The 144179-nt window shown below is 38.8% G+C and overlaps 7 protein-coding genes and 4 pseudogenes across 15 annotated transcripts; 9 read left to right on the forward strand and 2 right to left on the reverse strand.

The window, feature by feature from the left end:
* Nucleotides 1-17790: 17790 nt before the first annotated feature.
* LOC147485661 (membrin-11-like) lies at nucleotides 17791-28343 on the forward strand. Of its 2 annotated transcripts, XM_086569809.1 has the most exons (5): nucleotides 17791-18237; nucleotides 22111-22231; nucleotides 22432-22584; nucleotides 23342-24790; nucleotides 28043-28343. In XM_086569809.1, exons 1-4 carry the CDS (start codon nucleotides 17984-17986, stop codon nucleotides 23501-23503), a joined length of 690 nt encoding a protein of 229 aa, XP_086425935.1. In that variant the 5' UTR covers nucleotides 17791-17983; the 3' UTR covers nucleotides 23504-24790; nucleotides 28043-28343. The 2 variants fall into 2 exon arrangements, with proteins under 2 accessions (XP_086425935.1, XP_086425933.1); XM_086569807.1 differs by lacking the exons at nucleotides 17791-18237; nucleotides 22111-22231; nucleotides 22432-22584 and having other exon boundaries at nucleotides 23866-24790.
* A 2398-nt stretch (nucleotides 28344-30741) lies between these two features.
* Nucleotides 30742-45982, forward strand: LOC147485662 (plant cysteine oxidase 2-like). The gene is made up of 5 exons (XM_086572973.1): nucleotides 30742-31257; nucleotides 44625-44746; nucleotides 44989-45145; nucleotides 45256-45459; nucleotides 45690-45982. Exons 1-5 carry the CDS (start codon nucleotides 31035-31037, stop codon nucleotides 45845-45847), a joined length of 864 nt encoding a protein of 287 aa, XP_086429099.1. The 5' UTR covers nucleotides 30742-31034; the 3' UTR covers nucleotides 45848-45982.
* Nucleotides 45983-49100: 3118 nt separating this feature from the next.
* On the forward strand, nucleotides 49101-53915 carry NOL (NYC1-like protein). 4 transcript variants are annotated; one of them, XM_086572821.1, is made up of 13 exons: nucleotides 49101-49408; nucleotides 49487-49555; nucleotides 50031-50092; nucleotides 50191-50277; nucleotides 50897-51035; nucleotides 51319-51362; nucleotides 51452-51537; nucleotides 51715-51772; nucleotides 51863-51913; nucleotides 52638-52688; nucleotides 52769-52810; nucleotides 53547-53657; nucleotides 53778-53915. In XM_086572821.1, the coding sequence occupies exons 1-13, from the start codon at nucleotides 49159-49161 to the stop codon at nucleotides 53823-53825; spliced, it is 1098 nt and encodes a 365-aa protein (XP_086428947.1). In that variant the 5' UTR covers nucleotides 49101-49158; the 3' UTR covers nucleotides 53826-53915. The 4 variants fall into 4 exon arrangements, with proteins under 4 accessions (XP_086428947.1, XP_086428948.1, XP_086428949.1 ...); XM_086572822.1 differs by having other exon boundaries at nucleotides 49487-49525; XM_086572823.1 differs by having other exon boundaries at nucleotides 49103-49408; nucleotides 50968-51035; nucleotides 51314-51362.
* A 2569-nt stretch (nucleotides 53916-56484) lies between these two features.
* On the forward strand, nucleotides 56485-62001 carry LOC147485664 (Leucine-rich repeat protein kinase family protein). Of its 4 annotated transcripts, none has more exons than XM_086570215.1 (9): nucleotides 56485-56624; nucleotides 56937-58569; nucleotides 58757-58890; nucleotides 59291-59531; nucleotides 59799-60004; nucleotides 60088-60140; nucleotides 60344-60455; nucleotides 60934-61264; nucleotides 61705-62001. In XM_086570215.1, the coding sequence occupies exons 2-8, from the start codon at nucleotides 57225-57227 to the stop codon at nucleotides 61216-61218; spliced, it is 2376 nt and encodes a 791-aa protein (XP_086426341.1). In that variant the 5' UTR covers nucleotides 56485-56624; nucleotides 56937-57224; the 3' UTR covers nucleotides 61219-61264; nucleotides 61705-62001. The 4 variants fall into 4 exon arrangements, with proteins under 4 accessions (XP_086426341.1, XP_086426342.1, XP_086426343.1 ...); XM_086570216.1 differs by lacking the exon at nucleotides 56485-56624 and adding an exon at nucleotides 56705-56843; XM_086570217.1 differs by lacking the exon at nucleotides 56485-56624 and having other exon boundaries at nucleotides 56942-58569; nucleotides 61707-62001.
* Nucleotides 62002-62139: 138 nt separating this feature from the next.
* On the reverse strand, nucleotides 62140-65381 carry LOC147485665 (putative disease resistance protein RGA3). The gene is made up of 2 exons (XM_086570214.1): nucleotides 63488-65381; nucleotides 62140-63415 (listed from the first exon to the last, which is right to left on the reverse strand). Exons 1-2 carry the CDS (start codon nucleotides 65116-65118, stop codon nucleotides 62329-62331), a joined length of 2718 nt encoding a protein of 905 aa, XP_086426340.1. The 5' UTR covers nucleotides 65119-65381; the 3' UTR covers nucleotides 62140-62328.
* A 335-nt stretch (nucleotides 65382-65716) lies between these two features.
* Nucleotides 65717-69351, forward strand: LOC147485666 (uncharacterized). 2 transcript variants are annotated; one of them, XM_086570212.1, is made up of 2 exons: nucleotides 65717-68938; nucleotides 69063-69351. In XM_086570212.1, exon 1 carries the CDS (start codon nucleotides 65960-65962, stop codon nucleotides 68897-68899), a length of 2940 nt encoding a protein of 979 aa, XP_086426338.1. In that variant the 5' UTR covers nucleotides 65717-65959; the 3' UTR covers nucleotides 68900-68938; nucleotides 69063-69351. The 2 variants fall into 2 exon arrangements, with proteins under 2 accessions (XP_086426338.1, XP_086426339.1); XM_086570213.1 differs by having other exon boundaries at nucleotides 65811-68916.
* Nucleotides 69352-70210: 859 nt separating this feature from the next.
* LOC147485667 (ubiquitin-conjugating enzyme E2 2-like) lies at nucleotides 70211-74143 on the reverse strand. The gene is made up of 5 exons (XM_086570219.1): nucleotides 73915-74143; nucleotides 73800-73825; nucleotides 72818-72907; nucleotides 72621-72709; nucleotides 70211-70532 (listed from the first exon to the last, which is right to left on the reverse strand). The coding sequence occupies exons 1-5, from the start codon at nucleotides 74037-74039 to the stop codon at nucleotides 70404-70406; spliced, it is 459 nt and encodes a 152-aa protein (XP_086426345.1). The 5' UTR covers nucleotides 74040-74143; the 3' UTR covers nucleotides 70211-70403.
* Nucleotides 74144-74329: 186 nt separating this feature from the next.
* On the forward strand, nucleotides 74330-75593 carry LOC147485668 (protein WHAT'S THIS FACTOR 1 homolog, chloroplastic-like; annotated as a pseudogene).
* Nucleotides 75594-76995: 1402 nt separating this feature from the next.
* LOC147485669 (protein WHAT'S THIS FACTOR 1 homolog, chloroplastic-like) lies at nucleotides 76996-98175 on the forward strand (annotated as a pseudogene).
* A 2481-nt stretch (nucleotides 98176-100656) lies between these two features.
* Nucleotides 100657-101801, forward strand: LOC147485670 (protein WHAT'S THIS FACTOR 1 homolog, chloroplastic-like; annotated as a pseudogene).
* A 2637-nt stretch (nucleotides 101802-104438) lies between these two features.
* On the forward strand, nucleotides 104439-106717 carry LOC147485671 (protein WHAT'S THIS FACTOR 1 homolog, chloroplastic-like; annotated as a pseudogene).
* Nucleotides 106718-144179: the final 37462 nt, after the last annotated feature.

Consider the following 144179-nt stretch of genomic DNA (forward strand, 5'->3'; position numbering starts at 1 on the left):
AATACTAAATATTTTGCATACAAATTATTTGTGAATCCGATCCGAAATGAATCCGCTGGCTTAGCGGGTCACCCGTTATATAGGCAGGTTGGGTTTGGGTTTGACAAATTCAACACACTTAGTAATTGGGTTGAGTTTGGGTTTGCTTTCCTAACATGTGACCTGAATATAACACGACACGAACCTGACCTATTGCCACCCCTACATAATAGAATCAATTTTCAGTGATTGGATGGATGTCTTGTCTCTATACGTAATTAAGCAAACCACCAAAGTGGTACCAGTGTTTGCCAATGAATTGGCTACTAAATGGACTTTTGGACTTGTGGAGGAATTACGTAGATTGGGGGAGGGGAGAGGCAGTGGCGGAGCTAGGGGGCCCAGAGTACGCCATGGCTCACCCTGGATTCCAACCAAAAATAATACTACTAGTACTTGCTGCAGTCTTGGTAAAAAACTTTGACCATCCACTATTGTCTTTTTTGTCCATAGAATAAAACATTTCCTTTGCTGATATTGGGTGTGTATAGGGAATATGGTAATTTCCACCCAATTGGTTTCAATATGTTTTATCTATGTGAACATATGGGTCCACACTCCACACCCACTAAAGTTATGTACGTGCATTTACAAAAACAAAAACGTTTGCATGTGCAAAAAGGAAAACTACCTTGGTAAGCCTTATCCTATCACTCATGCTCCTCCAATTGTTAATAAACATATGGAAATGGACATTAGAATAGATGACATTTCACATGTTAATAGGAGAAAAGGGAAAAGGGAAAAAAATATATTTAAAGATAGATAACTTCTTCAAAATTATTATATATAAATTAATAAGACTAGTAACAAATACTTACAATGAACTATCCTATCCAATTAATTATATTATTTAGCCCAATAAACTAATTAACCTAGCTGATTAGTGGTTGTGATCCTACACTTTCAAAATTGGAAATCTCTATTATTATGTAAATTAACATAAATTGATGATTGGATAAAGGCTTAATTACATAAACATACAACGTATTTAGGTCCTCTTAACACTTGTATCAACATACAATTTTTTTAACAAACATATCAATGTACTATGCCCGATTTTACAAAAATAACAAGTATGTTAATCCTTGGATAAATTAACAATTGTTTGTTTATGTAAAAAATAATTATCTAAAATTCATTAAAAAAAACAAGCAAATCGTCGTGTAAACAAACTATTTAATTTGTGTCGCAAACTTGTAGTGCTCACACCGGCTCATTCTGGAACAAATTCCTGGCTCCACCAGTGGAGAGAGGGGTACTGTTTGAAAATTTTGATGCAAAGGATCTAATGTTTGGGGTTGGAGCTGATAATTACTAGAATTCTAATGAACCTGTTATTGTAACCGAATAAAGAAAACAATAAGAGACAAGGACAGAAGTAACAGGTAATAACCAAGGCATGGATTAGGCTGTTCTTAAGGAAAGATTTCGCCCCTTCCAATGGTGCAGAAAGGCAGCAGTGGTGTCTTCCTCACAGGATTCAATGGTTAACAGCAGTTTGACTTTGCACTAGAACAAACTACCCTCTAGAACGACAATATAACTCTCTCTGGCAGCTGACAGTAAGAAGAGAAGAAGAATAGGATGGGGTCGAGTTCTGTTTCTCTGAAGGTGTGAGTTGCTGTTTTATGGGGATTCTCTATATGGACGCAAGGTCCTGTATTTATAGAGGTAATGTGGTCGGTTCCAGATAGGATAAGGACTCACACTTCCACTTTAAGTCGGTTTCAAACTTTAAAGAGATAAAGACTCATCCTCAGACTCTAAGATGGTTTCAAACTCTAAAGAGATAAAGACTCATCCTCAAAAGATAAGTAAGAAGAAACCAACTAGACACCGAAACTAGTATTTAGAAATACTCCTCGAGATTCTAACAATCCCCCACTATTCCAAAATACTAATAGTCCCCCACTATTTTGGAATAGGATATTACAAAAGAAATGGGTTAACGAGTGCCAAAGAGAATCGAAAAAACAATGCATAAGATACTGGTGCTTTACGGGCTTGAACCAGTCATATGATAACATGTCTTATAATGCGTGAAAGTGGTGGATTAAAAAATCTTTGAACCAACATTCCCTTGTAGTAAAATAGATCACATGCACCCACATTGCTCTTTCATTATATGCATGTTCTGCGGTGTTGCGCTTTTTGGCCCCTGCGCTGCCTGTGCTCTATGAATGCTTTAGAGTACTTGCCTGAATACTCATAAGAAGATTTGCCAAGAGGTTTCTAAGCCACTCATCCTTAGCACTTGCTTTATCTAAAGCAATATATAAGCTCGGACTCCATGGTTGAACGAGCTATCAAGGTCTGCTTAGAAGATTTCCAAGCGACTGCACCTACACCAAGGGTGAAAATATAACCACTAGTGGACTTGATATCATGAGAATGAGATATCCAGTTTGCATCACAATAACCCTCTATCACAGGTGGAGTTTGTCTAAAACGTATGCCGTAATTCATTGTTCCTCTCAAGTACTTGGCTAATCTCTCTAATGCACTCCAATGTTCTTTGCTAGGACAATGAGTGTATCTGCTCAACCTGCTAACTGCATAAGCAATGTCAGGTCTAGTGCAATTCATCAAGTACATGAGACTACCAATAATTTGGGCATATCTAGACTGAAGGACACCATGTTGATCATTTTTCTGAAGTTCACTAGTTGCCTCATAAGGTGTCGACACAGGCTTACTATCATAAAAGTTAAACTTCTTCAAAAACTTCTCAACATAATGCTCTTGTGAAAGTGTATAGCCATCACTGTTTCTGATAATTTTGATTCCAAGAATCACATCAGCTTCTCCCAAATCCTTCATTTCAAATTGGGAGGATAAGAACATCTTGGTGTTTCTCACAACATCAAGGCTAGGACTCGTGATTAAAATGTCATCCACATATAAAGGATAGATAATCACATATGTATTCACATCAAAAGATTTAAAGTAAATACATTTATCAAAGATAATTTATGTGATATCCATTAGACATCATGACACTGTCAAACTTTTCATGCCATTGTTTTGGTGCTTGTTTCAACCCATATAAAGACTTAACTAATTTGCATACTTTTTGCTCATTCCCTGGTATTATAGTACCCTCAGGCTCATCATATATATTTCTTCATCAAGATCACCATTCAAAAATGCAATTTTTACATCCATTTGATGAATAAATAAATTATAAATAGCGGCGAGAGCCATTAGAACTCTTATAGAAGAAATCCTAGTTCTGAGGAGCATAAGTATCAAAATAGTCAATGCCTTTTTTTCGGGAGAATCCCTTGACTACTAGTTTAGCCTTGTATTTCAATGGAACCATCTAGCTTCGGTTTCCTTTTGAAGATCCACTTGTAACGATATAGGTTTAGCCCGGGAGGTAGATTAACTATCTCCCATGTGTGATTAGCTACAATCGAATCTAGTTCTGAGTTTATAGCATCTTTCCAGAAAGGTGCATCTTGAGAACTGACTGCCTCATTATACATCACAGGATCATCATCAAGAAGAAACGTGTAAAAGTCATCACCAAAATTGGTGGATTTTTTGTCTCTTTTACTCTTCCGAATTTCTTGTTCAGAAATTTTAGGATTTGTTTATTGTTGTTCACTAAGAGCAACCAACCTCTCAATGCCAATTTTCAAAGGAAACAAATTCTCAAAGAAATCAGCATTTTTACTCTCTATAATAGTGTTAGCATCGACAAGGTTATTATCAGATTTTACTACTAAAAATCTATATACATCACTATTATGAGCATAACCAATGAACATACAATCAACGCATTTTTACTCTCTATAATAGTGTTAGCATCGACAAGGTTATTATCAGATTTTACTACTAAAAATCTATATACATCACTATTATGAGCATAACCAATGAACATACAATCAACAGTTCTAGGTCCCAATTTTCTCTTTTTAGGTTCGTTCACAAAAACCTTAGCAAGACACCCCCACATTTTGAAGTATTTCAGGTTAGGTACATGACTTTTCCATAATTCATATGGTGTCTTATTCTATAACACTCCGTGTTTTTATTCTTTTATTTTCCTAATAATAAAAATAATAATAATAATAATAATAGATAAAACAGATATAGGATATCCAGCAGATTCTGGATAAAAGCCCGTAGGTAAAATAGATAAGTGTTGTCCTTGTTTTTCGGTGAGTTTTCTCACGAAGAGTTTTTGGGGAAAACACAAATGAAAGTTTTATACGAAAAATGGGATTTTCTTGTGTGAGAAAAGGAAGATTTTTTTCCGGTTGAGTAGTCGAGCGCTAAAAGGTGAGTAGATATTTTATGGATTTTTAGTTTATAAAATCCTTGTTCTTGTCGATTTCTTTTCGGTTGAAATCTGGTCGGGTTGTTAAAACTTAAAACTCTGAAATTTGATATTTAACCGTTGAACTGTGATATCGTGCCTTAAACCGTCGAAGCTTGAAACAATTCGTTAATGGTATAAGCCCCACGTTAAAGATTTCGGCTTGTGTTTCGTTTAGACTCTTTTTGTTTGTGGTTTTGAAACTCTTAACTTAAACTCTCGAAGCTCTGTCAAAGCTTGGAGGCGTTAATGGCGTCAGCCCCACAAAAATTGTGCTGCATTTTTTTAACGTTTTGTTTTGTGGTGGTTTTTAAACTCCTATTGTTATGAAGTGTTGGGTATATTGTATGGATTGTGGATTTGTTGATTTGATGATTGGGTGGGCTGTTGGAGCTCGTAAGGGCGTTAATGGCGGCCAGAGAAATCACCCAGTAGCTTAGATTATTTAAACCTTATTGTTGGGGTTTTGGTTGTGTACTGGAATGGATTGTTAGTGATGGGGTAGTGTAGTGTGTGTGTGAGGGGTGTTAATGGGTGGTGTTGAGGCTTGAATGTCCAGTAATGGTGTCAAAACGCGTTTTTGAAGAGTGATGGAATTTCAATTGGGTGATATCGGCATGTAGGGTTTTTCGGGAGGAGTCAAACCGATATGATGGAATTGGAGGAGGAGGAGAAATACGGTGTGGCTGGCGGTGGAGAGGAGCTGCTGGAGAGAAGTTGGTGAGAAATATGACACTGTTCCTTAGTAGGGCTTGGGCGAGATCTATTTTGTTTTGGGCCTTAGTTTGTTTAGTTGTTGTTGAGACATTAGTTTTCTTTGGGCCGAAATCTATTAGTTTGGGTTGGGCCAGGTTCTATTTTGTTCTTGGGTCAGACCACATTGGCTTGGATCGAAACCAATTAGACTTTGGGCCTTTGACTTTGGGCTTTTGGGTTAGAGGAGTTTAGGGCTGGTTGACTGCTGTTGACCCTTGGCAGGTCGACTTTGACTTTGACCAGAGTTGACTTTGACTAGAGTTGACTTTTGACCAGGGTTAGCTTTGACCAGTTGACCCATTTTGACTTTTTAACTCGGATTATAATTTGGGTTATTAAGATAGGTCTAGGGCTATTAGCATGCTTGGCTTTAGGCTAAGACCCTTCTATATACGTGTGTATGTGTATTGACTACTATGTGATATTTCAGCTTTTCTGATATACGACGTTATGATACTTATACATCCATGAAATTAATAACACGTAAACCAAAAATACCTGAATCAAGATACTCCTACGTTCTCTGAAATAATATATGTAATAAAGTTCAATAATGCATAAACAAATTACCGCACTCTTTTAGAACTCTTCACGCCTCAAGTTTTGGATTTGAGTTTTATGACTGATGATTTCATATGTTAGATGGGCATTTATTGAATGTGCCATAAATGGCCCGTTAGCGTTATATATGGGTATTCATTGAATGTGCCATGAATGACCCGGGTATTCATTGAATGTGTCATGAATGACCAGATTCTTTGGACTGCCCTAGAGAGGAACTAAGGTATTCGCCTTGCAGGTTAGTTGTATTCTTTGATTATGCGAGTTTTTGAGTTACTTTTGAATACCTAATATAATATCTACATATGTTATATAGAAGTTCTAACTTTCTTTCGCAGGAGGGTAGGTTTTAATAACATTTTGTGCGAGGGGCCGGTCCTACCCTTATCTGGCCCGGTGGATATCGGTAAGTTTTAATTCAATGATTTAGATATTAAAACGAGTTATTAGAATGAGTTAATATAATGGAAGTTTTGCTTGGGAAGAAACTATGCGGTTGAAATGACGGAACTACACATCTTCCAAGCCGGAGAATGATTAAGTTATGGGAAAATATAACGTGATTGTTTGGATAATTAAAGTATGATAATGGTTATATGTGGTTAGTCTACTCATACCAAGCAAATTCCATTTTTGACCCATGTTTGCTTTGTTTTTAACGTGGGTGTGTTCTTAGGAACATAGGTAGAAGGCAATGGAACCGCTGTGTGTGATTTGGATTCTTGCCTGGAGCAGTCCGGGAGGTTATTGTATTAGGTCTGATCTTTTGAAAGGATGTAATAACGTAGTTTATATTTTTAGCATGACATGAGAATAAAATATTTAAGAATGTTATTCAGAGAGTTTATTTGATGTTTTATTGGGAGGAAGATAGCCTTTTATAAAGTGAAATAGAGAATTTTTGGAGATTATTTTTGTTGTTAAGATTCTTTATGATGTGGGTTTTAGGTTTTGACATGTGTTGTATCCACCCGTCATAGCCCTGGGTTTTAGATAATTGAACCGAAAGTGATGTTTGAGATATTTATATTTCAAATATCCATTTTTTTAATTGTTTAGAAATTGGCTGTGACATATTCCCTATTTTTCTTGTTGGGTATCCTATTCGTCAGATATGACAAGCAGATAGGATTGCTTCCCCACAAGTTTAGGGAAGCTCCGAACTTACAAGCATAGCATTCATCATCTCTTTTAGTGTTCTATTTTTTTCGTCGCTACTCCATTTGATTTCGAGAGAGTATGGTGGAGTAGTCTCATGAATAATGTCATTCTTGTCACAAAAGTCCTAGAAGAGGTTAGACTCATATTCTCTACCCCTATCAGACCGAACTCTTTTAATCTTACAGTTAAGCTGGTTTTCAACTTCAGCTTTGTACTTAAGAAACATCTCACCTGCCTCATGCTTGTTTCTAAGTAAATATACCATGGTGTACCTAGAGAAGTCATCTATGAATGTAATATAATAAAACTTCCCCCCTCTAGACATGGTACTTCTGAATTCACCCAAATCCATATGAATAAGAGTTAGCAATACAGTTTTATCTCTAGAAACAGTTCTGCAAGGTTTCTTTGTGGCTTTAGTCTCAGCACATATCTCACATTTATCATTAGAAAATCAGAAATATCAGACAATAAACCACATACTTTCATTCTTTTCATTTACTAAACATTCACATGTCCTAGTCTACCATGCCATATATTAAAAGAGTCAAGCAAGTAGGCAGAAGCAGGTTCATTCTTATTAATAATAATGTTGTCAAGTACATTCAACATGAAAAGACCACTGTTATTACAATAACCTTTCCAAAAAAACCCTAATTCTTCGTCGAAGAACTTATCACTCTCAAAAGTCACCTTGGCCAGCTTTCCCCGAGAAGGACCACGAAATCAGATTCCGGCGAATCTCGGGAACATGTAGTACATTACTAAGTGAAAGGGTTTTCCTGAAATTAACTTGGAAGAATCTTGCCCTGTTCCTCACAGAGGAGCAGACCTTGAGTCACCCATATAGACCTTTTCATCTTTCACTAGTATGTAGTATGAGAAGGCTTCAACATCACCACAGACGTGGCGGGTGGCACCAGAATCTAGTACCCAGTTCTTCTTCCCAGTGGCCATGAACACTTGTGACACCATAGCAGCAATAATATCATCTCCCTCAACTATATTAGCATTAGGAGGATCATCAGTGTCATTTTTGTGCCAGCACTGAAAAGCCCTATGTCCAGGTTTACCATAAACATAACAATTTTCATTGCCAGTACCACTTCTTTTAAAAGAAGTGCCTTTGACCTTGAAATTCTTATTTTTGTTGTACTTCTGCTTTTTAGAGGTTTTGTTAGATTTGCTGGGATTACCTTCAATGATATTGGCTTTAGAATGAAATTCCTTAGATAACACATCATCCCGAGTCTTGTTCTTTTTCTCTATGTGAATGTGAATGATCGCATCCTCAAGAGTCATCTATTTGCGCTTTTTAACAAACATATCAATGTACTATGCCCGATTTCACAAAAATAACAAGTATGTTAATCCTTGGATAAATTAACAATTGTTTGTTTACGTAAAAAATAATTATCTAAAATTCATTAAAAAAAACAAGCAAATCGACGTGTAAACAAACTATTTAATTTGTGTCGCAAACTTGTAGTGCTCACACCGGCTCACCCTGGAACAAATTCCCACTAGAGAGAGGGGTACTGTTTGAAAATTTCGATGCATAGGATCTAATGTTTGGGGTTGGCGCTGATAATTACTAGAATTCTAATGAACATGTTGCCTTATGGATGTGCATCGGGCTTGTACATAAGTACATTCTTTAACCATGTCATTACCTTCCACCACCACCCTTTCGGACCTACTGATTACTCAAGAGTCAACACAAATGTTTGAAACATCAGTTACAATTCAACCTTGGACCAAATCCTTATTATTGTTAGAAGCCTTTCTAATACAATATATGGCAATTAAACTAACTTCCTTCTCACATAACTAGCACTTGTTAACAGACGACAAGCATTCCTTATAAGCATTCCTTATCTCTATTAGTAAAGTACACTATAATTAACCTGGCCTTTTAAATTAGACCAGCCTTTTATCTACCACTAAATACCCTTGATTAGATTTTAAAATAAAATATTCAATGCCTTTAAAAATGACTATTCCGTCAGTTCAACTATTATTTCCATTTATGCCCTTAAATTATAACACACTCACAAAGGAGTTTAGTGTAAATTCAGGTTGAAAACCAAATGCACGCACTATGTGAATTGTACGCCTATATTTATTAGTCATAAATTAAGACTAAAATTACCATAAATACACTAATCCTTTCTCTTTTCGTCTCCCTCTCAATCTCTACGTATCCCACCTTTTTTTTGCAAACAATAGGTCAAAAAAATTGGATTTTTTCTTGCCCCTCTTGAAATACTTGGGATCAACAGCCTTCTCTTCTCTGTCCTTATTTCTTACGTTTCTGATCTTTTGCTCCTTTGGATGTAATCAGGAAATCTCTCCGCTTATTCAGGTGTTATACATGGTAATACTACCAATTTCTATCTTATTTTGATATTCAACTGATGCTCTCTCTCTCACTACCCTTTTTGCATTGGTAACAAGAATATCAAATACTGCTGGAACAATGGTTGCTATCATAGGCATTGTTGGTGCGGATGAAGCCTATATGGAGATGAGGATTTCTTTGGATGCCATTGTGAGAGGTGTAGTTGATGTGGTATTAGGATCGGATTGGAATGACGATGTTAAGAAGAAATTGGGGAAGATGAATGTTCAATTATCAGAGAATGTCTTATTAGAGATCTTTACGGCGCTTCGAGGACAACCTTTTAAGGTTTTATTCTTTTTCCGTTGGGTGGAGGAGCACATGGGATATACACACAATGCTGTTACTTATAATAGTATTTTAAAGGTTCTTGATAAGCAAAATTCAATTAAAGAATTTTGGGATGTAGTCAAGGAATTGAAGAGCACGGGTCACGATATAGATAGTGATACATATATAAAGCTCACAAGAACTTTCCAAAAGAGGATGATGTTGACAGATGCAGTGGAACTTTATGAGTTAATGATAGATGGCCCTTATAAACCTTCAGCTTTACATTGTGGTTCACTTTTACGTGCAATCTCATTGGCCGACACCCCGATTTAGATTTGGCCTTTAGAGTTTTCAATAAGTATGAAGCAACAGGCGGACATTCATTAAGTGCGTATATGCGGGATCCATAGGTCTTTTTGACCTCTGTGGGTAGATTTGATGAAGCTGAAAAGTTTTTGGACAACATGAGAAATGCAGGTTTTGAACCGACCCGACAACATCACTTACAACAACATATAGTGTTTGGGTTCAGTAAAGCGGGGAGGATGGAGGAAGTCCGTAAAATGTTAGGGGAGAGATAAGCACAAGGATATGTACTTGATTTCGGACATGGGCCCTATTAATTGAGAGGCATTGCTTGGCAGGTGAAATTGACCAAGCATTAAAGTTTTTTTGAGATGTTGGAGAAGAACCCGATGCTGATCCTAATCTTTTGGATGTCTTGGTAAATGGTTTGTGTAGTAAGGGAAGGGTTGATGGTGCTTACTCTTTGGTCCTTGAGACGGTGAAGAAGGTGAATATGAGACCTTTGTTAGATACATACAAGAATTTGATCTGAGAACTTACTAGGAGAACGTAAACTTAAAGAAGCATTGAAACTTCTTCGCCAAATGAAGATATACGAAGTTTCCACCGCCGAAGAACCATTTTATGATTATATTTCAAAGTTTGGGATGGTGGATGATGCTATTGATTACTTTACGGCATTGAGAATAAGGAAACACCCGACAAATTCAACATATCCTCGAGCTATTGAATCCTTTTGTAAGGAAGGTAGACAGTCCGAGGCCGAGATTTGCTTTGCAAGTGTCCTCCTCATATCCGCAGAGATCTTTGGCATTTTGATATTGATTTATTGACCCAAACGTAAGACACATTACTCTGAATCACCTGTAGCATATGATTGCAATGTTATGTATTCTCTTTAATTATATTCTTGGCTCTTGTCTAACTATTTTGCTACAATGCAAAGGCGGACACAATCAGAATAGAAGTGGCAAAAAAGGAATGTGAGGAAGGGAAAAGAATGTGGAAGTGTGGAGGAGAAAGAAGAGAGAACCGACGAGGAGCGTGGATGGCTGTGGGGTGGGGAATGGGGGATATAGGAAGGAACCCAACAAGAAGTTGTCAAGATCGGATGACGGTCACTAATTGTTATTGATCAAAATAAAAAGTCGCTTTTATCATGGTTGAACTTTTAATTCACTTCTGCAATTTTGATTGCTTAAAAAACGAAAGGTGATTAAGTTATTTTGTTTTCTGTCGTTTGGAGGTACTGGTCTGCGCTGGTAGCATTTACCAAAAAAAATTCGTCTGTAAGAATTATCTCTCTGAGTGCTTCAAAGGTATTCAGCCTTTATCCCCCGTTGTTTTAAACTCATGACCTAATACTGAAAGAGAACCACAACAGACCTACCCAAGGACTAAACCAAAACTGCAGATGTGTTAAAATCTTGCTAGATCATGCTTGGAAGTAGGGACCATTCAGAAAAGTTGTTCTCTCAGAAAACGCGTTTTCAACCGGTTTCAATAACCCGCCTCATCCGTGGGGGTCCGGAGAAATAGTTTTTCAGAGTTGAGTTATACAAACGAGTGATTCCCAAAAGAACTAATGTCGTAACTTCTTTGTCGAGAGGGACTACTCGGTCAAAGACACCTTTGCCTTGATATGATGGAAAGACCATAAAGGATCTCACTTTCATCAAGAATTGGTTTGAAATGTGAAAACCGAAAGGGTCCGTGACTCGCTTAATGTTGTAAGAACATGCTCAATATCTGTATCTGGATGCGTGGATGGGCTGTTTGCTTTAAAACTGACCATGCTCTTGGCTTCCTCAGGAAAATGGACAAAACAACCTACTCAATGACATATGTAACACGTACATTGGGAGATGCAAAGGATCCAATAATGATTCGTTAATTTCATCGAAAACTACTACGTTTCTTCAATAAGGTCCCATGGTGTTATCTATCAACCTTGACACAAGCGAATGAGATTTATTGAAGGAGCCGATGTATGTGCCAGACAAGATTTATTGAATGTCATTGCGTATGGAACGTGGTTAATGTGGTCAACCTTGAGAGATGTGGTAAATATTTATGCTCCTCCTGGTCTGCTTCTATTCAGTCCTACGAGCAGCAACTTCTCATGATTTCAAGTCCATGGATTTCTTTGCGACCAGATCGATCCTTATATCATTAATTCTTCTTGGCATTGGTGACAAAACGGATAATGCAAGCTCTTCATACTAATCTCGATGAAAAATCAAAACAGTATATGGATCCGGCCTTGACTCAATTGTTTCTTATGAACAACATCCACTATATGGTCAGATCTGTGAGAAGGTCTGAGACAACCGCTGGCAGTTGGAATTAGTAGACTAAAGATATATAATTGACTAGAGATAAAGCTTTTTTCTTTTCCAGGTCAGAGGCAAAGGATTTGTTAGGCGATGATTGGGTGCAAATACATCGTAGAACAGTGCAACAACGTGCAAATCAGTATAAAAGAGTTTCCTGGGGAAAGGTTTTCTTCTCCACTTTCTTCTTGATTGTTATGTATATCATTTGTCGTATCTCAGTGTGTGCTGCTTAAACTGTTTTTGCTTGAGCTCTAAATTTGGTTTAAAATTCCATTCTTAGAACTTCAAACTTTTATAAAACTTTTTGCTCCGCAAGTCAAACTTGCTCGCAATTCTTTTCTAATTCTATAGATATTTGAGGGGTGAGGTTCAGCATTTGTCTATAGCACGTCTTATTGCACATTAGCTGAATTTGACGAACCTGATCTAGATTCAAATTTAACTGTTACAGCTTTATTGTGCAACACACTTCGAGGATTCCCGTGGCGTGGTTTAGTGCGTCAATCATCAAAAAACTTAGTAAGTAGCGCATATATGGTTTAGTCAATAACTTTAGGAACTTGAGAAAAAATGAAAGATAAAATTATTTAAATAATTGTTTGTTTTAATAATAAGTAATCTTGCCTTATCCCGAATGATTTTATGCATTTTGCGAGAGGTTGGATGGGGTTTGCAGTGGACTCATAGTGTGTTGAATAAGGTATGCCAAACTCTCAAGTAGATTTGCAATCTTTTGGCAACTTCCCCATCTCTCTTTTATGAAGCTTTTATAGTCTAAGACCCTTTTTTAAATTTACATGTACAACTTTCTAAGCTAATTACTTCGTTTTGTATTTTACCAGGTGATTGGCGCATGTTGTGTTGCTCACAACTAGCTAAATTTTTGCCAATTTCACACAATTCATGGTCAGTAATCGAGATCACTCTCATTGCTATGGCATAATGTATATAGATGCATAATGCTTTTGGATTGGATTTCACTAGCCTTCACTTTATTCTGTCTATTCTTTTCTAATCTTTTCACATGCTTCCATTGATAATTTCATTAGAAATCAATTTCTTGGTTGTGGTTCTATGACTGTATTTCTCTCTATCGGAATTAGTTATTTGTTTAATTTGTGTTCTCATCAGTCTTTGTCAAGAGATTAATTACGCCTACTACTTGGTATGCATGTAAGCATGTTCTTTCTTCTGGCCAACAGAAACATCTTCATTCTATTGGAAGTAAGCATTGTATTGTTTTGTCTTTATTTCCACCATATACTCATAACATTGATATATGTTATCAGATATATATCAATGTTATCGATTATATGGTGGAAATAAAGATCTAAACAATACAATGTTTACTTCCAATAGAATGAAGATGTTTTCTACTTAAGAAAGAACATACATACCAAGTAGTAGGCATAATTAATCTCTTGACAAAGACCGATGAGAACACAAATTAAACTTTTACGATCTTCTACAAAAGTGAGTTAGTTCATAGCGGTAAGCTTGAAAGCAATGTTCGAATCTGCCTCACAACTTATGGTTTTTTCACATCGGGTGCTAGCTTAGCCGGGTATTCCACTAATCCTTTCTTCGTCATTAAAGTGTTTTCTTTAACCAACATAGAAAAGAAAATCCTTTTTGTTGAAATTTTAGCCATGTGGTCATTCTAGAGTCTATTCTTATTTCAATTCTATTAGATATTGGCGTGTCTAATTCAATTTTAACGCCAAATATAATTGTTTCTAAGTATTGTTATTTGTGGTCTACTCGATCTTTTCTTTGATAAATAGTTTTCGCAGACTTATCGATATTTAATATGCATGGTGTGTTTGTCGTAATATAATGTCTTGGAGCTTTATGTATCTGTCGTCCATCCTTTGAGTACGTGGAGCTTTAGAGATTCACTCGACTATCTACTTGATATGCCACTCTTCTAGAAAGGCCTGTATACATATAGAAAGTGCCACGTGCACCATTCAGAATGCATGAGAAATTTCAAACCCTAGATAAGAATGTTAATCTTAGAATTTTTTTGTTGTTTTGGGGAATATGCAATTGTCGAGTTGGGCAAAGACTGCATAAATCTATTTGGTGTAAAGTGTCAGTGGAGTGTTGAGTTTAAAACTGCCATTGTGCACCATTCAGCTTTGTCTTCCCCTGCTCTGTTGAAATTGAGATTAATTCTCATGCATATATCAGCAGCTTATTTTCTGTGTAGGCTCTTAGATAATCTTTGTCTAGTGTGATTCTCTCATTTTTTAAAATTCTAGCTTTCGTTTGAAAGATCAGTTCTTTTTGTGATTGTAATCGAAGAAAATATTAATTGTTTAGGTAGTTTACATTATACTTATTATGGGTAAAAGTTATGAATTTTTTTTCGAACAGAGTTCTATACATTACCTCAAATTTGTATTGCTAAATTGTGGCGTACTTCATCCAACGTTGTAGATCCATTTTTTGTTGCAAAAAGGTCCAAAGGAACAGAAAAAGTAAGTATACAAACATGCTTGGCTAAGTCCCTGAAAGTAAATAATGAAGAGTTAAACCAACATTCTGTGGAAAACAATGTAATTGTTCACCAGCCAGTGCATATGACCCAAGAACTTAAAAACCTTACAGGGCACAGAAGTAATGCGCATCAACAGAGACAAGTTAAAGCAGACAAAAGGAGACAAGTTCGAGCAGACAAATAGAATTTCCAATCAAGAGAACGTAAGTGTAGTTCACAACAGGTACAGGTGCATGCACCATTTAATAATCAGATAGCACAATCACCATCACTATTACAGTTGCCTGAGGCACTGAAAGATCGTCATTCTATTGCACGCCAACGACGAATGCTGAGGACTTGTGAACGAAGAAAACAACGTTATGCTGCAAAGTTCCAGTGGATGGCTAATGTACAAATGAGGCAGATGTATGAGGCTCATCAGTGTTGGCTGTGGCATGTCATGAATGCCCAGAATATCACCGAGCAGCAATGGTCATTGTATATATCTTATCTGGAGAAGGAGCAAAGTCGGGGTGATTCATAACAAAGAAGAGCACAAAAAATTGAGGAAAGGGCTTCAAAGAAAGTGCATCCACAGTTCACCAGTATAGAGCCCATGGAACAAAGCAGATTTGAGGAAAAGCCTCACGGTCCATATGTGAGCACAGGAGCAGTAGAAGACCCGGTACAGACTGAAATCATTCAAATCTCTCGGCATTCAACCATGGATGAAGTTTGTGAAGGTGAGCTCCGCAAACATTGGCATATGGTCAAGTAACATGTAAAATAAAGAAGCAGCATAGCTTTGTTTTTGCCAATATTTTGTCTCAACTCCTTCCGTGGTTTCGTTTCTTCTTCCCAACTTTTCCATTTTTTGTTAGTATTTGTGTTGCTCTTTGGCTGCTTCTCCATTATGATGTCTGCTTATTATTAGTTTCAGACCAAAATGTGGAGCTACAACATGATAGACAAGTGACAATCAATGTGGAAGAAGAGAAAAATACAATTGTAGAAGGACACATGCGGTCAACTCAGTTAAAACGTGAAGCTAGATTGAAAAAAAATCATAGACTAGAGAGGGGAAACGAGAAGAAGTTATGTAGCCCAAGGAATAAAGGTAAATGATGGTGGGGCATTACTGTGAATTCTTGAGCCCTGTAAAAATGCAACTTATACTTTGTTTTTCCTTAACCGTATACTTCAGAGTTTGATGTGGAGTAACTTTTAAAATTTTTTTTTTTTTAATTATTTAGAGTGCCTAGACCCTCAAATATTCTTCACTGTTTGATTTATGAATTTCATACTGCAAATTTGTGGCTTGAGATCAATAAATATTGACGTAGTCAATTGTTATGTGGTGCAGGAGATAAATCCATGAGAAGTTGAGGGAATTCTGCCCCAGGTTTATGAATTTTGTACCAGTTTCTCGCAGTTCCATGCATTGTGAGAGTGTAAACAAAACAATCTCTGCGACATCTATCAATTAAGAGAACAAGAAGAGAAGGGATAGTTGTTGATTCATCTTATATGAAACTCTTCTTACTAATCACTCAGGCCTCTGGTATCTGTTGTTGTTTTGAATGTTTTCATGGTGTCTAATATGAAACTGTTGGAAACAAATTTCAAATCTTAGGTTCTTCCATGTTGGTTTCAATGTGAGATTAAAAAATGAAATTCTCTTGGTTGTTTTAACCCATGCATCTTTTATTGCAAATTTTGCAAACTCTTTCGGTTCAGGGCATGACTTCGTCAGGGGGTGGTAGTGGAATGGGAGGTGACGGAGGAAGTAGCAGTGGGGTTTCAAGAGCAATGGTGAAGGAGGTCATAAATATGCAACTTATTATGTGGGGTGCTTCAAATAGTGAGGCACACGAGGTTGTGGATGTGGACTTCTGCAAAAATGACACTCAAAATGCTCTCACTGGTGAAACAAGTAAAGTCCATACTGAGGAGTTGGAGGAGAGTGACAATGAGATTTTTGAAAATAGTAATGCGAGTAGAAATTCCCAGAAGCTAAGGCAAAGGAAATTGCGTATGTTGAATAACATCTTAAAAAGCGCTCCTCCGGCCCTGTCCGGCCAATCTTATGGTTTCAAAGAAGATATCAACATCAATATCACCGAGGTAGAGGCTGAGCAATCAAGTGATGAAAGTAATATACAATCAAGTGATGGAAGTGATGTATCACTTGGTATTGATCTCAATCTTAGTCCCACCAGGTGGCTAAGAAAAATAAAAAATGTCATTCCCGATGAAGACAACTCCTTGCAAATGAGTTTCCAAAAGGCTATACCGAGAATCGGTCAATGCCGCCGCTGCAGATCAACAAAGTTGCTTCTCATAAAAAAGAAAGGCAAAATGCCTCGGTCGTTGATGTGGAGTCCGCCTTGATGCCTTCGCAAGGGTATCACCGTTTGAGTCGCGGTTCAAACTAGAGATGAAAGTGTACCCGATTCGATTGTCTTGGACCTCAACCGGTTTCTCTTGCACCAACAAAAGATCGTCTATTGGAAGAGGTTTCCCTTATGCTATTAAAACTCACATGGAAAGACAACATAACGGGGAGAACTTATTGAAAACAATAACGCATTTGTGAACTCTCAGTCTGAAGTCCCCCCATCGGTGGGAGAGAGTTAGCACACCTCAACTGGAGAGTGGGGCCTCTGCGCTACACGACCAACCACAGGTATGAATATTTATTCAGGTACTCATCAGTAAAACTCATTCATACTTCATCTATAACTGTTTTTTATTCACTATCCTTCATCTAAAACAATTAGCATGCTGTGAATCGAGAGATCCTGAAGCTTCATATATTGTCACAACACGAGTAGAATCAGGTTTTCCGTTTAATTAGGTGATAGAAAGACGATCTTCCAATTTCCATTGAATAATCCATGGTCTAATTATTGTGAGTTCAAGACACAATACACGTACGTACACACTCTCCTATAAAAAAAATTGTGTGCTTTCTCTCAAAATTTGCTGCTTCCAAAAACCCCAATTTGAAAATTAATAAAAAATGGCGAAGTAAAATTATGTTTACACTTTTCGGCAAGTTTTGTTTAACATCGCGTGCATAGCACGTGCATCTTGCTAGTGTCCTTAAAAACTCTATACCATAATATAAACCGTATAAAATTTTAAACACAAAATAAATGATATTAGTGTAGAAACATTTGGGTGATTAATTTTCAATAAAACACAGCCGTTGGATTGAGTTGATAGGATGGGGACACATGGGTGTAAAAAACAAAGGAGTTCCAACTGCAGCGTGGCGTACTCTAATTGGATTAGTGTTATTTCTTCTTGAAAAAAAGTGAAAGAGCAAAAAAAACATGGCAGCGATGATGGAAGGAGGAGGAGGAGGAACGACGTTATCTGAAATATATCAAAATTCACAAAGATTAAAAATACGAGTGAGAAGTGGAATAGAGAAATTAGAACAATTGGAATTTACATCTGCACCCTCAACACCTGAACTTTCTTACTCAATTAATAAAGACATTGATCAGATTCGATCTCTTTGTGCTGACATGGAACGTCTCTCTCGATCTATCCCTTCCAAACCTCAACGCGATTTATGGAACAGGTAATTCTGTGGTTTTCATGTATGATTTCTGTTTGGAGTTTTGATTGTGTATTGCTCTGTAATCAGATGAAAAACAAATGATACCTTAGAAGATAGAGGTTCTTGTTTTGTTATCTAGTTTATTAATCATATCATTAAGATTCTGCATGTATTTGCTTAGGCGAACGGTCATTTCAAAACTTCTATAACTATTTCTCTAGAAAACAAATAACTTTATATTAATGCCTTCTAACAAACAAAGTGAACTGCTCTCGATGACTATGGGCGAGCTTGAGAATGATGCTGCTCATCAAAACAATGGATGTACTTGTCAGCATAGAAACCATGCTGAAGAAATAGAACTACTGAATTTACATGGTAGAAGCTAGATGAAACAGATGGGCATACAAGATAGATAACGGTGAAGAACATAGGTGACAATGCCTTTTTCATGGGTTATAACAGCTCATTCTCTCTTGTAGAAAATTGGGTGTCGGTTATCCATAATTGATTAATTTCTGTCCTCTGTTGAAATTTTGTTGAAATTTTTTCAAGCCTTCATAGACTTAAGTATAGTTCTATACTAATCCAATCGAAAAGTAGGTTTTAGTATGAAGTACCTTTTATTAGAACAAAATAGTACACCACAACAACCAAGCTACTTCTCAATTCTCACCCTACAAGTTACCCAGCAGAGATAGCATCTTCTATTCAATTGATTGTCCTTGAAGGGAAAGATGAATGAGTTTAGGTCTACACCTGGAAAAGCTCCATAACCAATGTGACATTTCCCAAGCCATGTGGAGAAAATTAGAAGGTTCCCCTATTTTTCAGTAGTTATATACCATTTTGTTGATTTCACGTTTGTATTCTAATTATAGAGTTTTTTCAATTTCTCATTCAATGGTCTTTTTTGTCAAGTTCATAAGCGTAATCAGTTAGTTATGAACTGTAAGTGTGTTGATAAGGTTATACTGATCATACTTTAGTGGGAAAGAGGTGGTTGTTTTGTGTTTCCACCTAGATCTGAGGTCAACCTCATTCGAATTCTAAATTTAGCTGAGGCCACTAAATTTAATACTGGATTATAAAATTATATACTGATGGCACAGGTATTCAAGGCATGATGTTGGAATATAAAGGTGAAGTATTCCATGCCAAGAATAAAGAGGTAGGGAGAGAGTGGGTCTCCTTGAGTCCTTGATGGAGACCATGAATGGGATTGAAGAAAATTTTGGGCTTGCCATTAGTAAGTATGGGGATGTAGTATTAGTTACACACTCCCATAACAGGTCCAACCATAAGCCAGTTTTTTGATAAATTGGCATCTTATTCATGAGAAGAAAGAAAGAAAAAAAAAGAGAGTAAAGACTCACCAATACAAGGAGGTGTTGAAGAAAAACAGACAAAACAGTGAAAGAAACTAGCAGAGTTACACCTGAAATAACGGATCCCCACTCTAACATCAAATTCCTAAAAGAGTAGCCCCTTCTCTCCGAAAGCATCGATGTCCAAAGCCACAAGTTCACTTTAATATTACGAATTGTGGCTTCAATAGATGCTGGTATGGATGTTTGGAACACTTGCTTGCTTCCTTCCTAGTAAAATATGCCCTATCCGTCTTACTTTAATATAAATGGTCAAAGACTAAAATAAAGTAAAAAGAAACTTCCTGCAGATTGCTCGAACCATGTAACCTAATCAATGCGATTCCACGGCTCGAGGGCGAGTGATACGAGCAAAAGGGAATCTGGCTTGGGAACAACTTCTTAATAGTAGGGGCCAATCACAGTAAGAGAGTCCAATCTCTGAAATAGAGCTTAGTCTCTCCATAGTAGGATACTAGCAGAAGGCGTAGGTTATGACTTAATCCAATAGAGTCAGAACACCTTTATATCTAAAAGAAATTGTGCTAGATAAAACAAAACGATCTAGATTCCACACTATGGTGTGGGCTGGGAGAGAGCTGCTCTCATGGCTGGGTGTTCAGTGTTCTTATGGAGGAATCATAGACGAAAGAGAATAGAAAGGGCCTTCAAAAAGAGCGAGAGAGCGATGGGCAACCTTAGTCTATATGTTGCCCGTGAGCCGCCAAGTACCAGTCTCACAACAGTACAGGCGCGAAAAGGATTGGTCCTTCACTTGCTTACTCGTCCCTCTTTCTTTTTACCCACTTCTCTATGCCGGAATAAAAGGGAAAGGAAGAGCCCAGCCCAGTAGTTCTTGGGTGCCGCCCAGGGCTGTAAACAAACCCTACCCCTGACTACACGGAACCTAAAAGTTTTAACGAGCGAAAGTGCAGTTGTAGAAATGAGGTTTAGATAAGAATGAAGTTTACAAAAGGAGTCACTCTCACTAAAGGTCAGAATCAATATCTAAGAGAGACCTGCCAGCCGCTTAAGGTATGGAAAACCTAGAAATCCACTTGCTTCAATCTGATCTATGACCAGGCTACATGCCCTAGCTACCTGTCTTGAGATAGCTCGATAGAATTGGCATGTTCTACAACCAACCTAGCTTGGTTTCCTTGGTGTGCCTTCTGGGAATTGGACTACTTGTGTTGTATCCACTTAAGGATTAAGCCAGATCCCACTCCAAGACAGGTATTCCCTCATATGAGGAAGAAGCAATTATGAAGCTTTGACCGACCATGCCTAATAGTTTAGGTTATGTAATTCCTTAGCGATGGATGGTGAAGCTTTTAAAGGGCTTATGAACCAGCTGAACCTGCCTATATACCTATATAGCTCTATTTCGAACCATACGAATGAGATCAGACCATTTGCTTGCTTCATTTGTAGCACCCATTGCCAGCTACCAGAGAAGCCATATCACCAGGCCTTCTATTTCCCGTAGACCGAATCCCTCACCCGGAACAGGAACTAAGACCTTCAAAGGGACCTTCGAAGGGGAACTACTGACCCATCTACATCCACTCCCTAACACCGTGAATAACTAGGATTTCTCTGATTGCCATCCAAAGTGCCCGGACTATGAACATCTATGGCACCGGAACCAGATGCAGCGGCATCTGTTCCAGGAACCAGTGATTCAGAAGCTAGCCTTTCACCCTATCCAATGACCCCGGAGAAGAACCAAAGATCTCATTCTCAAGTTCCTCAACAATAGGTTGTTCTCTCCTCCATTCCTTCCTTTCAATGGTTCCTCCTTGCCTCTAGTACCGTGCTATTGCACCTCACATCTCTTTTAAGCCTATGCCTATCTTAGGTAGGCGGGCGAGCAAGATGAACCAATCACTTATACTGTCGATCAAAGGAATTGAATGAAAGGGGAGGAGTGGGGAGTCAATAGCATCGTTCCTTGTTTTCCACATAGACCACCCCGTTGCATAAGGGACTAAAAGCCCAATGCATTTCCCATAGACTGTAGAATTCGACAACCAGCTATGGAGACAGGAAGCTACTGAATGAGGGCGGATAGCCTGGTTGATATCGATTCCCACCGGGTGTAGGATGGTTTGCCACACCTCTTTACTGAAACTGCAGTGTAACATAAGGTGGTCTGCAGTTTCATCAGCTTGAGTGCAAAGCACACACTCTGCTGCCACATCTTTACCTCGTGCATGCAGTTGATCCGTTGTCAAAAAATTTCCTTGTAGTAAACACCAAAAGAAGAACTGCACTTTAGGAGGGACACCACTGTTCCAAGTCATTAAACCGCAGTTGACTTGGTCATAACCCTTTTTAAATCTAACCAAGTAGCCATCTGTCCTCTCCTCTCTCCCAATAAAAGTCCTCCATTGGCCTTTGGTAGTGTTAATTTGTGAAGGATCTCATGACCAATTAAGATCTCCACAAGGGTAATCTTTTTGACGCACAACTTCTGCAAATTTATAGTGTATTTACCTTTTCTCTTTGTGATTACTGTTTTCAGGAAAATAGAAAATGTAGCTCAAGACGTCGAACAATTGAAGAAAAGCTTAGAGAATTATACAGAGCGCAATAACAAACGAATGATGGAAGCTAGGCAAAGGGCAGAACTACTTGAAAGAGTTGTATGTGGTCCATTTCCTTCAACACTTTCTTATTGTCCTCGATACTACCTAGAATAGTGTATTGCTGTTTCATCTATCTTTACTCATGGGAATGAAACTTGTCTAAGAGGCCTATTATTCTTCTTGTTCATTTTACACATTTTCCTTTTCAAAATTTGCATTGGGATTTTAAAACATTTGTCATATTCTTGTAATTTCAGAATGGAGAGTCTTCTCATGTCTTGAGAATATTCGACGATGAAGCACAAGCTATGCAATCGGGCGCCAGAACTTCGCCTAAAATGCTGGAGGAAGCTCTTGATACTGGCGTTGCTATTCTTTCCAAATATGCTGGACAGCGGGAAGTGTTGAAAGTATGTACTACTACATGATTAATTGAGAGTTTTTTTTTTACAGATAACAAAAGAGGCTGAGATGATTTAATTATATCTCTAGGGTACATGTATTTATTATCCCTTCGCTTTGCTTTTTGGTCTCCCCTGTGACTGTCATTAACCGAAACAACTCATTTAAATTAGAATCACATGCATGACTGTATTTGCTGTTTAGCTAATTTCCTTATTAGAGCTTGAATTATGCTTGAAGACTGAGTTAATGGACCAATTGGTACTGATGTGAGGCTAAGTTGTTAAAGAATTGCATGCTACCTTAACAACTTATTTTGATCGTTAAGACATGAAAATATGATGTTTAAGCTCACACACAAACAAAACCATAATATGCTTTCGATTTTTTTAGTTTTGTACTAAAGAGGTTCTTGATTGATTGGCTGTTCTTGACATGGATCATTGTTATCGTACTGTGAGCTATATGATTGCACCTTTTGTGGTGTGATATCTTTATTGTATAGTGGTTCTTACTCAATGGTGAGGTCGCACACGTAATAGCTCGTTTTTTAATTAGTTATGTTTGGGAAATCTATATAGTATTTCAGTAACAGTTGCCTGCTTCTTAGTACTTTGATAGAAATCTTTGGGTTTGACTTGTCATCTATATCGTTTTGTGCGGTTATCCTCTTTCAGCTCTGGGTTTTTCACTGTTTCCACAATTGGTAATTCAGCATCAGCGTCTATGGATTTCTTGTTTAATCAATTATCGTTTTCTGTGCAGAGGGCACAACGTAAAGCGCTGGACACCCTTAACACGATTGGGCTCTCAAACTCTGTCTTGAAACTTATTGAAAGGCGGCATCGTGTTGACAAGTGGGTTGCATACACAGGCATGGCCGTGACTATCATCTTAGTGTATGCTTTTTGGAGACTTACTCACTGACAAGGATGGCGTAGAGGTGGACCCATATGAAATGTTGTACATGTATTTTGCATTCAATTACACAGAAATACTGTAATTTGTTTTTCCCGTTCTTGTAGTTGTTTAACTGTTCAATATTGTTTAGAGCGAGTATAGAGAAGGATTTTGCACTTGTGATGACACTGCTATGTTATATGAGTCTAAGATTTTGATCGGATCTGTCGTTGTACTCTACCCTCTACCTGAGGAAGTCCTTTAATATCTGCAGTATCAATCTCTTACCCGGGGAAGTCCAACTTGTCTTACACCTTGCTATAGAGTAAAGATACATCTTCATCAAGCCCAAGCCCATTACCCATTTCTATAAATAAACCCCCAATGACATACGACGACCGTATAGGGAGAGTAAAACCTCTGAAAACCCTAGATCTCCCCTCCAAAAGCCCTAATTTTTATTTTTTGGTTTGTCCTCAAATCGACAGAGCAAGCATGTCGATGTCAAAGAGTTCAAAGATGCTCCAATACATAAACTACAGAATGCGAGTAACAATCCAAGACGGACGTCAACTTATCGGTAAATTCATGGCATTTGACCGACACATGAACTTAGTTCTCGGTGACTGTGAAGAGTTTCGCAAACTCCCACCAGCAAAAGGGAAGAAAAACGAGGAAAGAGAAGATAGAAGGACTCTAGGTCTCGTTCTACTTCGTGGGGAAGAAGTTGTTTCCATGACTGTTGAAGGCCCACCACCTCCTGAAGAATCTAGGGCCAAAGCGGTCGGTGCAGGGGGTGCTATGACTGGACCGGGTTCGGGTCGTGCTGCCGGTAGAGGTATTCCTACTGCTCCTTTAGTTCAAGCTCAACCTGGTTTATCTGGTCCCGTTAGAGGTATAGGTGGACCTGCTCCTGGTATGATGCAGCCTCAAATATCTAGGCCACCTATACCCAATATGACTGCCCCACCGATGAATTATCCCCGACCTCCTCCTGGACAAATGCCACCTGGCTATCCTGGACAACAGCCACAGCAGATGGGAAGAGGACCCCCACCGCCTATGTTTCGACCTGGTGGACCTCCTGGGCCTTTTCAGATGCCGCCACCCCAGTTTGGACAACGGCCTATGCCTCCACCTCAGCAGATGATGAGAGGACCACCTCCTCCGCCTAGGCCAGGTATGCAGGGTCAGCAGCCACCTAGGCCTGGGATGCCTCCTCCACCTGGTCAGGGGATTCCGGTGTTCCGTCCTGGTATGCCACCTCCACCACCTAATCAGCAGCAGCAACAACATCAGCAGCAGTGATGACTTGTATGTGCTTGCTACATTGTCTAGATGTCTCTTGCTTTTTGGTTTTATGTTTATTGGATGGTTACTGTTTTTTTTTGCTGAACTGCTAGCTGTTAACGATTGTCATATTTTAGCTATAAAATTGGTAGTCAAATTAGAGTTTGCTTTGGCTTGATTCACACTTGGGTAATTGTGATGTTAGGACTATGGGTTACTAGTTGTCCTCTTCAAGATGTGAAGAAAACTTTTAGCGTGTCCTGTCCATATTTCAGGTCATTCCTACACCAGTGACGATATAAAAAATATTGATAGTTATTAAAATTTCAACCATTGAAGCATTGTTTGCATTAGAAAATATATACAATAAAACAGCAAGTTATTTTCTATAAAAAATATATATATATATTAACAATGAAAATAAGAATCGAGAGGAAGTAGTCAATGCCTGAAGTTCAAAGTTGGACATATAGATTATTTTTTGTTCAGAGTCCGATTTACTTTCTCTGTGAATGTCATAGTAAATAGCATGTAAATCAAGTATGTGAAGGGCCTTGCAACTTGTGATACTCTCTAACTAGTTAAGTGTCTAACTGCCATAAAATTTGACTAGGCACATTTTTAAAAATTTGCACTCCTAGAAAACACCTGACAAGATCTTTGATATAAGACTGATTGCAACGCACACTTAAATGCTGTGCTGGACATGGTTGTTGATCCATATGAAAAAAAGTGTCAACACATTTCTTTCATCAGGTTTAGAGCGTCAGTGAGTCTGATACTTCGTACCCATCATATCTTTACCACAAACTTTTTGTACATCAGATGAAAGTAGCAGCCTAATGACAGACTCGATCTTGCTGTTTCCATGCTTTAATGGTCTTGCACTAATAAAAGGACATCAGCTGACTATTGTGCTTGCTTTCTCACTTCAGTACGTCCTGTAAAGTCCAAACTAGTATGCTGGGCTTGTTGTTGGTCATCTATTATTTCCTCACAAATACTTAACCATTAATGACATTTAGAAGGTAAACTAATCTCTAAATATACTATAGTCTCAGTTTGATGGGATAACATAAATTCCCAGTTAATCTACACAACAAAGTAAAAATAGTGCATACGCATCCACTTTTCCTTTTGCAAAAGTTGCATTATGCATCTCTAGGTAGATTTGTGCTCGGCGCCTTCCAGATCTCTAGCTCGTTCCTCAAGTTCCTTTCTCTGACATTCTACATCAAGCTTTAACTTTTTGTTCTCTTGGTAGAGCCTAAAGGAATGATCGTACTCAATGGATTGCATCTTCTTCATTTCTGAAGAAACACAATACTTACAATAAATATCCCATCTCAAATCACAGATGCATGGTTCATATGTAAAGCCTAAGAGAAAGGTCACATGCAGTATGCTGCTGCTGCTTCATTTCTGAGGACACATAATAACCGTAGAGAACAACCCGTGTCAAACAACAGAGATATATGATTGGTAGCATCAGGTGATTTGAATATATTATGACTTGAAACGTTGGAGAGCATCTTTTGTACCATTTGTTCTTGTTTCTATGCTAGCATCTTGAAAAGTTGCCACATGGAATTTGGTAGTATTAGTTGTATTGCAATTTTCAAGACAAACTTCCAGAAAATCGAAGAGGTCCTCAACCAAGGATCTGTGGCGTCGGTCATCAGCAGTATGGGAATGTGCTCTTTTTTATGTCTTTTTCAGTTGTTAAGGATGTTTGCTCTACTGTTTTGACATTTAGCTGTAGCCTGCAGGTCACTTGTCTGCTTCCCCATGTCTTTCAAGTCTTTTCCTTATTAGTTCCCTCCTTGTAGGCTGCGGAGTGGTCTAATTTGGTTAAAACAGTTCTGCTTGTTTATGACTGCCATTCGTAGATTATTACCAAGTGAATTTAGTTTTCCTACGTCCTGCTAAGCAACATTATAGTCGATATAGGGAACATCATCGAACACATTTAAGCAACAGCTGGCCTTGGCTAAGCAGCGAAAATGAGACAATTACAGCTGGTTGCGAATCTGTCCATCATACATAAATTGTTTGGTAGGTAAAATCTTATTTAACACCTTTCATATAAAAGTTTTAATTCTAGCAGGTGACTTAATCTTCCAGAAAGCTTTGCATTTAGCTTTAGAAGCAGTTGATTGTGTGTGAGTTCATTATTTATTTTTACTAGAGGCCGACTGTTTTTCTTTGCTGAGTTGCTAACAACTAACAATTGTCATATCTTGGTAGTCAAATTAGAGTTTTCTTTGGCTTGATTCGCTCATAGGTAATTGTGATTAGGTCTGTTGTAGAAATATTTGATTGCTTACTGTTTTTCTTTGGCATTGATAGTCTTGAAGAATTAGCATATGTTGGATACCAAAAATTGAATAGTTATCACTCTTTGCTTAAGAAGTTATTGTTTACCCTGGTTAGATGGAGACTTGTTGGATAATTGCAATTTTTCGGACCGTTGTGAGAATAATGCAGATTTCCTTTTATTTAAGCTGTTAGATCTTAGATTTTTGGGGAGAGTAGGAACCTTTGCTTTCTATTTACATATAAGGTGTGCACGAGTTTTGCTAATTTAACTACAAAATTGGTTCATATGGTCATACCTTGCCCACTTCTGTTTGTTAAGATCACCAGGACTGCATCACGGTTGCTTACATGCTTTTGTGTTTTAAGATTACAAAAATTGCTCGTTGTAATAATGGTGTTGTTCAAGATGACTAATAGAGATGTCTAATTAGCTGAGAATGAGAAACTCAATGCTGCCTGTCTTTAGTGTCTCTAAATTCCGCTGTGAGATTCTTATCTATCCAAGCATGAAAGGTATCCCTATTTGTTTCAAAAAGGTCGATGTTTACTTATTTCCTCGAAGTCCCGAAGCTTTTATGAATTTCTAATGTATGGCATACTAGGGATGTGAATAAGTGATCTGTGAACCGTGATGGTAGCCTCTCTTCCAATAGTGAATGACTTTTCGATGTTATCCCATTGATAAGAAACATGTACAGGATGGTTCCTCTTGGACATTTTTTTTTACTGTCTCTTGCCTTAATTTTCAATAAACCACAAAACTCTATTCATACTAGGAATTGATGCAAGTCGTTAATGCTTTTCACTTGGTAGTTAGAGAATTTATTAGTTTTACCTTTGATAGTGATATCACACTATCATATTGTGGTATCTTCTACAAGTTTTGCAATGTGGTAGTCTTGCCAAAGATTTCAGTGTTTGATGTAAGTGATTCGGTGGTGATCTTTTTGTACACAGGCATCTTCTCGGACTGTTATTGAAGTGGATTTCTGTTGCATGAGCCTACTGCATTTAATTTGATGAAGAGCGGCCCAAAGATTTTGCTGTGAAGATCTTTTAGTTTTCAATGTTAAATTTCTGGAAGACTGCAGTTTTATTTTGGTTTTGTAGTTCTGGCTGTTGAAACTATTTCTGTATTTTGCCCTTCAAATACTATACAGTTTCCTTAATTTGGGGCAAGGTTTTCTGGATAACAATGTACTTAAGTGGATAATGAGTATTAACCTGGGTTAGATTCTAATCCATGACTTTATAAGTATTAACTTTGTACTTGAGGACTGCAAGCTGACAAAAATTGAGAGCTGTGTATTTAGACAAACGGGGCCATAGAAGAAAAAGGGAATTTCCCATGTGGTGTCTGTAGTTTAGTTGACATGCAAGATCCATGAGGTTTTGGTCATACACAGGTTGCTAGTTTGTTTCACATGTTGCGAATAGGTTGTTGGTTAGTATGAGTTTCACCATTTCTAGTGATGCATTACCTTTCTTGTTGTGCCAGTTAATGAGAAAACTAGCAGGTGCCGCGGAAACAAAAAAGGGAAGAGCATAGAGTGGAGTTCCACTTCATGTGGAATGTAAGATTGATCCATTAGGTTTTTGTCATACACAGCTCTTCTCAGTTTGCTTAAAATGTTGCAAATAGGTTGTTTAGTCGAGTTTCACCATTTCAATTGATGCATCTCATTTCTAGTTAGAGCTAGCAGCTAGAGAGGAGCCGCAGAAATAAAAAAGAGATGACCATAGAGTGGAGTTTTATCTCCTCTCTGCTTGTCTCTCCGTAGCCTGCTTCTTGTTGTCCTACACGCATTCTTTGGATGGTCCGAGTTTCAGAAGCTGCGTTGTAAACATGATAAATTTCTTCGCAGTGGTGGCCTTTTCCTTTCCGTGTTTGCTAAAATGGCATATCAAAATTCTCGATGTATTTGTGTAAATAATACGACACATTGGCCTACTGTGTAAAGGAGATGCGCTACTATCACAGATCAGTGCCCAAGGGGATGCAAGTTCATGTCGAGCTTGGGGCAAAACTCTGCACAGTAGAGCAAAATCGACGTGAGCACTTACAGTGAAAGGTGCAGACGCTGTTGGATGTCATCCTAGAAAGCTTTAGGTGTGATGCGGTAGGACCGTAGGTGTGAGCCTAGAGCAGTAGAGCCTAGGCGATTTAACCAGTTGAGCCTTTGACTGGATATGTTAAGTAGAAAATTTTGATGAGCGTAGCTTTGAAATCTATTATGACGATGGCGGTGGTTTCCACAGGTGTGTTGCGCATGCATAAATGCATTGAAACCGTTATCCAAGAATTGTATTTACACGCAGCGCACCACATTAGATGTTCCATGCTCTGGATGAACGTCATGTCTATTAAATCAGAAGTCCACCATGCTTTACAACGTGGCAAGGCAATGAAGCAAACCCTGAGCTGAACGCGTGTGTCCACGTGAAGTCCTAAGGAGAATATAATATTTAGTTTCATCTAATGTCCAAAATGTCCCTTAGCGGTTTAGATATTTGACTTTTTAGTGGATTTGGAAGTGGATTGCACAACTGATTTATGCGAGGACACGTGTATCTTGTTGTAATAAGGGCATCTCCAAATGGGGTGGGGTGGGGGGTGGGGTAGGGTAAAGTTACACCTCCACGTAGGTGCCATTAGAATTTTAGAATTTTAATTGCATACTATTGTGTAGTCTATAAATATCCACGCCACTCTATACTCTCTAATAGAAAAGTGTAAAAAAAATTGGATTTTAAACTCGAATGTCACTTAAAGTGAAGTCCGAAATTTTGTTTGTTTGGACGTTGGTTAAACCGTCGCCCGAGCTATTTATCAACTGATAGCAATTTCTCATCTCCTCTATCAACTAATACTATATTATCTACAGTATACCACTCTCATTGAAAAAAGTTTTTTGACATTTAGAATGTAAATTTTATACTCTATACAGTTTACATTCTCCATTAGAAATGTTATAATACCAAATCATGATTGATTTATAAGCTTCAACTCCCTTCTAGAATGTGTCTCAACGACTTACAGCACGCACACGAGCTTGCTGTAATGTGAATAAATGGACATTGTGTAACAAAGTGATAATACTTGCTGTCAGAAGTCACCCCATATTTTTGTCAAGAAATTTAAAAGCTATGGTTGAATGGTTGAGTAACTTTTTAGATCTTAGTATATTATATGCAACGGTTAGAAGTTAGAACCTAGAATCTTTTGAAATGAAATACAATTTATAGTGGCGCATTGGGCGTTGGCAAGTCAATTGTAGAATTACAGGATCAATGTGCAATTTAGTTCTGATCACAATTGACGGATGTTTGTGATCCTTAATCATTGGAACCGTTTCCAAAGTCCATAACACCAATTTAGGACTAAAACCACAATATAATCAGATAAGGTCTACGTATTGGTATTAGTCTTTTTAGTGTTCACATCATTTTAATAGTAGATTAGCTCTTATCAAGAACAGAAAAACCAGTGGTTTCCTCAGACGTTCCATTCAAGAAAAGAAAAGTGACATAGATGGATCACTCAGAAAATGAGACATCAATCTTAACAAACTGAATTTAAAAGGGTACTAAAGTACATTAACAAAGTAAATGACACCTGGACACAACACAAAACTGGGTAGTTTTCTGTTAATATTGGGGGCGGGAGAGAAAACTGGTTTCACTTTTTCAAAAATTCCACAAAACACCTCTTTTTTTCCTCCCATCTCCTCTTCATTACGTCTCTGGTTTCTAACATCACTGCCCCTGGTTTTCTTCTTCAACTTTGACTATATATTATCTTAGCCACAATGCACTGTTTTCCATCAAAAACACATATCTATCTCAACTGCTTCTAAATACAGAAAAGTTTGAGTGCAGATCTGTTGGACCATATATAGAAGAAAATTCTAGTACTGGGAGCTGGGCTTGTGCAATACTGCAATATTATATGACAATAATTGAGGCTAGTTTGGTTGGGAAGAGTAGAGAAAAGAATGGGCATGCTGTGAATAAGATCATTAAGAAAAAAAAATGCAGAGGAAGGAGGAAGATTGAAGTGCCGAAAGTATCGGTGTCGTTGCAGGAGCTGTTTTTAACTTGTAAAGATGTGTTTAAAGGACCTGGAACTGTTCCTATTCCTCAAGACGTTCAGAAACTTCAACACATTCTTGGTAAAACTTCATTCTTTTCAGTGCAATATCTTTGGGTCCATTACTATTGTTTTGCTTTTTTATGATCTTTGAGTGTAAGAAAGTTATGGAATGCAACTTATTGGGTGTTTTGGAATCTGGTCGTAGTACAGTACTAATGTTAGATCATAGCAACTTGGACTTTAATTATGCTCTCTGTAAAGGTGTGGTGTGTTATTCCTCTACAAACAGTCTCTGGGGACTGATATGAATAAATGGGTGAGACCGAAGTTCGGCTTTTTTAAGCTGCCTCGATTATCTTGCTCACGGAAATTTGGGCTCGAGTAGAATCAGTCTGGCGTAGTTCATAGAAGTGGTATTTATAGAGATTGGTGTATCCTCACCCTCCACGTGTAGAGGATATCACTGGCGTGGGGTGTGGATCATGGGAGCATGTGAGAAATATCTACATGGAGTCTCTTTGTGATGATGAGGGTGGCGGTCGAGCAAGTAGCTTGCGGCCGTGATCGATGGCCGATAGTCGGGATTAGTGCAAAGTACTCCGTCGGTCATGATTGCTTATGGATAGGGAGTATGTGTCCTTTGCGATGTAGTTCGTGTGATGATGCGATCGTCTGTCTTGTGGTGCGTTGTTGGCTCGTGGATGCGACGATATCGCAATTCGGTGCCTTTAGTTCCACTATGCTAAAGCGTCTTTGTATAGAGAATATCACTCCCCACGGCCCCCTCTTAGTAGGTTGTGAAAAGGCGACTGGCGAGAGAGAAACGGTGGCACGGCGTACTATGTGATAGTTGGGGATCGCGACCCACGATCGGTGTAGAAACGACTAGTGCTAACGCGTAAGTTGGTTAGTGTGATCGTGTGGCGTGTGCGTACGTGTCGAGGATCTGGCGATTCGCGACAAAAGGAGCGTGGCGCCCGTTTTTCGGGATGTGAAAAGACAAGACAGTTACTTGGAAGTCGTGGGGGCTAGGGCTACGGTGTAATCATAACGCCTTGGAAATTGGAGGGGCGGTTGTTCAAAAATCCTACTTGCTTCCTGAGACTTCATTTGGCTGCTTCGTCTGGTAAAGAGAACTTCATTAGCGCATCAATATTCAGGTTAGTGCTCTGCCATTTTTCGAACCCGTTTCCCTTGTTAGGTGTTAAGCTTCTGTGCTAGAGTGGTTAGGGTACTCTGTGAGATACTTTTGGCTAGGTTTGTTAAGTTTAGAGGAGAAGAATGTCGGATTCTGATGACACTCGTTCAGACGAAGTGCGTGAAGTTTCCCTTGGTTGGGAAGAGGAGGAGGAGACCGAGGAATCGGTTGGTGCTTTGGGTGAGGAAGATAGGGGATGAAGGCGTGAGTGAAGAAGGCGATGCTCGATGCATACGTGGTTCTTGGCGTTAGCGCTTCGGGGCCGGTGAGAGAATTAACCCGGCGATCTGCGCCTAGGTCTGTGGATAAAACGCCTTGAGGCGTTTCCATATCGAGGAAAAGATATGGTATAACCGTAGGAGGTGCGGAGATCCACGAAGCGACCCGGCGTCTTTGGTCTTTAGTGATAGGTGCGTCCCACCGCACCGGGGGTGATCGTCTCGTGAGGGCGGTGAGGGGCATATGGCGATACCGCACCGAAGTTGGTTTGTCAATTTTTTGGCAAAGCGCAATGCGGTTCGTAGGTAACACGGCGGTTGTTAAAGGTGTTCGACTGTTGAACGCCGGGTGAATACCGGATCGAAGTTGGCGATATTATCGAGCACTTTGTCTTGAAGCGATCTAGGGCATTTAATTTTAGCTTGCAAACCCGAGCTACTCGTCGCCGTTTACGGATGGGTGAGATAACGAGTCTTGGGATAAAAAACCGTTCTGTTAGTCGGTAACTCTAAATGCGGCGGGTTCGGTGTAGACGAGGAAAAGCGTGTGATTTCACGGGTGGGTACCGATGCGCTTTCTTAGGTTTTTATTTGATATCGATTGATTTTGTCTTGATCGAACATTTGTTGTTTTGTCGTTTGTGCGGATACCGACACACTGCATGACGAACCGAAAGCGGTGTCGAGAGATTATTTCGGTGACTTCGGACGACGAAAAAATTGCTAAGTTGCGGAGGTCGCCCGAGTTCTTTAAGGGCGTGGATCGTTCGGAAGAAAGCTTCGAGAAAACTAGGGCTCGTGGTAAGGGGCGTCAAAGTCGTGTTATGGAAGCGTGGAAGTGATTTGGTGACCCGGGAGGATAGAACCGGGGCGTCTTGGGGTGAAGCGACCCCCGAAGTCTTTGGGGCCTCCCGAGTGCAGGTCGGGCATGGGTCGGGGAGGATGCTCCGCCGGCGTTGAGGGCGTTCCTTCCGATGTTCGAGTACCGAGCCTGCTAAGGCTGCGAGGGTGGCCCCGGATCGCCTGAGGGGTGGTGAGGTGCGAATGGGAGGGGGGCGGCTCGCAACCGAGGTCGAGGCCGATGCGACGACGGCGTTCTAGGCGAGGGGGCGCCTCGGAGGTTGCCCGGAAGGTCATTCGACCGGGTGGTTGGAGATGCCTCGGGCAAGATGAAGGGAAGGTTGGCTCGAAGGCGGTAAGGGGCGATCGATCTTGGAAAGGAAATTTGGGGTATGACGATGTATGTGGAAAAATGGCGGGAAGAAAGCTATGTGAAGAGGTCGGGCTGCGGCTACAAGTCTGCACCCATAGCCCGCTTGCTTGTTGGAAGGGATGGCGCTTGATGGTGATAGGAAGGACCTTGACTCCAAGGAACTAGAGTCGAATCGAGAAAGCGGTGGATAAAGGCGATTTGCACGGTAAGTGGTAGTGTTATTACTTGCTTGTGCTATCCCTTATTGGCCTGCTGTTGCTTATCGTGTGTTTGTGGTACTATGTCTTGCGGCTGCTGCGGATGGTTTGCGAATTATCGAAATTGAAGACAAGCTGCCTTGTTTCTTTGAGATGGAGAAGTCGGAGGTTGAGTCCTTGAGGCTCGAGATCTCCGATCTCGGCGATATCTCAATCGGAGAAGGTGGAGATTTGGATCTGTTGAAGGCTTAATGGATTTCTCTGTCTACGGAAGGGCGTCGGTGTGAAGCGGAATTTGAATTTTGAGACATGAGTCGATGGTGAAGAAGAAAGGCATTCTGCGCTAATCGCTTCGGCCTGCGTTGTAAAAAGCTACCGCAATGGGGCTGAAGGCGCCCTATCTTGCCATCCGTCTTTGAAATAGAAGAAGCGGGGAGGAGGTATGGCGCGACTAGGAGGAGACCCGACTCGAGGACGCAATAGATCGGCAGTCGACTTCGCTCGAGGTCGGTCGTCTTTGGTTCTGCGGTCGTTCTTGCTCTATTTGGTGAAGTGGTTCGCGGATCAACCCTTCGTCGTTGGCTGATGCAGGTGGGGCGCTAAGCGGAAGCGATATTGGCGTCTCTGGTGATCGAAATTTGTTCCCAAGTCTTTGGGCGTCCCTACGGTTGAAGGCTTTGAAGATGTTGTTTGAAAGTTGAAGGTGCGGTTTTGCATTTTGTAAGCGGCCTCGGCCTAAAACAATAGGGCTGTTTTCGGGGTTACAGGCGGCTCGTCTTTTCTTTAATACGTGCTTATGATCTTGATGTTTTAAGCGGGCTGGATTTTTTTACGGGTAGACCAGCAGCTCTGCTTATCTGGCGACTGAATTTGGGTACGGGTGTGGTCTTCCGGGTTGCTAATTGTTTTATATTAATGCTATGTTGTTATCATTTTTTTCGCTCTTGCATATTGTATGTGTGTTTGATTTGTATGCCCCTTGGGTTGGTCGACTTGTGTCGATCTGAGCGGTTGTCGCGTGTAGGCGGGGGTAAGCGTCCTCTAGTAACTTCGGTATTGAATGCACGGCTGGGCGTCACTGTGAGCAATGGTCACTTCCATTTTGATCGTCGTGCCATGCGTGTCGCGGAAGATGAAACGATTTCGCGAAATATGAAATGATGGTTACCCGGTTGGATTGGCGTTTGGCGTCTCGATGCCTTAATGAGCTGCCTCGGGAAGAGCGTTTCTTTTGTATAAATAAAGCTGTTGGGGGGAGAGCGATGGCATTTGGATTTCATTCTTCTTTGTCTTCACTCCGAGCGCGTGTTTGCTTTTGGTGGTCATCTTACCGGTATGGTGGTTACGTCTCTCTTTTGATCATTGTAAAGGTGTTATCTCTTCCTCATTTGCCTCGATTTGCTCTTTGTGCTTTAGCCATTCATATGGCTCGTTATTTCGCTTTTGGTGTGGGAGAAGCGTGGCGAGAGAGCTCTCCTCTGGCTGATGGAGGAGATGGAATTTCATCCACATGTGCCACGGCGACCGTGGCAAGAGGAAAGCGTGTAACAACGGGTCAAAGCTAAAGCGGCCCGGAGTCGAGGCGAGCCAACTGGAGGTGTGGTGATCGAAGTAAGCCCCATCGAGAGGACGGCCTCCCCCGGGTTGCCCGAGCGGATGGGCGACACGGAGCAAAGGGAACCCGTCGTCGCTAGTGGGGAGTTCGCTCTCACGTTGGGGGCGATGGGGGGCGCCGGAGTTCTTCTTCGTCGGGAGGTCGGGGAAGAAGCGTCTTTGTAAAAGCGTCGATTGCGGCTTCCACTCTGCGCTATAGCGACCCGATCTTCCCGAGGGGCATCGTCTTTGGGCGGGGACAAAGCGGAGGTTGAGGGCGAAGATATGGACGCTCACAGGGACTATGGACATGGCGAATTTGTTTTGGTGAGTCTGTTGTTTGTTAATTTCTCGGTCGTTCTCTCGATTGATGTTCATTGTACTTTTCGTGCTACTGCGGTTTCTTCTTTGGTTATGATAAAATTTGAAGAGCGTTGTCTGGCTTCTACGCTCGCGATGTTGATGCCGGTGGGATGTCTGCGGCTGCTTTCGAGATGCTTGATAAGAAGGAGAATTTGGAAGCTATGTCGGCTAAGTGTCGTCTTTGCTGGCGGCGAAAATGAAAAACTTCTTTGCGTCTGTTGTTGACTTGCAAATGGAGATCCGCGGAGGTGACCGAGTCTGTGAAACAATGCGGAAGGGTTGCTCGTAAGGCTCGAAGCAGCGTATACCATTTGCTGTAGTGAGATGCGCCAAAGGCTGGGCGAAATATTGTCGGTGAAGAAGGCGGATGGTGCTTTCGAGAGGCGGTATCGTGTTGTTGCGCGAGCTTCGGATATGTTCCCTCGACCGGTGTTCACGAGGATAAACATGTGGTCGCACCCGTGATCTTTGATTTTGTTTATTGGTGAGGATCGCTTTTGATTTTAATGTTTTGATCGTGTGTTTTACATTGCCCTATGAGGGTTAAACATTAGAGCTGCATTTCGGGCTTGCGAAGCGATTCGCTTCTTTTGATTTTTGGCTGGTTTCCACTCAAAGTGGCGGTTCGGTCCCTTTGGTATTCGCGATTCGGTAGCCGACACGGATTTTACGGGTAGACCAGCCGGTCGGTGCTCTGGATCGGATTAATGCTGTATATGTTTTGGTTCTGAAATGTATTCTTGCTACATGTTGTGCTGCTATGATAATGTATGGGAATACGCTGTGTGAGCGTTTGATCGTTTAGGACGACAAGGGGGCTTTGCCCCTGTGAGTTCGTGGGCTATGGTGCTCACTGGGAGCGTTCTCGCTTAGTTGAGTCGAAAAAGTGGGATGCCCGCAGCTTAGGGAGACTCGGGGAGGCGATGAGCCTATGAGCTCTGAGGCGTCTGGCGTATGGCGTGTTTGCTTACTGAGGGCGTTACGCTCACGAGGCGTTCGCTTAGTTGATTGAAAAGTATATGCCCCTGACTTAGCGAGATTGAGGCGTTGAGCACTGTAAGCTCCGAGCGTCTGGCGTCTGGCGGCGTATGGAGCGTGTTTAGCAGGCGTTACGCGTTACGCTCGAGGCGTTCGCTTAGTTGATTCTAGAAAAGTATATGTCCCCTGACTTAGCGAGATTCGAGAGGGCGTTGAGCTGTAAGCTCTGAGGCGTCTGGCGTATGGCGTGTTTAGCCCCCGAGGGCGTTACGCTCTGAGGCGTTCGCTTAGTTGATCCTAGAAGTATAGGTCCTCAACTTAGCGAGACTTCGGAGGCGTTGAGCACTGTAAGCTCGAGGCGTCTGCGCGTATGGCGTGTTTAGAGGGCGTTACGCTCTGAGGCGTTCACCGCTTAGTTGATCCTAGAAGTATAGGTCCTCAACTTAGCGAGACTTCGGAGGGCGTTGAACTGTAAGCTCGAGGCGTCTGGCGATATATGGCGTGTTTAGCCCCCGAGGGCGTTACGCTCTGAAGCGTTCTCGCTTAGTTGATCCTAGAAGTATAGGTCCTCAACTTAGCGAGACTTCGGAGGGCGTTGAGCACTGTAAGCTCGAGGCGTCTGGCGTATATATGGCGTGTTTAGCCCCCGACGGCGTTACGCTCTGAGGCGTTCTCGCTTAGTTGATTGAAAAGTATATGCCTGACTTAGCGAGATTCGAGAGGCGATAGGCACTGTAAGCTCCGAGGCGTCTGGCGGCGTATGGCGTGTTTAGCCCCCGAGTTACGTGGGGGGCGTGGTTTGGAGATGTGAGTAGGTCCGCCCTTTATGATACCATCTTGACTTTCTTTCATTTGAACTTTGTTGTGCACAGGAGCGGGGAATTACAATCGTAATCAACTATTGGAAAAATTGCTTTAACAAGTATGTGTTCCATGGTCGTGGCGGCATCTTTCCTTCTTGGGTTTTAATCAATCTGGCGCCCGTTATAGCGACCGTTCCGCGATGTAAAGGGCCTTCCCATGTTGGTGCTAGCTTAGCATCATCTTGAGTTTTCTTCAACACGAGATCGCTGGTTGAAAAGATCGTGGATGTACTCGTTTGTTGTAAGATCTTTTGAGGACTGTTGGTGAAATTTGCTACTTTCGGACGGTACGCTAGGATCAGCGCCGTTCCTCGAGGAGGTCGATCTCGAGCTAGAAGGCGAGTTATTAAGGCTGTTTCGACAAGTTCGGATCGGGTTGTCGTGATTGTCATTTCGGTGGGGTATGGCTTACGTGCCATAGCATAGGGAGAATGGTGACTTCGCCCGGTGCTTGAAGTATTTGTAGTCGCGATGAGCCAGTATGTTCTCGGTGATTGGGCCGCGGCTTTTGTTCTTTTCAATTTTCTTTTCAAATTCTCGAATGGCCTTATTGCGGCCTCTGCTTGTCCATTGCTTTGAAAGCGTCTTGTGGTGTAGAGAATGCATGAGCGATCTTCCATTTGGCGAAACTCTTTTTGTTTTGCCCTTGGCGGGAGCCATTATCCATCACCGGTGTATGTGGTAGGCCAAACCCGGGTGATGAGATGAGTCAAATGAAATTTCGACATGTGATTCTTTGGCGATGCGCTTCGCGGAATTGCTTCAACCCACTTAGTGAAGTAGTGCGTGGCGGCTAGGACAAAGCGGAGCCGGTGCTCTTCGAGGGATGAATGGTCCCATAATGTCCATGCCCACATGTGGAGCGGCCAAGGACTCGCAATGTTAATCGGTTATTGATTGGTTGCATGATGTTGTGACCAAATGTTTGGCATTTGATACATTTGAGGACATACGGCTTTAGCATGGATCTGCATCTGAGGCGAAGTACCCTTGGGAGATCGCTTTGTGGGCTAGTGACCGACCCGGCATGGTTGCCGCATTCTCCTTCGTGAATTTCGGCAAAAATTAGGCGGCCTTGCTGCGGCGATACATCTCGGATGAGGTCCGCTGCGGTTTTCGGAATAACTTATCGTTCACCAAACAATAGCTACGTGCTTGGTGTGGAACCTTCTTGGCAGCGAATTAGTGCGCTCCTGCGGGGTGTGCGTCTTTGAATATCTTGTATAATAGGCTGCATCCATGGTGACTCGTCGATCTTGAGAGTGGGACCGGTCGCTAATTGTCAAGACTTGGTAAAGCAGTAAGTAGCAAGTCGATCGACTACGCCGATAATCGGTTGTCGAGGGACCGCGGTTCGATTAATGCGGGTAGCTAGATATGCCAAGCTATCTCTGGTGGCCGGTTTCGTCCGCGCAAAAAATGAATAATATCGGCGCTCGCTAAATGGCGGAAGCAAATTGTTAACAACTTTGAAGGTATTTAGAGAGGTTACCTTCCATTTGGTAGTGTACTCTTTTGCAACTGGCGAGCGACCGATTCGCGAGTCACTAAAGATTTGGATCTCCTTTACTCCAATTTGGATCAGCATCATTCCCATTATTAGTGCCATTACTTCTGCCGTTGTTTGGCGTTCGCGAAGTCTATCGAGCTGCCTTCTCTACCATAGCTCCCTCGGGGAGACTAGGGCGATTCCATACCCTTTGCCTCGGGGTTCTTTGGAACCATCGGCGTAGAGGGACGGTGCGTTTTGCGTGCTCCCTTTCTTGGGTCGCGACCTCTGTTTTGACCTCGATTAAGTCGATCAAGTTGGGAAATCTGCTAGGAAGTGCGCAGCGACGACCCTTCCGTGATATCGCGGCGGGCCGAAGTCCATATGGTGTTAAGCCGACTCTTACGCCCATATTGCCATCTGGTAGTCTTGTTGTCTTTGTGAAGAATCCTCTTCAAAGGGAGATCGCTTCGGCACTTTGATTGGATGAGCACGAAAATCTGGTCACGAATTTTCTTGCCGAGTATAACAAAGCAAGGACCGCTCTTTCTATATAAGAGTAGTTCTTCTACCATTTGGAGTGAGTGTCTTGCTTGTGAAGTAGATCGGCCTTTCGAATTGTGTTAGATCCTTGAGCGGGACCCGAGGCCCGATGGCGAAATCGGATACCGCCGGATAGAGCCCCGAGTTTCTCCGTCGGTTGGTTTAGCGAGGGCCGGGAGGTGTTGTGAGGTACTCTTTGAGGGTGGCGAATGCTTGGTGGCATTGATCGTTCCATGAGAATTGCTTTCGCGCTTTTTGAGTATTTGTAAGAATGGTCGGCGCAATGCGATGCTCACGGATATGAATCGGTTGAGTCGCGGTGACCATACGACAACTTTTGTATCTGTTTCTTTGTTTGAGGGTCGGGCATGTCGATGAGCGAAATTTAGTCTGGATTTGCTTCTATACCTCGTTCGCGAGACGATATCAGAAATTTTTCGGAGGGCGCTTCAAAAAGACAACTTCTGCGGGTTCGGTTTCATTCGGTTCGTCGTAGTCACGGAGAAGCGCTTGCTTTCGAGGTGGGTGAGGTGGTCGGCTGCTTTTTGCTTTTGACAACCATGTCGTCAATGTAGACCTCCATGGTATCCCCTAACATGTCTGGAACATGTTAGTTACTAACCATTGATAGATAGTCGCTCCAGCGTTCTTTAGTCGAATGGAGATGCGTTGTAACGATAAGTTCCTTGTTCGGTGATGAATGATGTCTTCTCGATCTTCTTGACTAGTGGTATCGATTGTACCGCTATCTGGCGTCCATGAATGATAGCGATTTCGTGCCCACAAGTCAGGTCGACTAGGCGGTCGATTCTTGGTAGGGGAAATTTGTCTTTTGGAGTTTCTTGATTGGCGTTGGTGAAGTCGGCGCACAAGCGGACCGGTGCCATTCTTTTTCGGAATTTGCCACTATGTTGGCGATCCATTCCAGGTAGTCGACCTTGCGGATGAAACCGACTTTTTGAGCTTATCTACCCGTCGTTGATTGCTTTTTGAAAGCGTAGTGACAATCGTCTAGGGCGTTGTCGGCGGGTTTGGCACCGGGGTTGGCGTTTAACCCGGTGGCATGCGACACTAGGGTCTATACGGGCACATCAATATCGACCAGCGCGAACACATCTTTATTCATGAATGAGAAAGTTTACAAGTTGAGCCTTAAGTGTGGGGTCTAGGTTGGCTCCCACATAAAGCGAGTTTAAATTCGTCTTGGTTAGGAGGTTCACTTTTGCTTGTCTTTGAGTGGCTCTGGCAGCTCGTAAAAACGGCGAAATTGATGCGGGGGCTCATCTTGGTGTGTTGGCAGCCGGTAGTCGAGGAGGCTGGGGCGTCGCGTGGTTCACGACAACGAAGTCGAGAAGTGATTTCTTTGTTGGCGTGACAACGAGGCTGGGGTAGTTCCACGACATTTGCTGGTTGGAGGGAGGTGGTGGTGGTAGCGACGAGGTCAGTGCTTGTTCGTGATCTTTGCCTTGATGGGGCGATCTCCGGGATTTGAACCGTCGATATGCCAAGTGCTTTGGTAGTGGTTGAGATCGGGTGGTGGTGAAAACTCTTCTTTGGAGCTCAGCGTCTTGTTTTGTTCTTGCTTAGCTCTCACCTCGACCACTAAATCCTTGGCCATAGTGTAGTTGGTAGGTTCGTTCTTGCGGAGATGGGAGGTTCCTCGCTCTTGGTTTGCGGCAATGATTTGGTTACAATGATGGGCTTCGGTGGTTGCTTGAAGTTCCATCATTCCACTGGTAGGGAAAGCGGATGACGATCACGGCGTGGATGGTGCGGCGCATCGATGTATCAACGTCGTCCTAGAATGGCGTTGTAGGGCGACTTGGTATCTAGGGCCGGTGGCGTGTTGAAGCGACTTTGTCTTCGGGATTTGAGGCCGGGAGGATGATGTCTCCTATTAGATTGACTCTGGAGCCGTTGAATCGAAAGAGGGTGCAATGGGGTCTATGAAGACCGACTTTGGTAAGTTCATCTCTGGATCGTGTGATAGAACAAAAATATCGCCACGAGCTACGGTCGATCAAAACTTCGCAGCGGTCCGATCAGCGATTTTGGCGTGGACCACGAGTGCATCGTTATCGCGGGGCGGACCTTGTTGAGGTCGACCTCGGAGAAGGTGATATCTCCGTTCTTCTTCACGAGCTGGCGGCATGGCTGCGGCTTGTGAAAATTGTATACTTCATGAAGGGCTCCGGTGGCGCCGGCTTTTCCGTGAACTTGAGGCGGAATCGTCTTGGAAGTGATCATGTGGATGGTTACATCGTGTGCTCGCGACGTCTTGACGGTGGTGGCGATCTGGATAAGCGTTAAGGGGGCGTCACCGGTTTGTGAGGCGTGTGAGACCTCGGGCGCTCCTTCTTGGTGGGGACTGCCCGAATCTTGCGGGCCATGAGTTTTGTGGCGAAGTCGCCGTCGGGGATGTTAGTGTCTTGTTTGATGTGCCCGGAACCGACCCAGTCTTGCAAGTAATGCTTGAGCCCCGCCAGACGTCGGTCTCATGGCAATTCTTGCGATGAAAAGCGCGAAGAAGAGGCTGATGAAGCGTCTGGCGTTTGTCGTAAAGGCGGTAGAATCGGCCGCACGCGATCTTTTCTAGTATGTGACTAGGAGATCACGGTGAGCCGCGGCGAATTCCGATCATTTCTTGGTTTGGATGCGGAGGGTTGCCCTTGTTGTGGTGGTCGTTTCCTAGATGATGATGCGACCGTAAACTTCTTCCTCTTACTGCTGCTGCTTCTTACGCTTCCCTTTTACGCTTTAACAAAGCCTCTTGCGGCTTGATGTATTTATCCACTTTCAGCGTTAAAATTTCGCCTGGCGATGTCGGGTTGGTCTTTTAAAAGCGACCTAGTGAGGCGGTGTTCGGGGGGGAAATGGCGATTTAATGAAAGCCAACTGCGGCAAATGATTCCTTGAGGCGCTTTCCATGTCAAACTCTGTTTTGAAGCGGCTTAAGAAGAAGTGCATAGGTTTCCTCCCCCGAGTGTGGTGGAAGAGTGAATTGAGATCACCCTTCTTGCGTCTGTTATGCGCGTCTTGGTTCGCGAGCAGTCGGGTGGTTTGTTGAAAACCGTATGGAGTCGGACTCGAGGGAGAAAAACCGGTCAGTGGGCCGTCCTTTTAGGAATTTGTTTGGAAAGAGTCTGCGTGGAGATGGTCGAAACTTCTGTATTTGTAGAAGCGAGGCTTTGAGCATATCGTGCTATATCTTTGCTTTGGCGGAATACGACCGTCATCTGATGGAAAGCGTGGTGGACAAAGTCCGGGGGGCGAGACCTTGTGAAGGACCCGGCGGCGAATGGAGTGGGCGATAGGTTTTCGGCATTTTACGCACTATTTGAGTGGAATCTTTCTTGACCGCATTCTTGTCGAGCCTTTGATTTAGCTTCGGTGATTTGTTGGTGGCGTTGATAGCGTCGTCGTCGGCGGTGCCAGCTAGTGGGCTTTGTGTATCTACTTGTGCACGTAAGGTGACGTTTTCTTGCCTGAGTTGTGCAATTTGTTCGTTCATGGTTCCTAGCTGGCCGGCCAAAGAGTTGAATTGAGCTTCGAGGCTTGCCATGCTTCGTGGGCTTGAGAATCTTTCTGGTTTGGTTTTGCTAATGATTAGTGTAAAGGTGGTTTGGCTTCTCAAGTAATCGAGACCACAGACGGCGCCAATGTAAAGGTGTGGTGTGTTATTCCTCTACAAACAGTCTCTGGGGACTGATATGAATAAATGGGTGAGACCGAGTTCGGCTTTTGGGCCGAGCGCCTCGTATCTTTGAAATTTTGGGCTCGAGTAGAATCAGTCTGGCGTAGTTCATAGGAATTGGTATTTATAGAGATTGGGGTGTATCCTCACCCTCCGCGTGTAGAGGATATCACTGGCGTGGGGTGTGGATCATGGGAGCATGTGAGAAATATCTACATAGGTCTGCTTTGTGATGATGAGGTGTGATCGAGCAAGTAGCTTGCGGCCGTGTCGATGGTGATAGTCGGGGATTAGTGCAAGTACTCCGTCAGTCATGATTGCTTATGGATAGGGAGTATGTGTCACTGCCTGATGTAGTTCGTGTGATGATGCGATCTGTCTTGTGGTGCGTTGTTGGCTCGTGGATGCGACCTGATATCACAGGTCGGTGCCTTAGTTCCACTATGCTAAGCGCGTGCTGCATAGAGAATATCACTCCCCTACACTCTCTTTAGCAGATTTGTTTCTTTTGTGCTTCCTCGATCTTGTTTCGTAAATCTACATCTGTGAGTTGTTTGAGAAAGTTTGAGAAAATGGAAGGTTTCTTGGTTCTATCATGGGACAAAATGAGCTTTTGTCCATTGCTTGTACTTTTTAAGAGCGTTTTGAGGTAGTGTACTACTATTTGTGACACTGTCTAAAAGGTAACGTTTGATTATTTTGTCTGTGATGGAACTTATGTGCTTCTATAGGAGGTGAATATGGGCTATTTAAGTCTAGATTCTCTCTTATTGAAGATTATGCAGTCTGCATTTACTTTTGGGAGTTGGCTGCTGGAACTTGGCTCCTATTGACATTTCCACGACAAGCTAGCCTTAATAACCCATGAATGTTTGGCTCACTTTTGAGAGAATACTAAATGCTTGTGTTTCTAGTCAAACTTCAACTAGTGTGAGCATTGGTGTACAGGGTGACCAAATGGACGCTCCTTTGCGGAGCACATGAAGTGATTTAGTCTGTGTTCACCACAGCAAAGGCCAGTGCGAGATACCTGTTTAGGTTTTGGTGAACTTGTTATTTTCTATTTTGTAATGTTTTTTCCTTTTCAACTACTGCAGACAACATGAAACCAGAAGATGTCGGTTTAAGCAGTGAGTTGCTTTTCTTCAAGCCCAAAAGTGCTGGCAAGGGCACTCCTGGTGTTACATACACTTCAATATATCAGTCCAAGAATTTTTCGGTGAGATTAGCAATGTAAACTGTTGATCAGTTGGCCATTTTTCCTTGTGCACATAATTAATTTGGACACACAGATTAGTTAACTAAAATACATTGACCACTCATACGTCCCATGTGTGTATATACCGCTTAGTAGTGGTTTCTCATTTTGACGTAAAATCCAACTGTTATACATATTCTAATGAAGCTTAATTTCCTGAATTTCCTTCCCTTTTTCCTTTTTCTAATCTTTTACTTTTGCAGCTATGTATTTTCTTCCTTCCCCCAACTGCTGTCATTCCACTCCATAACCACCCAGAGATGACAGTTTTCAACAAGCTGCTTCTAGGATCTATGCACATAAAATCCTATGACTGGGTTGATCCTGATCCATCTAATGTCCCAGAACTATCTTCTCAACGTGAGTAAAATATGGAGCCTCTTGATTTTAATGGCTAGCTACATTAATACTTCAAGTGATCTTTAAGTAGACAGTCCTGAGTGTGATCTAACTTGGATTACTTTTGACAGCGCGGTTAGCAAGGATGAAAACCGATAAAGTTTTTACAGCTCCATGCAACACATCAGTGCTTTACCCAACATCTGGAGGAAACATCCATTCTTTCACAGCTGTAACGGCGTGTGCGGTACTTGATGTGCTTGGACCCCCTTATTCCAAAGATGATGGCCGGGATTGCACATACTACAGAGACTTTCCCTACTCCAGTTGTTTAGGTGAGCATTATGAGCAGATTCTTCTTCTTTTTTTCTCGTGTTACCTATGTGCATTCAGACATTCAATCCCAGAATATGAACATGTTTAATTGTGGAGTTTTGATTTTAATTATTCACACACTAAATGAATTATATATTGACAAAATTATTTCGTTGAACTCTTAACCCCAGAATATACTAAAAATACTGATTGGGCTGTGCACTGATATACTGATTGAATATATGTGCAGATCGCGCTATTGTCAAAGCAGAAGATAATTTCAAGGATGCATGCTGCTATGGATGGTTGGAAGAGATTGAAGTGCCCAAGGACTTAAAAATGGACAGGATTCCATACTTAGGTCCACAGATCGAGAAACAAAGTTGTTCTTCACCCTATAGCAGTTGACCATTGTACTTATTCTCTGTTCCTTTTCTTTTGCTCTTTACATGTGAACCTCACATTTGCATTCAGCGTGTGATCATATATTTGTACCTTGCTACTTTTTTTTTCCTCCATCGAACAATATGTTGCCTGTCGAAAGGAAGAGTGTCCTATTGTCTTCGCCCCAACGTTATCACTTATCAATTACTAGGACTTTGTCGCGCAACTGTCATTATTGACCCAGGGCCGAAACCAACCGAAACCTGATAAGCCCATGCTAACCGATAAAAAATTCTGCTTGGCTCGTAACTTATGTCAACTAGCCTAGTTTCCACGTAGGTAGGGTCTCTCTCTTTTTTGGCCTTTTTCTAGGGCGGGGCCAACAAAAGATATAATAAAAAAACACAAGAAGACAAAAACAGAGCACAAAAAGTAGCTCAAATGGCTAGCCATAATACGTGTCACAAAATTATGCATGGTGTTAGAATCGATACATGGCTCATGTGGCTAGCTCTACCACGCCATTGACTACAACACATAGAAATTTTTAACGAAATCACACTTAAATGGCTTGGGATCATGGCGTGGCACTAAAAAGAAACTATCTCACGAGTGAATGAGCAGTATGCTAAGGGAAAAAAACTATCTCACGAGTGAATCACACCACTACCCATTTTCTCTTTTACAAAAAATAAGGAGTAAAATCCTATTTCTCTTATAGTAAGTTAGTAACACAAACTCTAAAAATAAAATCAAGTGGAACAAATATGAAATTTAAAAAATTCATCATTTTATGCTTGAGCAGTTAAGCTGTAAAAATTAGTAATTTTGAATACAAAATGCAAACAATCCAACCCCAACTCTTCTCACAAAATCCAACAACCCCACCCTTCTCATTGTCATTTTTGTTGCTGCATACGGTGTTAAGAAGGACCATCAGACTACTACTAATCTACTATAAAAGTTTTTTTTAATTTTCTAATTATTTTGCCTCAATGCCTAAAAAAATATGGCAACAAATATAAAATGAGGAAAACGAAGACCACTGATTTGAAGGGAGGAATGCATGCCACACCCATAACCATTGAGGCAATGACCAATAACTCGGTGCAAATGAAGTTTGTGAGATGTAATTGACGTGGATGAAAAAAGATGTACGCGAGAAGACTAAGGGGCTATTTGTTTTTTTGGGTTAAGTTATAAGAGGGTCTTATAAGACCATGTGTTATAAGAGGGTATTATAAGATGGTTTTATAAAGTGGTTTGTTTTTCATTTTAAACTCCTCTTATAAGCACTTGTAAAAATAGAAAAAACAAATACACAACATCTTACAGATGGTTATTTGACAAATATAACCCTGCTTTACATCACATTTAACTTGAATAGATTAATTTGAAACAAGCGTATAGTTTGATTTTCGATTTCAAATCAATTTTGATAATTAGAATATCGATTTTAGGAAACTGCTTTAATTAACGGTGGTGGTGGTAGTGGTCTTAATAGCACGATGGTGGTGGTAGTAGAGGCGATGATATTGGTCTTAATAGCACGGTGATGGTGGTGGTAGTGGAAGTAGTGGATGTCTTAATAGCACAGTGGTGGTGGTGTACGGTGATAGTCTTAATAGTATGGTGGTAGTGGTGTACGGTGATAGTCTTAATAGTACGGTGATAGTGGTGGTGGTGGTGGTAGTAGTAGTAGAGGTGATGATATTAGTCTTAATAGTACGGTGGTGGTGGTGGTCTTCTTAAAGACGGTGATGATGGTGGTGGTGATAGTCTTAATAGTGATGGTAGTGGTGGAGTGATGATTGGATGGTGATGGTGGTGATGGTGGTGGTGGTAGTGGTGGTGGTGATAGTGGTGGTGATGCTTTTAATAGTTTGGTGGTGGTGGTGGTGGTGGTGGCTAGGGCAATGGAGTTATTTGGAGAATAAGATAATGAAAAGGGAAGAAGAGAGAAATGAAGCTAGGGGTATATGGTTGGGGGTGTTTGAGTCATTTTTCAAGTTATAAGACTTATAGAGTTGAAGTAGATCCAATTTTGGTACTTATAGAATTGAAGCCTCTTATAAGACATTTATAGTAGAATGCCTCCTATAAGAGGCAAAAAACAAACCCAAAAAATGTCCAAAATCACTGGGCCACATCTTATAAGAGGTTATAAGAGGCAAAAACAAATGGCCCCTAAGCAAAGGAGAATGGTGGAAGAGAAGAGAGAGACTCTTACTTTACTATTTGTTTTCCCTTTTTTCCTTTAATATTCCTCATTCATTCGTGAGATATTAGTTTTTTTTTTGTGCCACATCATGATCCCAAGCCAATCAGGTGCGACTTCGTTAAAAATTTATGTACTAGGGCCATGTGTTGTAGTCGCACGTGGTTCCCACGTAGGTACTGTCTCTCTTCTTTAGTTCTTTTACACCTCTCTCTTGTCGTCTGTTGGCCCATTAGAAAAAGGTACAAAGAATAGCATAAAATAAGGGAGAGAGAGGCGCGTGAGATAAAAAAAAAAAAAAAATAGAAAACAAAATCACAAAATTACAGAAGTAGAACGGCAGAATCGATAAACAACTTATTTTTATTCAGATAACTCAACCACGCTACTTATAAGTAGTAGAGATGTTCTAAAAATCAGTAGGCGGTGGAGAACACCTAGCGCCTAGGCCCTATTTGGGTGAAGAAAAATGGATCGGAGAAAGAATCGGTTAGGCACTAAGATGCGGAGATCGGATTAATCCGGGTTTATTTAATTATTTAAATATATATATGTAATAGTATACTACTTGATATATGTAAATTTACTACCTAACTTAAGTCTATTCCGTCCAAATTTTAAGCAATAACATGTAAAATATTCTTAGAGTGATACTATTTATAATTTATTTACAATTGATTTGTTTTTTTTTTTGTACAGAAGAAGAAGCAAAAGAAGAAAAAATGGAAGATTAAGAAAGAATAAAAAAAAATTAACGTAATTGGAACAACAACAGAGATGGGAGGGAGCGAAGAAGACCACAATCTATTTCAGCCTGCCCAGTTGGAACTTTATGTTAGCCTGTCCTATTGGGTTTTTGATGTGTTTGTGGGGCTTGTAATATGAACGTTTAAATTTTTTTTTATTTTGATCGGATTTTATAAATTTTACTTAACTAAGCCCAAACACATAGCCCCGACTAATCCGTCCAGCCCAAGGCCAATTTATTAAGGTCTGGAAATATCATAACCAATCAACTGAAGTATCGATATGTATCTTCTAATATTTCGATATATTTCAGTAGGCAGCAAATGGCACAATCAGTTTTATCCCGTTAAAAAAAGAGGAGTGTCCTCCAATGGCTTCACTCCATTTTCCCGCCATTTCTCTCTCCTCTCATTCCTTGAATAAACCCCCTCAACTCTCTCTCCTCTCTTCACTTCCACATTCTTCAAATCTTTCTTACCACATCTTCAATTTCCACTCATTTACTTCCCGCCAAAAACTAGGGTTTCAACCTAAGAACTCAATAACAGTGTCTTCAAATCAGCAGCAGATAGAACCAATGGTCCCATCTTACAATGTATTAATCACTGGTTCAACTAAAGGTCAGTTTAAAACTGTACTATTATGCCAAATTTCATGTTGAATTTTTTTTAAGTTGGTTTGGTGTTTTTTTTATTCAGGGATTGGATATGCTTTTGCTAGAGAGTTTATTAAAGCAGGTGACAATGTTATCATCTGTTCAAGATCAGGCATGTTCTTAGCCTTTTTGATATGCTGCATTTAATTTATGCTTACCTTTATATGCGTAACAAAATCATTGTTTAACTGCCCTTCTGGGAATAATATCATGTCCACGCTGTATTTGGGCTATGTTCCAGCAGTGTCCATGTTGAACTGGTATGTTCGGGATGACCTGTTTAGTTTGCTGTAGAGAGATACTAAGTTCACTTTGGTTGAGTTAGTAAACTGACTTGAAGAACTCTAGTCTGCCGTTTAGATACACAAAGGTTCAAAATGTTAGTCAAGTATCTGGGTTTAAAATGACGTTTTCGTAGGATCTTTGGGTGAAATATACCATGGTGCTCTGATTATCTAACTCTAGGTTCTAAACTGGATATATTACTTAAGGTGATGCTAAGTCGACTACGTGGAAAGAGTGCTAGAGTTAAGTGAATTTTGAAACTCATTATTTGTTCTTACACATATTCACCTGCCATATTACAGCTGAGCGGGTGCAATCTGCAATTCAGAACTTAAGCGAGGAGTTCGGGGAGCAGCGTGTGTGGGTACTTAGCCTTTTCTCTTTTTGTCTTTTTCGTTTCATATTATCATTCTAATGTAGTTGGGCCTGTGCTATTGTCTTGAGTGCCATTTTTTTTCGTAGGGTACTACCTGTGATGTTAAAGAAGGGAAGGATGTGAAGGCACTGGTTGCTTTCGCATGCGACAAACTCAAACATATCGATATATGGGTATGTTAGTTAGAACTGTTTTCTCCTATAGTCCTATATTACTGATGATATTAGTATAAAATGAATACTATTTTCTACCCTGTTATACAGCTATTAGGTATAGGCTGCAGCCATAGTGAACCTGATATGTTTGTTTATTTGTTTGTATGTCTGGTTAGTTTGGGGCGGGGTGGGGAGAGTGGGAGGGGTCACTGAGGGGATTAATAGAAGGTGAAAATTGTGCCTCGGTTAGAAGTTGTCAAATCAGCTCCTGGTAGTCAGTATAGAATGAAGCCTCAAACAAAGATATCAGGAACTTTACTACTGTGAATGTTTTGCAGCCAACTACTGAAGACTCAAAGTCACTGACCGATTTGAAATTTAACTAAAATTGGCTGCATCACACTTAAGTCATTATGTGGTTAGATAAAACAAGCTTAAGTCTGATTACAAGGTAGTTTATGGTTGAAATTATCTTGTGGATATAGGGCTCATCTGGTTGTCTTTTGGGTATTGTAGTCTTGTGCACCATACTTATTATAGTCTGACTGGTTATGTTCTATTTAAATGCTGTAAGTTAAAACTTTTTTCAACTGATAATTAAGTTGTCTATTCAAGTTATATCGTTCTTTCATATTAGGGCACAGTGTTTCGTGATCTCAACTTTCTGTCTCACTTCCATTTTTCACTGGACTTTGGGAAAGGATGCAGATCAATAACGCAGGATCAAATGCATACAGCTACAGGCCATTGGCAGAAACTTCAGATGAAGATCTTATGTGAGTTTCTGTGAGAATTTTCTTCTGGGATGTATTTCTTTCTGACTTATTGGTCTTCTTTTCGTGATTTCATATAATCATATGTAGCACAATAATGTCTCTATTACGGAATAGGTTTGATGCTCAAGGTCCATCTTAAAGTAACTGTATCATCATATGTGATATCTATTGGAACATGACATGGAATATGACAGTGTAGTTAAAACCATTGGAAAAATCTATCTCTTGATTCACCCTCTTCAATCATTTATTGTTTCTGAAGTAATTTTCTTATGTAGTGAAGTTGTTACCACGAATACCCTTGGCTTGATGATATGTTGTCGCGAGGTGAATATATATGCGGTTATCTGTCGTTTAGTGAATTTGTAAGTTCCACCAAAGTCCAGACCTGGTTTATGGGTGATAATGATCTGCAGGCAATAAATATGATGTTGAACCAGCATCGAGGTGGTCATGTTTTCAACATGGATGGAGCTGGTTCAGATGGAAGACCGACTCCTAGGTATCATGTGTTTCTGCCCCTTATATTCTTCCTTTGCATATTGTAATCTTTAAAACTTTTAACTGATGGGACTAGCATCAAGATTATTTAGCTCTGTCGTGTACCTAAATGTTTTTACGATTTTTATGATTTTAAGAGGTAAAATCAGGTTTGTTTTTGCCTTATTTTGTTTTCCAGGTTCGCTGCTTATGGAGCGACAAAGCGCAGTGTGGTGCATCTAACAAAGTCATTACAAGTCTGTATTAAGCCTTAGTAGGGGTTTCTCCTCTCCTCTTTCTGAGCTCTAGTAAAGTTTGATGGAACAATTTGTCTAATTATTCCCCAGGCTGAATTAAAGATGCAGGATGTGAAAAAAGTTGTTGTTCACAACTTGTCTGTAAGTTCTTTTCTTTGTGACTTTTTTCATATCTTTTAGCACGAAATAAGTTTGGAGAAGAAGAGAGAAAAGAATATATAGCTTTAATAGGTTTTAACCTTCTCTCACACATCTATATATAAGAAACTAGTAGGGTTTACATAATAAAAAAAATCCGGTTAAATGTAAAGTCATATTTAGTTATTGAATAAGAGAAGAAGGAGAGAGAAAAGACTACATGGATTTAATTGGTTTTGGCCTTCTCCCACGCATCTATATATAAGAAAGTAGGAGGGTTTATTAACATCCTAAAAAGTTCAGGTCAGGGGCGCTGCCTCTGAAGTCAGAACCCCCAATGGACCGTCCACAAGCAACGTAACTGCCCGACCCTTAGATGCCCTCCGCAAATGTGCCCTAGGAGTCTAACACTATGAAACAAACTCTAATGTTGGTTCATTTCTCTAACCACTGACTATAGCAACTTTGAACCATGGTGATCCTGTATGGTTGTTTTTCTCCTTACCGTTTTGTGGGCCCCTGTATTTATTAATTGGGCATCCTGACTACCTGATATTTAATAAAGTTTTTACTCGGGAGGGTTAATAATTAGATTAGTTTCTGCTTATCCCATTGTGGTTTATCACTCTTGGAACAAATTGGTTCCTCACCATGCCTACTTTTATTTATTTTATTATTTTTTCTGGATACTTGATTTTCAATTAAGCATTTTTTCTTTTGTTCACAGCCAGGAATGGTTACAACGGATCTTCTCATGTCTGGGGCTACCACTAAGCAGGTTAGTCAAGGAGTTGTTGGTTATTGTTTCATTCATCTGCAGGTGTTGTGTTGGCAACTAATGTATTGCTGCAATTGCAGGCCAAATTTTTCATTAATGTATTAGCAGAACCTGCTGACGTGGTAAGATCTCGATATCCTAACAAACCCAAGTTGAATAAGCTAATTGGGTCATTTGGGTGTATGGGGTTTAGCTGTTAAGCAATACATGTTTACTGGGTTTCGCTCACTTAAGAAGCCAAGTATCTGAGACTTTTGATTTAAATGTCGAATGGGAATTCTAAAACCTATAACTTTTCAAAATACAAAACTTTATACTTAAGTTACCTTAAGATTTGCTCTTAAGCCCAGGATAAATGCCTCAAAGATAAATACTGTATGCATTTGTTAATTGCCTATTTTGATAAAAAAGAGTTACTCAATTGGCTTAGATCAGTCTTACCTACAGTTCCTTTATGTTTCTCTTGTCCCATCAAGTCTCAGATTTATTTGTTAGTCAGAAACATTTGAAATAAGAAATTTTTGTAAAGTTGCCTGTCTTTTGACAAGATTATCTCAATCAGCTTAGATGGTCTGACCTATGGTTGCATTGAACACGTTTACTTGATCCAACCAAGCCAGTGACGCCTTATAGAGTTATAGTTGAACATTCTGTTCATTTGAATACTAAATTCTTGGAAATTCCCTAAGCTGAGAAAAAAGTTTCTCAGTCAGATTTGGTTGATATACAAATAATCTTAGATATGATGCAAAATTGTAGATCTACAATACGAAGCTTTTGGTATGCAGTGTAACCTTCATATAATGTATCTGTATCTAGGCAAGTTCTCACTTCCCTTTCTAATTGTTCTTATTACAGGTTGCTGAATATCTTATTCCCAACATTAGATCCATCCTAAGCAATGGGTCAACGAAACCAACTTACCTTCGTTTCCTGACTGGATTGAAAGCCTACTCCCAGATATTCTCAGTCAGTAATGTTATATTCTATTTGTTTTACTTGAAATTACATTCTCCTAAATGATCTTTATAACATCTTATATGCTGTATCTGTGAAGATGAATTCCTTCATTTCCTTGTTCTTGTGCAGAGATTTGCTTTTGGTGCCAGAAGAAACAGATACGTGCTTGAAGATTGAAAGATATTGTGAGTAGTATAAATACATGTAAGATTTTGTATCTTGTCTCTGTATAAATCTTCATTAACAATTAACATTGGGCGATTTCCCCTAAAATGGACAGAATGTTATAAAGAGGCACACCGACCATATCCCCTATACTCCAATCAAAACAATTAACAAATATATCTTAGTTGGTAACCTTTCTGACTCGTTCCACTGCTTAACCCATATAAAGACGAGACTTTTATTAGATTATGAGCACAATGGAATGAAACTGCATTGTTTGTTTTGCCAAAGTTAATGAAAATGGTAATGATCGTACAATGACATTATTCGTGGGTCTCACTATCTTACCAATATCCGAATGTTGGCGACTTAAGTTGTAGGAAGAGGGACCCCATTTGTTTACTTTTCTGTTGCAAAGTGAGTAATAATGCTTTGGGACCAATGAAATGGTAATAACCAAGGAAAGTTATTTGGTATTTGAACCATATTGGAATATATCTTTATAAAGTAAGAGTGTATGACCATGATTACCTTTATATCTTGTTGCTATGAGATCTGCATGTCTGTGAGTGAAAGTTGAATGGGGACTTGGGTATTTTCAATTGTAACGAAAGAGATCATCTTGTACTTCCAAAGTTCCAATAGAGTGAGAGGGAAGTTTTTACTTTCTTCGGAAAAAGAGGTATCTAAGGTGAGGGAGCTGCTTAGTACTTTGAAATCATAGGATTTCTTTTGCGGTTTGCATTGTTTGACTCATCAGGCTAAGTTTTGTACTTATGTAGGCTTTGTGTTAAAATTGGATTTATTTCGTGTCTCACAGTTTCCACACAAACACTGATGAAAGTCGTTGGTCCCGTTTTACTAGGTGGTCTTGGGATTAAATTATTAATGCTCTGACAGAGTCACAGTCACCACCTTTTGGAGTTTGATCTATATATATATTTTTTTCATTTAATATTGACATGCTAATGAATCGCCACTCTTCAATTAATATCATGGCTGTAAGTTTTATGTTAATAATCTAATGTGAAGTACTAAGGTGTGTTTATTCTTATGGAAAGGAAAAAAAAAAGAGTGAATTATTTTTTTCACAGTTTTAAAGGCGTTTGTTTACCCACATTGGAAAGAAAATTGACTTTTCCATATAAACAAATGGAAAAAGGAAAAAGTTTTGTAATTGTGAAATTTTGTGGAAAGGAAAGGAAAGGAAATAGATAGATAGGTGACTTACTACTAATACTTTGTGATCCAACAACACAATTATTCTTTTTAGTAGTTTTTTTGAAACAAACATGATTATTTTTTCTCCAGGTTTTCTTTCTTTTTAAGGTTTACTAAACACATACTTATTTAAAATTATTTTCTTTTCCATTCCATTCCATAGTGAATGAAACTTATTTTATTTCTTTTCTTTCCATGTGAGTTAAAATTTAACAAACACACTCTAAATTACTAAAAAAGAAGTCGTGATGAAACATTACCAACTATTTGATCTCATACGATATAACGGGTGGGACCATTGAAATATCGGCCACGATCCCATTCCCCATATGACGGACGAGGTACTGAGATGGGATCCATCATCCATGAAAGACAACCACCCATTTCATCTTTAAAGTGGTCATTGATGAAGTGCTGAGACAGTAGGTCAAGCAGTACTTTGAACGTCAGGAGTCGGGACGCATCCCGCATGTGATTGAGATCCTTACCCACACTTCCAACTTGCCTATATTCTATATCTAGGCAAAGTGGCAAACCCATACGTCGTGACGACTAGGAGCTGTGTGACCATAGCTGGTAAATTCGTGGACGTCAAAAATTTAGTACGAAAATTATTTGTAAAAAATCTGAACATTGGGATTCTAATTCGTTTAAAAATTCAGCTCAAAATAACGAAAAAAATGTGAAACATATAATTTGTGTTTTATACGAATATAATACGATTTATTTATATTTTGTTGTATTATAAGTTTAGAAGGTAATATTTTATCCAAATTGTAAGTGTTTTTTTCATTTAAAAGATACAAATCTTATTATTCGGTAATTATAAGTCTAAATTATAAAATTTGAATATTAATCCTTAGATTTGAAACATTCGCCTTATTATTTATATTATACGGAAAAATATATAAAATGTTTATAAAACGGAGTATTATAGCTATGTGTGTAACAAGTTTCCTATTCAAATTGTATGTCACGTTCACATCTTTGAATCTAAGATGTTCAGTACCAATTATTTATGTGTGTAGGAAGGATGACACACATGTCAATTCTTCGCCCTGTTGGTCACGGTTCATAATCACGAGTCTCAATCTTGAGTGTCCTTGACTGGCATTCTGCAAATCTATGAAAACGCGCCAAAAACACAAAACACTTGTCAGTAAACTATAGGTCCACATCAACGATAGTGAAGCCAAAACCCGCCAGAAAACAGAAAGCAAAAGGTTTCCAATATTTGAAAACAACATTCCTCCTAAACATAAACACACTCTCACATTCCTCCCTAATCACTCCATTTCCATCCAAAATAAATAAATAATTTTACAGAAACGAATAAAGATTATACTGGCATGCAAAAAGAAATAAAGAATCTATCTTTTACTTTTTCACTTCATTCACTCTCAAAGAAAGAAAGAAGGAAAAAGATGTTGATTGTTGTTAACTTGCTATTGTCGGTTTGCGAGTTCACAAGATATGCCGTGAACTCATTTCCAGCTCTTGTTATTTTTGTACGTTTTGATCCCGTGTCTTTTGAACTGTCTCCATCTCTGAAACATTTTACAGTGAACTCAAGTACAGTTGATTAAGCCGGTTAGCTTTTTTATAATGAATTGAACTTGAGTTGAGTTGACTACTGTGATTACTTTCCTTATTAATATCTGATTAATGTAGTAAAAAAACAGTGTTTTCCTTAATGATTATAATTATAGAAAATGTTGAGAGTATCGAGATATTATGAGTTTTTTTGTCACTCTGTCTCGTGAATGTGTTGTTGTTGTACACAGTCTGAAAGTGGAATGGTTTCTTATGGTAGAGATGAATTCATGTTTCTGACTTTGCTCAGTTTCGTCTGTGTTCTTTACTTCTTTCTATTTATTTATCTGTGTTTTTTGTTTTTTGCAGTGCAGTACGTCTTGGGTAGCTAAAAGAAGAGCTCATCAGTCTTTGTAAATATATATGGTGAATCTTTACAACTTCATTTTACATGGCTCAATTCTAGTGGTGTTTCTGCAAAATGGGTTGGTTTCCTTTACATGATTATTATCAAGCTCTTCAGTGCTGAAATGCTTCTAGCATGCTTGCTCAACTTCATTTCCATATAATTTCAAAGGTTGGGTTCTTTTATTATTATGCTGTTTCTGCAAGCTCTTTAGAGTTGAAAAGCTACTCAGTTGCTGTTTAGTAGTAATTATGGGTGTAGGAAGAAATTTCAGTTCCACCATTTTTCTACTTTTTGTTGTACTTCTTTTGATTCCTTGCACTGAACAACTACAAACTTCTCATGCCCATACTCTTTTGAGAATCAAGAAGCTTTTGAACTCTCCTTCTGTTTTAAGCACTTGGAATACCTCCACAGATTTCTGTAACGCAGAACCTAGTGCATCACTTACTGTTGCATGCTATGAAGACAATATAACCCAACTGCATATAATTGGGGAAAAGGGGACTTCATCTTTGCCTGAGAATTTCTCCATTGATTCCTTCTTTACTACTCTTGTTCGTCTTCCAAGCTTGAAAGTCCTCTCTTTGGTTTCTCTTGGACTATGGGGTTCTTTGCCTAGTAAGATTTCTAGATTGTTTTCACTTGAGATACTTAACATTAGTTCTAATTTTCTATCTGGTGCCATTCCTCAAGAAGTGTCAGTACTAAGAAGCCTCCAGACACTTATTCTAGATAATAATATGTTTAATGGTAGTGTACCCAAATGGATGGGTGAGCTTTCTCTCTTGGCTGTTTTAAGTTTGCCCAACAATTCGTTTAGTGGGTCTCTGCCGAATTCGTTGAGAGGATTAAATACATTAAGAGTTCTTTCACTTTCAATGAATCAATTTTCTGGAGAAGTGCCTGATCTTAGTGGTTTGACAAACCTTCAAGTTCTTGACTTGGAAGACAACAGATTTGGACCTGAGTTCCCCAGTTTGGCTAGTAAGGTAGTTACTCTAGTACTGAGGAAGAACAAGTTTAGCTCTGCCATTCCTGAGGAACTGAGTTCTTATTACCAGCTTAAATGGATTGATATTTCTTTCAATAGATTTGTGGGACCATTTCCAAAGTCATTGTTAACTCTGCCTTCAATTACTTATCTGAATATTGCGGGAAACAGATTCACTGGCATGCTTTTCGAGAACATGTCATGCAATGCAGAACTTGATTATGTGGATTTTTCGTCGAATCTTTTGACTGGGAAGTTGCCAACCTGCCTACTTTCAGATTCTGAAAATAGAGTTGTCAGGTATTCTAAGAACTGCCTAGCCAGTGGAGAGCAAAATCAGCATCCTTATTTCTTTTGCCGCAATGAAGCTTTAGCTGTGGGGATATTACCTCGTAAGCAAAAGAAACCAACAAGAATGGCTAAAGGAATTCTTGCACTATCTATAGTGGGAGGAATTACTTTAGGAGTTTCACTTATTGGCCTGTTGATTGTTCTTGTTAGAAGAGCACAATTTGGAAAAAGAACGATGAAAATTCCTCGAACTAGATTAATACAAGAGAATGTGTCAACTGGGTACTCTTCAAAACTGCTTTCTGATGCAAGTAAGTTTTCATATTTTGCTTTCTCTTTCCTATGTACTACATTGATTAAACTTTGATGAAAAATCTAAGCTCTCCAGTGGAGTTTTACTTAATGCTGTTCTTTTCTTCGGATTCTAATACTCAATGCCATTTCATCATTTTATTTCAATTCAAAGTTTCACAATTGATTCTTTCCTATTGCTTGAAGGATACATATCTCAGACCATGAGGCTAGGAGGACTGGGACTTCCACCTTATCGAACATTTTCTCTGGAGGAGCTGGAACGTGCTACAAGTAATTTTAATACTTCATCTTTCCTGGGCGAAGGCTCTCATGGCCAGGTATGCTGTCTCATTAGTCATTTATAATACACTGGGCACTGAATTCAAATATTTCCCTTCATTTCTGATACACCAAGGACATACAAGGACACTATGAGTAGTCATACCCTGAATATGTTTATGAAAATTTCCCTGCATACCCGTGTCAGCACGTCTGGAAAACCTATATACCTAGTACTTCTTATCAAAAGCCATTTTCATAATGAGTTGGGCCACCAGACTGTATTTATATGTGCTCTGGTGCCTTCAACTCTACACCATATATAGACATGTTTGGCTTCGCTATAAGTTGTAATTTTGTTGTATGACTACAGTACCAGTAACCAAGTTTTTACGTTTTAAGATTGAGTTTTTGTAACATGCTTATTTCAAAACTGTTGTGCTTTTATCTTGATCACAGATGTACAGAGGCGAGCTGAATGACGGTTCACTTGTTGCAATTAGATGCTTGAAATTGAAAAGGAGGCACAGCACTCAGAACTTTAGGCACCATATTGAACTGATTTCGAAACTCAGACATCGCCATTTGGTCAGTGCTCTTGGACACTGCTTTGAATGTTACCTGGATGATTCAAGCGTCAGCAGAATGTTTCTTGTATTTGAATATGTTCAAAATGGGACACTTAGAGGGCACATATCTGGTAAGTTGATCTTTTGGCCTTATAACTAGAAGTATTTTGTATGAACATTCTTCTTTGTTTTCGACTAGTACGTTAATCAAAATCGAGCAATGAGTGAAAGCAATGTCCCCTCTATGCAGCATGCAAAATACCAGGTATCTGCTTATGTTTCTTATGTAGTGATCCTTGACCTTACCAACTCTGAGGGGAGGCCCTTACTTTCTTTGCATACTGACTTGACTATTTCATTATCAATAGTGATTTTCATCCTTGCACTTCGTTTGGCAGAGGGACTCACTGAACAAAAACTTACCTGGACACAAAGGATAGCAGCTGCGGTCGGAGTTGCAAAGGGGATTCAGTTTTTGCATACTGGAATAGTCCCTGGTGTATATTCAAATAATCTGAAAATAACAGATGTTCTCTTAGATAATAACCTTGCAGCTAAAATCAGTAGCTATAATCTTCCTTTGTTAGCAGAGAATGTGGGAAAGGTAAATTGTAGAGTAACTCTTTCTTTTAAGTAAATATGTTCATTTCCGTTATAGAAAATCAATTGATTTCTTCTGTCATGCAGTTGGGTACGGGAGTTCATTCCAGTGCATTAAAAGAGCATAATGCTCGTGGAAGGTTTGTCATCAAAACCTTCTTCAGCTTTTTTTCATGAATTATGAACTTGCATTTATGTACATTCTAGAAAAATTTCCTGACTGAACCTTGTGTTCAACTGAAAGTGTATAATATGAGATTGGTATTACCGTTTTGTGAGTCTTATAACAGTGATGGGTGATGTAAACTATCAGTTGATTCCTTTCTGCCATGTTACTTTGCAGGACAATAGACGCAGATAAGGTCGATGTCTATGATTTCGGAGTAATCTTACTAGAAATGATTGTTGGAAAGTCAATCTTGTCCAAAGACGAAGTTGATATTATTAAGGACCAGGTAAATTGCTTCTACATTATGTTTTCCTATATTTGAAGTAATATGAAGATATTCTGACCTCGTTCCTCTAGTCCCAGAGAAACAGCTTAAATGTACAGAAAACTTTCTTTTGCCACTTGGTTTCATATTTCCATCAAGTGATTTAGAGTTTAGACAATCCCGTGTTAGGTGTCCCAGGAGTTCAGGAAATCCTTCATCTGATCAAGTGAAACAAAAAAGAAAACCAATTTTCTGACATAGTTTTGCAAAAGAGTTCATCTTTTATAATGCCGACTTTCTCTAAAGAAACAGTAAGCTCTTATATATTGTGGCTTGCCGCCTTTACTTAGAAAGCCTATGATCTAACCAGGTTTGTGTGACCTCGACTAACCTTAAGATGATGCAGATTCACATCATTTTTTAATTTGTTTAAATTAACTGATCATATCATTTTGATGGTGCATGGCGCAACATGCGTTTGGTTATTGTTGTTCTGTAGTTGCAATGGGGCATTACAGCTGACGATGTGAGCCTGATCAGCATTGTTGACCCGGTAATCTGCAAAGCGTGCTCAGAGGAATCAATGAAGACTATGATGGGAATTTGCCTCCGGGCACTTTCCGAGGAGCCAGCTCAGAGACCTTCCATTGAAGATGTTCTGTGGAACTTGCAGTTTGCAGCTCAGGTTCAGGATGAGTGGAGAGGAGACTCCCAGTGTCAAAGCAGCAAAGAGTCACCGGTCTCGTCATCCCAACGTCCATCCTCGCAGCTCACGTCCTGGTGACAGAAAAAAAAAATATGGGGCTTTTCGATGTATCTCATCAACCAATGTATGTCATTCTTTTCTGTTTTCCTCGTTGTGTCTGTTGCTAAGGCTGTGAATGGTGCTTGTCTGAGCCGACTCCCTTTCGTTGACTTTGAACCTCAAAAGTGGATAAAATGGTCAGATACTGTTTTTAGATATTTGCCTAGAATCGAATTTGGGTTGGATCCAGCTTCAGATCTGAATAATATCTCTTAACTTACATTGGAGTCATTTATGAAGTACCTTGAGCAAATATCTAGTTTTCTAATTAATTAATTTGCTTTTGAGCTTGCAACTCTTGAACTTCTCTATTAGAATTGTTTTTTCATCTTTCCTTTCTCCCTCGTCTCTTCTGTAGGTTGTAGTGTGTTCGACCTTTAGACCTTATGTATCAGGGTTATATCTTTTATTGCATGTGGTTGTACTTGAATAATGAAATGGACTAATCATGTTTTTTCATTTCAGAGATGCAGACATCATGGAGTTTCTAGGAAGAAAGGAAACAACAAGAAGGATGAACTCCCCAGTAGGCACTCAAATCCTCTGCTAGGCAGATGTGGTGAAAAGTCACACAGATCGTCTTGCAATTTCTCTGAATGGTTTTTAAAAATGTGGCTGCTGTGGCCAACCTTATTGGTACACAAGAATGCACTCAGAGTTTTGGTCAACTGTATCATACTTGTCAAACGGGCAAGCTCAATATATACATTTTACTTTTGTAATTGACTATTGAAATATTGTTCATCCCTCCTTTCATGCCCATAATTTGGCACCAGCTTCAAAAGTTGTTACCCAGACCCTATATGATTGCACACTCTTGACCTAAAAAATTATTTGTGCAAAGTAGTTGCTTTATTTTTCCAACTTTGAACTTAATAGAATGAGTAATGAAAACAGCTCTTTAAAATGCATTGCAATTTTTCCATATAACTTCAAGTCATAGCAGTAGCTAGAAGCTATTACCAGTCTATATTCAATTACAATAAGAATAGAAAATGTATGATTACAAAAAAATGGCTTGTTTTAGCACATAATCTCACTTGAAGACGAATTTCAAGTATATAAGATACTCTTTAACACTGGAAAATTTTAATTCGTAGACCTGCAGATGCCATCGATTGTAACTTCTCTATTGAGTACTATCTGGTCCAAATCTGTCTTTCCATCAGTTTCATACCACCTTCTCAGATACGGGCAACTGTTAATAATCAAACTGCTGAGTGACACTGGCACAGCTTCCTTTGGCAAAACCGGCAGCTGAGAACAATCACTAATTTCCAAATGTTCAAGACTGCGAAAATACTGGATTTTGGGAAGAGATGTTAGCTTGAGGCAGCTGGAAATGGTAAGTGTACGAAGACGAGGAATGTCACCTTCCTCCAACCCATCCCATCTCAAGAAGCTGGCCATGTTATCAAATGCTAGTATCTCTAGTGATGGAAAGGCCCTCACTAACCCTGCTCCGCAGAAACTATCATCCACATATTTCACAGAGGGCATGCTAGCTATAATGAGAGACTTGAGAACGGGCAGCTGTCCAAGAGGTGGGAGAATTGAGCATTTCCAACAGTTATTAAGGGAAAGAGTCGCAAGATTTGACAGGGATGAGTAGTCGCCTATCCAGCCAGGAAACCTCGCACCACCATAGTGCTCTATTTGGAGTTCTTTGATATTTTGGTGAGGTCGAAGACCTGCAAGGACTTCCTGTTCATCATTGTTATCTGAGGCACCACGCCAGAGCAACTTCAGCCTACGAAGGTGTGGCTTATCATTCAATGCAGCCTGGTTAGCTTCTTGCATAGCCACATTCTCAAGATTTGAAATGCAGAGTGTTCCTCGAAGGTTTCTCATGTCCTTCAACTCTCCTATTTTACACCCACTTTCTACGCCAACAACGAAGGTACTGAGAGTTTGAAGGCCAGTCAATCTTCCCATCCCTGGTGGCATTGAAATTAGCCTAAGGTTTTTTTCCAGGTCAAGATGCCGGAGGTTAGTAAGACTGATCAGGTGTTTGGGTAATGAAAGAAGTTCTTTGCACTCATTGAGTTTCAGTGTCTGCAGACTAAGAAGCCTGCAAACTGTTTTGTTCAAAGTTTTGATATGGGTCATGGAAAGGTCAAGGTACCTCAGATGTTTCAAATTACCGATGGATGATGGTAATTCGTGGATTTTACCCCTGCTCAGATCCAAAACCCTTAAGCAATTCATTTTTGCAAACAAAGTGAAAGGGTTGTCGTGAAGGGGATACCTCAGCTCACTTGACGTTAGAATTGTGCGTAAGTTGCGAGATCTATACAGGGCACCATACATACTTTCTGAAACTTCACCTTTGAGAAATGATAAATGACGAACATTTCTGGAGATATGCGATTCATCACCAACTTCCATTCCAAAGCATTCATCGCCAGAAACAAATTTAGCAAGATTATGAATGAGATCATGCATTAGGTACCTCGGTGAGGTATTGGAATCAGCAGGTGCCTCTTGGAAGAAAGACCTGTTCATCAGGTTATCAAAGTAATCACTTCCGACGTCTTCCATTCTTCGTCCCGCTTTTGGCAGAATAAATCCTTGTGCTATCCAAAATAGGACTAACTTTTCCTTGTCGAATTTGTAGCCCTTGGGAAATACAGCGCAATATGCAAAGCATTGCTTGAGATGTGAGGGAAGGCATTGATAGCTTAACTTTAGAGCTGGCAAGATATCACTCTCATCTTCTTGGAAGTCCCAGATTTCACTTCTCAGTATAGCTTTCCATTGTTCTTCATTCATCACAGAGTTCAAGAGGCTCCCTAAGGTCTTTGCTACCAAAGGTGAGCCTTTGCATTTTCCAACAATTTCCTTGCCGATGGACAACAAATTTGGAGTAATGTCATCTGGATTTGTATTTCTGAAGGCGCTCTTTTTGAATAACGACCAGCAATCATCATCTGCTAAACCCTGCAAACTAATGACATGTGAAGTCATCATGATCTTGGAAACAATCTGACTTCGAGTAGTTATCAGAATCTTACTTCCAGGTGCTCCAACTCTAAGGGGAGCTTGTAAGATATTCCAGTCATTGTAACTCTCATTCCACACATCATCCAAGACGAGGAAAAACTTTTTCTTCGCAAGGAGACTCCTAAGTGTAACCTGAAGTGGATCTAGATCCATAAGATCAATGACATTATGAGTGGCGGACTCAATTATTGATTTTGTGATCCTTCTCACGTCGAAATCATTGTTCACAGAAACCCACATTCTTAGCTGAAAATGTTCACTGATAACCGCATCGTTGTAAACAAGTTGAGTGAGGGTTGTCTTTCCGATCCCTGCCATTCCTACTACCGAAACCACATTAACATTCTCCAAACTATCTGATAACAACACATTTGTTAGCTTGGTTTTGTCATTCTCCCTACCAAAGACACCGTTTTCATCTTCCATTAGTAGTGAACCAATTGGTGGTCTTTCTTTTGTTTTGATCTGTGAAGATCCCACCAACTTACTCATATAGAGATACTCCATTTCTCTAGCTATTTCATCTACTTTCTTTTGGATATCATCCATCTTGTGTGGTTTAAAAGATGGAGCAGATGACATGTGTACCTGCCGAGTTGAAGAACTTGTACTTGTCATTGCGATCTCATCCAGCAAATCATCTGCTTCATAAGCTGCATCTTTAAGGTCCCTTACCCAAATCTTCCAAGCTTTGTGACTAATCTCCTTGTCCTCAACATCGTCTAGCATGGCTTGAACACGCAGCAATGTGCGCTCCAGTTTTTTGAACCCTTCATTTGCATTCAACATTGCACCTATCTCCCTCACCATGAAGTCCCATAACCTCTCAAGTACCACCTGCACTGCGGCAGAAGCAAAGCCTGTGGGATCTACCATAGTTGTACGTGTATATCGATTTAAGAAGTTGAGAGAAGGTAAGATATATGGAAGGAGAAGGCAAGTAAGTAAATGAATGCTATCTTCTAATCAGAAGATGACATATAGAGTGGGAAAAAATATATGAAGACGACTTTGCAAATTCATTTGGACTGTGGTGACCATTTGTATGCATAGACAATATAATTCACCGTCTTCACATGCCAACTTGCTATTAACTAAGCGTCTAAGCCCAAGTTTGTTGACTTGCACACAACGCGCTTGTGTACATATTCATTTCTGTACCGTTTAGAAAGGCAAATATATACGGAAACGTGAGTTGCTCAAACAATTCAACTTCAATAGTCTATATACATCAGTAATGGGTCCCTAAATATTCCGTGTCTCTTCAACCCGTGGGTAATCACCAGTTCACCACACTTGAATGTTTGAATTACACGACATTGACAATACGTGGTCACATGCATTGGAATTCATCTTGTACTCCCTCGGTCCTCACTCCACTTGCATTGTTTCACATTTTCAACCATTCGCATTATTTCACATGGCAAATTTATAAATCAAGATGCTGGCCGGTTTTCATTCTGTAATATAAGTCAACAAAAGTAATCTGAATCTTCCCATGCCGCCCACATTTTATAAAATTTTGATATTCATACTATTCATAAAGTAATGAAGGAGACATTATAATTAAGAAAGTCAACTTGATTCTATCCACATCTTGTAGAGCATAAAAAATAAACCTCAAAGTCGGAAAATATTGCCATGGAAACTAGTATTAGTAAATTTTTTTGAGGGGAGGGAGAGATTCATGAGTCATGACTATGGTGCATAAGTAATAATGGAACCAGGAGATCATTCTGATCGACTAAAGCAGTACCAAGCACTATTTCTCTCAGCACAAAAGCAAAATGTCTCACATCTACACAAGCTAGTAGAGCAATTCACCTCCCAGAACACAAGGCGTACACCAACCTTATTTCCTATACATAATCGATCTGCCGGGGCATCGACTTATCAAGGGACATCAACATATCAAGATACTTCGGAAGACGAAGACACATCTGATTCCATGACTAGTGATATTGTCCCAGAAGACTATTACCCAGATGGAAAAATATATGAGTTTCTTGGCAACTCTTCATTGGCAGGTTCTGAAGAATACTTTTGGCACCGGAATCTCAACTCGTCTATTGATATGTTGAGTGAAAAACTGGGTTCCCCTAGACTCAGAAAACTTGATAAGTTATGGTATACTGGTTTTGAAGATCGTGAGCTGAAGAAATTGGAGCGGTCCTTGTTCAGCATTCGAATGGTTATGGATGATATAGACCGCGAGAAGAAGGAGCTCAAGGTGTGGAGAATCCAGCACAGGCACCTGAAAGATCTTCTTTGCCAAGTTGAAGACATTCTGGATGATATTGCACTGCGTGCTCCTCAACTGAAACAGTTACTTCAGTCTCCTGAGGTTAGCCAGCATCCATATTTAACTGATAAGTTACTACAGATTAACAATCTCATTCAAGAGTTAGATACTACTTCTTCAGAAATCAAGTATGAGGTTTTACCAGAGTTCAATACTCGTAGAAGAAAACCACCAGCCAATAAAGTTCAAAAAAACCAGTCTTCGCCTGCGTCAACACATGCCCCGCCTCTTGATATTAGTATGGATCTTACCGGAGGGAAGAAGAGTGACCCAACTCCAATTCCACAATATGATGTAAGGAAAGATCTTACTGTAGGAAAGAAGAATGATCTAACTCCATTTTCACATGTTGAGGATATGTCCGTGTTCTATTTTGTACCACAAAATGCTCCCCAAATGAGAGAAGAACCAATCCAAAAACATGTAGGCAAGCCTTATGATGACTACATTAGTACATCAAAAGAAGAATACATCGGAACACAGAAGGATAATACTGTGAGCGTTAATAAGCTGGATGACTCCACGATCGGTGATGACTTCATTAGTACATCCAAAGAAGAATACCTCGGAAGAAGGAAGGATTCTACTGAAAGCAGGATTGGACGAAAAGAACCTGTGGTCTATGATGAAGAACAACCATCTATATTTCCAGTAGATGTCCGTATGTCAAAGATGGTTACCAGCATTGAGACTTTGCCTGCGGCCTTTCATGAAGAACAACAATCTACATCTACAGGGTATGTCCCTATGCCAAAGATGGTTACCAGCATTGAGACTTTGCCTCGGCATCTCAAAAGGTGCCTTCTCTACACATATTTATTTCCTAGAAATTATGAGTTTGAGAAGGATATGTTGGTACAGTTGTGGATCGCTGTCGATTTTATTCGTAACGAAGAGAAGAAACTAATGGAACATATAGCTGGCGATTATTTTGATGAATTGTTGTCTATGTCTCTATTTCAAGTATCTTCTCCCGGGCTGTCAAGATACATTTTACCAGACGATGTTTATAAGCTTGTACAGGGATGTGCTCCAGACGAATATGCAAGATTGGAGGATGGTAATTTAAATGGCATCTCTCAAGGAACTCTGCACTCGTCGGTCCTCTATGAGAGTACTGTTGATCCAATGATTTTCAAGTCCTTCCACAAACTGAAGGGACTGCAGTCTCTTCTGTTACTCTACGATACCAGAACATACATTAAGCAAATTCCATATGATTTATTTTTGAGTTTGAGAGGCTTGCATGTATTGGATTTGAGTGGAACTCAAATAAAGGAGTTGCCAGGTTCTATTGGAAATATGGAAGCTCTGCATTATCTTGATCTCTCTGGAACCTCTATCAGAAGCTTACCGCAATCTATAGGCAGACTCTCCAGTCTGCAGACTATGAAACTCAGAGATTGCTTTAATTTTGTCGAGTTGCCCAAAAACATGAAGAATTTAATCAACCTGCGACATCTTGAACTTGATATTATCCGTCAGCTGACATTCATGCCACAGAAAATGGGGAAATTAACTAACCTTCAAACTTTAAGTGCTTTCATTGCTGAAAAAGGGAGAGGATTTCAAATTGCAGAGCTGAAGGACATGATTGATCTCAGAGGATCACTTCGCATTGTTAAGCTTGAAAACGTTCTAACGGTGGAGGAGGCAGAGGAAGCTGCAGTCTATGATAAGCAGTATCTTCACAGGCTAGAGTTGCAATGGAGTCTGGCTTGCACTGAAGCTAGGGAAGCTCTCGAAGGCCTTGAACCTCATAAAAATCTAGTAGAACTAGAGGTAGTATGTTATGGTGGCCGCACATTTCCAACTTGGTTGGGGGATTCAACATTCTCTAAGCTTGCAGATATAAACATATACTACTGCAAAAACTGCAACCTCCTCCCGCTTCTTGGAAGACTTCCGTCTCTCAAGTCTTTGCGTCTAGGGGAAATGCATGCACTTAAAAAGGTAGATCATCAATTTTGTGGTGGTGGCAGAAGTAAGGGTTTTCCTAAATTAGAAATACTTGAGTTTGATGGCATGCCTATCTTGGAAGAATGGACAGGAGTAGAAGAAAATGGAATGCCGTGCCTCCGTAGACTTACAATTGTAGACTGTCCTAATTTGGTTAAACTTCCTGAGCTATCAAACTTCAAGTCTCTCCGGCATCTGGAAATCAGCCTTTGTTTCAAGCTTTCACTGTTAGCAGAGAAAAGGTTACCTGCTTCGCTTCAAACATTGATAATCACAGACTGTCCAGAACTTAAAGAACAGTATCAAAGGGAAGGAGTCGACTGGGATAAGATTGCAGATGTCCCCACAATTTGGATTGATTACCAGCAGATTTCTCGCATGGTCTCCAAAAACTAAATGGAAACGGTCCTCTTGTATGTTTTAATGTGCCATTTCGTAAGATTCTTGTACTCAAAATCTGAAATTCTACTCTGCTTATGAATATCTTGTTAGTTAGAAACTTAGAAACTACATATAGCAGTAGCATTCCTTGAACTCACAGTCCATGTTTTGATTCCAGGATGCAGTGCAGATGTTCATCTTCAGACTATTTGATTACATCTCTCTCGATGAAGAAACCTATATCTAACCAAGAGTGTTCATAACTTCATATAGCTCGCAGTAAACAGGTTATCAATTTCCAATGAATGAAGGGGCTCTATCTAATTCTCCATTTTTTCGTAAGAGATGGCAGTTGGCACATGAAATATTGGTTGGCATTGTACTCACTCATTAGTCACGAGGCTTTAGTCCAGCAAAGCTATATAATGCTTTCTGCCTTCAAGTAATACGATCAATTTTTTTATTTTTTTTTTCGTGTGACATATATCTGTAGGTCACATATTCCAACTGTTCTTCTACTAGGCCATTGCGTAAGGTCATTAGCAACAACAACTACAGGAAAGTAAATACAGTACTAGGAGATCATCTGGCTTCATCGCACTGCTGAAGAATAGTACCACTTCAACCATCTCTTCTAAATTTGCATTTCCTATCTACAATAAAAACTAGGGATTAGGGAACTTTGTTTAATTTATCGCAGCAATCCTCAGCTCGTCCCACGGGATCACAATATTGATAGAGTTTGGTGCTAGAAAATGCATGGTCCAAACTTCCTTGTATCTACAACTGAAGACATATGAGTTAGGTGCTCAGGTCAGGAGCTCAAAATGTTGTACACTCAAATTTTCTACCCAATATTTCTTTAAGAAAATCTGGGATCAAGGAAATGATGCTGGTCCATAGGTGATATGTGAAGAAAGGGAAAGACAGTCCATAGGTGATATGGGAAGAAAGGGAAAGGCGGCCAATTTCACCAGCAAAGAGCAAACAAATTTTGAAGGGAGGCTCTAGACAAGTGTTGATCTTAAATTCAATATAAATCAGCACAACCACAGTTAATATGAAATGTTTCATTCTTGTAATGCACTATGGATAGTAACTATAATCAAACATCAGGCGCACACACGCTGCCTAGCAAAGTCAGAATGTTGAAAGCCTGAAAGTTTAGCAACATGGCCAGAAATCCATAAGGTGGTGACTACAACATACACAATTACAAACAATCCTCTTTTATACACGCTACTACGGGACTTGACTATAACTGAAGCATACTTGAAAGCGAGGAACACTGATGAGGAAAGAGGGAGCTTAAAGAAACACTAGAAAAGCACTCCAAAGGCAGAACTCATATAAATAAAAGATGTCCTCTAATAACAATGCAGGCATACATATTATGAAGGTCATATATGACAATTTGATTAGGTTTGAGCAAACATAAACCCACTCTAAACCACGCAATTCATCACTTCGCCAAATGTTCTTTAGGCACAGCAGAATTGGGTGGTTCCTTCTCTCCTAATCAGTCAGCTGTCCAGCTCTGCTCCACAATTTCACGAACTCTTCGGTTATACTCCCGCTTATTCTCACTAAACATGCGAGCTGCTTCAGAGTTTGCAGGGGAGTTTGGATTAGGATCACAAAGCAGGGACTGCAAAAGAGCAAACATAGCAGACATCATCACTACATAACAAAAGGAGCTGCTGATCAATTTGACTATGATGCACCTTAACAATACAGTCCAAACATGCAATTCATAGTTGGTCACATCTGAATATCTGATTCGAAAAAGTTAATACAAATAGAACCTGGGTCAATGTGGACCCATTCCCAATATGATGTCCAGACTTGAGTAACCCATTCCATCCACAAATGGCTATACCCATTCTAACGTATGTATTAACCTTGAGGAGACTCTAATATGCTAAGGTTTCACTTATTATGATCTGGAAACAGATATATCATCCCCATGTCCAAACAATTGGATCTACCCGGATAAAACCCACATATTCCATAAGATCTGTATCGGAAAAAAATGTGACACTAGTACAAAATGAATGACATTGTCGACCCTTCTGTAAAACGAGAAGATGCCTGTAGTATAAATAAAACTACAATTAATAGATCAAGTGAAACAATAAATTCTTCACTAAACCGAAATCCAAACAACAGTCATAGATCTCTCATATTGTCAAATGTGATTAACCAAAGGCTAGAAGACTCTTCCCAAACCATTCTAATCAAGAATGCAGGTTCTCAATGTCACATGTCAACACTGTAGACACCGTAGATCACCAATCACCTCTACTCTTGACAGCAAACAAGCTCTCCAATTTGATTAGATAGAACATTAAAAATTACTCCAGCTCATTTCAAATACAGATCCTTGTGAGACTTCAACACGCTAAAAGTATAATACCAGCATGCTGAGTCTCGATCAAAACCATTCTATATGAAGGAGAGTAAATATGCTAGAATTTGGCACACCCTATGTTCCTATAGTAGCAGCATGAACCTTGGTTATTTGGGTTATAATGTCATTGCCAGAACTCATTTCGTCTAAGCATACCCTCTCCTGATCAGATTCTTCTTTTCGAAATCTCTCTTTGGTAAGTATCTTACAATATATTACATATGCATTATGGGACTCCGCCTTTATTATGGGTCTGAGGTGTGGCTATCTCATTAGCTTTACTCCTGGAGATATCCTTGGATATGGTGATTTGCCCTTGTCCTCTACATGTGGCTATTTAGTAACTTCAGCTTTCCGCCAGACATGTTAAGAGTACAGTTATTCTCCAAGTACATGGTCTTGAATTGGGTAGCCACTCAATGCTAAAAGGCAAAGACAAAATTTAAAGAGCTTTTACTTAATAGGGATGATGTATTATCAAGTGTTTAAACTTCATTTACCTACTCAACAGCTGACAAGCAGAGAAATAAAAAAGGACACATCATTCTATCTGATTTTCTAAGCGTTAGCCAAGCAGATTGAGTTTCTCTCGTCCTCTGGACACAAGAAAAAGAGTAGCATCTATCGACGAATTCAAGATTCTATGATCAAACAAATGCATATAGATACCAAAAGAAAAGTCAATTAGTTCTCTTTTTGGTGAAACATTACTGAAACAATTTCTTTAGTCATAATCTATCACAACTTCGAAACCCTAAAAATCACATATATCAATTTAAAAAAGAAAGGTACAAGGTCATAACAAACACTGATTATGTTACACACATCTAAAACCTCCTACCTATGTTTTGAATTCCAAACAATCCAATAAACTTACTAAGTACAGCCTAAATCCCTAACTTGGACATGGGCAAGAGAGCACAAAAATATGGTTGATCAAATTGTTTCATAGATACTAACCAAATCACCACAATTTCACAAGTTCAAAAATTAGATGATATGTGTTTTACTGTTTTTAATACACTTAGAGAACTTTGGCATAAACTTACTAACTCGTGATTTAGCACATCAAAATTCTTTTTTTTTTTGATAAATATGCATCTTATTCATAAATTTACTAACTCGTGATTTAGCACATCAAAATTCTTTGAAAGCAAGATAAACCTCAAATTCCCTTACTAAGTTGCAATGTCAAGAGAAGCGGCAAGAAAATCTTTGGAGTATTCATGGATGAGTTCTAATCTAAAGAAGTAGATTATTATTCCCTAGAAAACAACATAAACACAGGCATGTTTCAAGTTCTAGGAACATCAGAGCATGACGCACCTGAATAGAAGTCAATATTGCTGCAACATCGTAAATAGGACTCCACTGATTTTGTAAGATATCCAAGCAGATGCTTCCATCTGCATAAACTGACCAAATTCACATATGCACTGTCAGGGCATACGGAGAGAATCTCTATTTTGCTGAAACAGCATTCCTAGGTCAATTCAAGCACAAGGTTCGAACTGTAAACATACTATTTGGATGAAACATCCTTGAGACAAACCGAACTGTTGGCGGCTTATTTGGGTAATCCTCTGTGAACTGCAGTGTCAGCTTAAACGTACCTGAGAAAGCATCCAAAATAAATTTACCAGATAAACCACAGAAAAAGGCATTAGGTGAAGTGAGGCATTAAACATGTAAAACATCCCAAGCACACAATATAACAGCCTCAACAGAAGACACCATGTTCCATCACAGCTAATTTTTCCAAAAACAAATAAAGAGACCATAAGTTTCTCAAGTTTAAAAGAGAAAACAGATACATTTAAGTAGAAAACATTAGTCAATCAAAGAACAACCGTCCCTGGATGGACTGATTTTACAAACCATTCTTTTTTCGTTCTTCATTTTTTATATTAAGAATTCAGAACATCCTGGTACATAAGAGAGACTCTTTCTTCAATATCTAAACGAAACCAGTAATATGAAAACAAAGGTGCTAGAGTTTTCCTTAAATCCCCAAAAATGGACAACCTTTGCACCTTTTGAATGTTGTTGAATTTCCAAGAGATTTTTTTTTATAACTCTGGCATAAAAATAAACAAACAAAGCACTTGAACTCATACTGGTCATGATTTGAGAACAAGATTGGAAACATGTGAGGTTTAATCACACATCATTACTCAGTACTTCCACCCAAATCCCAATAGTTTTTTAGCAAAACCAGACTCACCAACTACGAAATTACAATTTCGAAGACTTTACAAACCTACTTCGTGTTCTACCCACCCACTAACTACAATATATAACCCACTTCATCAACAAACAGTAAACAAACAAAAGCAACCTAACCCAGCCTTACCCACCAAAACCCTAATTACATCAAACAACAAACAATCAATATAAACAACCCATCTCATAACTTCAGTAAAAAAAAATCCATAAACACATAAAACCAGAGTAAACAAAAGTAGACAAGAAAAAAAACACAAAAAATGAGAAAAATCAGCTCACCTCCATCCCAAGGAGTATCATCAGGTCTGCAAAATTAAAAACCAACAAAAAAATATTCATAAAAATCCCAAATTTAGTATAAAAACTCAATTAATAAACATAATTAAACAGTTACCCAAAAATGACAGCGTTCCATAGCATAATATTATTATCTTGAGGAGCTCCACTAATACCAGCTGGTGGATCTTGCTGCAACCTCTTGAAATCCCTCATCAACCTCTTCCGAGCCGGCGTCGACATCCCTTCCTCGACCACCCCTTCTTCTTCTTCTTCTTCTTCTTCCTTTCTTCTCCAACAATGATTTTGAGAGCACACCTCCTTTCTCTGAAAATGAAAATAAATAAAACCGAGTCGAGAGTGGCTTTTATTGTTTTTCTAATGGGCCCCCATTTGTTTTGGATTTAGAAGGACGAAATATCGCCGAGATTACGATATTTCATTAGTTTGTTGGAATAAATTCGATCTTACTCCACTGAGAAAGATTATTGTCAGTATATTCCGCTAAACTGTTCCCCAATCTCCTTTACAAGATGCCATATGTAGGGCTGGAAATGGAGCGGGTCGGATCGGATTCTCACTTAAAACTCTTTACAGTATTTGAATCCATCTTGATTCGGGTTGGATTTTGAATATCTATATCTATTAAAAAACACAAAAAATATACTATTTTAATGATTTTTATTAGGAAAAAAAACGAAAGTTCGTGGTACTAAATAGTTATAAACTCTAGCTGATTCACATAATTGAGATCCTAAAGTTTATGAATGAATCTATCTATGCTAGAAGGGCATATCTCTAATCAAAGAAAAACATTTTTTCAAAAAGGGAAACATATAATCAGTCTATATATGGAAGTACACCAACTTGGAATTACTTCTAGAAACGTCAACAAATTAAACCCAAAACACAACCCGTTCCGTTTCTACGCGTAAGTAATCGGTTACGGAGTTTTTTAGACGAGGAGAAACGGGTTAAAGATGAGAATGAAGGGTTAATTGTGGGAAGTTATACAAATTATTGATCATGTCTAAAGATAGGGTGATTAGGGCTGATAAGTTAGTTCATATGAAGAGGGAGCTTGGTTTTCTGGACGATTTTCTGTGTAACTTGGTGCCCAAGTATTATGATTTTTTTTTACTTGGGTGCCCTAGGGAGGAGAATTCGCTTTTGGAGATAGTGAAATGGGACGAGGAGTTTGCGAAATCGGTTATTGAGACGAGCGCAGAGGAAGAGACGAGGTTAACGGGTATTGGTATTAGGCTATCGTTTAATAAGAAATTGCCGCGTGGGTTTTTAATTAGGAAAGAAATGAGAGAATGGGTTAGGTATTGGATGGAACTTCCTTATATTTCGCTTTATAGTGATGCGTCTCATTTAGATGATCTTTGTCGAAATGGAGAAAAGGATTTGGTGTTCTTCATGAATTGCTTTCTATGTCCTTGTTGAAAAGAATGCCAGTTTCAATTATAGGGAAGCTTAAAGATGAGTATCGGTTTTCAAATGCATTTGCGAGTGTTTTTACTAGACATTCGGGGTTGTTTTATTTGTCTTTGAAAGGTGGGTTTAAGATTGCGGTGTTGAGGGAATCTTATCAAAATGAAGAGTTGATTGATAGGGATCCGTTGTTAGTTATAAAAGATAATTAAATTTGATGAGTTAGTAAAAGAGGGGCATAGGGAGAGAACAGAGCAGTTGAGATTGAAAAAGCAAGAGGTTCAAAACAATATGGAAATGGCTGCCGCTAAGGATATTGAACCAGAACGGAACATGAACAGGAACAGGAACAGGATTTAGAGCATGATGTGCAGTTCTGAGCCTTGGTTCTTTATATTTTTTTTGTTCACTCTAATTTATACACATTATTGAAATATTTTTCTAGAGTATTTTACAACTCTAGTACTTTTGGATGAAGAAGAACTCTAGAGTATTGAAATCATCAGGGCCCACATAGACCCAACATTGGTCAAAATATGTGGGCCCATCACTTAGTGGTTTCTCCATTATTTGAGTACTAAGGTAGACAAAATCGAGCAATACCAAAGTGGAGCAGTTGTGATTTGCACTCATTCCATTATTTATTCATAAGTTAGTTTTTTCATACGTAACATATCATCTTTTTTGTTTTAGAAAACTTGTAACTCATTAATGGAGTCCTCTCCATAGTGTAACAAAGATATTATTTTTCTTCTCTTTTAGTTTCGTAGCCATTGATTCCTAGGATTATGAGCTAATAAACCCTATATTGTGGAGGGTTAATAATGCTCATGTGAGGAACAAGTTTGATTTCTTGAGCCCTGAGTCATTTGTTTAGGTAGAACAAACTTTAGTTATATCTCGCCATAAAATGACAGTGAACGTCCAATTTTGTTGTCTGGAACTCAAGATACAGTAGTGCGTGTGACTCAGCTCACATTGGAGCTTGTCCCGTGTTCTGCTTCCTAGTAAAAACAATCCTTGAACTTGCTTTGGACGACTGGTGTTAGATTAAGGCTAGGAATTGAATGGATACTCTTCAATTTCTCATGCTAACAGGGTGTTCTCAGAAATGAGTTCATCGTGTTAAAAAACGAAACACGAATCCGTCTTCGGGTTTGTCTATGAAGCCAATAAGGATTAGAGATGTACTGATGAAGTCCTTAAAAATAGTAATTGATTTTCACATGAGTGGATTTAATCCTCCACACCTTTTCTCTCTTCTATCTTCTCTCGTAATTTTATAATTAAATTGTTATTTGTGTGTGAAATTAAAGTAACATTAAGATTAGTATAGTGTAGAACTTCCAATCAAAAATCCGTCTCACCATGGAATTCCTTTGAATTGTTTTAGCACCTTTGTCATATTGTGTCAGGTTTTGATGGTTTGTGTTTTGGGGGATCTATTAAATTCATAACCTATTATGGACTAGTGTTGCATTGTTGTTATGAAAATTAGTTGTAAGGTGGCCCTTGTAAAATGTGAGTATTAGAAGAATTTTGTTTCAACTTTCAATAAAAACTCTAAAGGCCTAATTAAATTAAATTATTGAACACTAATGGCCCATCAACTACCTCATTGGCTTTTGAGCTTTGACCATTTAACCCAACCAGCAAACATTTCAATCCATCTCTCTCCTAAAATCATCAATCCATCCCCAAAACCTTGCTACTAAAAACTCGTCAAATTCCACATCGTCATTTCAACCCGTAACTTCAAATTATTGCATCAATTTCAAGTCTAAAAGTAATGTGGCGAAAAGACCAACGACTAGATGAAGCAATCGAAAATGATAATGTCTACAATCTATGTCGAAAAGTAGTCAAAGAAGTTTCAAACGAACCGGGTCGTAATACAGAAGGTTTGTTCTTCGATGGTGAATACTGGAAGCTCTGATACCAAGTCAAACACAGTATAACACTCACATATATTTCTCTGCAAGATCATGGGCATAAATAGCTGATTGAGTTAATGACTATTTAGTACCACGAACTTTCACATTTTTTCCTAAATGGTACATGAACTTTGTTTCTCGCCTATTCGTACCACAAACTTTCAATTTGTTTCAATTTAGTACCTCAGTTAATTTTCCATCCAATTCCGTACAATTTTACTAACGGTGTTAGCACTATTCACGTGAACAGTGTTTTTCAAAAATTCAAATTTTGAAAAAACAAAAAACAATATTCATGTGAACAGTGTTTTCGCTATTTACATGAACAATTTTTTTTTAAAGAATCTTTAATCAATTTTTTTTTTTTTTTTTTTTTTGAAATAACTAGGGGGTTTTGGACTCCCTAATCTTTATATATGGGACTAAGAAACTCGCAGATACATCTTCCCTACCTTATCCGCTAAGATCAAATAATTAAGTTTGTGATCCAGTGGTGGTATAAAGTACACACACTCATTACAAAAGTTCCTACTTAGCTTAGATAGATAATCTGCGACTTGGTTACCCTCGAAAAAAACATGCTTAAAAGTGACCATCTTGAACTTCAAAATCTCAGCTTGTATATGAGCGGCTATGTTCGGCGATTGCCATGGCACCTCCTCTTCCTCCTTCGCCAAAATCCGCGACGCCTCTCGGAGAATCCGGACCGCACTTGAATTACGCTTAATCCTCATATTTGCCGCACCTTCTAGCCCTTTATGAACTCCCAATAACTCACGGTATGTAATCGACATTCTCGTTGAGCTGCCATTATCGCCATTAGAGTATCTCCATTCCAATCCCTTACCGCTCCACCATAGTGGCCCTTTCCTTTTATACCGATCCATCTGAGTTCAGTACTACTAACCCATCAGGTGGTTTACTCCATTTTACCCATACCTCATCTCTTTGCTTTAGAGTAACTCCTATTCCCAGTTTCGCCAGCAGCACTTTTGTAGCCTCTTCCTCCTTTACCTGCTCCAGTGTTTTACCCATATAGATCTTCATTTCGCTTTCAAGACTTTTCGGCTCACAACATCTGGCCGACCGAAATCTGTCTTCTTCGGCCTCGGTTTGGCTCATTCCAAATGGTTTGGACTGCCGCACTGGTAAAGGCTCTTATCACTTCAGAAGCTAAGGTGTTCGCTCTGCAAAGTCTCATCAAGTAATACCATTCGATATGCGATGCTCGCACCATCTCTGGCAGTCCCATGTCTATCTTGAAATTACGCGGACCGGTTTTGAGAACGGACAATGATAAGAGCCCAAAACTGTAGTTTTAACCCCTTAATAATCATCTTGTTAGACCAATTATGTGAATAATAAGTAAGAGTTAATACTGATTACGTGTTTTATGCATTTCAGGCTTCAAAGTCCATTATAATGCGTAAGCGCGCCACTTTTAGCGAGATAAAGGAGCAAAAATCGCCAGAACTTCCGAATGCCATATCTTTGGACTCAAACCTCGAATTGGGCCTACCTTATGTCAAAACGACCGGCTCGGAAAGAGCTTTCCAATGGTCCGAGCCTTGACCAAATCAGAGGAGCAGAAGTGGACGAAAAGTCTGTTGAAGCGAACTCTGGTGAAAGAGGCCTTTTTGATTTGAAAGAATTGGGTTTTGGGCCAGGAGAAGAAACATGGCTCCAAGCCCATGCACGATTTTGGATCTGAATGTATAAGAACAAAAGCTTAACTCAGTGTTAATGGCAGTTAGGTTAGGTAGATAGCTTAGAATAGAAAGTAGCCATTAGAATAGCTTCTAGATCTAGATTTAATTGTTTTATTTAATTAGTTTCAAATCCTTGTTTAGATAAAACCTTTGAATCTTTGTTCTTCATTTCATTAGACAAATAAATAGTTATTATTATTCAATTTTGTTTTTGTCATTTTACAATTTATTAGATCTAATTTCAATTCTTGTTATCATTCAATTCTTAGTTATTAATTAGATTCCATTATTGTTTCATTAAGTAAATTTCAATGCTTTATATTATGTTTAGTTTAAATTTAAATGGAAATGATTGCGGAATGATTCAAGGCTAAACCTCCATTAGAGGGGGTTGAGAAACCTTGATGAAAGCTTGATTCCAATTATCGGAGATTGTCGTAGTTTCCTTTCCACTCTAGAACGTTTAGTTCACCATGAGAATGGGTTTAATCGTTCACATGCTAATTATTAATTGGTAGAAATGCCATGTGTAGTTAGGGATTAGGAAGAACCGATTGTTCTGCTTAGCAGTTCAATTCGGATTTCTGACGATTCGCCGCTAGTGGATTAAGTTGAGTTCGTGGAATCAATCCCCCTCTAACTCCTTAACATCGAATCAACGTAGCATTCCCTTAGTATTCTGATAACCGACTAGTGCATTTCGTGGGTAGTTGCATCGTAGTCTAGTCCCCTTTTCGTAAAGCTCTCATTGACTTTTAAGTAGAGTATTGAGACTAGAAAACAAGCATATGGAAGGACTAAGAGTGGAACGAATCACTTTACTCCACTATATCTCATAGGATTGAGAATAGAAAATATCTTTGATAAATAAGCAACAAAAATAGTTGTTAGTTTAGTTACGTTGTGAATTCATCACTCATTTCGTAGGTAGACTAATCATTTTACATTATCAAATGGCGCCATTGTCGGGGATCGAACCGGGTCACCAGCGTGACAAAAGGGAATACTCACTCACTATAGGGCGAAGTAAGCCCTAAAACACCGTAATTTGAAAATTACTTTCGATGGCTTCTATCTGGCTTGGTGGCATACGTGTGTAAAATTTTCGGATTTCGACAGCTTTGATTCGAACTTTGCTCTTTCATATTTTTGGGTGTTCTAAACTGCTATATATGTTGAACAAGCGTAAAACAAGACGCTTATTCATAAGCGAAGCAAGGACGCAATCGTATTCCTTTCTTCCACACCTCGCGATCTCCGTTAGAGTTTTATACTAGTATATCAGAATTGTTTGGAGTGTTGCATGTTTAGTTAAGCTCGACTTAGTCTTGCATGAGATTAAGGTCCGGTAGAACAAAACACCTAACGTAAATACACAACAACAAAGAACAAACAAGTCTATCTAGTATACCACACACTACACCTCTAGCTACTATTTCACACACACCACCGATATAATGGGGAAGAAAGAGAGACTCCTCTCTCGAATTCTACAAAGCCTTGAGCGATAGCCCCAAATCTTGCATCGTTCTAGCAGACCAGTGGGATTTGAGAATCCCCTCCAAATATTTTTAATTTGTTACCCGTTTTTCATGGTTTAGACCATGAAAAACCTTATCAAAGACATCGTAGGATTGAACAAGTCTTAACAACATTCCACCATCCTACGGTTGGTGCGGAACAAATTAAATTAAGGGTATTCCCTTTCACCTTAGCCGATAAGGCGTCTTGGTTAACTTGCTTGGCGCCTAATTCTCGTGGACTCGTGGGCTAAACTTGTTGTTTGTTTATGGAACATTTTTACCCACCCCTAAAGACGGATGAGATGCTTTCCAAGATTCATTTCTTTTCGACAAAATCCTCATGAATCATTTTCGAGAGGCTTGGAATCGTTTCACCGATCGCTTATAGAGTGTCCACACCATAACCTAGCAAAAGACACGTTAGTCGTGCCTTTTCAAAGGACTTCAACATCACCATAAAGAAGTCCTTGACATTATGAATGGGGGTAGTTTCTTAAGTAAAGGAGCCTGGGAGGCTTATAAATTTTTAGAAGACCAAACTAAGTTTAAATAATAATTGGGGGTAGTGATGATATCCCCTCGCCTAGTTCTTCTTCAACAGTTAAGGCCGCCCGGTATGTTTGAAATTAAACACGATTCGAGCTTAAAACTCTAATCGAATCACTCACTAAAAAGGTAGAGGCCATTTCTGTACACAACAAAAGCCTATCCCCGTCATGAATGTAAATTCAAACCCATGTAGTTTTGTTGAGTCCCGAGCATCCCGACTTCATCGGCCCTATAGCCTATGAGCGGGCTTCTTCCATTAATAGTGAACCTAACGCCCTTGAGACAAAATCCCAACTTCGGTTGGAGAAATAACCAACAAGTCACACCTCAAGGGTACAATAATCAATATGTTAGGCTAACGCACACGGCTTTTTAACCAAGCTCCACTACGACAAGGATGTGGTCGGGGGTAATTTTAATAATTATAACAACCAAGTGCAACCTCGACAAGGTCAAGCACAAGGTCAAGGTAATTATAATAATTATAATGCTAATAGAGGTATCGTTAGGTCAATAATAATTATCAGAATCCACCTATAAATAATTCACGTGAAATAGTTCCATCCACACCACCCGTGACTACTACACCCACACAACCGGATCGCTTCGACACCTTCATACAAGTGAGCCAAAAACTTTTCCAAACCATGGCTCAATCTAACCAACGGCTTCTACAATCCGTTAATAATTTAACCCAACAAATTGGCTCAAGATAAAGCCCAAACCAAAGGTGTGTTGCCAAGTCACGCGAATACATAATCCTAAAACAACAAACACGGCCTTTGAGGTAGCGGATAATACTAGTAATGAATTTGAAAATGTAGGTGAGATAAATGCCATCACCACTCTCGGGCGGCAGAGGTTGATAACAAGGTAACTATGCCTATAGTTACCCCACCAAGAGTCCCTACACCTACTATTTTACTAGATAATCAAATAGAAACTGAAGAGCCTACCACAGAGAGGTACCGGTTAAACACAACCTAAGAAAAACAGAAAGCCACGGTTAAACATCCGTGTGATACCATTGCTAAATATAGTAAAACCACCGTTTCCACAAAAATTAGCCATGTTAACTAGGGATACAAATTACGAGGAGATTAGGGACGTTTTCAAGAATCTAACTATAAACCTTCCCTTCCGAAGCTATTAAAAAGCTACCACATCATGCTAAGTTTCTTAAGGAATTGTGTACTACTACTAGGCGTAAGACAAATATACCAAAAGACGCTTTTTAACGAACAATTCCCAACCTTATCGAACATAATGGAATTGTTAAGTACAAGGACCCCGGTCGATCCCTATCAGATAATGCACCTTAGGATATTCCTATACGACGACCGCATTATTAGACACGGGGCTAGTGTTAACTTACTCCCATTTTATTTGTATAGACAAATAGGTCTAGACAAGATGCAACCCACTAAAATGACGTTGCAATTAGGCTGATCGGTCTATTAAGTATCCTAAGGGTGTAGTCGAAAATGTGTTGGTAAAAGTTCGTGGATTTCTACTATCCGGCTGATTTTGTAGTCCTCGATACGTAAGTCATTAACGACTCTGTCCCGATCATTTTTAAGGCCCCTTTCTTGGCAACCGCCACGCGCGCCATTAATTGCCGCGGATGGTTCAATGTCCATGTCTTTTGGCCATCTTGTCGTTGAAGTCAATGTTTTAAAACAAGGACACAGTTACCCGATTCGATCTATGGATGGAGAGGTTAGCATGATCGAGAGCTTTGCTCGAGATTATTTCAACAACACGTTCCTCGATAGTCATATGCCCAAAATTCTTTCCTTTGGAAAGTCGGACTCAACATTTTCATCCCTACACTAGTCGATACACGATTATTGATGAGGAAGGGATAGAGGATTTTTCAAAGATGTAAAGGACTACCATAGTAATGTGGATATGACCAATCTAGATGAGGAATTTGATGAGTTTCTTCGAGTAGGTGACAATTCACCCTATCAAGAACTAACTTGCACAACATCCACCTCGACTCCCCTCCTTCCACCCTTTCAAAGGAATCTCGAGTTTGCACTCGATCCTTTTGTTTCTCCCGTGCTTCATAATTTTTAAATCCTCCTAGCAAACGGATAGATACTTGTAAGGACAAACTATTTGACACCTTCATTTTCAGAATTGAGATAAATTCCTACACACACAATGAATGAGTTCGTGCTAAAACCACATCCTCATTGTGTACAAGCTGTCTTTCTACAACTTATCCATATCCACCATATTCTCCACACCCATTCATTTTTCCACACTTATTTACTAGAACACCCACTCATTCAAAAATTAAAAAGAAGGTGCATGATAGGTTACCTAATAGGGTAATCCGACTTCCCTTTCATATCACTAGGTTGAGTCATAGGGAAAATTGGTGTTTGATTGTGTTTGGATATGTTTTTCGTGATATTTATTTATGGAATGATCCACAACTATTTTAGGTTGTTGATATATGATCAATTGCATGTTCATACATATGTTTTAGATAAAGTCTCGAGTATCCGACTATAAACGACTCAATTTCTGTGTTTGGTGCACTTCCTTACACTTTAATATATTGGCGAGTGAACCATTAAGGTAACCGGCCCTCCCTATGGAGTGTGTGGTATGTAAGTACGGATCCTAAGTCCACGGTTCACATAGTTCACGTTTTCCACTATTGCATGTTTTTTCGGATTTTTAGTCATGTTTCTCTATGGTGTGAATTATGTCTTTATTGCTTATTGTTTTTCTTTAAAAAAAATAAATAAAAAATAAAAAATAAAAATAAACATAGTAATCTAGGAAGTCTCGGGAATCTGACTCTAAAAGACCCACTGCTAAAAACAAATTTTCTAAGCTTCGTTGTAAAAATTTGTTTGGGGGTGGGGTGTTCGTGTTTCCGTACTAAAATGTTTATGTCCCATTAGAGTTGCTTAGGCCGTTTTATTGTATTACGATTTGGATTGACATAATCTATTAATTTAGAGTTCATTCGTTCGCATAGCTTACGTCATGCACGCACTTCGAGGCGTTTTCCACTATCTCGTATGTCATCTGAAGTCGGAATAGAGTGTTTTATGGATCATTGGATAGGAAATTCTCTCCTGATCATTTCCATATCTCATTCGTGATAAATCGGACCCGGTAACTAAGCGGAATTTTGATTTGAAATTCGCGAAAAAATCGAAAAAATCAAAATTTCGATTTTGGGCTTGGGCCCAACCCGCGACTCCAACCGCCTAACCAGCCCATGACCCGGCCGCTTCTTTTACATTCTCAGCAACAGTTCATCGCTTTTTTCCACTCCATTCCGCCATTAACAAAGCTCAAAACCCTAAAAAAAAAAATTAAAAGAAATACCATAAACTCACGCCAACCATCAAATTTCCAAGCCAAATCTCTTCTAAAACTAAAACCAAACCACTTCCACCAATTTAACCCAACAAAAACCAAAAAAATTCAAAATTTGGTGTTTGCCGCCACCACACCGCCACCACCATCGTTCTTTCAGTCGGTCAAGTTAAACCACCACTACCACACCTCTACAAACCCCAAACCGTATTCAAACTTCAAATGGCTCAACAACGCCGAATCATACCGAGCAAGTTTTCATCGCCGACCATTTCGGCTCCGCTTTTACGGTGACGAAATGGCTAGTAGAGACTGGAATAGTCTTCGGTATTACCTAATCGCCTTCTACCATGAAGACTTGGTCCGACGGTTCTACAACACCGGGGAGTTGGAGGGAGTAGGATTTTTGTGATGGTAAGGAAGAAGAGAAGCGGAGTTGACTCATCGGGTTGTTGGTGAGATTCTAGGCATTCCGCTTAGAATCCATCCGAGGCCACCTTTACAGAGCCCCAGGTTTTGACGGGTAGAGCCTCGATGGGGTGGATCGCCATCAATGGGAGCTACAATACAAACTCCCATTGTCAGGTACTTTGGGCATCCTCGGGACCAACCACCGGGCTATAGCCCGATGGATTGGTCGAATGTCCTAGGGAAGGACAAGGTCAACGACATCGGTCCGACGCCTCCATCGATCTATGGATACTCCAGAGCAGAAGCACGATTTACGTATCCCGGAGTTTTTTGCCGAGCATGATTAGGGGGTCGGAAGGTCTTTGGCACCTCTTCCGTGTTAATCACCAAGATCATCATTTGAAGATGAAAGACTCCAAATGTCGAGAGGATTTACATTACCCCGCACCGAACACGCCAGATCTATAGGGAGTGTGTCCAACAAGTTTGGAGGAGGGCGGAGGATAGAGAGGAAGAAGAAGAGGATGGTGGGGCTGGGAATGAAGAGGAGGAGGATGAGGATGCCTCCGAGGATGAGGAGGGCGTGACCGCTTTGATGCAGATGCCTTCCAGAGGTGTTTGGTCCGATGCGTAACGCATGGCTATGCTTCATAGGGGCATGTGTTCACTAAACACTATCTCAAGATTGACCTCCGGACTCGACAGGCGACTATTCATCACAACTTCGAGATCCGCACCCGAGAGAGGATGAGAGATGGGGGAGGCAGGGGCTGAGATGGAAGATGGAAGCCCAGGTTTAGAGTGGATATGCTTGCACGCTTCCCACCTCATACGGACTCTGCCCAGGAGGACACAGCCTACGAGGGCATGGCGTCGTCGGCGAAGGGACGGCTGCTCTTTGGACCTTCGGAGCCCAGGAGCCACCACTAGAGAGTGTGCCTCCGCCACCGGTGGCGATTTGTTTAGAGAGTCCGAGGATTGATAGTGGTTGTTGTTTTATTTACTTTTGTTGTGTTATTTACTTTTGTTGTTTTATTTACTTTTGTTGTTTTATTGTAATGTAATTTTTATTTCCGTAATTTGAATATTGTAGTGGTACTCAAAATGAAATTTTAATATAAGGGCTTATTTTCATTATGCATGGTTGTTTCATATTGACCCCACTTTCCCAACTTGTTTGGGGGTGGTTTTATCAATTCAAGCATTATTTTTGTATAACCCTCAGTATTAGAATTAATTGGAGTCAAGGTGAAAAATATGGTTGTTTAGGCAGAAATATGATTAAGTATCATTGTAGGATGAAATCTAGATTAAATAGGTACATTCTATCATAAAATCAACCTAAAAGATCTTTGGGTTTGAATTAGAATCCAGGGATATGAGTTGTTTTCCGTTTTCGAAGTTTGGAAATTTTAGGAGGAAGCCGCCGTAATTAGTTTTGGCAACTTTCCGATCCTTTTAGCAACTTTAAACCTATATAAACTTGATACAAACTATCCTCACAACTCACACTACACCTAAACTCCATCACTAACCTTTCACACCCGCGATTCCCACGTTTCGACTTCATTTTCATAAAATTGCAACTTTCGGGGCGCCAGCATTTCTGCCTTCAGCTACTCTACACCGGCGAGAAAAATTTTGTCGAGCGCCGCTTCAAGTCAAAGCGACTTCGGCTTAAAACACTGGAATTCAAAATACTAATAGCGGCGCGCTTCATAGCCTGGCGACTCGCTCTAGTTCTTGGAATTCCAAAACAAAAGAGCGACTCATACGGTTGAAGGCGGCGCCACTCGACTTGCGTGGACCAGTAATTTTTCAGTTTTTCGCGTAGTATCCGGATCATTCGTAGCTATCCCAAAGCGTAATTTTGAGATGACATCTCCAACATTGATACCCGAACAATCTTTTGAAGATTTGTTCCAAAGCACTACTTTACGGTGCTTGGTTTTGTGAGGTGTGATCACATATGTTGGTAGGAACCTCTTATGGTAAGACCGGCTGAACTTTATTCTCCAACACTTGCATCTTATTTTTATAATAACTGCATTTTCTTTGAGAGACCGGATGGAGAACAAGTGTTCTCCATCAACATTGACGATGAACCAATGGAAATTACCGTGTTCTTGCTAGCATTTGTTCTTGGACTTGCTATGCCTGAGATACAAGACCCATGGTGCTATGGGTCGATAATATGCATGTCTACACTTATGAGTCTTTGCACGAGGCTTATGGGGCAGGCATTTTTCAGATTGAGGACCAAGGGGACTAACGCGTTGCCTTGGTAGCTGGGTCCATGAACATAGGAACTGTTATGTTTTGGATTATGCTAAACATTTTAGGGGAATGGCGTTTTTCTTGATGAATGGCGCCACTTGCAGGCTTTTTCTTGCTTTTTAGCCAATGGGCCGGTTCTATGATCTTCCCGAACTTTGATGTCGGTTTAGCACGAGAGCCCATACCATGAGGCATAAGTACCTTCTTATGCCCATTTCTAATTTTCACGTATTATGCTATGTTTCTTTCCCTGTTTTTTGTACACGCTTCACGGATTGGATTACGGTAGACACGGTGCGACCCACCAATAGTATTATTCGATCTTTCCGCGCAATGACTTGGCAAGGGTGGCGGATCAACCTCACCAGTTGCACCCTACACCCCATCGGACCAAGTGGCACTTAATAGGTTAGCAACCATAGATGATAAATGGTGTGAAGCCTGGCAAATTATCATAGCATGGCAGATCGCTGAAGGAGCCTCACTTCTTTATAGAAGTAGAGGATGCGAAGATGACGAATAACATGGAGTGGAGGTAAGTTTTATTTCCTTAGTGTCCGCTTATGTCCCAAGCAATTTAATTACATTAACCCCATAATGGGTAGAACTTCATTATAGAGAGTTGTGTCGGCTTTTATTTCCTATATTAGTATGCGTTCTAACCTTGTTTTACAGATGTTCCTGAATTTTCACGCGCTTCAATGGTATTTTTCCTACCCTCTTTATTTAAATGCTTTGAGGACAAAGCATGCTTCTTGTTTGGGGGGCATAGAAACTCGTGTAATTAAGACATCTGTTAGGATATAGATAGACATAATATGCATTGTTTTCTAGTTAAAATTTCAAAAATTTAAAAATATAAATAAATAAGTCATGCTATACACTTAGGAATATTGGTATTGTTTCTTTCTCCATGCTCTTAACAATCTAGAAGTCTCACATAGCTTTTGCATCAGAATAATTGTTAGGAACTTAGGTTAATATGTAGGTAATAATCTTTGCATCTATCTATAAATATATTACATGAGTATCTATGATTGTTTGGCAAGAAGTTTTCAAATCTAGGCTAGAGTACTTATTCTACAAATCCTGTGAGAATATAGCCTAAAAGCCTTATATGAAATAAACATTTGAGAAATGACACAAGGGAGAAGTAAAATCCGGATAGAGAAATCACACGTCCCACTTGCTTGATCACTAAACCATATCCTAAGCGAGAATTTAGGCCCTTTTTGGATCGATATAGCCGTAAATTCAAACCTATGAATTATTTTCCGCTAGTCGCCCCTCGAGCCTTTCATTAGCCCCTTCCATAAACCACAATTCCTTTACCCTGTTACAAAAACAAAAACAAAACAAAATATATATATATATATATATATATATATATATATATATAAAATAAATCAACCTACCCAATGAAGATAAGTCCGAGAATAGAATGAGTGAAGAAAGAAGAAGAGAAAACCGTGGTAAACAAAAATTAGTTAGTTGCTTTAAAAGAAAAGAAGTTTCCATCCAAGGAAAAGAAAAAAAAAAAAAAAAAATAGAAATAAATAAAAACTCCAAAAAATAGAATAAAAAGGAGTCAAAAGCCAAAGAAAAGAAAAAAAAGAAAAAATATGGCTAAGGATGGAAACAAAGTGTAGAAGCAAAAGTAAATAACAAGGTTTTTCTAGTTACATAATATGAAGACTCTATTATCTCGGACTTGTCCTTTAGAATATCCGTTCCTTCCTTCTTAAACCATCTCCTAATCCCCTCAGAACACCTAATAAAGACCTCTAGCTCAATTAGGAATAGGTTAGTGTGATAGTAAGTGTGAGATGTGTTTGATCGACTCGAACTTCCTGTGTATCATTGAGATTGTAAGGTAAAAAGTGTGCCCATTGCATTAATCGGAGTAAATGAAACTTGAGTGGAAAAATCAGAGTGTTGTTTCTTGACTATTATTGTGAGAACCTACTTAAGGACGCTTATTCCGAAGTTCTCGATAAACAAACCTCGCTAAACATTTTATAGTACTACTACTCATGGTGTATATGTTTATTGTAGATGATAGATTATTATGCATATATTAACTTAGGTTTTGACTTGGTTATTCTTGTTCATAGCTAGTGAGATGTATAGATAATTTGGAGCATGAATAAGGAACAATAGTTTTATTTTCTTAGTCGTTGTAGTATAGATGAAGTTTGTGAGTACCTTCATTGGAAAACTCTCACGAGGAGGCTATAACTTCGCCCACTAGGGAATTCCTAGTGGTTTAAGGCCTTGTTGCATATGGTCAATGCAATCGCGACTCAGTAAACGAGTAGTTAGAACTCCATTTTTTGGTCACTTATTCTAATTTTCATCTTTGCTTGAGGACAAGCAAAATCTTTGTTTGGGGTGGTTTGATAAGAGCCCAAAACTGTAGTTTTAACCCCTTAATAATCATCTTGTTAGACCAATTATGTGAATAATAAGTAAGAGTTAATCGATTACGTGTTTTTTATGCATTTCGGGCTTCAAAGTCCATTATGTGTAGAACCGTGCCATTTTAGCGAGATAAAGGAGCAAAAATCGTAAAGAGAACTTCCGAATGCCATATCTTTGGACTCAGACCTCGAATTGGGCCTACCTTATGTCAAAACGACCGGCTCGGAAAGAGCTTTCCAATGGTCCAAGCCTTGACCCAATCAGAGGAGCAGAAGTGGACAAAAAGTCTGTTGAAGCGAACTGCAACTGAAGAGGCCTTTTGATTTGAAAGAATTGGGTTTTGGGCCCGATTCTCCGGCCCAAAACATGGCTCCAAGCCCATGCACGATTTTGGATCTGAATGTATAAGAACAAAAGCTTAACTCAGTGTTAATGGCAGTTAGGTTAGGTAGATAGCTTAGAATAGAAAGTAGCCATTAGAATAGCTTCTAGATCTAGATTTAATTGTTTTATTTAATTAGTTTCAAATCCTTGTTTAGATAAAACCTTTGAATCTTTGTTCTTCATTTCATTAGACAAATAAATAGTTATTATTATTCAATTTCGCTTTTTGTCATTTACAATTTATTAGATCTAATTTCAATTCTTGTTATCATTCAATTCTTAGTTATTAATTAGATTCCATTATTGTTTCATTAAGTAAATTTCAATGCTTTATATTATGTTTAGTTTAAATTTAAATGGAAATGATTCTTGGAATGATTCAAGGCTAAACCTCCATTAGAGGGGGTTGAGAAACCTTGATGAAAGCTTGATTCCAATTATCGGAGATTGTCGTAGTTTCCTTTCCACTCTAGAACGTTTAGTTCACCATGAGAATGGGTTTAATCGTTCACATGCTAATTATTAATTGGTAGAAATGCCATGTGTAGTTAGGGATTAGGAAGAACCGATTGTTCTCGCTTTTAGCAGTTCAATTCGGATTACTTACGACTTCGTCGCTAGTGGATTAAGTTGAGTTCGAGGTGGAATCAATCCCCTCTAACTCCTTAACATCGAATCAACGTAGCATTCCCTTTAGTATTCGATAACCGACTAGTGCATTTTAGGTGGGTAGTTGCATCGTAGTCTAGTCCCCTTTTCGTGAAAAGCTCTCATTGACTTTAAGTAGAGTATTGAGACTAGAAAACAAGCATCTGGAAGGACTAAGAGTGGAACGAATCACTCTACTCCACTATATCTCATAGGATTGAGAGTAGAAAATATCTTTGATAAATAAGCAACAAAAATAGTTGTTAGTTTACTTACGTTGTGAATTTATCACTCATTCATTTAAATGGAGTAGACTAATCATTTTTACATTATCGGACAATCAAAGAAGAGGTGTTGAACTCTCTTTGTGACACCCACACAAGCAAAGACTTTGATTGCGATATCACCCTCTTGGCCATCAACCTATTCTCGAGTTGGGGAGAGTACCCAAAAACACTGCCAAGTGGTAAAGGAGTGCTTTGTGATGAATATTTCCCCACACAATCTTAAACCATTTTACCTTACTTCTCACTTTTTTTCGGTCTGAGTAGCCGAGGAAGTAGAGAAATTTCTATCTTGCTTGGGGTCCATGTCACCTGATCCTCATCGATGTAGGAGTTTATCTCAGTTCCCAGAATCCACTCCTTTACCTCACCCTCCGGCATATCAATGATACAGCTTGACCATCTCCCCTCTCTTAAAACTGCAGAAACCTTCGCATCCTCTGGGACGATGTTGCCTAACAAGCTTCTGGCTTGGTTATTCAGGTAGAGAGGCCCCGAACACCATGGATCATGCCAGAAACTAGTATCATTGCCATTCGCTATACAATATTGGACAAACTTCCATGCGACTTCTCGATGTTTCAAAATCCCTCTCCACACCGGGAGCAATCCACCGACACCTTCATCGTCCAAAATGCTTGTGCTTTATGTGTTGCTGCCATGCCCATCTAACCCACAAACAATCTAGTTTCGTGCAAGTTTAAACACCAAACCCAAGACTGCGGCTTGATTCCAAACTTTTGGATCCACAAGACCAAGCCCTCCCTGATCCTTGTCAAATATGAGAGTAGCATGACTAGCATGATGCATTCTTCTCTCCATATTTGGCCCTGCCCATATGAACCTATTGCACAGCTTCCCCACCTTCTCAATCACTGTTCTTGGCAACACAAATGTCTTCGCCCAATAGGTTTGGAACGATGCTAGAACCGACTTCACCAATTGTACTCTTCCAGCTCTATTTAGGTATTTATTCTTCCAATTTGAGATTCGCTCCATGATTTTTTCGATAAGAGGCAAACATTCTCTTATACCCAGTCTAGTGGCCGTAAGAGGCAGCCCTAGATAAGTAATAGGGGGAGCTTCAAGAGAAATATCCATAACTGCCGCTAATTCTCGTCCTTCTTCTTCTGACATGCTACCCGTTAGGAGAGTAGTCTTTTCATTGCTAAACTGAAGCCCTGTAGCCTGAGAGAAGTCCTGCAAGATGTCTTTTATAGCCATCATAGATTCCATATTACCTTTGCAGAATATTAGGACATCATCGGCAAAGCATAGATGTGATATGTCCAGTTTCCTACATTTGGAGTGCGCACTGATTTTTTTTTTCTGCTTAAGCCCTTTGTAGAGAAGAGCACTCAAGATCTCCCATGACTAGTACAAACAAATAAGGGGAGATCGGGTGCATGCATCGAACCCTCTTTTTCCTTCAAAATACCCCTTCCAGAGTCCCATTTACCAAGATCTTGAATGCGAAGGAGAAGCATAGCACATTTGTAGACATTCAATGAACAAGAGGGGGAACTTAAAAGTATGCAATATAGCTTCTACTGCTTGCCAAGACACCGAATCATATGCTTTCTTTATATCGAGCTTGATAGCACATCTCTTCTGACCATGTTTCCTAGAATACCCCCTTAGTAGCTCATGAGCTAATAGCAGGTTATCTTGAATCGACCTCCCCGATATAAAAGCTGATTGTGTACTTGAGATTAAGGAGGATATACAAGTCTTCATTCTGTTGGTTAGAACCTTTGATACACACTTGTAGACAATATTACAGCATGCTATGGGCCTGAAAGAGCCCACGGTCGTAGCATTCTTCTCTTTTGGCACAAGACAGAGAAGAGTGGAATTTATCCCTCCTGTCATTTTCTTCTGAAGAAATGTGTATTTGATTGCGCTGGTGAAATCAGCCCCAATAGTAGCCCAACTGTGTTTGAAGAAACATGCATTGAAACCATCTGGTCCAGGCGACTTATTATCCTCCATGGCAAAAAGAGCTTCCTTTATCTCCATATCAGTGATCGGAGACTCTAGAAATCGGCTTGTACTCTGATTAATCTCCTTCACTTGCAAATTACAGAGAAACCTAGAATCACAGGAGGCAACAGAGGGGACTCCCAGTAAATTTGAGTAGTACTGCAGAAAAGCATTAGCTACTGGCTCTCTTCCCTCTCTTCGAATGCCATGCGCATCGATGACATCCCATACATGGCTTCAAGACTTCTTTTCCTTTAGTGCATTAAAGAAATAGGCACTACATTTATCCCCGAACGACAACCAATCAATATCGGTTCTATGGAAAAGATCGGCTTCCTCCGGTTTTATCAAACAACAAAGCTTTTTCTCTCAACTCAAACTCCTTTGTACTAAGGGAGCAATCCGGAGGGTTACGGTGAAGTGTTTCTTGGACTTGCTTCAATTGTACTCTCGTTTGATCACTATTTTTCGAAAGTATCATAGCAAAAACTCCTTGCCCAACCTTTCAAAACTAGCTTCAAAATTTTCAGCTTTCTTTCTAGTTAACATATCACGGGCTGCCATGATTTGTTATGTCCCAAAGACTTTTAAAGTTTCTTCAAAATCTTGATGCTTCAAACCGAAGTTGCAAAATCTAAGCGGGGGGTGGCCAAGGAGCTTTGGAATGTCATCATCAGCGGACAATGATCACGAAAATCCTTGCGTTAAGACTTCCACTTTTGTAGCCAACACAATAGTGACCAAGCTACATTGACAAGGCATCTGTCAATTTTCGACCATTTCCTAGTATTTCCCCTCTCCATCGTTTCCACGTGAAAAAACACCCGATGCCGAATGGTCAAATAACCCTGCTACATTCAAGCAACTTGCAAAAGGTCGTGTCTCTCTAGGGTGAACTGCCGTGTGTCGCCAATTCTTTTTCATGTGAGTACAAGGCGTTATTAAAGTCTCCCATTACACACCATGGACCAAGGATCCCTACACTTAAGGATTTTAACTCGTCCCATAGAATTAGTCTTTCATGGCTGCTATTCTTCGCATAAACTGCCGTTAACAGGAAGGTAAACCCATACTGCCTACTAGTAACCTTACAATGTATGAATTGATCCCCTTCCACCTCTTTTTGAACTTTCAAAAAATTTCTATCCCATATGATCCAGATTCTACCATATTCATCAGAAGAGTAATTATGCTCTGTAGCCCAAGAAGGACATGCCAAACCTGCAATGGTTCTAAACTTCTCCATGCGTACTTTAGTTTCCAAAATACCCATACAACTAATCTTATTCTCAACAAGAAATTTATTCAATTGTTTTGCCTTTGTGAAGTCATTTAACCCCCTAACATTCCAACTGCTTATTTTAATCATTGGAATTGGTTACCGAATCTCCTCTTCTTCCCACTCCCTTTTGGTGGCCCTACCTTTCTTCTCATTTGTTTCTTCTTTTTCAGCCTCATTTCTCTTCGAGCTCTTGTTTGTCTTGAGTCAGTCACACTAGGTTCTAGCAGTGGTCGTGGAGTGGAGTCTTTGTCCCCGAACGATTCGGGCTCGGCAGAGAGATCATCATCTTCTAAATCTGCAAGCTCCTCGAAAATGTTCCTTTCGATTGCAAAAATTACCTTCATCGGGGTGCTTTGGTCTTATTTGTTGAATAGGTGTTTGCATAACTGCTTGAGCTCCTTGATATTAAGATTATCAAAAGTACACTCAATTCACCCGGGAGACCGAGTTATACTTGATGACGAGTTGTCTCACTTGGATTGATTGATTATGTAGCCCAACCTCCTTGACTATTATAAGCTTCTAGCTCATTCGATTTCGATTCGATAGTCAACGCTTGCTCATCACTTGTCACATTACTATCTCTAGAGCGATTGCTCTCCTAGCATCAAGATTGCTTCATGTTCGAAATGTCCCCTTGTGCATGCCCCGACCCTCTGCCTTCATTTCCTTGACTTGGAAGTGCTTCAACACCACTATTTGGCTCTCTCCTCCTTTGTTGCCATATCCTCGCTTTGTTACGCGAGGAGCACTTATCGATGGCATGTCCAAACTTATTGCATTTTGAAGCGGGACAAAGGCTTCCATGGATACTCAAGTGGAATTTCAACCTCTCGATTTCCAGCCTTAACCTTTAAAGAGTCTTTATACTCAAAGTTCACGGGAATTCGATCTGAGAACCTTGCGAAGGATAATCTTTTCCTCTTGGCATTGCGTCGATCCATAAACATTGGCGCCCCTCCAACCAGGGCTTGCAAGGTAGGAAAGCCCATCAAATGTCCACATTTCCTTCTAAGGCACATCCATTAGCTTCACCCGGAGAGGGATTGAAGCAACCTTGTTTTTGTAATTCCCTACCTCAACTGTCCATGGTTTAACCACAAACACTTTCGGTTCACAATAAAGATTGGTCCTTCATCTAGCACCATCGGCCGGTCCTCGAGAATTGTAAAATTCATATAAAAGAGCTCCTTATCGCTGGTGAGATCAAAGGAGCCTTTTAATTTCCACTTCTTCTCTAGAACTTCCTTTCATCAGAAGAAAGGATAGCCTTTTGTCTAGGAAATATCCAACAAGATACTCATCCCACTGTTTAATACCTTGCTCAATGAGATCGGGGGGAACCGAGCTACACGATCTATGAAGATAGGTGAAAAAAGATTTGAATGCCACTGTGGTTTTCGAAGAACTAGCTCGACCAAACAGGTGAACTCCGGGAGTTGTTTCTTGTCCCCCACTACTAGTAATACGACTTTCGAGAGGGTACCGGATTGCTTGAGGAAGCCATAAGTTCTTAACCCGGGAAGGAAGGTTAGAATCTCCAAGCTACACTGGATTTACCTTGCGAACTCACACTTTCAGAAGTGGAGGATTTTACCGTGAAGGAAACCAAAAGAGAGTGGCAGCTATCTTGGGCGAACTGACACTATGAAATAGTGAGAATTTTTCCAGCCAGAGAAAGCTAAATAGAAGGTCTTCCCGAACGTGCACTCAGAGGGAGTGTGGGATTTCACCGGGAAAGTCCAAGTCACTGACGAAGAGGTGAAGAGCTCGATATCGCTATTTTGTTTCTTGAAAAGGAGGGAAAACGGGATGTTGAAAGGATATGTGCTATTCACCAACTATTTTTTACTAAAAGTGGTAAAGAAAGGGAGCGTCAGGATCACCAAAGTAGGTTATGTTATCTCGCTACCAACCTCCATTGTGACTTAAGACTCTTGTTCCCTTAATTATTTGAGCATTAGTGCAGTCGAAGAAAAGGAAAGTAGATCAGTTGGATTGCTCCATGACGGTTGAAGAGGATATGGAGTATGAGGAATTATTGCTAATGAAAAGACCACGTGTAATGAAGGCAGGAGCACCGAAAGCACAATTCATCAGTTACAATCTTGCTGATGGAACAATGGTGATTGAGAAATCAATCTTAAAAATTAATTCGTTAATGAAAAATAATTAAAAAAAACACTATTCACATGAACAATGTTTTTACTATTCATGTGAATAATGTTTTTTTTTTTGGTGTGATAATCTAATTATCAATCTTAAAAATTAGATTACCAAAAAAAAAAAAAATTGTTGTTCACGTGAATCATAAAAACACTGTTCACGTAAATAGTGTTTATTATTATTTTTCATCAAATAATTAATTTCTAAGATTGATTAAAGATTCTTAAAAAAACAATGTTCACGTGAATAGTGTTTTTTATTATTTTTTCATTAAAGAATTAATTTTTAAGATTGATTAAAAAAAAGTCCACATAAAAGGTGAATCCACTGTTCACATGAATAGTGTTTTTGTGTTTCTCAAAATTTTTTTTTTGAAAATACACTGTTCACGTGAATAGTGAAAAACTGTTGCTATAAATTTCAATAACGTAAATAGTGCTGTGTGAATAGTGCTAACATGAATAGTACTAACGCCGTTAGTGAAATTGGACGGAATTGGATGGAAAATTAACTGATATACTAAATTAAAACAAATTGAAACTTCGTGGTACGAATAGGCGAGAAACAAAGTTCGGGTACCATTTAGGAAAAAAAACGAAAGTTCGTGGTACTAAATAGTTATAAACTCTAGTTGATTCACATAGTTGAGATCCTAAAGTTTATGAACGAATCTATCTATGCCAGAAGGGCGTATCTCTAATCTAAGAAAAACATTTTTTCAAAAAGGGAAACATATAATCAGTCTATATATGGAAGTACATCAACTTGGAATTACTTCTAGAATCGTCAACAAATTAAACCTAAAACACAACCCGTTTCGTTTCTACGCGCAAGTAATCGGTTATGGAGTTTTTTAGACGAGGAGAAACGGGTTAAAGATGAGAATGAAGGGTTAATTGTGGGGAAATTATGCAAATTATTGATCATGTCTAAAGATAGGGTGATTAGGGATGATAAGTTAGTTCATATGAAGAGGGAGCTTGGTTTTCTGGATGATTTTTTGTGTAACTTGGTGCCCAAGTATTATGATTATTTTTGATTACTTGGGTGTCCTGGGGAGGAGAAGTCGCTTTTGGAGATAGTGAAATGGGACGAGGAGTTTGCAAAATCGGTTATTGAGACGAGCGTGGAGGAAGAGACGAGGTTAACGGGTATTGGTATTAGGCCATCGTTTAATAGGAAATTGCCGCGTGGGTTTTTAATTAGGAAAGAAATGAAAGAATGGGTTAGGTATTGGATGGAACTTCCTTATATTTCGCTTTATAGTGATACGTCTCATTTAGAGTAGTCTTTGCCAGAAATGGAGAAAAGGACTGTTGGTGTTCTTCATGAATTGCTTTCTATGTCTTTGTTGAAAAGAATGCATGTTCCAATTATAGGGAAGCTTAAAGATGAGAATCGGTTTTCAAATGCATTTGTGAGTGTTTTTACTAGACATTCGGGGTTGTTTTATTTGTCTTTGAAAGGTGGGTTTAAGATTGCGGTGTTGAGGGAAGCTTATCAAAATGAAAAGATGATTGATAGGGATCCGTTGTTAGTTATAAAAGATAATTAATTTTGATGAGTTAGTAAAAGAGAGGCATAGGGAGAGAACAGAGCAGTTGAGATTGAAAAAGCAAGAGGTTCAAAACAATATGGAAATGGCTACCGGTAAGGATATTAAACCAGAATGGAACAGGAACAGGATTTAGAGCCTGATGTGAAGTTCTGAGCCTTGGTTCTTTATATTGTTTTGTTCACTCTAATTTATACACAATATTGAAATGTTCTTCTAGAGTATTTTACAACTCTAGTACTTTTGGATGAAGAAGAACTCTGGGAAAAGTTACTCATGGAATATGTTAATGGATTGGGATTGATAGGACATGATATACTGGACGCATCTGTTTATTTGGATGCTAGTTACTACCTTTTCGGATCATGGATGAATTTGTTTGTTCAAAAGTTGAATAACATTATCAAATCCCTTTCAATTGGTGCATCTTACACTATAATTGCTGTTGAAAAGGGGTTTAACTTTTGATACTTCAGGCAGATCTCTATTGACTCGTGAAAGCAGACCGGAGCAAATAGTTGCATCTGTTAAGTATACATACTGATGTCTGAATGTACCAGCTGGAAGTTTGGTTTCAGTGGAAGGCTTCAATTATTAGCATGTTTCTGAGGTGGAAGTTTGGTGATGTCGAAACGCTTCATTCATTAGCATGTTTATGAGGTGTTTGTTAGTTTTGTTGGAATTTTATTTGTTCAAGTTGTGTCATAGATGATAGATCCCTGGAGGAAGCAATCTCACCCATTAGAAACATGTCATGCACGTCTTTATTGAAGGTTATGATCTTGGAAGAGTTAAAATGAAGTTCAGCCTCTTAGAGCTTTGAAATAATTTGTTGCAAGCTTACTAAAGCACTGTATGTTTGTTTGTGTACCTTTGCTCTACAATATTCCATATGAATGTGTTCTCCTTCCTTGGCAGTTTTCTTCTTCCAATTTGGCACATGTTTAGTAACCTCTCTCTCTCTCTCTCTCTCTCTCACACACACACACACACACACACACACACACACAACATATAATTATAAGGCATATCTTTCGTTATTTTTTAGTTTTTGACAAAGTGGGGAGTCCGATGTATTTAGACACAATCCTTAACTTTTACTCATGGAGGTGACTTCTGGGTTTTAACTTGTTCGTACTGGCTTAATTTCTTTTGGCAAATCTCATTATTTGTTCGTAGGTAAACCCTTTCTTAGTGCATCAGTTGGGTACTTCTCATTTCTCTTTATTCTTGCTGGAAGGGCTCTAACTTTGAGTTTTACACTTTTATGCTGTTTTTAGTCATTCATTGTTCAAATGGTTATGTAATTCAGTTTTGTGTGCTTGGTTTCATTTCATGAAAAGAAAATATTTTAATGACAATGGACATTTCATTTTCCAGGTGCTTCGTCCCCCCCCCATTGTCGTTTACTCTTCTGATTCTGTTAATATGGATTCTATTAATATGTCATTTATTGATTTTGACATATCTTCTGATTCTGGACTCCGAATTCGGCACATAAATTGTCAAAACGATCTAGTGCAACGAGGTCCACGCAAAAATGTGAAGTTGTAAAAATCACCAGGGTGCACATAGACCCACCATTGGTCAAAATACGTGGGCCCATCACTTAGTGGTTTCTCCATTATTTGAGCACTAAGGTAGACAAAATCGAGCAATGCCAAAGTGGAGCACTTGTGATTTGCACTCATTCCATTTTTTTTTATTCATAAGTTAGTTTTTTCATACGTAACATATCATCTTTTTTGTTTTAGAAAACTTGTAACCCATTAATGGAGTCCTCCCCATAGTGTAACAAAGATATTATTTTTCTTCTCTTTTAGTTTCTTAGCCATTGATTCCCAGGATTATGAGCTAATAAACCCTATCTTGTGGAGGGTTAATAATGCTCATGTGAGGAACAAATTTGATTTCTTGAGCCTTGAGTCATTTGTTTAGGTAGAACAAACTTTAGTTTACATCTTGCCACAAAATGATAGTGAATGACCAATTTTGGATTCTTGAACTCAAGATAGCTAGAGTAGTGCGTGCGACTCAGCTGACATTGGAGCTTGTCGCGTGTTCTGCTTCCTAGTTGAAACAATCCTTGAACTTTGGACGACTGGTGTAGAATAAGGCCAGGAATTGAATGGATACTCTTCAATTTCTCATGCTAACAGGGCGTTCTCAGAAATGAGTTCATCGAGTGAAAAAGGGAAGAACGAATCCGTTTTCGGGTTTGTCTATGAACCCAGTAAGGATTAGAGATGTAGTGATGAAGTCCTTAGAGATAGTAATTGATTGTCACCTGAGTGGATTTAATCCTCCACACCTTTTCTCTCTTCTATCTTCTCTCGTAATTTTATAATTAAATTGTTATTTGTGTGTGAAATTAAAGTAAGATTAAGAGTAGTATAGTGTAAAACTTCCAATCAAACATCCGCCTCACCATGGAATTCCTTTGAATTGTTTTAGCACCTTTGTCATATTGTGTCAGGTTTTGATGTTTTGTATTTTGGGGGATCGATCTATTAAATTCATAACCTATTATGGACTAGTGTTGCATTGTTGTTATGAAAATTAGTTGTAAGGTGGCCCTTGTAAAATGTGAGTATTAGAAGAATTTTGTTTCAACTTTCAATAACATTCTAAAGGCCTAAATTAAATAATTGAACACTAATGGCCATCAACTACATCATTGGCTTTTGATCTTTGACCATTTAACCCAACCAACAAACATTTCAATCCATCCCCAAAACCATGCTACTAAAAACTCGTCAAATTCCACATTGTCATTTCAACCCGAAACTCCAAATTAATTCATCAATTTAATGTCTAAATGTAATATGGCGAAAAGACCAACGACTAGATGAAGCAATCGAAAATGACAAAGTTTACAATCTATGTTGAAAAGTAGTCAAAGAAGTTTTAAAAGAACCGGGTCAGGTAATACAGAAGGTTTGTTCTTCGATGGTGAATACTGGAGGCTCTGATACCAAGTCAAACATAGTATAACACTCATATATATTTCTATGCAAGATCATGGGAATAAATAGCCTATTCACATAGTTGAGATCCTAAAGTTTATGACCGAATCTATCTATGCCAGAAGAGCGTATCTCTAATCTAGGAAAAACATCTTTCCAATAAGGGAAACATATAATCAGTCTATATATGGAAGTACACCAACTTTGAATTACTTCTAGAATAGTCAACAAATTAAACCCATAACACAACCCATTCCGTTTCTTCGCAGTAAGTAATCGGTTACAGAGTTTTTTAGACGAGGAGAAATGGGTTAAAGATGAGAATGAAGGGTTAATTGTGGGTAAGTTATGCAAATTATTGATCATGTTTAAAGATAGGGTGATTAGTGCTGATAAGTTAGTTCATATGAAGAGGGAGCTTGGTTTTCTGGATGATTTTTTGTGTAACTTGGGGCCCAAGCATTCTGATTATTTTCAATTACTTGGGTGCTCTGGGGAGGAGAAGTCGCTTTTGGAGTTAGTGATATGGGACGAGGAGTTTGAGGAATCGGTTATTAAGAGGAGCGCGGAGGAAGAGACGAGGTTAACGGGTATTGGTATTAGGCCATCGTTTAATAGGAAATTGCCGCGTGGGTTTTTAATTATGAAAGAAATGAGAGAATGGGTTAGGTATTGTATGCAACTTCCTTATATTTCACCTTAAAGTGATGCGTCTCATTTAGAGCAGTCTTCGTCAGAAATGGAGAAAAGTATTGTTGGTGTTCTTCATGAATTTCTTTCTATGTCTTTGTTGAAAAGAATGCCAGTTCCAATTATAGGGAAGCTTAAAGATGAGTATCGGTTTTCAAATGCATTTGTGAGTGTTTTTACTAGATATTCGGGGTTGTTTTATTTGTCTTTGAAAGGTGGGATTAAGACTGCGGTGTTAAGGGAAGCTTATCAAAATGAAGAGTTGATTGATAGGGTGGGATCCATTTTTAGTTATAAAAGATAATTAAATTTGTTGAGTTATTAAAATAGGGGCATAGGGAGAGAACAGAGCAGTTGAGATTGAAAAAGCAAGAGGTTCAAAAGAATATGGAAATGGCTGCCGCAAAGGATGTTGAACCAGAACAGGAACAGGAATAGGATTTAGAGCCGGATGTACAGTTCTGTGTCTTGGTTCTTTATATTATTTTATTCACTCTAATTTATACACATTATTGAAATGTTCTTCTAGAGGATTTTACAACTCTAGTACTTTTGGATGAAGAAGAACTCTGGGAAAAATTACTCATGGAATATGTTAATGGATTGTGATTGATAAGACAAGATATACTGGACTCATCTTCTTATCCGGATGTTAGTTACTGCCTTTCGGATCATGGATGAATTTGTTTGTTCAAAAGTTGAATAACATTATCAAATCCCTTTCAATTGGTGCATCTTGCACTATAATTTCTGTTGAAAAGGGGTTAAACTTTTGATACTTCAGTCAGATCTCTATTGACTCGAGAAAGCAGACCGGAGCAAGGAGTTGCATCTGTTAAGTATACATCCTGATGTCTGAATGTAACAGCTAGAAGTTTGGTTTCATTGAAAGGCTTCAATTATTAGCATGTTTCTGAGGTGGAAGTTTGGTAACGTCGAAATGCTTCATTCATTAGCATGTTTCTGAGGTGTTTGTTAGTTCTGTTGGAACTTTATTTGTTCAAGTTGTGTCATAGATGATAGATCCCTGGAGGAAGCAATCTCACCTAGTAGAAACATATCATGTACATCTGTATTGAAGGTTATGATCTTGGAAGAGTTAAAATGAAGTTCAGTCTCTTAGAGCTCTGAAATAATTTGTTGCAAGACAGCAATGTATGTTTGTTTGTGTACCTTTGCTCTACAATATTCCATATGAATGTGTTCTCCTTCCTTGATAGTTTTCTTCTACCAATTTGGCACATGTTTAGCAACTTCTATTCTCTCTCTCTCTCTCTCTCTCTCACACACACACACACACACACACACACACACACACACACACAACATATAACATTATAAGGCATATATGTTGTTATTTTTTAGTTTTTGGCAAAGGGGAGTCCAATGTACTCAGACACAATCTTTAACTTTTACTCATGGAGGCCACTTATGGGTTTTAACATCTTCGTACTGGCTTAATCTCCTTTGGCAAATCTCATTATTTGTTCGCAGGTAAACCCTTTCTTGGTGCATCAGTTGGGTACTTCTAATTTCTCTTTCTTCTTACATTGGAAAGGCTCTAACTGTGAGTTTTTTACTTTTATGTTGTTTTTAGTCATTCATTGTTCAAATGGTTGTGTAATTCAGTTTTGTGTGCTTGGTTTCATTTCATGAAAAGAAAATATTTTAATGACAATGGACATTTCACTTTCCAGGTGCTTTTGTCACCCCCATTGTCGTTTACTCTTCTGATTCTGTTAATAAGGATTCTATTAATATGTCATTTATTGATTTTGATATATCTTCTGATTCTGGACTCCGAATTCGGCACGTGAATTGTCAAAATGATCAGTGCAATGAGGTTCTATGCAAAAACGTGAAGTTGTAAAAATCACCAGGGCCCACATATACCCACCATTGGTCAAAACATGTGGGCCCATCACTTAGTGGTTTCTCCATTATTTGAGCACTAAGGTAGACAAAATCGAGCAATACCAAAGTGGAGCACTTATGATTTTCACTCATTCCATTTTTTATTCATAAGTTAGTTTTTTCATACGTAACATATCATCCTTTTAGTTTTAGAAAACGTGTAACTCATTAATGGAGTCCTCTCCATAGTGTAACAAAGATATTATTCTTCTTCTCTTTAAGTTTCTTAGCCATTGATTCCTCGGATTAGCTAATAAACCCTCCCTTGTGGAGGGTTAATAATGCTCATGTGAGGAACAAGTTTGATTTCTTGGAAAGTGAGTCATTTGTTTAGGTAGAGCAAACTTTAGTTTACATCTTACCACAAAATGACAATGAACGACCAATTTTGTAATATGGAACTCAAGATAGAGTAGTGAGTGCGACTCATCATCTGACATTGGAGCTTGTCGCGTGTTCTGCTTCCTAGTAAAAACAATCCTTGAACTTTGGAAGACTGGTGTAGAGTAAGGCTAGGAATTGAATGGATACTCTTCAATTTCTCATGCTAATAGGGTGTTCTCAGAAATGAGTTCATCGTGTTAAAAAGCGAAACACGAATCCGTCTTCGGGTTTGTCTATGAACCCAATAAGGATTAGAGATGTAGTGATGAAGTCCTTAAAGATAGTAATTGATTTTCACATGAGTGGATTTAATCCTCCACACCTTTTCTCTCTTCTATCTTCTTTCATAATTTTATAATTAAATTGTTATTTGTGTGTGAAATTAAAGTAAGATTAAGACTAGTATAGTGTAAAACTTCCAATCAAAAATCCGTCTCACCATGGAATTCTTTTGAATTGTTTTAGCACCTTTGTCATATTGTGTCAGGTTTTGATGTTTTGTGTTTTGGGGGATCTATTAAATTCATAACCTATTATGGACTAGTGTTGCATTGTTGTTATGAAAATTAGTTGTAAGGTGGCCCTTTTAAAATGTGAGTATTAGAAGAATTTTGTTTCAACTTTCAATAAAAACTCTAAAGGCCTAATTAAATTAAATTATTGAACACTAATGTCCCATCAACTACCTCATTGGCTTTTGAGCTTTGACCATTTAACCCAACCAGCAAACATTTCAATCCATCCCTCTCCTAAAACCATCAATCCATCCCCAAAACCATGCTACTAAAAACTCGTCAAATTCCACATCGTCATTTCAACCCGCAACTCCAAATTATTGCATCAATTTCAAGTCTAAAAGTAATGTGGCGAAAAGACCAACGACTAGATGAAGCAATCGAAAATGATAATGTCTACAATCTATGTCGAAAAGTAGTCAAAGAAGTTTTAAACGAACCGGGTCAGGTAATACATAAGGTTTGTTCTTCGATGGTGAATACTGGAAGCTCTGATACTAAGTCAAACACAGTATAACACTCACATATATTTCTCTGCAAGATCATGGGCATAAATAGCTGATTGAGTTAATGACTATTTAGTACCATGAACTTTCACATTTTTTCCTAAATGGTACATGAACTTTGTTTCTCGCCTATTCGTACCACAAAGTTTCAATTTGTTTCAATTTAGTACCTCAGTTAATTTTACATCCAATTCCGTACAATTTTACTAACGGCGTTAGCACTATTCAAGTTAATACTATTCACATGGCACTATTCATGCAAACAATGTTTTTCAAAAATTCAAATTTTGAAAAACAAAAAACACTATTCATGTGAACAGTGTTTTCACTATTTACATGAATAGTTTTTTTTAAAGAATCTTTAATCAATCTTAAAAATTAATTCGTTAATGAAAAATAATAAAAAAACACTATTCACATGAACAATGTTTTTACTATTCATGTGAACAATGTTTTTTTGGTGTGATAATCTAATTATCAATCTTAAAAATTAGATTACCACAAAAAAAAAAAAAAAAAAACACAAAAAAATTGTTCACATGAATAGTATTTAAATTATTTTTCATGAAAGAATGAATATTTGTTTATTATTATTTTCATTGAATAGATTTTAATTTTTAAGATTGATTTTAAAGATTGATTAAAAAAAATTGTTCACGTGAATAGTGTTTTTTATTTTTATTTTTTCATTAAAGAATTAATTTTTAAGATTGATTAAAAAAAATTGTCCATGTGAATAGTGAAAACACTGTTGCTATGAATAGTAATAACATAAATAGTGTTGTGTGAATAGTGCTAACGTGAATAGAACTAACGCGCTAGTGAAATTGGTGAAATTGGATGGAAAATTAACTAATGTACTAAATTAAAACAAATTGAAACTTCGCGGGTACCTAATAAATAGAAACAAAGTTCGGGTACCATTTAGGAAAAAAAAAAAAAGTTCAGTAGTACTAAATAGTTATAAACTCTAACTGATTCACATAATTGAGATCCTGAAGTTTATGAGCGAATCTATCTATATGAGGAAGGGCGCGTATCTCTAATCTAAGAAAAACATTTTTTCAAAAAGGGAAACATATAATCAGTCTAAATATGGAAGTACACAAACTTGGAATTACTTCTAGAATCGCAACAAATTAAACCCAAAACACAACCCGTTCCGTTTCTACGTGTATGTAATCGGTTACGGAGTTTTTTAGACGAGGAGAAACGGGTTAAAGATGAGAATGAAGGGTTAATTGTAGGAAGTTATGCAAATTATTGATCATGTTTAAAGATAGGGTGATTAGGGATGACAAGTTAATTCATATGAAGAGGGAGCTTGGTTTTCTGGACGATTTTTTGTGTAACTTGGTGCCCAAGTATTCTGATTATTTTTTATTACTTGGGTGCCCTAGGGAGGAGAATTCGCTTTTGGAGATAGTGAAATGGGACAAGGAGTTTACGAAATCGGTTATTGAGACGAGCGCGGAGGAAGAGACGAGGTTAACGGGTATTGGTATTAGGCCATCGTTTAATAGGAAATTGCCGCGTGGGTTTTTAATTAGGAAAGAAATGAGAGAATGGGTTAGGTATTGGATGGAACTTCCTTATATTTCGCTTTATAGTGATGCGTCTCATTTAGAGCAGTTTTTGTCAGAAATGGAGAAAAGGACTGTTGGTGTTCTTCATGAATTGCTTTCTATGTCTTTGTTGAAAAAAATGCCAGTTCCAATTATAGGGAAGCTTAAAGATGAGTATCGGTTTTCAAATGCATTTGCGAGTGTTTTTACTAGACATTCGGGGTTGTTTTATTTGTCTTTGAAAGGTGGGTTTAAGATTGCGGTGTTGAGGGAAGCTTATCAAAATGAAGAGTTGATTGATAGGCATCCGTTGTTAGTTATAAAAGATAATTAAATTTGATGAGTTAGTAAAAGAGGGGCGTAGGGAGAGAACAGAGCAGTTGAGATTGAAAAAGCAAGAGGTTCAAAACAATATGGAAATGGCTGCCGGTAAGGATATTGAACCAGAACGGAACAGGAACAGGATTTAGAGCCTGATGTGCAGTTTTGAGCCTTGGTTATTTATATTGTTTTGTTCACTCTAATTTATACACATTATTGAAATGTTTTTCTAGAGTATTTTACAACTCTAGTACTTTTGGATGAAGAAGAACTTTGGGAAAAGTTACTCATGGAATATGTTAATGGATTGGGATTGATAGGACATGATATACTGGACGCATCTATTTATCTGGATGCTAGTTACTACCTTTCGGATCATGGATGAATTTGTTTGTTCAAAAGTTGAATAACATTATCAAATCCCTTTCAATTTGTGCATCTTGCACTATAATTGCTGTTGTTGAAAGGGGTTTAACTTTTGATACTTCAAGCAGATCTCTATTGACTCGTGAAAGCAGACCGGAGCAAAGAGTTGCATCTGTTAAGTACACATACTGATGTCTGAATGTACCAGTTGGAAGTTTGGTTTCAGTGGAAAGCTTCAATTATTAGCATGTTTCTGAGGTGGAAGTTTGGTGATATCGAAACGCTTCATTCATTAGCATGTTTATGAGGTGTTTGTTAGTTCTGTTGGAATTTTATTTGTTCAAGTTGTGTCATAGATGATAGATCCCTGGAGGAAGCAATCTCACCCATTAGAAACATGTCATGCACGTCTTTATTGAAGGTTATGATCTTGGAAGAGTTAAAATGAAGTTCAACCTCTTAGAGCTTTGAAATAATTTGTTGCAAGCTTACTAAAGCACTGTATGTTTGTTTGTGTACCTTTTGTTCTACAATATTCCATATGAATGTGTTCTCCTTCCTTGGTGGTTTTCTTCTTCCAATTTGGCACATGTTTAGTAACCTCTCTCTCTCTCTCTCTCTCTCTCTCTCACACACACACACACACACACACACACACACACACACACACATATAACATTATAAGGCATATCTGTCGTTATTTTTTAGTTTTTGACAAAGTGGGGAGTCCGATGTATTCAGACACAATCCTTAACTTTTACTCATGGAGGCGACTTCTGGGTTTTAACATGTTCATACTGGCTTAATCTCCTTTGTCAAATCTCATTATTTGTTCGCAGGTAAACCCTTTCTTGGTGCATCAGTTTGGTACTTCTTATTTCTCTTTCTTCTTGCTGGAAGGGCTCTAACTTTGAGTTTTACACTTTTATGCTGTTTTTAGTCATTCATTGTTCAAATGGTTGTGTAATTCAGTTTTGTGTGCTTGGTTTCATTTCATGAAAAGAAAATATTTTAATGACAATGGACATTTCATTTTTCAGTGCTTCATCACCCCTAGATTGTCGCGTTTACTCTTCTGATTCTGTTAATATGGATTCTATTAATTTGTTATTTATTGATTTTGACATATCTTCTGATTATGGACTCCGAATTCGGCACACAAATTGTCAAAACGATCAGTGCAACGAGGTCCACGCAGAAATGTGAAGTTTTAAAAATCACCAGGGCGCACATAGACCCACCATTGGTCAAAATACGTGGGCCTATCACTTAGTGGTTTCTCCATTAGTTGAGCACTAAGGTATACAAAATCAAGCAATGCCAAAGTGGAGCACTTGTGATTTGCACTCATTCCATTTTTTATTCATAAGTTACTTTTTTCATACGTAACATATCATCTTTTTTGTTTGAGAAAACTTGTAACCCATTAATGGAGTCCTCCCCATAGTGTAACAAAGATATTATTTTTCTTCTCTTTTTGTTTCTTAGCCATTGATTCCCAGGATTATGAGCTAATAAACCCTATCTTGTGGAGGGTTAATAATGCACATGTGAGGAACAAATTTGATTTCTTGAGCCTTGAGTCATTTGTTTAGGTAGAACAAACTTTAGTTTACATCTTGCCACAAAATGACATTGAATGACCAATTTTGGATTCTTTAACTCAAGATATCTAGAGTAGTGCATGCGATTCAGCTGACATTGGAGCTTGTCGCATGTTCTGCTTCCTAGTTGAAACAATCCTTGAACTTTGGATGACTGGTGTAGAGTAAGGCCAAGAATTGAATGGATACTCTTCAATTTCTCATGCTAACAGGGCGTTCTCATAAATGAGTTCATCGTGTTAAAAAGCAAAACACGAATCCGTCTTCGGGTTTGTTTATGAACCCAATTGATAAGCACCCAAAAGTGTATTATGAAATCCCGTTGAGACATATAAATTTGGTTAACTATGTGTTTAATAATCATGAAATAAATATGTTTTCATACTTTTGCAGGTATTCGCAGTAAACATGGAAATATGGTTTAAACCTGCGATAATGCACGAGGAACGACATATATATGAATTCTTTCAAACCAAGACAAAAGCATCAAACTTCGAAGCTCCTACCTCTTGAACCGGGATTCGAATCGCGATAAGTGAGCTGCTTTCGGACAATTAGAGGCGATGAACTCTACGACGATCGGGGAAGTTGTAAAATTGCCCAAAGACCGGACCACCACTGGACTACACATAGGACCCACTATGTGGGCCCATAAGATTGGATGAGTCATCAATAATGGACCATGTCAAAAAAAATGACAAATTATTAGTGCAAAGTTGACACCATGCATGTAATTAATTAGATTAGGTGTTAATAGTGAAAAAAAGGCAAGGTGTCACTTTGTTTTAATGTGGTGGATAAAAATGAAGTAAATGTGGTTTGATGTTTCACATGGGAGAAAATGAGATGTATTTTATATGGAGAAGAAAACAAAACAAGGGGGGACACTCCATTTACTCCCTTGACTTCTTTTCCTTACCTTGTATTATTTTAGTTCCTTAGCCATTTTTATTATTTAGTTTTTAGTTTTGGAAGAAAGCTTGTAATAGTTTTATAATGGAGGAAACTTTGGTTTTCTTCTAGTTGGAAATAAATAAAAATCAAGTGAGTTTAGATAGTTAGTTTTCTTTTTCCTCTTTCTCTCTCTCTTTTTTGTATTTCTAACTAGTAATCCTTTGTCCCAAGGATCATGAGCTAACTTCCCTTTAGGGGAGTTAATCCAACTCATGTGAGGGAAAATATTTGTTGTTGGGTGGTAAGTTGTTTAGGAAGAACAACTAGACCTACATCCTATCCCAAAATGATAGTTGGTGTAGTGTCTAGTTAGGAATCAAAGTGATGAGCTTAGAGATAAGTCATTGCTTGGTTCCACTTGCTATCATGTATGAGCTTAGAGATGAGCCATACATGCTAGGGATCAAGTTTTCTTCCATTATGACTTGTCTATGAGTCTAGGAAGAATCAAATGAAGCTATTCAAATCAACATCAAAAAGTTAGTTTCACATGAGGAGGATTGACTCTCCACCTTTTCTTTAGCAATTTGTATTTTGTCTTAGTTCATGATTTCTAATCTTAATGTTTTTCTTTAATGTTTGTGTAGGAAAGAAACTTAGTATTTGTATTAACTTACTCACTAGTTCCCTAAGAGTAAAAACCAAATTGTAGTTGTCCTAGACTTTAGGTTAGATCGAATCTTTACTCCAACTATATGAACACGAAATTTTGTGAGTAAGGAAACTTTGAATTCGCTCTTTCACCAAATTAGAGAGTCAAATATCTAACGTAGAGAAAGTGGATATCAAAATGGCGCCGCTGCTGTTCTAAAGGCATAGGACTTGTGCTACAGATTGGAAGTTGCATCAAAGGGGAACCCACACTCTCTTCCTTTCTTCCTTTTCGTTCTTTCTTACGTTTTTTTGTTATTTTCGTATTTTGTCTCGAAAGCAACCTGTTCGCTCCACGAATTTTGGTTGTACTTCCAGGTACCAAAAGTTAGGACTAGGAAAGTACAACTACTTGGCGATTATAAGAGTTCTGCGGAAAGTTGAACTCATTGTGGCATCATTGACACGACGCGTCTCGGTGTATTGACACGCGTCCCGCGAGAGTTTAACCAGCGTCAGCGGGTGTATTTGTTTTGTTGGTGCTCATAATTTACCTCCAAGCATCCCTAATATATCTTGATCCATATCCAGGCCTAAATCTCTGGACCTGTAACTGAAAATTCGACTATTCTATTGGGATTAATCACGTCGACGATTTGAACGTCTGTTTCATTTCTTTGGCGGACTAAATTTGGGAAGCTACTGAGGTTCCAAAGTTTTCTTTTTTTTTTTTTTTTTTTTTTTTTTTTTTTTTTTTGCATGAATGCCATGTACGTAGTTATTATAAATTAGTTTATAGATTATTATTTATGTCTTAGGCTAGAAATATGCATGAATCATGTTAATACGCCCGTAAATATTTATATGCGATTAAGTGGGTATGAATTGCATATTAATGTATATGTACATACCAATGGTACTATTTTGCATGGTTATCTATATTTATATGTATAAGTGTCTATTATTGCATTTTTAGTATTTAGATGCGGTATTGTCTAATAAATTGATTTTGTGATTCAAGTTTGTTCTAAACCTACGGGATAAAGTGCTCTCTATATGACACTCGCGTAATATCGATTATTTTACAAATTTTAGTTTTCGTATAATACCTTGCATACATATCATTATGTATACTATATTAAGCATGCTAATGTATTTAGATACGTATGAGTATTATTTACTTTTATTCTTGTTGATATCGTTTTACGCATTAATATCGATTTACAAAAGTGTACATATTTGGAAGTATATTTATCGATGTATTTATCGATGACACAAACTTGCCTATTCATTATAGCTATCATTATGAGTAGAGTACCTTCATATGCTACTGCACCTAGTATTGTATGAGTAGATCATATTTGCATGTTTGTATTTTCACCCTTGCATAAATCTTAAAAAAAAAAAAAAAAAAAAATAAATTAAAATTAATACCGACTTTGCATAAATTTTAATTCCATAAATCTTAATCATATTCCAACGGTGTCTAGGAAACTTGAAAGATTGAGGTTACTTAATTAGAACCGTGCTTTCATACGGAAAGCCTCCCTCATATCTCTCTTGTGACTTGTGTGGTTGGTTGTTGGTTAGCTTCAACCGGCTATGTTAGGCCTACGTTGAATCAACTCTAATGCTTAAAAATAATAATAAAATTCGAAAGTACTACTAAATTCCTTACGTAAATTAGATCTAATTTTATGCTTGCATGAGATTAAGGTGCGGTTCCACTAAAGAAATTGAACATACCTATCGTCGAAAAAAATACGATAAACAATTGCGTAAGTTCTCACCTAAAAATTGTTCTTCTTACGTTAATTACCTTCATCACGATCCTTCGCCGCCATTAACCGTCGTTATGGCCGGCGATCCTCCATCAGTTGAAAAGCCCCTGTCGGACTTCTATATTTGCATTACGGGGAAGGACCTTCTTCCGCATCAAACTTGAGGACATTGTTGGTGATTTTTATTATCCCGCCAAACGTTTTTAGTTTGTTACCTATATATCATGGTTTGGATCACGAAAAACCTTACAATCATCTTCGTAAGCTGCAACAAGTGGCCACAACATTTCACTATCTAGCAGTCTCTAAGGAACAACTCTTGCTTCGGTTGTTTCCATTCACTTTAGCGGAGAAAGCGTCAATTTGGCTAGCGGGACAACAGCCACAATCCATAGACACATGGAATAAATTAGTTCAAGCTTTCATGCTTCAATTTTACACTCGAGAAGAAAACAAGCGAAATGCTTCAAAAATTCAATTCTTTTCGTCAAAATCCTCATGAATCCTTTTTACGGAAGCATGGAGTCGTTTCAGCGATCTTACGTTAGAATGTTTTCACCACCAACTAGACAAAGTTGTCCTTGTTCGTTCATTCTTTAATGGTGCAATCGATCATCAAAAAAGAAACTCTTGATATAATGAATGGAGGTTGCTTCATGGACAAAGACTCTTGAAGCTTATACTTTTCTTGAAAAACAAGCGAAAAAAGGTCTAGGTCATCAAAGGACAATGTTACAAAGGCCACATCTATTTTTGAGGTAAAACCCGATCGAATTAAAAATTTTGATAGAATCCCTAACTAAAAAGTAGATGCCCTTGCGGTTTAAGTAAGCGATCAACTACCAAAACCGGTCATGAGCGTTGACACCGCCCCATGTGTCCTTTGTCTTAGTCGACCATCGATGCATATTGTCCCTTGTTATATGCTTCCCCTACTCAACAATCGGAGGAGGCATGTGCATTCAACATTCCTAATGCACCGTGGAGACAACATCGAATTCGGCTTGGCCAAAATAACTAACAAATGGGGGCTCCTCCGGGTTTTGCTAATCCACCTATTCGACCTACCAACAATTTTATTCCATACCGCCAAGGAAATAATCAACAATACCAACAAGGTCAATTTCAAAATAATTCCAATGCTAATTATCAAACCAACCGTAGCCTTGTTCCAGCTAATCTAGATACCAACTATAATCAGCAACTTCTAAGCAATAGTCGAGAACTACTACCTGTTGTACAACCTGCGCCACCTATTACGGATAGGACAAACAAGACTTTCTTGGCTTACATGAACCAACAGTCTCAAATTTTAACGTCTATCCAACAATCACTTCAACAATTGGTGCAAGAAAAGAGTCGAAAGCGTGTTTCTCGCTGGCAGGTTCAAACCCTAAACCGGCAAACACGGCCTTTGAACTCACCAATGCATTGGTACAAGCACCCCCAACCAAGGTGAGGTGCATGCAATCACTACTCTACGATCGGAAAAACATTAGGCAATCAAAATCATTATGCGGATAATCAACCAAAGGAATCGAAGTTTCAATGAATCTATTTCTAATAATGAACCTCACGGAGGATTCCCTAGATCCAACAAAGTCAACAACTCGAATGTAGGAAACAAGCAAGTAGACCCTTTGGCAAATTCAGCCCTAAGGCACCATTTCTGCACGCTTTGGCAAAGAATAAACACGGTAAGAATTTATTTGAAATTCGAGAGACTTTTAAAAATTTGACAATCAACTTACCTTTTCTCGATGCCTTAAAACTATTACCAAAACATGCAAAATTTCAACGAAAGATATGTGCACCACAAAAGGAGAACTAATGTTCCTCAACAAGCGTTTCTCACCCGAATAGTTTTCCATCCATCATAGAACACAATGGTATAGTCAAATACAAGGACCACGGTAGACCAATAGTTCCATGTACCTTAGGTGACAAATATACCACTCTTCAAGGCTTTTACTAGACCTAGGAGCTAGTGTGAACTTACTTCCTTATTACTTATTTAAACAATTAGGTCTTCATGAGCTCAAACCTACCACCATGACTTTTCACGGTTAGCCCGATCGTTCCATAAAAGTATCTAAAAGGAATTGTGGAAAGCGTCCTCGTAAAAGTCCAAGACTTTTTCTATCCTGTAGACTTTGTTATTTTGGATCTGAGAGGTTGCATGTGATTCCATTCCTATCATCTTAGGGCGTCCGTTCCTAGGAATTGCTAATGCTCTTATTAAGCGTAGGGATGGTTCAATGACCATGTCCGCCGGAAATCTATCGGTCGAGGTGAATGTGTTCAAGTTGATGAAACAAATTCGAGGCTGACATTGATGGTGAGGTCAACAGGGTTGACAACATTACACAAGAGTATTTAACAAACTCTTTTCCAGAAGATGAATGTACCAATTTCTTTCCTTTAGCGAATCCAAGTTTGAGGACGATGATTATACACAAGAAGTAAATGAGTTATTAGAGTCAATACCATTATTGGACCCTACGACAGTGATGTCCAGTAACTTGGATGAACATCAATCTGTTTACTACATGAATGATAACTTTCCTCAAGAATCTTTAATACCCACTCCGCCCACCCCTGATTTAAAACCTCTTCCTTTGGAATTAAAATACGTACAGCTTGATCCAAATGGTCGTCACCCAGTTATCATTTCTTCACAATTGACTGACGATCAGGAAGCTAGTTTAATTAATGTAATTCAACAACATTGTTCTGCTATTGGATGGTCCCTCGATGACATTAAAGGCATTGAATCTACTGTGTGCACCCATCGCATACACCTTGAAGAAAATGCTAAGACATCGCGTGAACCGCAACGTCGCCTAAACCCTACCATGAAAGATGTGGTAAGAGAGGAAGTTTTAAAATTACTCGATGCGGGTATTATTTACCCTATCTCTGATAGTGTTTGGGTGAGTCCAATACACGTTGTTCCCAAGAAATCTGGCATTACAGTTGTGTGAAATGATAAAGATGAATGCATTTCCGCTCGTATCCCAGTGAAATGGTGAATATGCATTGACTATCGCAAACTTAATGCCGTCACTCGTAAGGATCACTTTCCACTTCCATTCATCGATCAAATGTTCGAACGCTTAGCCGGTCATGCATATTCTTGTTTTCTTGATGGTTATTCAGGTTATTTTCGGATAGTCATAGACCCTGGCGATCAAGAAAAGACCACGTTCACGTGTCCATTTGGTACATTTGCATATAGGCGAATGCGTTTTAGCCTTTGCAATGCACCGGTACTTTCCATTTGCATGCTTCACATTTTCGATGATATGGTTGAGCGTTTTATGGAAGTATTCATGGGCGACTTCTCAATATATGGAGATTCTTTTTCGATAGGTGTCATCAAATCTTGAAAAGGTCTTTACACGTTGTGAAGAGAAACACCTTGTTCTTAATTGGGAAAAATGTCACTTCATGGTTACTTAAGGAATAGTTTTAGGACATATCGTTTCAGAAGACGGAATTGAAGTCGACAAAGCTAAGATAGAAAAATTGCTTCACTTCCTATACCAAAATCGAGTTCGAGACATTTGGCGCATTCTTAGGACACGCATGAAGTTTCTATAGGAGATTTATTCAAGATTTCTCAAAGGTTGCTCGACCTTTAACAAATCTCCTGCTTAAAGATGCCGTTTTTGACTTCAATTTCAATTGCAAACAAGCCTTTGAGATTTTAAAAACCACATTAACTACCTCTCCCATAATTCAACCACGATTGGTCTAAACCTTTTGAATTAATGTGTGACACAAAGTGACTATGCTATTTGGTATCTACTAGGGCAGTAGGAAGATAAGCCGGTTGTCATTTACTATGCGAGTAAAATCCTTAATGAAGCTCAGTAACTATACCACCTTGAGAGAAAGAGTTTTCGCCATTGTATATGCTTTGGATAAGTTTAGTCCTTACCTAGTGGGTTCTCCAACTATTGTCACCTTGACCATGCGACGCCGTTATCTATTAGCGAAAAAAGATGCAAAACAAAGGTTGATCCGATGGATTCTCCTTTTGCAAGAGTTTACTCTAGAAATTAGAGATAAAAAGGTTGCGAAAATGTGGTTGCAGACCATTTATCACGACTTGTCGATTGATGTTGATATCGATACCGAACCTATCGTGATTCCTTTCGGATGAACACTTGTACTCTATTTTTTGTCCCTTGGTGCGGTGACATAGTAAATTACTTAGTTACGAAGAAGTCCCTTCATCTTGGTCTTGTAATGACGGAAAAAGTTCTTATCCACTATGAAATTTTATTTACGGGATGATCCTTACCTCTTCAAGTATTGTTCGACCAACTAATCCGCCGTTGCATCCCGATTGGGAACACAATGATGTGTTATCCTTCTGTCATGAACAATCTTGTGGTGGTCATTTTAGTGGTAAGAAAACTGGGCCAAGGTCCTACAATGTGGATTCTATTGGCCAACACTGTTTAGAGATGCACATGAGCATTGCAAAGCATCTGCAATTCGCCCTTGACTAGGACGATTACTCAACGCAATATGATGCCCTTAAATCCCATTTTAATTGTGGAAATCTTTGATGTATGGGGCATCGACTTCATGGGTCTATTTCCAAATTCACATGGCTTCCTATACATTCTAGTAACAGTTGACTATGTGTCAAAATGGATTGAGGCATTGGTATGTCGTGCTTTAATGATCATAAAATGGTCGTTTTGTTAAGTAAAGAAAATATTTTTCTCGATTTGGTGTTCCAAAAGCTATAATTAGTGATGGGGAAAACATTTCTGCAATAAAATTTTTGAATCTTTAGTAAAAAAATATGGAGTCACGCACAAAGTGGCAACTCAGTATCATCCTCAAACCGATTGGTCAAGTAGAAGTGTCTAATAGAGATCAAATCCATTTTGGAAAAATTGTCAATCCATCTAGAAAAGACTAGTCTCTATGATTATTTGATGCCTTGTGGGCATCTGAGCGACTTTTAAGACACCTATAGGGATGTCTCCTTATCGCCTCGTTTTTGGAAAACCTTGTCATCTTTGGTTGAACTTGAGCACCGTGCTCTATGGGCCATCAAAAGCCTCAATTATAATACTAACGGCGGTCGCGAAGAAAATTGCAGTTAAATGAGCTTGAGGAAATTGAATTGATGCATATGATCTCTCGAAATCCTATAAAGCCAACATGAAAAGAGTGCATGACAAGCACATATTGAGAAAAGATTTCAAAGTGGGTCAAAGAGTTTTGTTGTACAACTCAAGATTACACATTTTTCCGGAAAATTAAAACTTCGATGGTGCGGTCCTTTCACCGTCTCATTTGTCACCCTTATGGGGTTATTTCTTTGAAAAGCGTAAATGATGACGGTAATTTCAAGTAAATGGCCAGCGCTTTAAACATTATCATGAGTTACGCTCTCCGGATGTCGAAGAGACTCTTCTCAATGATCCGATCTACATAGACTAATAGATTCGATGGTGTACTTCTTTCCATGTGTTTAAACAGAGAAAGTCGCCATTGGGTAGTCGGGCCCTCTTCTATTTTCTTTTCTAAACATCCCTAGAGTGTGTGGTTGCAAGCGCCCGGAACCATAGTCCACAAAAACTCTACTTTGAACTAAGTATAAATGTCTTCTGATAATCGAGCAAACGTGCCTCCTGGAAAACAATGGGTACCAAAAATTTCAACTCCTTCTTTCTCCTCCCTTTTCTATTCTCTTCCTCGCGAACTCCAACTCATCATTTGGTCCAAATCTCACCCATCTCGAATAGGTAATGGTCGTAGTACTTTTGCTCTAAAGCGATGAGCGAAAAGGATGGGGTGGTGTATGAATTGTCAAACTCCTTTCTGTCAGGTCTTGATCTTCTATCCGAGATGAGCGGTATAAGGTATATTATTGTCGACACCCAGCTCGGCCCGGGATAAACTTCGTCGTCGTCCGTTGATCCCCACAGGTTGGGATTCGTCTTGAGGATCGGCGTTAAAAGACTCACATTCGTCTTGAGGATCGGCGTAAAAGACTCAACATGTATATACTCGTTTTTATTTTTCCCTTAGCATCAAGCATGGTGCCCAAAGAGAGTCGTGATATGCAACATTGGACATTTCCTAGTTAGATGCGGGCAATGGATTCCACTAGGCCAACCCGATCGGTTTTCTATGTGATCTGTATCAAGGGCGGTTTAAGGCTATACCATATGTACTAAGGATAATATTATTATTAGACCATTGCACATTGGTCGGGGATGGTACCGTCTTGAACCCTAGGCCCCAAAACATAAAGGTTAAGCCCACGGTCATTTGGATTGGGTTCGCCTGCCGAGCCGACATGAAATTGTTTGAGTTAAAGCTGTTGTGATGTGTTGTTTTATTTGGCCGGTGTTGTTGACCGTTCCTCTCGACTTGTACATTTGTATATAAAAATTGTAAATAAATAAATAAATATATATATAAATATATATATATATATATATATAATAATAATAATAATAATAAAATAAATAAATAAAAGGTTTGAATGTGATTTTGTCATATTCGATTGAATGGCATTTTGAATCGGCATTTTGATATATCATTGTTTCAATTTGGAGTTAAAAGCGAATCGAAATTCCACGTTTGAAATTTCATAACATTTCGGGACATAAGGGGAATTTCTAGAAATCATTGGGCTTGGGCCAAAAATTGAACGACCCAAAATCACGGACCCGGTTACAAAAACCACGCCGAGGCACCCGCGTCCAACCCTCACATTTCTTCCCCCAAATCGGATCTTGGTCTCCCTCACACTCACCGGCAAGCGACGACTACACACATACTTGAATTCAACCCGCGCACACGGGCTAAACGCCACCAATTCGAACCTCCTTCCTCCACCACCATCTCCTCCATCACTCCTAGCAATTTCCACCCTCATAAAATCATCTAGACCTCTCTATGGCAGCACGAAGGACAATCACAGTTGAGAATTTTTTGAAAATCTCTACAATTCCGGGATGTTTCATCTATTTTTCGATGAGGAGTTTGCTAGTAGAGAGTGGGAATATCTCTTGCATCTAATTCCAGCTCAGTATTCCGAAGATTTAGTGTTGAAATTTTACAACAATGGAGGTTTCCGGGGTGATGAATTTTGGATTACGGCGGATGGGTTGGAATGTGAACTCATTTGGAGTTAATATCGAATCTGGACCGATTCAATAAACTCGATAGTCCGACTCTGTTGTTGTCGAATATCCACTCACGAGGGACTTAATGTTTGACACGCTTCTCGAGAGAGTACAATAATGGCTCAAACTGCGTGTACCAAAGACTTTCGCTCGGGCGAAACAAACTAGCCGTCACTCAATGGTGGCTTGCAACGCGTCATTGGAACTTCAAAAGGCGTCGGCGTTAACAAGACATTCTTGCACCTGCTTTGTGGATCCTCCGGAGAAGAAGCACACTTTACGTATGGTCCATTTCACGGGCCATGTTTTTACGACTTCGTCAAGCGGGTCAGCTCTCTCTTTGTACTTGTTACTCGGCTTATGCTTAACTTAGGATTCGATCCGCTACTCCTTTCATTCCAACAAGGTCTTTCGAGAATTTTTGGATTTTCGAGACTTGTGTTACGGACCTTTGGGACCCGGTAGCTCGAGATGATATTGAGCGTGATAACGTACCTCCTCCTCCCCTTTCACCACCCGACTATTTTAATGAGGCTACCATGCACCGAATCAACACTCCCATGGAAGCCTTGAGACACATGAACACTAGTATGCGCAGGATGTTTCTTCGTCAGGAAGAGATGCTTACTTCCCAAAATGACTTCTAGCAAGAAATGCGCAATCGCCAAGGCCGTTTCCAGAGAATGATGATGGCAAATCAGTGGCAATTCCAAGATCAATTGCGTACGAGTCTATAGGCCACATTCGGACCGGTCATTTCGGCCGAGGAAGTTCGCGTGGCGATGGCGTAGAAACCCGGGTTCATCTTCTGCTAACCCGGAAGATTCCCAGTAGCTGTTTATTTCCATTGGTTTAGAAATGACTATGTCATTTATTTCCCTTATGCATTGCATTTTTAGTTCTATTGTGATAAGAATATTATATATCGGTTGATTTCTCATAATTTTGTATCTCCAGACGGTTTGAATGAGAAATTACTTATGTTATGCAATTATTGTACTTTCTTCCTCGATGCATTGGGCCTACTCTTAAAGCCCAACGGTTAGAACCCAACGGACTGATCCAAACGGTCAGAAGCCCAACGGTCATAAACCTAATTATAAATACAACTCTCATTTTCCACCTTCACTCATCCCTTTCTCTCACTCTTCACACTTCACAAACAAATTCTCATTTTCTTGATCATAATGAATCCAATCGAGCGATGGGAAAAGGAGCAACGCGAATGGGCTATCACAGTATTGGTGATAACAGTGTTTATCATTATTCTCCTGTCACTCATGCATAACATGATCTAGAACATCTAGATCTATGTAACCATCTCTTTTTCTTAATTTCATTTTGTATATTAGTATGGTGTGTTAAATAATTCTCACATATTTGTACGGGTTACGTATTCTCCGTTGGTTTATCCGTAAACATTGGGTTACCAACAACACTAGCCACTTGGCTAAATCCTTCTTTTGTCCACATTTCCATTGGAAAGTTCTTCATGATAATCCAAATAGGAATTGTCTTAAGCTCTCTCGTCTTCGATTCTACAAATAGTTTCTAGGGCTTGATGACAAAGAGATGGCTGGCAATATGGAAGGATCCAATATCCAATACAGTATTCATATCATCCTCATTACTAATCTGAAACATGAACATATTGTCTCCATAAGGCTTCATGATAAACTGATTTTTTAACCTCCAAGTTCTTGAAACCATCTCCTTAACATATGAGAATCCCAGTTTCTTACCAACAAAGCTACCCACAATTACATTTTCAATTTTTTTTTTGCATTTTTGTGAATTGACTTGACTTAACATGTATCACTGGTCTGCCATCAACTATTGTAGGTGGCACATATGATAATGACTCCTGACCAACATCGTTTTTGTTCAGTATGCTTGCCCATGTACTCTTCTTCCCCTCCTCTTCTTGAACATTCTCAACCTCTTGTATGGCATCCATTATAGAGTCTTGTTTCCTTTCCGGCTGTTTTTTAGCATTTTGTGGCTCTGTCTCGTCTCCTCCCAATGAATTGCTATCCATATCATCAGCCCACACAGATGTTTTATGTTTTCCTTCAAATCATAAAATTTCGGATCTCGGACTTTTGTTCTTCCCAGTTCCACCTCCTTCTTCTACTCCAGTTCGAAGGTTTTGTTTTTTTCCTAGTGTTGGTTTTTCACTTGCCTGACCATTTGCCGGATCATTACTGCCTTCAACTTCATCATGCATCTTCACCTTGAAGTAACTCTTGGTGTATTCACATCATTCTCTTATTGATGAGTTTCTCAATATAGCCCATCCCAAACCTTTCCACTACCAGAGCTTCCACTTCCTCCACATCATACTCCCTAAAGGGAGTGTGAGCACCTTCCTTCATTGCAAGTTCTTCCTTATTTCCCTCTATAAGTAAGCTTTTGGGCCCAACTCCCAAAGTCTTGAGTTAAATTCCCACCTTCACTATATTAGAAGTCGCTCTGCACTATGACGTGAAGAACAACTTTTCTGAGTTCTCTATGAAACAAAACATCAACCTCCATACCGATGATGGCACATTACTTCAGGATCCTACTGTCTATCGCCGCTTGATTGGGCGTCTCTTATATCTCGCAATTACACGTCCAGATATCACTTATTTTGTAAATTATCTCAGCCGTTTCATGCAGTCCCCACGGACGGCCACATCTAGATGCTGCTCATCGTATACTCTGCTAGCTTAAAGGTTTGATCAACAAAGGGATTCTTTTATCCGCTAATAGTTCTTTACACATCTCTGGTTTCTGTGACTCTGATTGGGCTGGCTGCCCTGTCACTCGTCGTTCTACTAGTGGTTATTGCACTTTTCTTGGTTCTAGCCCTATATCCTGGAAAACAAAGAAATAGAGCACTGTATCCCGTTCTTCTGCTGAAGCCGAATATCGTTCCATGGCTACCTTGGCTTGTGAACTTCAATGGTTGAAGTATCTTCTCTCTGACTTAGGCATTTCTCATCCTTCTCCGATGAACATGTTCTGTGACAATCAAGCCGCCCTTCATCTCTCTCAAAATCCAGTTTTTCATGAACGAACAAAGCACATAGAATTGGACTGTCATTTCTTACGCGACAAAATACAGGCCAAGTTACTATCTCCTATGTTCGTTCCATCCTCAGATCAGGTGGCTGACACCTTCACTAAACCTCTCGGCAATGACACCTTTCTGAGATTAATTCGCAAGTTGGGAGTTCTTGACATTCACTCTCCAACTTGAGGGGGAGTATTAAAAGTTGTTCTTCACGGCATAGTGTAGCTAGCCAAGGCTTCATTACATAACACAAATAGATGGGCCCAGCGCCTTCGTGCATAACAAATGTCCAACGGATATAAGCCCAGCTCTGCTCCAAGATAAACAAAGCGAGGTGAGGCGTGTTTGTCAAATCCACACCAACTGTTTTGTTTCTATTTTAAACTTGTAATCTCTATTTAAAACTTGTAATCTCTATATAAACTATTGTAATCTCCTTAGAAATCAATCAAGTAAATATTCTCTCAAATCAATCTCTCTCCCTCTCTAATTTATCACACTAGGGAAAAGTGAATTAAAAGGTTTAGGGAATAAAACTCTAACTATCAATATAAATAAATAAATGAATAAAAAAATTAAAAGCAGCGTATATCCTTGTTTTTGTGGAGGCATGCATTTTATGTGACCCTACTGTGTAATGTGTAATGTGTACTGGACCATGGAATTATAAGTGCAAATTTACTGCGCGCTTACGTCCATGCAGAGACTAGGCATTTGCTAACAATTAGCTGCTTATGAAGTGAGTTTGTGTTTGGCATAGGTGAGACTCAGACCTTCGTTTGGTTAGTACGTGGTACACTGAGGTCATTGTTTTGCTACAAGTTTGTATGATTGCTGAATTTCTATGTCTGGAACTATTAAACACATGAGTAGCCTTTCTGAAGACGGAGTCCAATGGTGTTATTGCTCCAAAGTGCAATATGAACGTTGTTGATGCAAACAAACAAGCTATAACACAACCTCACATGACTGACATAAAATACTCTGCAAGTTGTCATATGCAGTATGCCAGTATCTCTTTGACAGTTATAAAGGACAGTTATATACTTATCCTAAAGAGAATATGTTGTAGTATATATCATTAACTCAGAATATTAATATATTTCACAGTTGACGCGTGAATTTCAAATATCAGCTATTATAGGAGGATATATTTATCTCACTCAGGAGCAAGCGATGCTATTGTTGACTCCAAGGAATATTATTTATGTTTTGTTTCTCATAAGACATTAAGACCTATCTAATTATAGACGATTTCATTGGGTTTAGTTCATCAATTATCTCTAGATTATATATTGGCTTTGAAACTTCGAGGCTTTATTTAAGAGGAGGGGGTAGCCCTGTTGGAAACTGTACAAGAACAATTGGACATATTGGAGGTTATATACCTCAATCTTTGGAGTTTCTCCTCACCTCACCTGAGACTAAAGCAGTGAAGAATTGAGGAGTGTTGGGTTTCGGGGTTTTGAAAGAATGAGAGTTTTTGTTAGGGTTTTGGGGTTTAGGAGTTTTGAGGTTTGAGATGTCTTTGAAAAGAGAAGAATGAGTTTTTTGAGATGGTGATGGAAATTGTTGTTGCTCTTCTTCTTCTTCTTTTTTTTTTTTTTTGTTTGGAAGAGAAAATGAGATTTGAAGAAATGAGGATCGAAATTTTGAATGTATGTGTGCGGGAAAGTAATCACGGCCCATGGGCCGTGATTTATGATCAGACCCAATCCAACTTCAGATACCTACGTCATTGTTTGTTTCATCTACTTACTTTTATCTATAAATTAGGGTGCTGTATTGGGCGCCACCAGAATTGGATTGGGCAACCTCCAGCCCAAGCCCAAATCGCAAAGCCCAACAAAAAGCCTAATACACCCCCCACTTCCATCGCCAAATCGGAAAAACCTCCCTTAACCGGTCATCTTTCTCGCGCAAACCCTTCGGGGACCCTAACAAAAAAAGGTGTATTGAACCAAAAACAATCCAATCTCGTCATCTCGTAGTCTCGTCTTTGTTATAGGATTGTTTAGCAAGGGTGTTGTATTCGAACCCAAAAACAATCCAATATTATTGAACCAATCCAATCATGATTTAATCCAATCGTGAAACAATCCAATTATGCTGAAATTTAATCCAATCGTAATCCAATCCAATCCAACATTCGAGCTTTTGCAATTTCGCCATTGAAGCTTTTGCAAGTTGGGAGAGCGGTGAAAGCTTGAAATTTCGTCATTTCGGTTGTTTGATTCTTGCATTGTACTCTTTGATTCATTTCGGTCACCAAGGTACTGGTGAACCGAAATTTATTGGATTGTGGTTTGTTCCGATTAGTGTTTTTAATGACCCATTTCGATTTGTGTTATGAAGTTTAATTGCATTGGCTATATATACTATTTTGGAAACATCCCATGTGCTTAAGGTGTTTGGTTTTGCCGTTGGTGTTCCTTTGTGTGTTTGAGATGTTGTGTCTTATGAGTTGGTGCTCTTTTGTATGTTTAGCCATGGCTGTACCTTTTGGTTGTACATTGCTTTTTGTTACACAATATGATTGTCACTATTGAAGGAATCGACCCTTCAAATCTGAATTTATAGATAACCCATTCACCCGTAATTTTGTTTTAAAACCGGTGTTTTGAGAGTTTATAAGCAAGGAGGCATTCAATATTGAATGACTATCGTAGGCTCGTAGCCATGATCAGAACACAACATAGAAGCACCAAGGGTTATGAGAGATTGCCTTTAACCGGGGGGATAGATCACCGCCATCGTTAGAGATGACATTTTTGAAGTATTTGGTGATGTTAGATATTCGGTGATGTTAGATATATGTTGTATGTACATTGGTGATGTTAGATGCATAGCCCACCTTGTGTGGCATGTTAGATTAAGGTCGGACCGGCTTTGATGTTTCAAGATGCAAGCTATCCTACCTCTTTATGGTTGTTGTAATTTGAGAGCATGTATTAGTATCCTTAGGGTTGTACAATGTCTTATGATGTGGGGCTTAAGGATATGGTTAGAACGAGCATTAGCGATGTGCAGTCAATGAGCAAAGCGGGGCCAAAACCCCACTAAGAACAAGTAATACAGATGCAAGTGTACTTGTGTTTAAACTGAGTGTTTGATTTGGTTCAGTTATCATTTTGATTTACTTTTGTTTGTACTGAGTGTTAAACTAGTGTTGTTATTGTTAGATAAAGTTTGTGATGAATCTTGTTATATTGGATGGCTATCGTTTTGGTAAAAGTTTTTTACCACATTTCTTTTAGTTAACTATTTTTAATATATGTTTACTAGATTATTGGTAGTTTGGGTAGTAGCTTCCGTTAGCTACTGTCAAGGATGGTAGTGAAGCCATAATGATTTAAGTGATTCATATTAGCTATTTCCATTTGCCCGAAGTTAAGTTGTAAGAGTGAATTATATGGCTCACGGAAACTTGATATGTTGTTGCATTTCGTGGTCATCTACAAATTTCTTTGAAAGTTATGACCCATGTTAAGCTGGAATGAAGATTAGGAAGAACCGGCAGTTCAACTTTAGACTTAAGTGTGTTCATTTATTAATTTTTAGAGTGGTTTGAGTGTTTAGTAATGAACCATATTCTATAAGTGTTGTGAATTGTGTTTCTGGGATGGTGATTTAGGAAGAACCGAAGTGATCAACTTGAGAGATAAGACCGATGATAGACCTCGAGCGGGTGTTCATTTAGAAAAATTTTAGTGTGTTTCGAGTGTTTACTATTTTATTTTGTGAGGGCTCATTGAGATGAAATCTAATTTACAATAGTTATGGCAAGAGGACCTTGAGCTTGTGTGTGCAAGGATAAATTTGCTATGTTATTATGGTTTCACTGATAAATTTGTCTTTTGCATTGGTTCTTTACCGAATAGGAGAAGTGGTCAGTTATTTCTTTGGTGATTAGACTAGATTTAGGGTAGTGGGGGGAAACGATTATCTTCTGTGCAAAATAAGGAAAGAATAAATTGAGTCCTTTCATTGTACTTCACCATATGTCCACTTAAGAGGAAAAAAAAGTTTTTTCTCTTGGATGTTAAGAGCCTAACTGTGAACTCGCCAAGTTTTGTTAGTAGTTCATATGTTTTGGTATAAGACTCCACTTGGTTCATTCTTATCATCATGTCCTCCACTCGCGGAACACAAAGAACTTTCCTAATGTGTGCATGGTCATCTTGATTAAGAAAATGAAAAAGTGAGAACAGCTGGAAGAGAAGATTTCTAACACAACACACAAATTTAGTATGTCAAAGGCACTGAGGGAGATCTTGTAACAACTTAATTATTACTTTCGTTTAGTATGAAAAATTTACTCTCGTTTTTTTGTTAAGAAAGTTAATTGATGCCAAGCAGTCGGAAATATATGGATTTTGCAGCATAAGTGTTCGATCAATGTATTCCTAATATTTACTCTTTGACATCTGTTAATAGTTTCTTGTAACTTGTAGTGGTTGTCCTTTCTTAATACTGTTAATATTGTTAACAAGTTACAAGACATATAACCATGGCGTTTTGAAAGAACAAAAACTTTTCTTTTGGAAGTCTATCTTTTCCTTCTACTTGCGTCCACCTATTATGCGGCTAGAAATTGTATTGTGGGTTGAATATTTTATAGGGTGTTATGTACATATGGTTGTTGGAAGGATGTCATTATTGATTTCAGGTTATGACGGAGGTTTAGGTATACTGAAATGTTGACTAAACAAAGGAAACTCTCTTGAAATTCGATAGAATTTGGATAGTGTAACATACTCATTCTATTTCTTCATATATACTTGGAGTTATCATAGCAAACTTATAAGTATATTAGTTTTAATTTGGGATGATCTCTTTTTCTAGTGGTTTTCTTTGTACATTGTTTATTTAAATATGGTTTACTAATACTTGTTTTATTTTTCTTTGTAGCGATGGGTCCTCGATCAAAGAATGTGAAGAATGTAGCTAAAACTACATTCAAGGGTGTTAAGAAATTGTTTGGTGGCGGTTCCTCTAGCGGTGACACAGGTTGGAAGAAAAGACAAAGGGCGGATGGCTTAGCTTAATCCATCGGTAGCGTAGAGGGGACCATTTGGAAAAAGAGGTTCCTAAGGTTCCCGAGGTTGATTAGATCTAGTGAAGATAGTGTAGATAGTGATACTAATGTAGGTTTAGATGTAAATATGGACAAAGGGAAGAGTATAGTAGAAGAGGAGAGTGAGGAGAGTGAGGAGGAGGGTGAGGAGGAGGATGAGGAGGAGGATGAGCAGGATGATGATGTGGAAGAATATGTGGTAGAAGACGTACCACCAGTGGAAGAAGCACCTCCGGTATTGGATTTCGTAAGAAAATCCAATGATGATTTGGAGTTTCAAAGAGGTGTGTATGGGGGAGGCCATTATGAGTCGAGTTGTTGTATGACTATCGCGGTGCATGTCATTTCGCGATGTTTGGGAGAGAAAGGTAATATTTTGTTTTTCTTGTGTACTTTGATTTTTTTTACAAAATCTTTTGTTTACGTTCATATATATCTAATGCGTGCTTTCGGTTGTTTTAGGAGGATTGCAGAGGCGTTGAAGTGTGTTTCACACTTAGCGAGGTTATCAATGGGATTTCAAAATGAATGTGAAAGGTCTCCGAGATTTGCCGTGCGGTTGAGAAGGATTTGGGTTGTTTGATCTCGTGGAAGGTTATCACGAGCATATGGATCCACCATTGATCTCTGCGTTTGTGGAGAGATGGCATCGGAGACCAACACCTTCCATATGCCGGTTGGGGAGATGATTGTGACTTTGGGCGATGTTGTCCAAATCTGTGGAGTCCTGATTAGAGGAAGAGCGGTGCAAGGGGGGACAATGATGAGCTGAACTTACAACAATCGATAAATCTCTTACATCTTGGTATGGGGCTCCCTATTGATTTGATTAGGGAGGAGATGGAAGCTAGCGCGGGTTCACTTCAAAAGTAAGGCTAGAATTCATCCGGAAGGATTTTGCGAACAAGGTTCATGATAGCCCTATATGTGTGACGCTTTGGGAAGGTGGTGGAGAAGGCCTCGAGTTTCGGGATGTTCAACAATTTTGTTAGAGCTTTTATCCTGTTTTTCTTTGGATGTGTTTTTTTCTTGACAAGTCCGGGACTGGAGTGCCTATATGTTATCGAGGCCGTTGTTGAAATTGAGTGAGATAGAAGAGTATGCATGGGGTGCAGCAATTTTGGCATTTTTATATAGAGGTCTCGGGGCTGCAAACATGTGAAGGTGAAAGGGGTTCAGGGCTATATGACTCTTCTACAAGTAAAACTTGAGTATTTTAGAGTTTATTTTTTTAATGTTAATTTTATTACTCTATCAATATGTTAACTATTTGTGTATATCTAGGCATGGATCTATGAGTATTTTTCGGTATTCATGGCAGTCCCAAACTTCAACTATATCTCGTCTCGGCCCGCGTGCTCATAGACACATCCGGTCGCTCCACACTATTACGATACAACGTATGCATTGCATTTTATCGGCGATAATTGATGATTTGAATGAGTTCAATGTAAGTATTAAATTCAATGACAATTTGGTATTTAAGTTTGTTTTATATTTTTTAGTAATTGATCATTGGAGTTGTTAATGACACATTTGATTTTGTTTCAGGTTGTTTGGCATCCCTACAAAAATATCAGAGATACAAACCCGATCGATGACATTGCATTTTTTGAGGGATTGCTATATTTTTTCAACATTGTCGAGCTTTACGCTGTCGCAAGGGTGGTGCGTCAGTTGGGTCACGTGCAGCTTGTACCTAAAGATCCTCTAATACCAAATTGGAGAACAAGAACTATGGCAGGATGCGAGTATGAGGTGAGCTGGACCAATATTGGGCCACTTTATTGGGAGTCGTGGCAGAATCACGTGATTCAACCCTGCAACCGAGGACCTATTTCATCTTATCCATGGGAGTGTCATCAAAACTACATGACTTGGTATGCGAGGAATTCTCATGTAGTTTTGGTGAACCCCGAAGCTTCTTCCTATTCATCCCTCCACGGAGACACGCCCTAACTGTTCACCCGATTGTAAGTATTGTGATTTTTAATTGACTTTCTCTAAGCGTGATTTTTTGCATTCGATTGGTAACTTATCTTGATTTTTTCTTTTTATTGAGAGCGACATCATCGATGAAACTAGTCGTTTGCTAGAGAGAGGTATGCAATTGGCTGGGAATGATATGCCAGAGGAAGCAAGATCCTCCTTCGAACAGGCATACAACTTGACTAGGTGCAAGTACATTAGTGGGCACTATAGTTGATTTGTTTCAGTTTAGGGTTTGTAACTTTGTAATTTGTTTGATGGATGGATTATTTGAAACTTTGTTAACTTTGTTTCAGTTTAAGTTTGATGGATGTAATTTGTTTCAGTTTAGGGTTTGTAATTTTGTTAACTTTGAATGAATGGATGGATATGATGTTTGAATGAATGTTGGATGTTTAAATGGATGAATGATGTTTAATGTTTGAATGGAATTTGATGAATATGAATGGATGAATTTGATGAATGAGTGTTTGATATTTGATGAATGAGTGTTTGATATTTGATGTTTGAATGGAAAAGTGGAATTTGATGAATATGAAAGTGTTGTAAAAACAAAATGAATTTTGAATTTTTTTTTTTTTCCAAATGGCCCAGCCGCATCGTTTGGCATAAAGGCCAAACGACCTCATCAGATCGTTTTCCCTTTATACCAAACGACTTCGATAGATCGTTCTCTTTTAATTCCAAACGACCCATCCATATCGTTTGACCTTTATACCAAACGACATGGCCACATCGTTTGGTCTAAAGGCCAAACGACTTCGCCAGATCATTTGACTTTTATACCAAACGACATGGTCACATCGTTTGGTATAAAATACAAACGACTTGTCCATGTCGTTTGTCTTTAATCCCAAACGATGTGGCTGGGTCGTTTGGGATTAAAGCCAAACGACTTAACCGTGTAGTTTCGGTCATTATTGACAACATACGAACATTATTTCAAATCACTCGATTGCCGTCCGAATCAACTAGTCGATCACTCGATTGCCATCCGAATCAACTTAGTCGATCATTAGATTTCCAAATCACTCGATTGCCGTTCAAATCAACTTAGTCGATCGCTCTATTTCCAAATCATTCGATTGCCGTCCGAATCAACTTAGTCGATCACTCGATTTCCAAATCAAATCAAATAAAAGCCCTAACATTATTTCCAAATAACATAAAAATAAAATCAAATTACACTTGTTCCAAATTACATCAAAATATCAAATTACATCAATATATCACATAGTCGAATTTCGATTTCCAAATCACTTTCGATTGCCGTCGAATCAACTTAGTCGATTACTTCGATTTCCAAATCAAATCAAATAAAAGCCCCTAACATTGATAACATAAAAATCAAATCAAATTACACTTGTTCCAAATTACATCAAAATACAAATTACATCAAAATATCATATCGACAACATACAAACAACTTAGTCGATAACATATCTTTGTTGGGTCTTCAACGAGCTCCTTTTCCCATATTAAATTGGGAATGTTCAATGCCATAAATTGCAATTGCCTTGCTGTCAAGGACAAATTCAACTTTCAACAATATCATATCGAGCTCTAAGCCATTGGCATGACATTCTTGGAGGAACCGGACAATCTTCAACAAGTTCAACATTGACAAAATGATTTCCACCAACATGTATGGCTACCCAACACTTGGGTCACTCTCTCAAGATTTGCTTGGGTTCTCAGTGGCATGAGAAGGAAAGCGACAAGTTCCTAAATGCATAAGGACAACATTAAATCTTGAAGCAAATAAGTATCCAGCAAAAGGCATGCTCATCCACTTATTTAAGGGTGCGTAACCTTCTTCATGTAGGATTTCCTTCATCGAATAAAAAACCTCACTTTGATTGTACAAAGTACAATAAAGGGGGAGGTTGTCAGTAAGCTCTTCGTACAACTCCCTTCTCATCAGTGGCCATTCTTCTTGACTTCTTCCTAATGCAATGCAGAAAGCTCTATAACCACATTTGCCATCACCAAGGACTCTAACAATGTATTTATGCATTTCTTCAGGAATATCCAACCCGTAATCTTTAGGACCCCTCGTCTTTCCAAAGTCTAAGCCATCTCTCACATTTAGGTGGTGTGATTTGTTTTTGGAAAAGGCTTATTTCTTGGTGTGGTTGTTTTGGTGTTTTGGAGAAGGTTTATTTCTTGGTGTGGTTGTTTTGGTGTTTTGGAGAAGGCTTATTTGTTGGTGTGATGTGGATGTTTTGGGTTGGTAGTTTTGGAGAAGACTTCTTTCTTGGTGTGGTGTGGGTGTTTTTGGGTGGTAGTGTTTGGTTGTGATGAGACCCACTCTTCATGGTCACATTGAGAATGTTCAAAATGAGATGGATCTCGCTTTGAAGAGTTATCATCTCGGTTGGAAGCTTTCTGCTGCAGCTACCTTCGGCCGACCTTTGGTTTTGCTTCCTCACGAGGCGGTAATAGCCATGTACTTTTACGATGCGGCAATCTCCATAAGCTTCCTAATCATAACCCCTGCTCTTCTTCTTGAAACCATTGCAAACCTATTCATGAACAAGTCCATCGAAGGTGCAACATCGGGACCAACACCCACACGACACATTGGGAGAAGCGGACAATGTTTTCCAAAAGAGGCCGATAGCGGTCAAAGGGATGGACCGCTCTTGCTCTTCAAACTCAATTAATTCATGAGCACATGGCAGTCCATGGCTCGATGCATAAAATAACACCAACACCTTATCTCTCCATCTTTAACACGCTTTACGCGGGTATCTATTTCTTCAAAAATAACAAGTCCAAACACTTGCGTGAGACAAGGCCTCGAGTTCACAAAACAAAGGAATCCGGTGGTGGTCTTTGAGTTACAATCATACTTCTCTCAAAGGTAGCTCTAATCTCGGACATCCGGATCTCTAGAATCGGGTGGATTAAGCTAAACATAATCAAAAATCATGGCGGTTTGCATTTCCTAGTACACGCTTCACCTAAGCATGAGACCCTTCAACTCTATTGGTTGTTGTACTCCCAAAGTGAATGTGTTGGTCAGTCCAACAACATACGAATCGATCCCTGTGAGGAAACCAAGTCTCTCGCAAATAACAAACAAAATTGGAGTACTTAACCCGTAATATTTTTCCAAAGCATCCATCTACTATTTGGAAAATAACCCTGTCTTCGATTTGACTCTGGTGTTCCACGAACTGGGCCTTCTCTACAAGTTACGTAGTTGGAAAAATATCGTAACATTTTGAAAGGGCCGACGTGGCGATATGCCATCTACATAGATGTTTGTGTGCGTTAGGGAAAACTCTCGTCGGTGGCACTCATGAGGGCCAAGTCCCCGTCGGAACCACGATCCGCGGATGGGCTTATGTCACCAAGCAAGCCACTAAAATGATGCGAGGGACAACTCATAGTCGAATTTGTTGTTTTGTTCAGCAAAGACTGACGACACCGCGGTGAAAGATTTCCACGTTGAAGTCACCCCAACAAAATATGCGAAAAGGCTACCGATACACGTTAGTTTTGTAGGTAGCGTCTAACATGAAAAGCTGTTGGAAAAGTCCGAGCCAACTTAACACCTTACGGATGGCCCATAACAATCTCGTTATCTCCTCGGTATTCTCATCTGTCTCAACTCCTCAAAATAATGTTCTTTTGCTAACAACTCCGCAATCTCGCAATTGTATGAGACCGCTCATATCAATTTCCTCACCTTACGCCTTGTAGTGTAGACTTAGGATATACTAGAGATGTTATCATGATACCTATTCTTGATGGAATCAATATTTGTTTAGGTTTTATTCCACACTTACTCACCTCGACAAATACTCGAACTCTGGAGCGGTTAGTCGAGTAGCAAATGCATGTCCTTCAAGGGTCTTTGCCAATGGATGGTTGTGAACACCATTAAGAGCGACAATTTTTCAACTATCGGCGCAGCATTGGAAAATACCTTTTAACTTAAATGGACATCCCGATTTCTTGGTTCCGACCTTCTCTTATTAGCCCTCTCTTAGCCTTCCTTCTTGTGTGACCGATACACACCCGAAAGCACTCGCAAACCAAATTCAATCTTGCTACTTTCGGTTTCCTTTGGCACCTCCGACTTTTCAATGACCACAACAACATTAACTTGTTTTCCTCTAGCGGTTGCCCAACCGATTGCCTGCTACATGTATGAAAGACCTAAACACATAAAAACAACAACTATTATTAATACACTAATAAAATTATATTTAGAAAATTAAAAAAAAAAATGAAATCAATGCCTACTCAATCATACATCTTCCGTAGTAAAATTTACTGTTGTATCACTTAAAATCGGTTGACAATCCATATCATTCGAAGTTTTGAGAGGATCGGTTCGGATAGCGGCAAAAGAATTCTACATATAGAAGAATAAAACAAGAGTATCAAACAATTTGCATTTAGTTTCAAAGTCACAAAAAAAAAAATTTAATTAAATTTAGTCCAAACGACCCGACCATGTAGTTTCATAGAGGGTCCAAAGCGACCCGGCCATGTAGTTATATAGTGTCCCCAAGCGACCGGAGAAGTCGTTCTATAGTTTTACCAAGCGACCCAGCCATGTAGTCCTATAGTGTAACCAAGCGACCGGACATGTGGATTACATAGTGTTCTCAAACTACACCGCCATGTGGATTACGTAGTGTTCTCAAACTACACCGCCATGTCGTTCTATAGTGTTCCCCAAACGACCCGACCATGTCGTTTGGGCTCGGTTTTGCATTCATTCATTTTGCATCCATTCATTCATTCATTCAATCAATCAAGTGTTTTGTATTCATTTTAATAAAGTGTTACCTCATTATTTAGGTTTGCACTTTGTCGTCGACAATTTCTCGGTATTTCATTTGCTCGACTTGTCGCATCTTCAAATTCTTCACCTTGACCTTCAATATTTTGTTCCACTTCTTCACTTTCAACATATCTTCTATTTTCTCCTTCTCTAATTTATTGTTCTTCTCTAATTTGTTGGTGTACCTCAAACATTACCTCAAATACTTCTTCTTCATCTTCATGTTCCATTTAGAGAAACTTAAGTATTATAATATGTAGAGAAACTTGAGTATGTAGAGAAACTTGAGTATTCTATGTAAACCCTAAACTCTAAACTGAGTGAATGAGTATTCTATATATATTTGAAATTTTGATATATTTCAAATAATTGAGTGAAAATATATTTGTAAACCCTAAACTCTAAACCCCCAAACTAGTTTATTATTTACAATTGAATAAAAAAATGGAAAATAACAAGTTTAGATATAAAACAAATTGTTATTTTAGATTTGGATAATTGAGTGAAATATGTTTGAAATTAAATTTTTTTTTTTTATGTCGATTATTGAGAAATTTGTAAACCCTAAACCCTAAACCCAAACCCCAAACCCCCAAACTTGTTTATGATTCAAAATTTGAAAAGAAAATAAAAAATAATAAGTTTATAAATAAAACAAATTATTATTTTGAATAATTAAGTAAAATATGTTAGTCTGAAATTTCTAAACAACTTTAAACCCTAAACCCCAACCTAGTTTATGATTCACAATTTTAAAAATAAAATAAAAAATAACAAGTTTAGATATAAAACAAATTATTATTTCAAATAATTAAGTGAAATATGTTGGTACGAAATTTCTAAACCCTGAACTCTGAACTCCAAACCCCAAACTAGTTTATGATTCACAATTGAAAAAATAATAATAATAACAAGTTTAGATATAAAACAAATTATTATTTTAGATTTTAGCATGTTTGATTACATGTTTTAACTTGGTTATAAAGATACTATGTCATAACAGATAAAGAGTGCAGAGTGCATGTAGTTTTATTGATGTAATTGTGTTGTTTCTAACCCAATTTTTTAAATCGGATTTCAATTTTTCTAATTCAATTGAAATCGTTTGAGTGCGTTTGGAATCGTTTGAGTGCATGTCCACGTCGTTTGAGTGTATACTCAAACTACATGTCCAAGTCGTTTGAGTGTATACTCAAACTACATGGACAAGTCGTTTGAGTGTACACTCAAACTACGCGGCCATATCGTTTGAGTGTACACTCAAACCACTTACCATGTCGTTTGAGTGTATACTCAAACTACATGACCACGTCGTTTGATTTGTACACTCAAACTACATGGACAAGTCGTTTGAGTGTTACGTTTGAGTGTTACTAACACTCAAACTCACGTGGCCATATCGTTTGAGTGTATACTCAAACGACTTGGTCATGTAGTTTGAGTGTACACTCAAACGACGCGTGGTCATGTAGTTTGAGTATACACTCAAACGACATGGCTAAACGTAGTTTGAGTGTACACTCAAACGATGGCGTAGTTTGAGTGTTAGTGTGAGTAACACTCAAACGACGACTTGTCCATATCGTTTGAGTATACACTCAAACGACTTGGTATGTAGTTTGAGTGTAACTCAAACTCAAACTAACACTCAAACGAATTGGCTAAGTCGTTTGAGTTTACACTCAAACGATGTGATCAGCGTAGTTTGAGTGTGCACTCAAACGACGTGGTCATATCGTTTGTGTGTACACTCAAACGACTTGGCCAAGTCGTTTGAGTGTAAACAGAAACGACCCAGAGGGTTCGTTTTGGCGATACCGGTTGAATTGGTTGCTGGGCTTGGGCTTTGATGGCAAACTTGTAATATGGCAAATTTGTAAAATTTCTTTTTTTTTGAGGGGTTGCCCAATCCAATTTGATGAGTGCCCGATGGAATCACCATAAATTATGATTCCTGTGAAGTGATTCTGTCCTTACTCAGTTTAACTAAGGTGCTATGTTGGGCGCCACTCAAATTAGATCGGGCAGCCTCCAGCCCAAACCCAAACAACAAAGCCCAAACAATAAAGCCCAATACACCCCCCACCAAATCAAAACCGGGAAAACCTAACTTATCGGTCATCTCTTTCGTCCAAACCCTAACAAAAAAACCCCAAATTGAATTCGTGTGCAAACCTTCGAGTGCCCGATTGAATTACCACAAATCTCCAACAATTTGAGTTTCTCACCGTCAAAAACCCCAAATTGAAAGTTGAAAGTTGCCATTGAAAACTAGATTCGATTCACATACAAAATCGGTTTTCAATCTAACCAAATTAGATCGGTTTTCAATCTAATCGAAAAATTGGGTAGACACATACAGGACACATACAAACCTGTATTGCCATTGAAAAATTGGGTAGACGAATTGGCTGTCAATGGAGTATTGAATTTCCTGAGCATCTACACAACAGCTGGCGATTGTGGGGCTTGTTTTGACTTGGTTCCCCTAACTCTCCAGCTGCCATTGTTAGCCCTTTGAGGTAGCCCTTTTGAATTTTGTTCACAATATTTTAGTGGTTTTGATTTTCCTGAGCATCTACAACAGACTCGAAATCATGCTTGTTTTTGTGTTTTGTGTGTTTCTTTTTTAGATTAGTATGTTTGGAACTATCAAAAAATCTTGAGTTCTTAGTTTGTTAAGTTCTTGGTATATATCTTGAGTTGTTCATGTTCATGTTCTTAGTTGAAAATGCACTTGTGAGTATGTATTGCGAGTTGTGGGTGTGTATGCAAGTTGCGAGTTGCGAGTATGTATTGCGAGTCGCAATACATATCGTTTGAGTGTATTGCGAGTTGCGAGTATGTATGCAAGTTGTGGGTGTGTTTGGGATTCGGTGAGAGTTTTTAATGGTATTGCGATGCCTGATTTGGTGTCTTGGAGCTCATTAATTGAGTCTTATCTAACCATATTATAATTTTAAATTTTTTAAGCAAGATTTGGAACTCTTGTTTTCAAAGAGGCCCACGGTCGGCTCCTTTGGAAAGGTGTGGCAATCATTGAGGTATGTTAGTATTATTCAATTATACCTTCATGTATGCTTTGGATTGTAAAGTGGGGGTATATTTGTAGGAAAAAATGGGCAAGTGGGAGGATGTGTAAAGATTCCTCATCTTAATAGTCAAATGGAGTTGGGTAAGCACCAAGATCGAAGAGATAATAATAAACAGAAATGAATATGAAATGAAGGTTTAAGTAAGATAGATTCAATTTTATCTAATAATAAGAAACAAATAAGAGACAAAATGCGGAGGAAAGTGACTTTTGTTTTATAGGTGTATGAGTGTATGAGTGTAACTGATGAAAATCTATTAATCTTTAGACTTTGAATAGAATGGCGTGTGCTTAGTCTATTAGGTTGTGTATTGGAGACAAATCTGAACTCAGGTTTTGTGTTTTTATAAACTTCTACTTTAGCAACACGAAATAAATATACCAGATATAAATTGTAGGTATGTGAAAAGAAATACTTGAAAGCTGAAAACCAAGTATCGAGAAAGTTAATAGTGAGATCGGCTAAATTTACCTAAAAAAACACTAAAGTCCGCTCTATGTTTTCACTATACTTCATTCGAGCATTACCACGAGTTTAGATATTAGATTTGCTATCATTCATTTAACACAAGATCTAGATACACATTCAAATGCATTAAACTATTCAATGGTGAAGAAATTTTGAAAACATGCTAATACATGCGCTTGATTCATTGCACAAGTGAATTTGTTTTGAGAAAGCAGCAATGTGAGGCACATTCAACTAATTCTAGGTAAATTTGCGATTTTGAAAGATTGAGTTTAGATACTCTGTTTCTTTCTTGATTTTGAAAGATTGAATTTGTTTTATGGTTTGGCTTAATTCATGTGTCACTTGGTAAAGTGGCCAATACACCTCCTACTTGGTGTTTACATAAAGGCTTATAGTTTTGATCGGGATAGAAGATCAAGCTACTAGCTAGGTGTCTCAAGAAGAGAGTTAGAAATACACCTCCTACTTGAAGTTAATGGGGGATCATCTCATTTTCGGTTCTATCCCACGAGATGGAGAATGATGATATGGTAGGTCGAAGAATCACAAGTATAATTGGTTTGCTTTCGTTATGTTACTTCGGATGAGTTAGTAAAGCATATTTTATGATCTGAAGCAATAGCCTATTGACTAATTGTTCTCTTATAATCTATAATGGACTTAGGAATATAAAGTAGAGAACCCTCTCTTGGTTAGATCGATCCACGGTTCACCCAAGTGTTGTATCCGGAGGCTAGGGATGGAATTTAAGTGTGGGCTTGTATTGATCCATTTCATCATTGGTTAGATTTAAGGTCACTTTCATGTTTTGAAATATTCAATACAAGGTCGAAGTCGTTGAAGGTTATTGTAGCAACAATTCAAAGGTGATGACCTCAGTCGTTTCACATCACCTTAATGTTTGAGTGTTATGTACGGTCGAGTTTTGGTGTGGTCCTTGATGCTAGCTATAGAAAACATTAGGTAGTAATGTAGCACCCTTAGTTTTATCTCTCTTTCTATTAGTCACGACTATTTCACTTTCGTTGATATGTTTTGTGTTGTTGTGTTTCACTTTCGGTTACGCCTATTCACTTTCATTTTCTTTGAGTAGTTTTAACCTTTGTATGATTTGTGTAGGTGCTTTCTCTTTTGAGGTTTTACATTCTTAGCTATACTTTCTTTATATCACTTTCTTGTCCCACTTCATTTACAGTATTTATAATTCTTTGCTGCATGATTGTTATGCGTAATAATAACGAAAACGATCAACTATCAAGTTATTATTTACTTTTCAACGGATAATGTAAATCTCGACTTGTCTAAAATTCTAACTACTCAATATAAAAAAGAACCATGGCTATGAATCGAAAGCGATTGGGGAAGTTGAGGTAGCGAGGTTTATCAATCCGGAGGGTATTCTCAACTTCGTTTGATAATAGGACTCTTTAGAATATGATGCTCCGGTCTTCAAATAGAATATATATATATTTTTTGCAAGCCATTGTGGTAGGGTAATCATATAGTTATGAGTGTTTATTTTGGTACATGTAACTTTGTTTTTTGTTTTTGATAAATGTCATGTTGCAAAACAGTAATAAGGACATGTAGAACGCATACGGTGGGGGATGATTTGCTTTCTCTAAAGCTGTATCATTTGCTTTCTCTACACTTATTTATTTATTCGCGTTTTCTTGGTTTGTTATTTTTATGGTTTTGTGTTCTCACAAGTTTTCATTGCTTTTACGTTTCATTGATTCCTTGTTAATTGCTTCTGTTTCATTGATTCCTTGTTTATCGTCGGAAATTGGCCAAAATTTTGAAGTTTGAAGATATCAACCTTTTCCTTTAAACTTCCCTTTGTACTTGGATCTCGCATTTAGAGTAGAAAAAGCTTGATTAACTTTAGTTGTTAGTCTTTTCTTTGGCGATACTTTTCTGTTGTCCCGCACTCTAACTTTTATTCGATATTGTTATTGAAACTATTGTTTTATTATTATTACCTTTTGCAGGTTATAAATTCTCTTTGGCACACACTCAACTGAGTGTGTTGGACTTTCTCAAAGACTTTCACAAAGGTACTTTAGATATCAGATTATGTGCTTTTTCGATACCGACTACTATCTATACTTAGTATCCGGAGAAAAATATGCAATGTTCCTTTTAGTTTTATAGTGAATATCTTACTATAAGAAGGGGTGAGTTCTCACTTCTCTCCATGTCTACGGACCATATCTAAATGGCGTGGTCTACATCTAGCTTAAGATTTAGAATCTAGATTCAAAAACTTTTAGTTCTACTAGTACCGGTACCCGGTTTATGTAAAGTTTAGGATCATGAAAAAAACGCTGGATAGATTCAAAAACTTTTAGTTCTACTAGTACCAAGTACTAAGAAATTGTATTGTGGGTTGAATATTTTATAGGGTGTTATGTACATATGGTTGTTGGAAGGATGTCATTATTGATTTCCAGGTTATGACAGGTTTAAGTATATGAAATGTTGACTAAACAAAGGAAACTCTGCCCGAAATTCGATAGAATTTGGATAGTGTAACACCTCATTCTATTTCTTCATATATACTTGGAGTTATCATAGCAAACTTATAAGTATATTAGTTTTACGACTGGGATGATCTCTTTTTTCTAGTGGTTTTCTTTGTACATTGTTTATTTAAATATGGTTTACTAATACTTGTTTTACTTTTCTTTGTAGCGATGGGTCCTCGATCAAAGAATGTGAAGAATGTAGCTAAAACTACATTCAAGGGTGTTAAGAAATTTTTGGTGGCGGTTCCTCTAGCGGACGCAGTTGGAAGAAAAAAGACAAAGGGCGAGGCGGCTTAACCGGCATCGGGATGTAGAGGGGACCATTTAGAAAAAGAGGTTCCCGAGGTTCCTGAGGTTGATTCGTCTAGTGAAGATAGTGTAGATAGTGATACTAATGTAGGTTTAGATGTAAATATGGACAAAGGGAAGAGTATAGTTGAAGAGGAGAGTGAGGAGAGTGAGGAAGAGGGTGAGGAGGAGGATGAGCAGGATGATGATGTGGAAGAATATGTGGTAGAAGACGTACCACCAGTGGAAGAAGCACCTCCGGTATTGGATTTCGTAAGAAAATCCAATGATGATTTGGAGTTTCAAAGAGGGTGTGTATGGGGAGGCCCGTATGAGTCGAGTTGTTGTATGACTATCGCGGTGCATGTCGCTCGCGATGTTTGGGAGAGAAGGGTAATATTTTGTTTTTTCTTGTGTACTTTGATTTTCTTTTACAAAATCTTTTGTTTACGTTCATATATATCTAATCGTGCTTTCGGTTGTTTCAGGGGAGGATCATGAGGCGTTGAAGTGTGTTTCACACTTATCGAAGTTATCCCAATGGGATTTCAAAATGAATGTGAATGGTCTCCGAGATTTGTCGATGCGGTTGAGAAAGGATGGGTTGTTTGATCTCGTGGAAGGTTATCACGAGCATATGGATCCACCATTGATCTGCGTTTGTGGAGATGGCATCCGGAGACCAACACCTTCCATATGCCAATTGGGGAGATGATCGTGACTTTGGACGATGTTGTCCAAATCTGTGGAGTCATAGTTAGAGGAAAAGCGGTCAAAGGGGCGGTGGTGAACTTACAACAATCGATAAATCTCTGCATCTTGGTATGGGGCCCTATTGATTTGATTAGGGCGGAGATGGAAGCTAGCAGGTTCACTTCAAAAAGTAAGGCTAGAATTCATCCGGAAGCATTTTTGCGAACAAGGTTCATGATAGCCCTATATGTGTATTTCTTTGGGAAGGTGGTGGAGAAGGCCTCGAGTTTCGGGATGTTCAACGGATTGTTAGAGCTTTTATCTGTTTTTCTTTGGATGTGCGTTTTAATCGACAAGTCACGGGACTGGAGTGCCTATATGTTATCCGAGGCCGTTGTTGAAATTCATGAGATAGAAGAGTATGCATGGGGTGCGACAATTTTGGCGTTTTTTATATAGAGGTCTCGGGGCTGCCCCATGCGAAGGTGAAAGGGGTTCTGAGGCTATATGACTCTTCTACAAGTAAAACTTGAGTATTTTAGAGTTTATTTTTTTTAATGTTAATTTTATTACTCTATCAATATGTTAACTATTTGTGTATATCTAGGCATGGATCTATGAGTATTTTCCGGTATTCATGGCCAGTCCCAAACTTCAACTATATCTCGTCTCGACGCGCATGCTCATAGACACATCCCGTCGCTCCACACTATTACGATACAACGTATACATTGCAGTTTTATCGAGTGATAATTGATGATTTGAATGAGTTCAATGTAAGTATTGAATTCAATAACAATTTGGTATTTAAGTTTGTTTATATATTTTTTTAGTAATTGATCATTGGAGTTGTTAATGACACATTTGATTTTGTTTCAGGTTGTTTGGCATCCCTACAAAAATATCGAGAGATACAAACCCAATCGATGACATTGCATTTTTGAGGGATTGTTATGTTTTTCAACATTGTCGAGCTTTCTTTGCTGTCGCAAAGGGTGGTCGCGTCGGTTAGACCCGCGTCGCAGCTTGTACCGAAAGATCCTCCAATACCAAATTGGAGAACAAAATGGCGGGTGACGCGGGTATGAGGTGAAATTTGGACCAATATTGGGCCACTTTATTGGGAGTCGTGGCAGAATCACGTGATCCAACCTACGCAACCGAGGACCTATTTCGTCTTATCCATGGGAGTGTCATCAAAACTACATGACTTGGTATGCAAGGAATTCTCATGTAGTTTTGGTGAACCCGAAGTTTCTTCTTCCTATTCATCCCTCCCGGAGACCTTTGCCTAAGCTGTTCACCGATTGTAAGTATTGTGATTTTAATTGAGTTTCTCTAATTGTGATTTTTACATTCGATTGGTAACTTATCTTGATTTTCCTTTTTTAAATGAGCGACATCATCGATGAAACCCGATCGTTTGCTAGAGAGGTCTGCAAATTGGTGGGAATGATATGCCGGAGGAAGCAAGGCAAATTCAATCTTGCTACTCGGTTTCCTTTGGCACACTCCGACTTTTCAATGACCACAACAACATTAACTTGTCTTCCTCTAGCGGTTGCCCAACCGATTGCCTCACTTCGTGTATAAAAGACCTAAACACATAAAAACAACAACTATTATTAATACACTAATAAAATTATATTTAGAAAATTTAAAAAAAAATGAAATCAATGCCTACTCAATCATACCTTTTCCAGTAGTAAAATTTCTGTTGTATCACTTAAAATCGGTTGACAATCCACATCATTCGAGTTTTGCAGAGGATCGGTTCCCGGATAGCGACAAAAGAATTCTACATATAGAAGAATAAAACAAGAGTCTCAAACAATTTGCATTTAGTTTCAAAGTCACAAAAAAACTTTTAATTAAATTTAGTCCAAACGACCCGACCATGTAGTTTCATAGAGGTCCAAAGCGACCCGGCCATGTAGTTCTATAGTGTCCCTAAAGCGACCGGAGAAGTCGTTCTATAGTTTTACCAAGCGACCTAGCCATGTAGTCTTATAGTGTAATCAAGCGACCGGACATGTGGATTCAGTAGTGTTCTCAAACTACACGCGCCATGTCGATTACGTAGTGTTCTCAAACTATACGGCCATGTCGATTCGATAGTGTTCTCAAACTACATACTACACCGCCATGTAATTCTATAGTGTTCCCAAAAGACCCAGCCATGTCGTTTGGGCTCGGGTTTTCCATTTATTCATTTTGCATCCATTCATTCATTCATTCAATCAATCAAGTGTTTTGTATTCATTTTAATCAAGTGTTACCTCATTATTTAGGTTTGCACTTTGTTGTCGACGATTTCTCGACATTTCATTTCCTCGACTTGTCGATGATCTTCAAATTCTTCACCTTGACCTTCAACATTTTGTTCCACTTCTTCACTTTCAACATATCTTCTATTTTCTCCTTCTCTAATTTATTGTTCTTCTCTAATTTGTTGTTGTACCTCAAACATTACCTCAAATACTTCTTCTTCATCTTCATGTTCCATTTAGAGAAACTTAAGTATTATAATATGTAGAGAAACTTGAGTATGTAGAGAAACTTGAGTATTCTATGTAAACCCTAAACTCTAAACCGAAAGTGAATGAGTATTCTATATATATTTGAAATTTTGATATATTTCAAATAATTGAGTGAAATATATTTGTAAACCCTAAACTCTAAACCCCCAAACTAGTTTATTATTTACAATTGAATAAAAAAAAAAAAGAAAATAAGAAGTTTAGATATAAAACAAATTATTATTTTAGATTTGGATAATTGAGTGAAATATGTTTGAAATTAATTTTTTTTATGTCGGTTCGAAATTTGTAAACCATAAACCCCAAACCCCCCCAAACTAGTTTATGATTCAAAATTTGAAAAAGAAAATAATAAATAATAAGTTTATAAATAAAACAAATTATTATTTTGAATAATTAAGTAAAATATGTTAGTCTGAAATTTGTAAACAACTCTAAACCCTAAACCCTAAACCCCAACCTAGTTTATAATTCACAATTTTAAAAAATAACAAGTTTAGATATAAAACAAATTATTATTTCAAATAATTAAGTAAAATATGTTAGTCTGAAATTTCTAAACCACTGAACTCTGAACTCCAAAACCCCAAACTAGTTTATGATTCA

The sequence above is a fragment of the Coptis chinensis genome, chromosome 7 (genome assembly GCF_015680905.1).
Source record: "Coptis chinensis isolate HL-2020 chromosome 7, ASM1568090v1, whole genome shotgun sequence".
In the NCBI taxonomy this organism is placed as follows: Eukaryota; Viridiplantae; Streptophyta; class Magnoliopsida; order Ranunculales; family Ranunculaceae; genus Coptis; species Coptis chinensis.

Bases quoted from the DNA above. Each gene is read 5' to 3' on its own strand.
- LOC147485666 (XM_086570212.1), top strand. From the start codon at position 65,960: ATGGAACCAGGAGATCATTCTGATCGACTAAAGCAGTACCAAGCACTA.
- LOC147485664 (XM_086570215.1), top strand. From the start codon at position 57,225: ATGGGTGTAGGAAGAAATTTCAGTTCCACCATTTTTCTACTTTTTGTT. The intron at 59,532-59,798 runs GTAAGTTGATCT...TTCGTTTGGCAG, and splicing joins ACTTAGAGGGCACATATCTG to AGGGACTCACTGAACAAAAA. The intron at 60,456-60,933 runs GTAAATTGCTTC...GTTGTTCTGTAG, and splicing joins TTGATATTATTAAGGACCAG to TTGCAATGGGGCATTACAGC.
- NOL (XM_086572821.1), top strand. From the start codon at position 49,159: ATGGCTTCACTCCATTTTCCCGCCATTTCTCTCTCCTCTCATTCCTTG. The intron at 51,363-51,451 runs GTGAATATATAT...AATGATCTGCAG, and splicing joins TGATGATATGTTGTCGCGAG to GCAATAAATATGATGTTGAA. The intron at 51,773-51,862 runs GTCTGTATTAAG...ATTATTCCCCAG, and splicing joins ATCTAACAAAGTCATTACAA to GCTGAATTAAAGATGCAGGA.
- LOC147485665 (XM_086570214.1), bottom strand. From the start codon at position 65,118: ATGGTAGATCCCACAGGCTTTGCTTCTGCCGCAGTGCAGGTGGTACTT. The intron at 63,416-63,487 runs GTATCCCCTTCA...GGATCTGAGCAG, and splicing joins CTAACGTCAAGTGAGCTGAG to GGGTAAAATCCACGAATTAC.
- LOC147485661 (XM_086569807.1), top strand. From the start codon at position 23,972: ATGTCGATGTCAAAGAGTTCAAAGATGCTCCAATACATAAACTACAGA.
- LOC147485667 (XM_086570219.1), bottom strand. From the start codon at position 74,039: ATGTCGACGCCGGCTCGGAAGAGGTTGATGAGGGATTTCAAGAGGTTG. The intron at 72,908-73,799 runs GTGAGCTGATTT...ATGCTTTCTCAG, and splicing joins TGATACTCCTTGGGATGGAG to GTACGTTTAAGCTGACACTG. The intron at 70,533-72,620 runs GTGCGTCATGCT...GCTCTTTTGCAG, and splicing joins CAATATTGACTTCTATTCAG to TCCCTGCTTTGTGATCCTAA.
- LOC147485662 (XM_086572973.1), top strand. From the start codon at position 31,035: ATGACAATAATTGAGGCTAGTTTGGTTGGGAAGAGTAGAGAAAAGAAT. The intron at 45,146-45,255 runs GTGAGTAAAATA...TACTTTTGACAG, and splicing joins CCCAGAACTATCTTCTCAAC to CGCGGTTAGCAAGGATGAAA. The intron at 45,460-45,689 runs GTGAGCATTATG...ATATATGTGCAG, and splicing joins TCCCTACTCCAGTTGTTTAG to ATCGCGCTATTGTCAAAGCA.